Genomic DNA, 121,193 nt, shown 5'->3' on the forward strand with positions numbered 1-121,193 from the left:
CAGACCCGTTCCCCTGGAGAATGTGGAGAAGACCGAGGGCGACGGTTCGCGGACCCAAACGGGGCCTCCACCCTCGCTTCCCCTTCCGCCGGCCTCCAGGGCGTGCTCCGCTCCCAAGCCCGGATCTCGTTCGCCCGGGTCCAGGCGGGAGGACGCGGGAAGCCACAGCCACAGGTTCCAGACCCCGCGCGCCCAGAGCTGGGCCCGCAACGTAGCCCCGCGGCGCGCCCCGCCCCGCCGTGTCCGCGGCCGCGCGCACGCACGCAGGCGCGGGGGCGCACGGCGCGGGTACGCGCAGGGCCGGGCCGGCACGGTGGCGGGAGCGCGCGCGGCTCCGGGAGGCGGCGGCGGCGGCAGCGGCGGCGGAAGCAGCGAGGGCGGCGGGCGTCCGGCTCTGAGGAGGTGGTGGTGGTGGTAGTGGTGGTGGCGGCGGCGGCGGCGGCGGAGGCGGCGGCTCGGGACTGGGCTCGGCTGGGAGCGGGAGAGGGTCGGGGGCGCCGGGTCGAGGGCCGATCCCCCGGCTCGACCATCCTCCTGCCGCCCGGACGCCTGGGCCGCGGAGTTTGTGTCCCGGCTCGGACCCCGGCGCCCAGCCCGGAGCCGTAACCTTGAGGCGGCGGCGGCGGGGCCGGGCCGGGCCGGGCCGGGGGGCGGCGGCGCTGGATCCGCGGCTGCCCGATCGTTGGCGGGAGATGTCGAACCCCGGGACGCGCAGGAACGGCTCCAGCATCAAGATCCGTCTGACAGGTACGGCCGGCGGGAGGCCCACCCGCCTCCCCCCTAGCCCCCCGCACGGCTCGGCGCCCGCTGGCGCCCCGCACGGCCCCCCAGCAGTCCCGGAATTTCCCGCAGAGCGCCCCGGTATACTGGCCCTCCCCCACGCCGGCCGTTGTCCCAGGACCTCGTCACCCCCCTCGGCGAGTGCCCCTCGCTCCTTGCTCCCGGCCCCGCCCCCTCGCTGTTCCCGGCCCCGCCCCCTCGCTTCTCACCCCCCACCGCACCCCCCCCACGGCCCTGTGGCTTCCCTCCTTCTCCTCCCACCTGCCCCGTCGCGTTCCCCCTCCTAGCCCCCTTCCCGTTTCCCCCCGCCCCCCCCGTCCTGGTCGCTCCCCTTCCTCTCCCCGCCTGTCCCCTCGTTTCTCCCCTCGTGGCCCCGCCCCCCGCTGCTCAGCCCCCTTCCTCCCCCTCGCTTTCTTCCCTCTTCCCTCACCTGCCTCCTCGCTTTCCCTCCTGGCCCCGCCCCTTGCTCTCGGGCCCGCCCCTCGCTTCTCACCACCTTCCCATCCTCTCTCGCCTCCCGGTCTCTCCTCCGCCGTGCCCCCGCGCTTCTCCCTCCTGTCCCCCGCTTCTTACCCCCTCCCCCATACTCTCTCCCTTCCTCTCTCTACCGACTCCCCAACTTGCCCCCTGGCTTCTCCCCTCCCGGACCCGCCCCTTTATTCTCCCTTGGCCGGGCTCCCTCACTTTCCCCCTAGGCCCCGCCCCTCATTTTCCACTTAGTCCCGCCCTCGCTTATCTCGCGGCCCCGCCCCCCTGCTTCTGTCTCGCTGCCTCCACCCTTTCCTTCAGCCTCGAATTCCTCAGTCCTGTCGTGTCGCTGCTCCCGGTCCTGTTCTCCTCACTTCCCCCCTGGTCCAGACCTCTTCAGTCTAGTCCACTTCCTTTCTGCCTCAGGCCAGGCCACTATCTGCTCCCGATCGTGCTTCTTCAGTTCTTTTCTGCATTGCACTTTACCAGCCCCGCCCCTCTCCCCGCAACCTCCTTGAGCCCTGAGTAGGGCTGAGGGTCCCCCCGCCCCCCACTGGAGGCTTTGGCAGCAGCACTAACGCAGACTCCTTGATTCGCTCTCACCGAGTCTTCAGTGAAATGCCCGCGTCTGCTAGGAGGCTCGGTAGTGCCGCCTTCAAGGGGGGTGCGGAGCTCTGCTGAGGGCCGGCGGCGCGGGGGTTCGGGGAGTGTGGTCGCCAGCTGCCTGGTGGAGGCGCCCCTCGCTAGCCGCCCGGGAGATCTGCCCCTTCGCGGGCTGCTCGGGGCTGCGGTGCTGCGGCCTCCCTCCCAGGTTAAACCCTACCTGAGGCCCGGTCGTGCGCTCCTGCCCGGGGTCTTGCCGATCTCCAGTATTTCCAGCCTGGGAGAGGAAATGAAAAGTTGAGGCCGATTCCTGTCAGGAGGCTTTCCCTTGGATTTCTCTGTTCCGCGGCCAGTCTGGTCCGAGTCCGGTCAGATCCTTTCCAAGAGCGAATGAGCATTTTGGACACTTGATGGCAGATGCGTGGCCCTAATTCGTCGGTAAAAATCCAGTAAAACAGCAATGGGTGATTGGTTTCAAACTAAAGTTTCCTTTGAAAGTACGTAGTTGTTGCATGATTTATTTTTTCAAAGGGGTTTTATGTATATATGTAGATAGATAGATAGATATAGATAGATATAGATAGATATATGTATAGCTATATATATCGGGTTTTTTGGTTTTGTTTTGTTTTGTTTGGTATAAAGATGTCAGATTAGGTTACAGTAAGATAATGTGATCAGATAATGATTTGGACCCAAATCCAGAGCCTGGTTTTGTGAAGTAACCGCCATGTATCCCAGGGATCTTTGCTTCTGGAGGAACATAATCCTTCCAGGGCTAGTAGGAAACGCTTCTCACCATGTAGATACAGTATATAAATTGTTATTTTTATGGTTACATGAAAGCCGTGTTTTTGACTTTGTAATCCTTGTAAAACTTTAATTACTGGCAACTTTAATTTGATTTCCATTTACAGTGTAATCTGTAATTGACATCAGATTGGTTTCATTTTTCTTGTTAAAAGCAGGAGTAACTGATTTCATGAGTTCTGGTAGAAATGTGACTAATATTTCAGAAGTAATAGGTTCTAATTACAATGTTTGTGTCAGGTGTGTATATGTTCATCAAACCTTGTTGGCTTGTGTGGGCCTATCCCTGGTGAAAGGGAAGGCTTGGTTTGTCCTCCCAAATGATTTTTGGATTCAGAAATTTAGATGCTGAAGATACAGAAATGTTTTGAAGAGTTTGGCATGGCATTTGCTATTGAAGGATCAGGTGATGAGGGTTATTTCCAAAGCCCCCTTTCCCTTCACCCCTATTGGTCTTATTGAGGGTCTGGGACGATCTGTGAGTGTGGTCCTCCCTGCAACAGAATTGAGTTTAGCGGTGATTGCAGAACCATATGACCCATGTGTGTTGTCTGTTGAATGTTAATTGACACGCTGTTATGTTAATTAAGATGCTGGAATCCTATTTCGTTGTAGATAAAATAGGTTTTGGCCTCATTTTTAAGGTTGTCAGGAGTTTGAAATCTCTCCACTTCTGGCCTGTGGGGTAGCCATCTTTCAGAAGTTGAGTACTCTTGCTACAGGTTTCAGAGTTTATTAGTATGTGTCATATTTGAAAAGAAAAATTTGTTTTTAAACAGGGATATTCTAACCAGTCAGTAATATCACACAGGGCATGATTCAAGGCAACGTGTGAAGACATTGGAGTATAAAAGAGTCTTTAGAACTTTGGGGTCTACAGTTGTATTTGGTGATGAGTAGAGGATTGGATTTATAATGGAGGAACGTGATTTTGATCAGACCTACCATAAACTGCATGATATGGAACAAATTATGTAACCTCACTGGGTCTCTGTTTCCTCCTATAAAATGAGATTTCAACTTTATTGTAACATTCTTTGATTCTCTTTCTCATTTTGGCTACCTTCTTATTCCAAATTATGTTGGGTACTTACGCTTTCTGTTACAATCAACGCTGATTTTCAGAAATTTGTGTTAAAACACAGCACTTGGGCGCCTGGGTAGCTCAGTGGGTTAAGCCTCTGCCTTCGGCTCAGGTCATGGTCTCAGGGTCCTGGGATCTAGGCCCACATCGGGCTCTCTGCTGGGCGGGGAGCCTGCTTCCCTCTCTCTCTCTCTGCCTACTTGTGATTTCTCTGTCAAATAAATAAAAATAAAATAAAATAAAACACAGCACTTGTGTTTGATTTAGGTGAAGCATTCATTTTGTGTATTGATTAGGATATATTTTTTTCTTCCTGTGGAACCCTTTCTGTTTTTGCAAATTATTGGGTGGTATATGGAACTGCTTTGGAAGCCTGGCCTATGCAGTAAAATGAATATTTGACTCTTTATATTTAAAAGAACTTAACTGTAATGAATGTCTTTGTGGTATTTTAACAGGGAAATAGTTTTTAAATAGTTTCAGTAGGTTTGGGACATAATATGTGCAAAATCAAGTTATCTTAACATTATCTTGCAGACATTTTGAGTTCACTAGCAAATCAAACACTTTGGAAACATTATTATTTTAAATTCGAGCAGGATTTGCAAAATCTTTCTTCTTATGTGGTACGCAAATGAATCCCAGATATGTTATTTAGGCCACTTTGGGTAAAAGAGTGGAATTTTGAGCTTTAAGGGTTCCGCAGTGCTCTTCAGGCAAATTTCATTTTATTCTAATGTTAACCAGTTAGTTGAAATGGCAAATGCCTATAAACTTTTTTTTTGCGTTTTTATGCCTTGAGATACTCTCAAACCTCCTTGTGTTTTTATAGCTTTTGGAGCGTGACAGCATATTGTGAAAAGAAAAATTCTAATTCCAAGTAGAGGGGGGAGGAGACCTTCCTTGATAGCATGTGGAAACAGAGGCTATTTTTAAAGTTGTAGCACATGGAAAGTAAGGGAGACTTGGGTTCGGCCATCCAGATGAGGCTACTTGGAGAGAAAAAGTTGTGTTAATAGCTGTCAATAACTCTGATTTATCAGTAACAGGTGGCCTAATTGATTTAGACTAGTTTGGCTTCTCTGAAAGGTTAAGAAAGCTGTTAAGAGTGTTGCCTTTGTCAGGTTATGCCAGCAGGGAACCTGGCTTATGTAAGGCAGGAAGAACTTTGGGTTTTAACAACCATAACCAGGATAGGATGGGATAAGTCATTTGGTGTTTAGCCATGAGCTGCTCCTGAGTTTCTAGAACATTTTCCTCAGGGTCAGCCTCAAGTTTCTAAAGGTATAGTCAAGGCACTTCTCTGAGCTGAATTAGCCAAGGGTGTGGGATGGGCTAAATCAAGTAACTATGGCAAAACCTCAATTTACTCTAAAAGAAATCACGTTCTGCCAAATATAGGTTGTATTACTGATTTTATTTGTGATTTGATCACAGTAAGGTTGTTTTTTCCGCCTCAAATCCATTTCTTTTTAAAGCTTCTTGACCCACCTAACTGACCTGAGCAATGAAATAAATAACTTTATACACTTTATTTTTATCTGTATTTTCATAGCAGTTGTAGTGAAAGCCAACTAGAATTTTTGCCTACAAGTCTAACTATTTGAGGTCAAAACTCCAGGTTTTGCAACCTTGAAAGTGGTGTCTGAACTTTGAGTTATTCCTTCTCTTCTACAAATTTTCATTTTCTCTGTTTGGTCACATTGTCAGGTCCTAGTGTGGAACGCTGGGTGTCAAGAGGTTCTGGGACTGAGTCACTCGGGAAGAAATCTTTCCTCATGAATAAAAAAAGAAAGACTGACCCATAATATTTCAACATCAGCTCAATGATCCACTTAACTAGACTGGCTGTTTTGTAACATGTTTGTGGGCACTGGTTAAAAGTTAAAATAGCTGAATTGTGCATTTTTATTGAGTGCCAAGAGCAAAAGGGAAGTTCAGGAACCTTCCAAAATAGATGAAATAATTTAGTATCTTGGCAGGCTCTGATATTCTGGTTGAGAAACCCTAACTTTTAGAATTCTTATTTGGATCACATTTTTGTCATTTCAAAACCGTTTTAGAGGTGAAATATTTTTAAACAGAGTTAAAACTATGTGGCCATTTATTTATTTATTTTTGTGCCTGAACAACTTAAGTGACTGGTTCACTTGTTGTTCTGTAAGTGAATTTTAGTGAGAGCCAGCCTCTAATTTAAATTGGCTTGTTGTCCTCTGCACACTCCTTCTAGCTGACCACAGTCCCTAAGGCATGCTACTTAGAGATGAGCTGGAGAGCTCTGTTGAAAAACAAAACAAAAGCACCTAGCCATGTGGACCAGGCATATCTTTTTTTCAAAATGTTAGAATTACTGTTGTGTCTACAGATGTAATTTCATCCATTTGGATTTTTAAACTAAGTGGAATGTGGTTTCCATACTTCTGGATTAAAGGAAAAAAAAAAACCCTTTTATTGTTTTAAAACAAGGCATAAATAACATACAATCAATGCATCTGGCATTGCCCCCACCTGATTCCAGCTGTGTCTACCTCCCTCGCAGCTGAAAGGGATTCTAATTGGCTGAGGAATGTCGGCAACATTGTGTATCACTGAGCATGAACCTATTATGCTGGCTGCTGGGTGATGCCATTTCAGATGTTTTAAGCTCCTGAGTCCAACTTGGAGGTTGCTTTCAGGAGTCTGGAAGAGAACCTTGTGAAGCTGTGGGTTGTAGACGGTAGCCTGCTTTTTTCTTTGTATGTTGGGTAGTCGCTAAATTCTCTAAAGGCCATGGTGCTTTCTTGTGCCTTAAACCCTGGGTTGGGAGTCAGAAGGTCTGAATTTGATTTCTAGCTCACAAAAGTGCCACAGTGGGGAAAGGGGGTGGATGGAATTATGATCTTTTAGAGACTCGGTTTGCCCGGGATTCGAGATATCTGCCTTTTCGTGTCGCACAGGGACTAGATGTGCATTAAATATTTTAATGAATAGTTGTGAATTATTTGTAGAGTAGCCGAGTGTAAATACAGAGTCATAGGTTCCTGTTATTTCTAGTTCCTAAATAATTATGTAAATGCTAAAGCTAATGGTATATTTGACACTGAAGAAAATCTATAAAACCTATTGATGGACATGAAAAATGCACTCAAGAACAAACTGTTAAATTCTTTGTGCATTCAGAAAGTTCCTTAGAGAAATTGTGTGAGAAGCCAAAGCCAGCATCATCTTTAATTGTGAATCCTTGGAAGCATTCCCATTAAAGTCAGGAACCATACAGGGATGTACACTGTCAAAATTGTTATTAATTTGAAAAAGACATCAGAAAGCAAAATTGCTATTATTTGCAAGTGATACGGTTTTGTAGCTTTAGAAATCTGAAAGAATCAGCTGATACATAATTGTAAATAATTAAAAAAACTTTAGTGGGATAGGAAATTTCTCCACGGAAAAAGAAAATGGATAAAAACTAATACGCAAAGACAAACTAGGAAAAACAATTTGCAATCTGTGTGAAAATGAAAGTCTAGCTTCCTTACTTTATAAAGAGCTTTCAAAATCAACTAGGAGTAGGCCAATAACCTGTTTGCAAAGAATATAGACAATTCATAGGAAAGGAAAAAAAAATGAATTTCAAACATGCAAAAAGATACCCAGCCCTACATACCGAACAATATACCGGTTAAAACTAGGAGGGCAGCTGTTTTTCATTTAGCAGATTAGCAAAGACCAGAGAGTCTGGAAATACGTTAGGGATGACAAAGGTGTGGAAAAGGGGAAACTCTTTTACACTGTTGGCTGGGAAATGTAAACTGACATAATAGAGTAAGAATGGCAGTTTGGTGCTATCAGATAATAAGTGTATATGCCCTTGATCGAACAGTTCTGCCTCTAGGAATTTTTTTCCCAGATCCATTCACACATTTGTGTAAAGTCTTAATATGCAGCCAGGGCCTGGGTGGCTCAGTCGGGAGAGCATGAGATTTTTGATCTGGGGGTTGTGAGTTTGAGTCCCACCCACGTTGGGTGGAGAGATTACTTAAAAATGAATAAGTAAATAAACTTAAAAAAAAAAGTCTTAACATGCAAACTTGTTGCAGCATTGTTTGAGATTATGAAAGACTGGAAACAACCTAAGTGTGCATCAGTGGGGCACTAGTTAAAGAAATTACATTATATCCCTAGGGATGTGTAGCTGTTTAAGAGAATAAAACGGTGCTTTATTTATTTTTAAAATTTTTTAAAATTATTTGAGAGCTAGAGAGAGCATGAACAGGGCAGAGGGAGAAGCAGACTCTCCACTGAGCGGGGAGTCTGACGGAGGACTCCATCTGGGATCTTGGGATCATGACTTGAGCCAGAGGCAGACGCTCAACTGACTGAGCCACCCATGCACCCTGATAGTGCTTTATATTCTGATGTGGAACATTTTCTAAGATACATTGTTGAGAGTGGGGAAAAAGATTCAAAAGAGTGAATATTGTACATACTGTGTGAGTAATAAAAAATAAAAGGGGAAATTTATATAGATCTATTTGTATAGAACATTACAACAAGGATACCTCTGAGAATACTGATTGTGATTTTCTCTGGGAAGGAGAACCAGGGCATGAAGATCCAGGTGAGAGGGACATCTTTTCTCTGTTTTCCTCTTTGTATTGTTTAATCTCTTCCCCCTTCCTGCTTGAGAATAGATTGCTTTTCAACAATTACAGATGTTAAAATCAAAAAAGAATCTACAGCTCTTAAGAATTTCTTAGAGCAACAAGTACGTTAATTGCAGATAGTAATTGTTTTTGTATGTAGGTGTTCTGAAAATTCAAAATGATTTTTTTTTTTTTTTAAGATTTTATTTATTTGACAGAGAGAGACACAGCAAGAGAGGGAACACAAGCAGGGGGAGTGGGAGAGGGAGAAGCACGCTTCTCCCTGAGCAGGGAGCCAGATGCTGGGCTCAATCCCTGGACCCTGAGATCATGACCTGAGCCAAAGGCAGACGCTTAACAACTGAGCCACCCAGGCGCGCCCCCCCCCCAAATATATTTTAAAAGGCTTAAATGGCATCTAAAGGCATATATCCATGTTTATGTATATTTCTTCACAGGAAGATTCCTGGGTTCTGGAGAGTAAAAAATATTCTGCATACTTTGTAGATCTCAACAAACTTATTTTCCCAGAGGATACGTTTGTTCTGATAACACCTCCCACCCGAAATTTTTCCGGCATAATACTAAGTAAGCCCAAATGATTCTTTCCAGATTCAGAAATCGGGTCCTCCTGAAGCCCCTTTCTATAGTGAGTCCTTGAAAGACTGGAGTCGTGGTTCTGAATAATAGTGCTGGTTTATATCCTTTATTTGGAATGTCATTTGGGGTTATCTCTGACCTAATTTTAGAAAATAACCTAATGGGGTGCCTGGGTGGCTCAGTGGGTTAAAGCCTCTGCCTTCGGCTCAGGTCATGATCCCAGGGTCCTGGGATTGAGCCCCGCATTGGCTCTCTGCTTGGCAGGGAGCCTGCTTCCTCCTCTCTCTCTGCCTGCCTCTCTGCCTACTTGTGATCTCTATCAAATAAATGAATAAAATCTTTAAAAAAAAAAAAAACCCTCATCCCTAAAGTGGAGGTGAAAATGCTAATTTACATAAGTCAGGAACAATAACTTGGTATTTTCCCTAAGTATTCATAATCAGTATGTTTGCTTTCAACTTTTTAAAAGGGCTTCTTTACTAATTTTAGCTGTGCCTAAAGAAGGAATCTCTGACTCTATAAAAGTAGAAAAAGTTGTAACCACCTGTACTTCATGGCCTTTTTGTTCTCCTAGGTCTTTGGGATAAAAATTCTAAGTTTTACTGAATAGCATTTCTCCATATATTACCTACAAATGATGGATTTGAGGATTGTGCAATGTCTGCTCCTCTGAACAGGGCTAGTAATGCCTTCTCTCTGTGTGTCCTCATTCTCTTGTTTCCTCACGGTAGCCAAGCTATCAAACCAAACTCCAAGAGGGTTGGGTGTTTTGTTTTGTTTTGTATGTGTTTTATTTCTAGGTTAAAAAAAAAGCATGCAACTTGTTTTACTCTTTTTTTTTTTAACTTGTTTTACTCTTTAAAAACACATTTTACAGGACAGAAAAGGACAGTTTCTCTTGTCCTAAATAGATAATCGTCCCATGTGCTGTTATACTTGGAAGCACACTTAATCCAGCTATAATGAATTCATGCTTTACAATAATCAATAGTCATGTGTAGGAGAAGGCCTACATGTTCTTATGGGACATTGATTTAACTTTTCTTAGCCTTTTTTCCCTTCTTGATTGTGCAAGGTTGAAAAGGTGGCATGCCTCTTCCCAGACGTGCCTAAGAAACACCATAAGCTTAACATGTCCCAAACGATCTTCCCGGTTCCCTCCTCCCCAGAAGCCTTCCTCTCCCCAGTCGTCCTCGCTTCGTTAGATCTACTCAGTTGCTCAAACCAAAAACCAAGACCTGTTGTCGTTTTTCATACCTAACTTCTGACCCTCCAGCCCTCTTGACTCTGCCGCCACAGTTCATCTGGAGGCTGTCTTCTCTTTATGCCTGTTGTCTCCACCCTGGTTCAAACTGTGACCATCTCTTGCTTGGACAGCAGTTTCGTGCCCTTTTTGATTGAAATGTCATTGCAACCAAACCCTCCTGCTACAGGGTCAATTATTTCTCTCTTTCAAAGATGCTAGAAGATTAATTATGAAAGTTCTCATTCTGGATTATTTGAAAGCGGGAGCTGGAAAGAAGTTTGCCAGCATTGCCCTTTCTCCTGGCTAGTGCAGCTCCTTTACCCTCTGCTTCTGCGTTTGCTGCCTCTAGCTGCGGCTCCAAGAGCACTGGAGAGAATGACTAGTTGTCTTGGTCAGGGTATGTAGAGCTTCTCATGGTCTGATGATTCAGGGACAGCCGATGACAAGTTCAATTGTGCGAAACCATGGAGGGAAGTCAGGAAGCCAAACTGAAGATTTGAAAGAGTTTAGAATGGGAAATTCAGTCTTCGTGGTTCAGAACACGTTACATTCCCTTGTACAGGAATACAACAGTGGTTGCCTCTGGATAACTCCTGATTTTGTCCTCCTCACCACGCCCCCGCCCCCAGTCATTCCCCGAGATGCTCTGATCCTGGTCTTCCCTATCTTAGTAATTGATATCATCAACCAGGTAGGGTGTTCATTGAATTTGACCCTGCCTCCTTTCTTCAGCCAGTTTCACATTTTTGCTTCTGTCTTGTATTTATAATACCATACTTCATGATATTTTTATTTAAAAAAAAAAAAAACCAAAACAGGATGCTTTCATATGTAAGTAGCAGAAAACCTAGCTTAAATTGGTTCCGTAGGAAGCATTTTATTCAGTAAGTTAACTGAAAAGTCCAAAAGTAGTTAATAGCATGAGAAGAATCCAGTTTTGCTTTGGTTCTCAGTGCTGTGACCTCAGAACCATTCTTGGCTATCTCTTTTTTTCTTATGATCAAAAGATGGCTATTAGAAGCTCCCATGGCTATTTGCTTCTAGGTTTAACCAGCAGAAATGTTTAAAGTCCACTTTCCCAACAGCTCATTGCTAGAATAGAAGTCCTGGAGTTGATTCCCTTTGTTGGGTTGGCCTGATTTGGGTCATGTGTTCATTTCTGAACCAACCACTGTGGCAAGGATGATGGGATGTGCTGGTTGGACAAGAAGGATCCAACTTGGAATCTAGTAATGGTGTTAGTCCCACCCAACGTTTGGGACGTTTTGATGGAAGAGAAAAATGGATGCTAGGAGGGCAACCAACAAATAACTAGACAATACCATTAAAATAAATTTATAATGCTAGCTTTGTGTATGCTGAGTGTGAGGATGATAAAGCTGCCATTTAATGAGCTTAGGAAAAAGAAATATGCCTTCTTTGTAGTAGTGCGAAGCAAAAGATGCATTTTTGTAAAAATGACAGATATTTTTCCTGAGAGTTAGGAATGGTAGCTTTATATATAAACTTATCCCAACAAATATCATTGCTGATTTATATTATAGAATGTTTCTGAATTGTTGTGTCGTGTTTTTTTAATACTAAGATTTTAAACAAAATTCAGTGCAGATTCTAGAAATTTTTAAAAAATATTTTATTTATTTATTTGACTGAGAGAGATCACAAGTAGGCAGAGAGGCAGGCAGAGAGGGGGGTGGAAGTAGGCTTTGCTACTCTCTGAGCAGAGAGCCCAGGACCCTGAGGTCATGACCTGAGCCGGAGGCAGAAGCTTAACCCACTGAGCCACCCAGGTGCCCCAGATTCTAGAAATTCTTAACTCATTTCTCTGGAGATGATAGGGTATTTTTGAGAGGGGAAAGTGCACGTTAGTTGTTTGTAAGTTGAATTTAGGAGGAATAGAAAGAAAAAATTGGTTTTTATCCAACTGTATAATTTTTTTGGTAAGTGATTACCAACCCTTCTTTTATAATGAAAGCTTTGGATTAATACTCATTTTTGATATTTGGAGCTCTGTGTTTTCTTTGCTATTTTCCTAAAAAAACAGCAAAGGGGGCTTAAAGATGCTTGGCTGAGCTTTGAACCCATCTTCCGAGAAGAATGGTTGGCTCTCTCATACCTCTAAGGCCTTTCCTCTGGAGTCAGCCAGGTGGGGTGGTTTAGGAGCTGGGCTGGAGCCAGCCTGTGTGTAGATGAGTGACCTCATCTCTTAGTTCTCTCAGCTAAAAAAAAAAGGGGAGGTGGGCACCTGGGTGGCTCAGTGGGTTAAGCCTCTGCCTTCGGCTCGGGTCATGATCCCAGGGTCCTGGGATCAAGCCCCGCATCGGGCTCTCTGCTCAGCAGGGAGCCTGCTTCCCTCTCTCTCTCTCTGCCTGCCTCTCTGCATACTTGTGATCTCTCTCTCTGTCAAATAAATAAATAAAATTTAAAAAAAAAAAAAAAAAGGGGAGGGGTTGGGATATAGTTGGAGACACTTCAGTTTGTGCGTATTAAATGAAATAATCCACATGCAACGTCTGGTCCGTAGTAAGTGTTCAATGTGTGTTAGTTAATGTTAATGTCATATTTCAGTGACTCTAAGATGACTTTGAAAGTCACACCATTGTTTTATGTACCACTAAAAAAGAAACACCAGTAATTACACTACACTGTGATTCATTTGAAGATTTCAGAGATGTTAAAATCAGAAAAAATGTCTTAGAAACAATGATACATCGTATTATGGCTGCCTTTGGACTTGGAAGTCCTGGCAATTGTTTGCATACCCACAAATTAATGCCATCTGTCTTCAGTTTAAACATAATGCAGTGTGACCTGAAGTTTCTTTTCTTTTCTTTTCTTTTTTTTCTCCTAAACTTATGTTGGTGTTGGTCTCCTGTATTACAGTATTGGCAATTTAATAATTACTAATTCATTCTGTAGATTTAATAATGGATTATACAAGACCGATGGTGGGCTTGGGAACTTTGATAATTTGCTTTTCTTCAGTGACTTAGAAATAAAATTGAGTCATGTTTTTGGAGATCGTTAGTATCGGTTGGGTCAAGCTATTTGAGATGAAGGGTAGGTGAAATGATAGTACCCAGAACCTTTTAGAGCACCCAGGTTGTTGGCGGAAAGCCTGCTTAGGAAAATGCCTTTGATACACCCAAACACATACAGTGGGAAGACATAATATTGATACTTGAAAGCAATGCATGGTATTTGATTTTCTGCTAAAATTTATATGTGGAAGTATGCTGTAGAGCTTGAGCGATAGTCACAGGCTGTTTAAGAACCAATGTGCAGTAAAAAGTCACCGTGTAATCTGCTAAGCTGGAATTTAGAGTAAAATCCGTAAGGATAGCACATAGCCTCGATAGCATTCTGTTTCTCTTGGAGCCTGAAACTTCAGGTGTTGTGATGGGAGTGGTGTAAGCCTGTCTGGGCTCTTTTTTTAGACCTGTTTTTGATAATTAAGATTGAAATGAATTATGGAAGTCTTTTTGGAGACTTGACCTACGTGTTTACTTATTGCATTATTTATGGCTTGCTTCATCACCTGAATGTCAGCGGATTCCACTTTTGTTTAAGACAACTACAGGAGGCGAGCAGAAGTGCCGTTCTCCTTGTCATAAGTCCCAGAGGCTGTCCTCTGGCACATCTGGCACATGAAGCATTTAAATATTATTTGAGGGTGTTGATTATGATTTTGGAAAAGACTGGCTCTGTGCATTCCATATTTTCGTGCGTTCTGAGATAGCAGCGCTGTTTTCTTTTTGGAAACCTGGGTTTGGTTGCTGTATTTTGCTTAGGGTTCAGCCTAGCAGTAGGAAAAAAATACATTTTTATTTCAGAAAAGGAGTTTTACTTTGGGAAGTGGTACCTATGTTGAAGTAACAGAAATATGTTTTCCAGAAGGAAACTGTTTATTAACGTAAGCAATTATCACCTGCTCAGTAGCCTTGTTTATGTTTAGAATCGACAAAAGCCAGTCAAGATCTCTCACAAGGCTTTACGAAAGGATACGATGATGTCAGTGTTACTCCAGGTGTTTAATTTCAGGCAGTATGAGTCAAGGATTTGGGGTTTCTTATATTAGAACAGATGGAACTTTATTCAGAAAAAAACAACCCAGCTCATTAATTTGAAGTGTGTACATCACAGCCTAAAAATTTCAGTGAGAGTTTTTAAATAGATGATGTATGCATATGATATAAAAGGGTGTTCATCAAAAATAAGTCTCCTATCCTCCCTGTCCCTTGTCAACCAGCTTGCCTCTAGGGAAGTAACTATTATTATCATGGCATTACTAGTTTCTCTTGTATTCTTCCAAAGGGTCTCTGCTCCCTTCCTTTTCTCCCGCTCTTCGACGCAGGTGCTAGGCGAGGATGTGCACTGTTGTGTATCTCGCTTTTCCACATAACGTAGGAATTGCTCTATTTTCATACACCCACAGCTGCCTCTGTAGCAGAAACCTCTCTGCTCTTCAGAAGCCTTGTGGGTAGTGGGACCACAGGACTAGTTCTGCTGGTGAACTGTAAGATGTGATTTGTCCACGGTGAGGCTGAAGCAGTAGGAACCTCCGGCTCTTCTGTGGGGGCACTGGGAACTGTGTGGCATATGGTGGAGCCTCTATCAGCCTGGGTCCCTGAATGATGATGTGGAGCAGAGTCCCCCTTCTGCCCTGGCCCCTGCCCCACTCCCTTCCACTCCCCTGACAATGACCCAGCCTATGGTGGGTGTGTAAGGAGAGCAGGGAATAAACCTGTTATGTTAATTTGTTTGTGCATCATATCAACATTTCCGTTTTTTTTTTTTTTTTTTTTAAAGAGAGAGATCACAAGTAGGCAGAGAGGCAGGCAGAGAGAGAGGAGGAAGCAGGCTCTCCGCTGTGCAGAGAGCCCAATGCGGGGCTCGATCCCAGGACCCTGAGATCATGACCTGAGCCGAAGGCAGAGGCTTAACCCACTGAGCCACCCAGGCGCCCCTCATATCAACATTTCCTGATTGAGGTTGCCTTTTCTTTTTAACAGCTGTGAAATACTACTAAACGTAACGCCAAGTAAACCCAGTTCGGATTGTCTGATAGTTTAGGGACAGAAGGGCATCTCCTTAAAGAAGAAGCATTTTAAAGAAATGGCAGAGAAATACATTGTCCCCCAGTGTGTTACGTAGCATATCTATTTTTTTGAAGGAATATATAAATGTTGAAAAATATAAAGGAGAAATAAGCATTGTATTATTTTAATGACACTTCATTCTTTAACATTATAGTTCATCATTTTTGCATTTGAATTTGGTATTAATTTTCTAGGCAGATTATTTCTAAAGGAGCATAAGCACCAAAGCCAATTCACTGCCTTACTCAGGATTGAGCACAATACTTGAAGAGTGTTAAGGATGAGAGGAATGTCACAAAAATAGTCTCTACCGGGAACTTAACAGTACAGTAGGGAGTGAGACAGTCACTAGAAACAGTTGAGCATTTAAAAAAAAACTTTTTTTTCCTTAAAGGTGCCAGGTTGAAAAGAGAGCTCCTTGTGGGCTACAGAGGTCTAGCCGCTGGGAAGGCCGAATTTGAAGTAGCTCTGGAAAGATCTGCATGGGGAGAGGGGCCATGGGGGCTAGCACATGCAAAGACGGAATGGGGCAAAAGTGTGGCCAGACAGAGGACCCAGGCTTCAGTGACAGACTGAGGAGTCTGGGTAGCAGTAGAGAGATTCGATCAGAGAATTCTGGTTTTAGAGGCTTGCTGTGTAGGAAGGGGCCCTTTCGTGTCCAGAGGACAGCACAGGGTCCAGTAAATGGAGTAGTGTAGTGGCTAAGAGCCCGCTGGAGGCCCGTGTTCCAGTTCTAGTTTTGCCACTTTCTAGCTGTGGAAAGTGCTAGAAAAAGGGTATGCAGGGTAAGTGCTTAGAGGAGGTCGGTTGTGATGCCTCCGGTGGGTGTGTGGCTACTGTGGGAGGGGAACTTGGTAACAGTGACTCGAGGGGCTAAATTCGGCTCCTTCACAAAGTCGTTAGTGTTGTGTGTGACTGTGTTTATGCAAATGATCGGCTTTCTAGGGGCTTTATAAGGAATCCTTTGTTGGGACCAAGTGTAGACTAAATGGTCTACAAAGTTTCTTTTAACAAACATTTATTGAAACACTACTAAGTGCTAGGTTGCCTGGCAAGCACCATACTGGACATCAGGAAGGGGATGGAGACCAGATGAAGGAAACGACTTGTTATTTACCGAGTCTGTGCATTGTTACAAAGTTAACATCAGATAGATTCCCAATTTGGCCCTAGAAAAACCCTTCCAATCAGAAGGGATAAGAAATGTCTGTAAAGTAAAGGGAGTGACGTTGGACACCTGAGAAAATGCCGCGGGAAGTCTGCCTTAGCCCTTCCCCTGATGTACTCACTTTAATATCTTGCTGGTTTATTGCAACATGCTTTCTTAAGACCTTCTTAGAAGTTCTAATAGGAGCCCAGCTCTGGCTCCTCCAGTATGAATGACAAGTTGGTGTTTGTGTAGTGATTTCACACCCTCCCCCCCCCCCCTTTTCAGGACTCCGGGACTACTTCCGTTTACAGTCAGGTACTGTTTAGAATCTTTTTGTGGGCAAAGTAGGTCAGACATAAAGTGCACTCAGACGTAAAGGCAATCACTCGAGTTGGGGAGGCAGATCCCGTGAAAGGTCCAGTCTCTTTCCCCCTCCCTTAGCTCTGCCCTGGATCACAGATGCTGGGGTTGTACAACCTTCACAGCCAGTCTGGAGTCTTTCCAAAGAGTTTCTAGAATGAGAGTCTGCCAAATGCTAAGCTTTAATGTTGGGACGTTACTCTTTGGGGTGCCCCTTTTGCCCTTCGGCTCTTGATGGGAAACTAGGTCAGCTATCCAGACTACATACTATGCGATCCTAAGGTGAACACTATGGTTGATTGTGAGTTTTAAGATACACCTGACCTGGGTTTCCTGTCCAGCTTTGCTGCTCAGGATTGCGGTCACTATAGACAATCATAGTGAAGATATTTGTCAGTTCTCGAGGCTTTTATTATCCCCAGGGAGGCACTATGCTAGGCACATTTCCTGAGTTATCCTCTCAATAAACTTACAAAGTAGGTACTATTCCTGTCTCCAGTTGGGAGACTGTGGAGTTGGTCCACCCAGTTCCACCAGGTACCAGTGTCTTTGGACAAATCACGCATTTTGGCTTTAAGCCTCAGACAGTACCTACCTCATAAGGTTGTTGCAAGGAATGAATGAAGTAATTCAGCACCCAGCTGTTTCCCCACATTTGGTCAAGGTCAACTCCCCGGAGGGTTCCCTGAGTATCTTGTAAGTGGATTAAAGTTAACGGCTTAGGAAGTTACTTTGCTTCTTACTTTATAAGTTAGTGTAAACATTGTTTCTGAATCTAGTTCTTTTCTTTTTTTGTCTCCAAATTAAAATCATCATTAAACATTTCAGTTAGGAGCTCTCTTTTTCAATCGACCTTTCCACATCAAAGGTTGTTTATGGAGGGGGGAAATGGTGCTAGCATTATTGTGACAAAGATAAGTAACAATATAAAAAGAAAAGTGAATATTCTCAAATTTCCACCTCCTCTTACCAATTTAATATTTATTTTTTATTGCTATTTCTGACTTGGCCTACATTCCTATTGATTATTTACTAAAAATCAGAGTAAACTGTGTCTTATTATTATGTATCACCTATATATCACTGAAACATTACTCTAATTACAGTTCCACTAAAAAATAAATACAGTTGACCCTTGAACAACATGGATTTAAACTGCATGGGTCCACTTACAGATTTTTTTAAAAATAATTACAGTGTAGTACTGTAAATGTATTTTCTTTTATGATTTTCTTAAATTTTCTCTAGCTTTATTGCAAGAATACAGTACACAATACATAGAACATTATAAAATATGTGTTAGTTGACTGTTTATGTTATCAGTAAGCCTTTCAGTCAATAGTAGGCTGTTAGTAGTCATGTTTTGGGCAAGTCAGAAGTTATATATGGGTTTTCTGGGCTCTCTATTCTGTTCCATTGATCTGTGTGTCTGTTTTTGATGCCAGTACCATACTGTCTTGATGATGACAGCTTTGTAATAGAACTTGAAGTCTGGAATTGTGATGCCACCAACTTTGGCTTTCTTTTTCAACGTTCCTCTGGCTAGTCGAGGTCTTTTCTGGTTCCATATAAATTTTAGGATTATTTGTTCCATTTCTTTGAAAAAAAAAAAAAAAAAACGGATGGTATCTTGATAGGGATTGCATTAAATGTGTAGATTGCTTTAGATAGCATAGACATTTTCACAATATTTGTTCTTCCAGTCCATGAACATGGAACATTTTCCCATTTCTTTGTGTCTTCCTCATTTCTTTCATGAGTACTTTATAGTTTTCTGAGTATAGATTCTTTGCCTCTTTGGTTAGGTTTATTCCTAGGGATCTTAGGTTTTGGGTGCATATACGCGGGCTTTCAACCGCACAGGGATAAGGGGTTAGTTCCCCTACCCCCTAAGCTCCCTGTTGTTCAAGGTCAACTGTAAAATTTTGGTGACTTCTAAAATTTTAAACTTTCTTTTTTTTCCTTTTTTTTAATGAAGTATAATTGACACACAGTATTACCTAAGTTTCAGGTGTACAACGCAGTGATTCGACAACTGTCTCCATCTTGCTCTGCTCCCCATGAGTCCCATCGACTATATTCCCTAGGCTGTATTTTTATCCTCCTGACTCACTCATGCGTGTACCTCCCGCTCCCTCTTACCCATGTTCCCCTACCCTCACCCCCTTCCCTTTGACAATCTTCAGTTTGTAAAAGTTTGAACATTCTTCAGGCTCTCCCTGTGATATTTTTCTCTTTGGTTTGGTCCCCAGGCCTCCTCACCACCCACTCTCTGTGAAGGAATTTTATATTCTCTTTGATAGTGTCATGAGGCTGGTTGTCACTTTCGGATAGAGCAATCTGTGGTTCCACGTCATCCAGCGTGTGAACCCATAAACCAAGTGAGGAGAGAATTTGCTAGTATAGACAATTGTTGGGTCCTGGAGACGTTTTGAACAGTACCCACATATAACACCAGTGGCTGTCATTAAGACTCAAGAGAAATGATGTGAAATTATGATTATGTAAAAAGAAATATAGCTGGTGTCTGTGTGACTGAGTCTGTCTTTATGATAGTCAATGGCTAAGGACATTAACGTTTCACCAAAAATACTGAAAAACGAGTCAATGTAGCTCTTTGTGTCTTGACAGTGTCCAGGCGGCTACTAAGATGGCCCCTTGTCAGAAACATGCTCAGTTAGCAGACGCTGTTCCCCCCCGGCTCTCTGATTTCCACAGGGAGTAAGTGCTCTGGGAGCCCATTGGAACAATAGTTTCCCCTGAAGTCTGAGGAGCTTGTTCTTGGGTGTGGTGCTTCCCTCCACAACTGTAGAGTTGCCAGACTGCAATGATTTTATCTCTCAGCAATGTTCCAGAAGGTTTTAGTGAAAATATAAAACTGCCTGCCCGCCTCTCAAACGGACTTTGAGAAGAGGTCTCTTGGGCGAGGACAGACCGAGTCTTCTAAGTGGTCTGTGATCCAAAGTATTTCCTGGGCTTCGTGTTTATCAAGGCTGAGCTTTACTTCCAAACTAAGCTTGAGAAGAATCTGGGAATGTTTCCCAGCTGATTGGGGGTGGGGAGAAGAGGATGATGCAAGCCTGAAAGAACAGAGAAATTTCACTCTCGTTTTTATCTTTTACAGTTATCTGCTGAAATCTGGCTATAGATATGGCTTGCAAAATAGAACCTTTCTGGAGTACAAAGTAGGATGGGCTGTTAAATGTTAATTTCTATTTCACTTTATTTTTGAGAGAGAGACAGAGAGAGAGAGAAAGGGGCAGAGGGAGAAGGAGAGAGAGAATCCTCAAGCAGACGCCCAGCTAGGTGTGGAGCCTGATGAAGGTCTCAATCCCAGGACCCGGAGATCATGACCTGAGTGGAGAACAAGAGTCGGGCGCTTAACGTCCTGAGCTACCCAGGCGCCCTGTTGAATGTTAATTTGAAAATCATATATAATATTTTAATTTTATTTGCAGAGTGGAACATTGGGAAGATTAGCTTTTATTTATTTATTTAAAAAATATTTTATTTTTATTTGACAGAGAGAGAGATCACAAGTAGGCAGAGGTGCAGGCAGAGAGGGGGCGGGGAAGCAGTCTCCCTGCTGAGCAGAGAGCCCAGTGTGGGTCTCGATCCCAGGACCCTGGGATCATGCCCTGAGCCGAAGGCAGACGCTTAACCGACTCAGCCACCCAGGCGTCCCAGAAGATCAGCTTTTATTTATTTATTTATTTAAAAAAGTGTTTGTTTGTTTTTGAAAGATTTTATTAATTTATTTGACACAGAGAGACAGATCACAAGTAGGCAGAGAAGCAGGCAGAGAGAGAGAGAGAGAGAGAGAGAGAGGAGGAAGCAGGCTCCCCGCTGAGCAGAGAGCCCGACGTGGGGCTCCATCCCAGGACCCTGGGATCATGACCTAAGCCGAAGGCAGAGGCTTTAACCCACTGAGCCACCCAGGCGCCCTGAAGATCAGCTTTTAAATGGATCAGACTTAGTCTTCAAGGTGAAAAAAAAAATGCGGACAAAAGCACTATCTGCCTTTTAATTGCCATTAATCTCAAGTCACCCCAGTGTTTTTGCTGTGACTCTTACCTCAGTTCAAGGTCTCAACTGACACATTTGGGAAGAATGAGGTGTTGGGGAAATAGTAGTGCTAAGTAGATGGTTTTTCCTTCCTGTCTGACTCAGTGTTAGAGAACTCTTCTCAGACAATATGTTGATTTTAATACTTCGATGCTGGGTTTATGTCATTATAGACCTTCTGGTATATCGAGTAGTTCCTTGCTCTCTTAGTAGAAATCTTCTCAAGAAAACCTCTCTCCCTTATGTCACTGTTTCTTTCCCTAAAAGTTTTTGTAGTCACTACTCTTTTTTGGAGAATTCAGATGTTGGTGGTACCAGAGGAAAATTTCTTTGGCCTGAATAATGCCAGCTTCACTTCCCTCAATGATGACACATTCACATGTATTTTAAATTTGTTGTTTTTCCCCCTCATTGTGCTGCTGTGCATATGGGTTCCCTAGCTGGAGAGGCTGGTATTGGTGGTGAAAGACTTCGATCTAAATTTAGATTCTTCTCAGAGGTTTCATAGAATACTTCCTTAAATTAAGTCCCAGACCGCAAAAGCAGCTGCTATGTGGGGCTTCCAGGTTTGGTGGCGTTTTTTTTTTTTCTTCCCCCTGCTCTCTAAATAAAGAAGATGGGGCAGGAAGGGACTGGCTGTCACTCCCAGCTGCTTGGTGTGGGTGGGGATGTAGGGGGGGGAGTGTGTAGGTGGGGAGGTGGTTCTGCCTTTGTCGCCAGAGTCACTGGCAGCTTCTGTAAGGAACTGAATGGAGGAGGAGGGGACAAGGCTTGATGGTAGCCTGACAAAAACGGAAAACAGTCCCCAGTCCACAGAACTCTGGCTAAAACAAGCACTTTGTTTTGGATTGTGTTGTAGGCTGTAGGTAGTAGTGGATAATGATAGGACTTTCTTTTGTCTGACACCTGTAAATTTGCCTGGAAACTTAGAAGCCACGCGTCAAACCAGTACAGCCAATTTTCACGGAGAGTGATACGGTTGGAAGTTCTTCAGAGGCCGGAGAAAGAGTGGAAAGTGGGATGTTGAGGGCGGTCATGGGTGTGTTCCACAGTCTCCCTCTCTTTTCGGAACACGTGTTTTCACATCCTTTCCACATGATCTCCCTTACCTGTCCGTGCCCACAGGCCCCAGACTAGAGAGCTAGATCTTAGGTGGGCAGAGGAGGAGCCGGGGAGCCTGGGCACTGCCCGCCGGGGGCAGCGTACTCAGATGGCTTCCAGCTTCTGTTGTGGAAACATCACACTGTTTATATGCTCTTATGTTGGCGAATGGTATGATTATATTCTAAATCAGTATTCTAGTACCTTCCATTGTTAGCCAAACACACGTAGACTCTCATTCCCACCCAGGGCTTCTCCCCCAGCATGCATCAACAATCTTCCCATGAGTGTATTTTCATTATATAACCACCCCTTTATCTCAGTATTTCCTCTTTTAGAAAGGTCAGTTTGGGGTTTTTTTTTTTTTCGCGTGGGAGGGGTGGCAGGGTCGGGGGAAGTATCTGTATATGGCATGGCAAAGCAGGTAGACTGTGTGAGATGGCTTATTTTTTATATATATATATATATTTTAAAGATTTTTTATTTATTCATTTGACAGAGATCACAAGTAGGCAGAGAAGCAGGCAGAGAGAGGAGGAAGCAGGCTTCCTGCTGAGCAGAGAGCCCGATGTGGGGCTCGATCCCGGGACCCTGGGATCATGACCTGAGCCGAAGGCAGAGGCTTTAACCCACTGAGCCACCCAGGCGCCCCGAGATGGCTTATTTTAAAAAGGAAGTCTTTTCACACCTGCCCCTAGCCTTGAAATTCTCTTCCCCAGAGACAGTCCAGTGGTACCGCTTTCTTGTTTATTTTTGTGAAGATGTGTTAGATAAAAAATGCTTATACTTCCTTTCCCTATCCTCCTTTCTGAAGGGGAGCATAGACTCAGTTCTGTACCTTGCTTTTTTCACCCATTAATATATCTTGGAAAGCTTCCATATATATATGGAAGCTTATATATATGTGTGTATGTGTGTGTGTGTATATATATGAATATATATGTATATATATATATTCCTTTTTTCCTAAGATTTTATTTACTTATTTAGAGAGAGTGAGCATGTGTACATGAGCAGGGGTGGGGCTGGGGGGGGGAGGAGGGGCAGAGGACAAGGAAGAGAGAAAATCCCAAGCAGACTCTGCACTGAGCAAGGAGCCAGACGTGGGGCTCAGTCTTAGGACCCTGAGATCATGACCTGAGCTGAAATCGAGTTGGGTGCTTAACCGACTGAGTCATCCAGGTGCCCTCCCCCCTCCTTTTTTTTTAAATCGAGGTAAAAGTTGGAGCACGGGGTGGCTCAGTTGGTTAAGTGTCTGCCTTCAGCTCAGGTCATGATCCCTGGGTCATGGGATCGAGCCCCACATGGGGCTCCCTGCTCAGTAGGGAGCCTGTTCTCTCTCTCCCTCTGCTGCTCCCCCTGCTTGTGCTTTCTCTCTGGCTCTCTCTCTCTTAAAGAAATAAATACAATCTTAAAAAAAATAGATCGAGGTAAAAGTTAAGTGGCTTTAGTATATTCCCAATGTTGTGTAACCATTGTCACTATCAAATTCTAGAAGTTTTCATCATCCCAAAAAGAAATCCAATACCCACTCGGCCATCACTCTCCATCTCCCCAACCTTAGCCCTGACAACCGTTGATTTGCTTTCCAGTTCAATGAATTTTCCTCTTCTGGGCATTTTATAAGAATGCAGTCCTACAACATATGGCCCTTTTTGTCTGGCTTCTTTGACTTGGCACAACGTTTTCAAGGTTCATTCATGTTGTGCGTGTATCATGACGTCACTCCTTTTTATGGCTGAATAATATTCCATTGTATGGATGGGCCACATTTATCCATCAGTTGATGGGACAGTTGGGTTTTTCCTACTTTTCGGCTATTATGAATAACACTGCTATGTGCAAATTTTTGTGTGAACGTGTTTTCAGTGCTCTTGGATATATACCTGAGAGTAGAAATGCTAGGTCATATGTTTAAATATTAAGGAACTACTAAACTGTTTTCCACAGTGGCTGCACCATTTTACCATTCTACCGGCAGTGTATGAGGGTTCCAGTTTTTCTACATCCTAGCCAATGCTTATTTTTTTTCTTTCCTTTCCTTTTCCTTTCTTTTTTTTTTTTTTTTTTTTTTTTTTTAGGGTTACTATTATAGCCATCCTAGAGGACATGAGGTGTTATCCTATTGTGGTTTTGATTTGTATTTCCCTAATGGCTAAACATGTTGAGGATCTTTTCATGTGCTTATTGGCCATTTTTATATCTTCTTTAGAGAAACATCTACCAGTTGGGTTGTTTGTCTTTTTGAATTTTAAGAGTTTTTAAAATATATTCTGGGTACTAGACCCTTATTAGGTATATGATTTCCAAATATCTTCTTCCAATCTATCGGTTGTCTTTTCACTCTCCTAGTGTCCTTTGATGCACAATTTTTTAAAAATTTGATAAAGTCATTGGGGCGCCTGGGTGGCTCAGTGGGTTAAAGCCTCTGCCTTCGGCTCAGGTCATGATCTCAGGGTCCTGGGATCAAGCCCCGCATTGGGCTCTCTGCCCAGCAAGGAGCCTGCTTCCTCCTCTCTCTCTGCCTGCCTCTCTGCTTGCTTGTGATCTCTGTCTGTCAAATAAATAAATAAAATATAAAAACAAACAAACAAAATTTTGATAAAGTCATTTATGTATTTTTGTTGTTGTTGTTAGTGCTTTTGGTGTCATTTAAGAAACTACTGGCTAATCCAAAGTAATGAAAAATTTACCCCTATGTTTCCTCAGGAGTTACAGTTTTTGCTCTTACATATAGGTCCTTCATTCATTTTGAATTAATCTTTATGTACATTGAGAGATAGGGATCCAAATGTATCCTTTTGCAAGTGGGTATCTAGTTGTTCCAGCACCATTTGTTGAAAGGACTATTTGTTGAGAACCCCTATTGTTTGAACTTGGCCCCATGTTAAAATCATTTGACCATGAATATTTTGCTTTATTTCTGGATTTGTATTCCGTTGATCTAGAATGTCTCTCTTAATGCCAATTCCACACTGTATTATTGGTAACTATTGCTTCATAGTAAGTTGAAATAGGAAGTAAGTTTTCCAACTTTGTTCTTTTTCTAGATTGCTTTGACTTTTTAGTGTTTCTTAAAATTCCATATGAATTTTAGGATGAGCTTGTCCATTTCTGTAAAAGGCACTTAGGGGTTTAATAGAAATTGCTTTGGGTCCACAGATCAATTTGGGGATTGTTGCCATCTTGGTGTTATTGAATATTACAATCCATGAACAGGGATAGCTACTTACTTAGGTCTTTTATAATTTCTTGTAACAATGTATTATAGTTCTTAGTGTATAAATCTTGTACTTCTTTGGTTAAATTTATTTGTAAGCATTTTGTTTTTTTTGATAAGGTAAAGTGGAATTAGCTCCTTACTTTATTTTTGGATTGTTCATTGCTGGTGTATGAACATACAGCTGATTTTAGTATGCTGATCTTATATTCTGTAGTTTGGCAAAGCTCATGTATTAACTTCCATAGTTTTTGTGTGGATTCTTTAGGGTTTTCTGTAGCTAGGATTATGTCATTTATGTGTGTGTGTGTGTGTGTGTGTGTGTGTGTTTTCATTTCCAGTGTGGTCGTTTTTTGTCTGGCAAGAGCAGACATTCCAATCTTAGTCCTGTTATTAGGGGGAAACTATTCGGTCTTTTATCAATATGATGTTAGCTGTGGGTTTTTCATAGATGCCCTTTATCTAGTTGAGGGAGTTTCCTTCTGTTCCTGGTTTATTGAGTGGTTTTTGTTTTTTGTTTATCATGAACCAATATTGGAATTTGTCAGATGCTTTTTCTGCATTAATTCAAATAATATTGCAGTTTTAAGAATTCTATTACTATATTACATTAAATTAATTAATATTAATTAATACATTAATTTTTTTAATTGTTGAGCTACCCTTGCATTTCTGGGATATAAAACCCACTTGGTCCTGGTATGGAATCCTTTTAATACCCTATTGTATTCAATTTGCTAGTATTTCATTGAGGATTATTTGCATTTATATTCACAAGAGATATTGGTCTGTGATGTCTTTGTCTGACCTTGGTATAAGGGTGATACAGTCCTCACAGAATGAATTAGGAAGTAGTTTGTCCTCTTCTGTTTTTGAAAGAATTTATGAAGACTTGGGTTAATTTTTATTTAAATGTTTAGTGGAACTCACTGCTGAAGCCATCTGCTCCTGGGACTTTTTTTTTGGGAGATGTGTTTTGATTATGGAATCTTTACATGTTCTAGGTTTATTCAGGTTTGCTGTTTCTTTTCTAGCCCTTTTTGGTGGTTTCTGTGTTTTTAAGAATTTCTGCATTTCATCTAGGTTACCTGATTTGCTGGTGTACAACGGTTCATAGTGTTTTCTTATCCTTTTAATTTCTGGAGATCAGTAGGAATGACCTCGCTTTAATTTCTTTCTTTCTTTCTTTTTTTTTCCCCTAAAGATTTATTTATTTATTTATTTATTTGACAGACAGAGATCACAAGTAGGCAGAGAGGCAGACAGAGAGAGAGGGCGAGAAGCAGGCTCTTCGCCCAGCAGAGAGTCCGATGCGGGGCTGGATCCTAGGACCCTGAGATCATGACCTGAGCGGAAGGCAGAGGCTTTAACCCACTGAGCCACCCAGGCGCCCTGGAGGGTTTTTTTTGGTTGTTGTTTTGTTTTGTTTTCTACTTCACTTATCTCTGCTCTGATCTTTATTGTTTCATTCTGCCTGCTTTGGGTTTAGTTTGCTCTTTTTCTAGTTCCTTTAGTTGGACAGTTAGGTTATTAATTTGAGATCCTCCTCTTTCAATGTAGGTGTTTACAGCTATCAGTTTCCCTCTTTGCACTGCTTTTGTTGCATCTCATACATTTTGATATATAATATTTTTATTTTTACTTATCTCAAAGTATTTTCTATTTGTAATTTGTTATTTTTTCTTGACCCACTAAGTTGTTTTTGTTGTTGTTGTTTGTTTGTTTGTTAGTTTTAGCACATGTGTGAGTGGGGGGTGGCAGAAGGAGCAAGAGAATCTCAAGCAGGCTCCATGCCCTGCACAGAGCCCCATCTGGGGCTTGATCTCATGATCCCGAGATGCTGACCTGAGCCAAAATCGGATGTTTAACCAAATGAACCACCCAGGCACCCTATCGACCCACTAGTTTTTAAAGGTATCTTGTTTAACTTCAACATATTTGTGAATTCTGGATTCTCTTCTGTTACTGATTTCCAATTTCATTTCACTGTGGTTGGAGGAGATACTTTGAATTATTGCAGTCTCTTGAAAATTTTTAAAAAGATTTTATTTATTTATTTGACAGGGAGAGAGATCACAAGTAGGCAGAGAGGCAGGCGGTGGTGGGTGGGGGGGAAGCAGGCTCCCTACTGAGCAGAGAGCCCGATGCAGGGCTCCATCCCAGGACCCTGAGATCCTGACCTGAGCTGAAGGCAGGAGCTTCACCCACTGAGCCACCTAGGCGCCCCAGTCTCTTAAAATTTATTAAGACTTTTTTATGGCCTAATGTATGGTTAATACTGGAGAACGTTTCATATGCACTTGGGAAGAATATGTTTTCTGTTGCTGTGATTGTTTTGTGTGTCTGTTAGGTCTAGTTGGTTTATAGTGTTAAGTCATCTGTTTCCTTGTTAATCTTCTGGTTAATTGTTCTATCCATTATTGAAAGTGGGGTGTTGATGCCTCCAAACATTATTGTGGAACTTTCTCCCTTCAATTCTCAGTTTTTCCTTTATATAGTTGGGGTTTCATTGTTAGGTGCCTATATATTTATAATTGTTATATCTTCCTTGTGAATTGATTCTTTTATCATTATATAAGGTCTGACTTTGTCCCTTGTAACAAGTTTTGTCTTAAAGTCTGTTTCGTCTGCTGTTAATATGGCCACTCCAGCTGTTGTCTCTGGTTACTGTTAGTGTGGACTATCTTTTTCTATCTGTTTGTTTTCAACCTATTTGTGTATTTAAATCTAAAATGAGTCTTTTGTAGACAGCATATAGTTAGATCATGTTTTGTTATCCATTTTGTTCATCTCTACCTTTTATTTTTATTTTTTTATTTTATTTTTTAAAAATATTTTATTTATTTGTCAGAGAGAGAGAGAGAGAGAGCGAGCGAGCACTGGCAGACGGAGGCAGAGGGAGAAGCAGCCTCCCTGCCGAGCAAGGAGCCCGATGTGGGACTCGATCCTAGGATGCTGGGGTCATGACCTGAGCTGAAGGCAGCTGCTTAACCAACTGAGCCACCCAGGCGTCCCTCATCTCTACCTTTTATTTTTTATTTATTTATTTATTATTATGATTTAAAGATTTTATTTATTCATTTTACAGACAGAGATCACAGGTAGGCAGAGAGAGAGGGGGAAGCAGACTCCCCACCGAGCAGAGAGCCTGATGCGGGGCTCGATCCCAGGATGCTGGGATCATGACCTGAGCCGAAGACAGCGGCTTTAACCCACTGAGCCACCCAGGTGCCCCTCATCTCTACCTTTTAATTGAAGAGTTTGACTTTTAAATTTATGTATTTGTTGATAAAGGCTTCTACCAATATCCCTGGAGCTTTTACATTTGTGTTACATAAGCATTTATATTAAGAAGTCTGTAACCAGATTCAGCTTCAGTGCCGTTGTTGGGTCCATAGTGAAGAAAATAAAATGCTAATTATTATCACTAGCAGGAGAAAAAAGGACTTCTACCATTTTGCTGTTTGTTTTCTGTATGTCTTCTGTCCCTTTTTTGGTTACTGTGTTCCTCCATCATTGTCTTATTTATGCTAAATCACCAGGCCCTCTTTGATGGACACATAAGGTGTCTATAGTCTTGCACTTTTATGCATGATGCTGCAGTGAATATCCTTGAATGTGTGTCATTTTACACATCTGTCCGCACATCTGTGGATAAATTTCTACATGGAAATTCAGCTGCTGCTGGAGTGATGGTGACAGAAATAGGGAAACAGGCAAGAAGTCCCCTTTTCTTCCCCGTCTCTCACCCTCTCTCAAGGACTTCCCATTGGCAGATGTGAACAGGGAGCCAGCCCTCTTGGGGTCTGGGAGCACCAGCCCCAGTATCCCAGGATATGGTATAGCAGAGTGGGGAAGAGGAGAGAAGATGAGTAAATAATTGCATATAAGAAATCGTCATAGTCTCTTAATATCTTATTTCCAAAAGTGCAGCCTGATTTTCAACTTCTTAAAATTAAGTGAAATTAACTTCTTAATATCAGTTAGCAGAAATTAATCTCTTCACGTCACCAATTTGTTAATCTTGTAGATTCTGAATTCCATCCGTGGTCCTTTTTTTAAAATTCAAAAAATTAAAAAAAAAAAGACTATTCATTTGAGACAGAGATCAAGAGCAGGGGGAGAGATGGAGAGGGAGAAGCAGACTCTCTCCCCACACCCCCCTCCCACAAAAGGCAGGAGCCTGACTTGGGACTTGATCCCAGGACCCTGAGACCATGACCCGAGCTGAAGGCAGATGCTCAACCATCTGAGCTACCTAGGCGCCCTCCATTCATGGTCCTTACTAACCCTCTCTCTTGACAAGCTGTGCGTATTACTTTAGGCTTAGAGTTGTATCTTTAGTGACAGAATTGAAAAATGGCCCTGCAAAGTGATGCACGTCTAATGGACGATACTACTGGGTCCTTTTCAAATATTGGTTGAGCGGGAATGTTGTCTGTTTCTGCATATGTTTATTGGACAGTGTATTTCAAGTCTTAGCCGTATCTTACCTTCCTTTTCCACACGGTTTCTGTTGTTCTGCCATTATCAAATAACATGCCTGAAAGGAAGTGACTTACTGCATGTTTTGGCATCGCTAGAACAGTAGAAATATCTCTTGGAAGTGGAAAGAGTTTCACCTGGTGGGCATAGTCTAGAGTGACCGTATTTCTTGTTTCTGCTTGGAATAGTTCTGTTTTAAATCTGCTGTCCTGGCACCATCAATAATAGTATCCTTTCTGGGGCACCTGGGTGGCTCAGTGGGCTAAGCCTCTGGGTTCGGCTCAGGTCATGATCTCAGGGTCCTGGGATCCAGCCTCCCTGCTGAGCAGGGAGCCTGCTTCCCCCTCTCTCTCTTTGCCTGCCTCTCTACCTACTTGTGATCGCTGTCAAATAAATAGATAAAATCTTAAAAAAAAAAAAAAAAGAAAGTTAAATGGTACCTTCTTTGGGTTTAAAAAAAAATAATAGTATCCTTTCTTTTTCTAAAATGTGCCTTGGTATAGATATGAAGCTTACCCATCTGACTGATGTTTAAGCCATCTTCTCTGGTCTAGTTCTATTCTTAGAAATTCTAAAACTTAACCTCTGCGATGTTAGCTGTATCACCATGTGGGCAAGTCATACAGAGAGAGGCTAAAGTCTGGGGTTGAGGATAAAAGAAGGGCCCGTGACTGAAGGCATATGTAGCTATGTAGTCCTAACACATAAGGATCTTCATTCAACATGTGTGCTGTCACGTGATGTGCATGCATTCTTCCAGACATGTGCACATCTCTAGAAAGATGTTTTTCTGTTTTAGGTGTTGTTATACTTTATTAAAGGCATGATTCTTGGGGTGCCTGAGTGGCTTAGTGGGTTGGAGCCTGTGCCTTCGACTCAGGTCATGATCTCAGGGTCCTGGGATTGAGCCCCGCATCAGGCTCTTTGCTTAGCAGGGAGCCTTCTTCCCCCCCACATCTCTCTGACTGCCTCTCTGCCTACTTGTGATCTCTGTCTGTCAAATAAATAAATAAATAAAACCTTAAAAAAAAAAAGCGTGATTCTTTCCAAGATGACAGATCCTATTAATCTTTTAAAAATGGAAAGCCTTGAGTGCAAGGGCGTAACAGGGAATGCCTGGTATGGACCAGTTGTTGAGACTTCACACAGCAACAATGGCCAAGTGTTTTTTAGGTTGCGACTGGGGTGTGAGTCTCGCTGTAGTTTGATTAGCTCTGTTCTGTTAGTGCCTTTCACATACTTTAAAGGGATGGTACTAAAACTCTTGAATTTGGAGATGTCTGTTATAAATGATTTTTTTTTTTTTTTTAAGAATGACTTTTGAAAGTGTTCTCTGAAAGGCAAATTAGGTTAACAACCTTACTTTTCCTCCCCATCACACTTTTGGTATATTTGTCATGTATTTTCTGGGGCGGGGTAGATAAGTGCAGTTAACTTTGCTTTTGAGGTGAACAATCAAATGTCGCACTACCCTGGTGGTATTCCTAATACTCAAAAGAACAAGTGACATTTCGTTAAGAGGAACCCCTTTTCTCTATCACTACCATTTGGTGCCACTTTGGAATTGGCTTTGGGAAGGCTGGAACCAGCTTAATATTGCTTGCTTCCTATAACTGTATGCTACTTGGCACAGGCAGCCCCGCAAATGGAACAAGATCATTTCCAGCAGGGACTGTTGGAGGTCGTGTGTACCCAGGTTTCTCTGTATCTGAGAATAGTTGTCTTCCTGTTATTGTGTTAGGTGCAAGGGATTTCCCGGAACTTTTAATGAGTGTGGATTATAAGGAATCAGCCAAGCCCCATTGGAAAGATCACAGTGTAGGTTTTATATTTTTAAAAGCGAGGGGTGCCTGGCTGGCTCAGTCAGTAGAGCACGTGACTCTAGATCTCGGATTGTCAGTTTGAGCCCCATGTTGGGTGGAGAGATTACTTAAAAATAAAATCTTAAAAAAAAACAAACCAAACACAGCAGAGGTGAGGCTTTAGTTTTCTGAAAAGAATGCGTTCTTTGGGAACCTGGGTGGCTCAGTGGGTTAAAGCCTCTGCTTTCGGCTCAGGTCATGATCCTAGGGTCCTGGGATCGAGTCCCGCATCGGGCTCTCTGCTCAGCGGGGAGCCTGCTTCTCCCTCTCTCTCTGACTGTCTCTCTGCCTACTTGTGATCTCTGTCTGTCAAATAAATAAATAAATAAATAAATATATAAATAAATAAATCTTTAAAAAAAAAAAAAAAGAATGCGTTCTTTGAGGTGTTCCTGCTGGTGAGGGTGCCTCATGGTGGCGAGGTTGTCCCTGTGTCAGGTGGTAAGGGTGGCTGTCCTCTCTCTCTCTACAGATGTCATGGGAGAGTTCCTTGTGTGTTTGATCTGCAGGTGGTGTGGACACTGAATTGCCTTTTTTGAGTCTTATTTCTTTTGGTGACGCAGGAATGTACCTTTCCCCAAAACTTATCATAGAATCTCCAGTTTCTTAGTTCCATTTGGTTAATAATTATAAGTATGTGGATTTCTTCCTACCGTTTTCCACATTTACTTATATCCAATATAGGAAAAACACAAGGGGAATATTTCATCTTCACTGTAGTGATGAGCAGGCAACTCAGAAAATGCAAAGAGCTTCTTAGCGTTTAGTCCATAAATCACTTGAGGAAAACCAATAGAAGGAAGACGAGAGCTGGAGAAGGCCATGGGTTTCTTCAAGTGAGAGCTGGCCACCTGTCCGATTTGCCTGCCGTTAGTCCCCTCACTGCTTGCTATAGTGGCGACCAGAGTTTGGGCTTTTTCTTCGTGATTCATGTGACCTTGTGTCCCCAGTATTTACCAAATACTTTAAATAGTTTTCAAAAAAATTTCCTTGTTCATTTCCACAGTGTGCACATTCAGACCATAAAAGGACCTACTGAGATACATGTTAAAATTCCACAAGTGATAGTGTCTGTTAATGATAGATTTTTAGATTTCGATTTAGAGTAGTTTAATGATAGGATAAATTTTCCTAGATCTTTGATATTATCCAGGTTGCTTCCTCAGGATGGTCTATCATAATAGACTTCACCTTAGTAGTCATAATGGAGCAACTACTTCTTGAGATAGCTTTTTTTCTGTACAGTGGAGGATACCAAGTAAAAGAAGGGAGTTTTTCAGATGTAGTCTCTGCTTTCTAGAATCTTACATTGGGAGGAGAAAAATTGGGAGGAAAACCAGCAGGCTCCACTGGAGGCAAACAGAACTGCAGGCATATGGGGGCGGGCAGAGTCCGTCATGCCATCTAGATGGGCTTGAGGAAGGTCTGTGGGGGATGTGGTATTTGAGCTCTGCCATTCGTGTTACTCGATGGAAATAGGCAGATGGGTGATGGGTTCGGAGGACATTTAAAATAATGGAAAAGGCTTGAGTGAAGGGTTAGGAGGGGAACAGCACTCGGCATTTATTGGAGGAGGAAGGGGGATGATATGGGGTTCTGGGTACTGGGATCACAGTCTTAGTGGGAGAAGCTATAGTAGAAGATGAAGTATTTATTGGAGCCCATCTGTTTGGTAAATATCCTCTTGCCGTCTACATATCAATTTTGATATCAATATAATATTACCATTTACATATCAATTTTGATACCACTGTCACAATATTGGAAATGTAATTAATATATGATCATAATTTAAAACTCTGCCATGAGACAAAAATCAAGAAGCAGTATATATGGTGGTTGAGAACATAGATTTTGACAGTGGATGGCCTGGGTTCAAATTCTGAATAGCTAGCTGTGTGACCTCGGGCAAGTTACTTGTCTCTCTGATGCCTCACTTTCTTTGCATATCACGTGGGGTTAATAATAGTACTTACACGTTTATTGCAGTGATGAAATGGCTAATAAGGTGAAGTAGTTACGACAGTGCCTGGCATATAGTAGCATGGTATATGAGCATTAGTAATTATTATTAGTTGTAATAATAGTATTAGTATTTACAATTTGATTTTTTTTTCCTCTGAGAAAAATTGGATTGGTGTTTCTGTAGATTATATATACTCGGTGTAAATTTGCCCGAGTGAAAGTGTAGCATCCCAGGCCCACGAATAGATGCAGAGTCTCGCAGAATTTTCAGTGGAATAAAAAATTTCATAAAGAACTTTTGTGCTTTGCATTATAGCTGTCCGGTTTTACTGACTGCTTCGTGGGCCATAGCTGACCCTGGAAGGTTGGGTGGTTGTGTACGTGTGTGTGTGTGTATGTGTGTGTCTATGTGTCTGTGTGATGGGATATTATGGGTGAGAATGAGTTCTTTCATAGCAGTTCAGTGTTTTAGTTACAAGTAACAGAAACGGACTTCGGGGAACAAAAAAAAAAAATGGTCTTCGGCTAACATGAGCCATAAGAGCATTTATGGAAGGTTGTTGGGAACGCGTAGAATGGCTAGAAGGCTGGGTACCAAACTTGAGAAAAGATGAAAACTAAGGTAGCTCGGGTGGCCGGGAGGCACAACAGCCGTGTCCGAGGCTAGTGGCCTGGTCTAGGTGAACGTGGTGTCGCCATCGCTGACATTTGGGACACCTGCTTTCCAACTGTTCCTGGTCTGCGTGCGTAAATGCCTTGTTGGGATAGCAAAAAGATTGGAGATGGTTAAAGTGGTTGGCTGTGGGGATCAGGATACCTTGTGGAGCAGCCGTGCCAGGGAATGCCTTGTGGCCCTTTAAACATTTTGTGGAAGGATATTTAATGACCTGGAAATGGTTCACACGTTTTATTAGGCGGAAAAGGCAGGTAGCGAAACTGTATGGGTTGAATCATTATATTTAAAAATTGGATGAAGGAGCTACTATTATTATTCCTACTGGACAGATAGGCATAGAACTGTTGCCTAGTTTGCCCACGGTCACTCGGCCAGTAAGTAGAAGAGGCAGGGCTCGAAGTTGTGGCTCTAGAACTGGGCCCTTAGCCACTTTGTGGCTCACTCTCTGACACACACAGAAAGGCTCCCTATGAAAACAGGAGAAGAGATTATAACTAGGAGGTGAGATTATGGGCGCTTCTATTATCCGATTTCTCCGACAAGCATATGTTACTTCTATAGTGACCCAGCTGATGAAGTTACTGTAAAAATGGAAAGGCTTGGAATACTTTCCTTCCAGTCGAAAAGTTGTGTCCAGAGGTATCCACTGCGAATTTCTTTTTTTTTTTTTCCAATGTAACAAGAAATCCCAATAATCACCTCCATTTATAGATGAATTTCCTCTGAACTTGTACATGCCATGGCAGTGTTATATTTACCATTAACTGGACAAGTGTTTACCAGCATCAAAACCAGAAAATGTTGCTGGGATTTGAAACTCTTTGGTTGCTGCATTTTCAGGATTACATCAAAGCATTGATGAAATAGTTTGTGTTTTAAATGGAAGATTTAAATCTGTGAAGCTTTTTAAGATTTGTGTTTGTCACGTCTTGGCATGAGTTTCTCGTTTGTAGTCTAGTTATGAAAAGATTCTGGTTTCCATATGTATATTTAAAATACTCTGAGTCATGGATCCAAATGAGTAATAGACATTATATCCGTATCAGATTTCTGCTTTGTCATACCTCCACATGAAGCCAGTGCATTTCTTTCAGTACTTCCAGTGGTAAACACATTGAATTGGCAAAATGGCATTCAATTTAAATATTCTTCCTGGTGTTTTAGAATTAATTTTCAGAAATGACTGCATTGGAATGAAAATGTGTGTTTGATTTTACAGGACGCTTAGGAAAAGGGTCCACGTGTGACTGCACACGGGTGGGTTTGTATCTGGTGCTATGAGGGGCGTTTGCACATTGAATGTGGGATATACCATCGTGGGCACCCTTAGAAGAGGTGAAACGCTGTAAATTAAACAATGACAGAGCTTTCCTTTTTTTTTTTTTGTTTCTTAAGTAGGCTGCATGTGCCTAGCGTGAAGCCCAACGCAGGGCTTGAACTCACAACCCTGAGATCAAGACCTGAATGCAAATCAGGAGTTGGATGCTTACCTCGCTGAGCCACCCAGGTGCCCTGACAAGAGCTTTCTTATCATCTGTCATTTTAATTTATGCTCTTGCAAGGGTTACTTATTTAAGTAGAGATTTTTGGCTTGTATTATTCTTGTGCATTATAATGAAAAAGTAAAAGCAAAATAGATGAAGGAATTCCTAAAATATCCTCATATTCAGTGTCCGTCTCTCATGAATCAGCTGTTTGACTAGAATAAAAAATATTTGTGTATTTCCACATACTGTGTCATAAATAACGTTGACAGTGCACCTTGTTTTAGAAGAGTGGGCCATTCTTAGCTCTGTAGGTTTTTAAAAACCACTGTATTGAGGGGTGCCTGGGTAGCTCAGTGGGTTAAGCCACTGCCTTCGGCTCAGGTCATGATCTCAGGGTCCTGGGATCGAGCCCTGCATCAGGCTTTCTGCTCAGCAGGGAGCCTGCTTCCCCCCCCCCCCCGCCTGCTTCTCGGCCTACTTGTGATCTCTCTTTCTGTCAAATAAATAAATAAAATCTTAAAAAAAACAAACCACTGTATTGAGATACAATTTACACACCATGCAATTCCCCCATTTAAGTGTAAAATTCAGTGGTTTTTGGTATATTACGTTATGAATTTTTATTGTAAAATGCATATATAACAATTTACCATTTGAACCATTTTTAAGTATACAGTTCAGTGGCATTAATTCCATTCATAATGCTGTTGTAACAGTCACCACTGGGTATCTCCAACATTTTTTTTTTTTTAAATCACCCCAAACAGAAGTTCTGTAACCATTAAGTAACAACTGTTCATTTCCCCCTTCCCCAACCTCCTGGTAGCCTCTCATCTACTTTTTTAATGAATTTGCCTGGTTTCGATGTTTCGTAAAGGTGGAATCATACAGTATCTGTCTTTTCGTGTCTGGTTCCTTTCAACTAAGCGTAATGTTTTCAAGGTTCGTTCATGTTGTGGCGTGTGTCAGTTTCTTTCTGTGTTATGACTGAATACTGCTTTATTGCACGGATACACTATAATCTGTTTATGGTTAATCAGTTGATGGGCACCTGGGCTCTTTCCACCTTCTGGCTGTTGTGAATAATGCTGTGATGAACATGGATACACAAGCATGTATTTGAGCCCCACTTTCAGTTCCTTCAGTGTATACCTAGGAGTGAAATTGCTGGCTCATGTGGTCATTTTTTGATTACCTTTTTGTTGTCTTTCTAAGTTTTAACGCTGGTACTTTTGATCTCCACACACGTATAGGCAATGATTACTAAATCCCGACCTGTCACTGGCTGATTTTAAGATGCGTCTCGTTTGCAGAGAGGTTAAGACGCAGGCCTTAGAGTTGATGAAATATTGTATTTTGATATTTCATAAAGCTGGATACCCTTAAGAAGTGGTGGGCCAGCGTGCCTCTGTTAGAAGATTTTCATCTGAATATATTCTTAAAAATCATTTGTAAAAAAAATACAAGTTCTCTTTTATAAAGGACTACATCTTGTTTGTACAATATTTGGGGCAAAACCCAGGAAAATATGAAGGAAAAAAATAAACTGCCTAGTCTCTCTTTCAGAAATATTGCTATTAATCTTTCACTCTGATTTTCTCAATTACTTTTCCAGGCACACATGTTTTAGCTTAATTCTTCATCTTTAGGATCCCTGACAAGAAGTTATGTATATTCAATTTTGAGGCTACGGTAATACTTGCTAGAGAAAGTGAAAACTGTCTGCTTGTTGCTCCCCTCCCCCCTGCTCTTGCCCCATTAACCCGTAAGATAACTTGGTATATGAGTTAGAAATAGGAACCTACAGATTTTGTTCTATGCCTGTATCAACATTTATTACCATCATTTTATTGTCCTTGTATTCCATTGTCATGGGGTCATACTAACATTATTTTCTAATTTGCTTTTCAAATTAGATACAGATCTACTCTATGCATAAGGAGAGCTAACGATGTCATTTTATTTCATCCTTAATTAAAATTTTTGTTCTTAAAAATTGAATACCTGCATATGGTAATAAATAAAATAGCCAAGTAATATGGAAGAGATTAGGTTGAAAAACTGACCATACCTCTTCCTGCTTCTCTTTGCGCCCGTGAGTTTCTATCTTTAGTTCCTTTAGTAACTCCAGATAATACAAATATGCTTCTCTGTGTTTACTTAATTTTGCAGAACAGTGTGACTCTGGTGTGAGAACTTCCAGGTTTGCCTAGATTCTGTTAGGAGGTAGCTGGCATCTGAGTTCTGATTTTCCATCACTATCCCCTACCTGCTTTTGTTTATATGTATCACGTCTGCTTGTCAGACCAGCACATAGTCCCCGCTCCATTACTGAATTTCTGCCTGACCCGTTTTTCCCTATTCCTTGTTTTTTTCCACCAACAAATCCAGGAATGTACTCACTCCACCCCCTGCCACCATATCACGTGCCTTTGTTATAATATTGCTATGGCCGTAGTAGGTAAATTCTCTTTCAAAACTCCTAAGAGACAGATGTATGGATGTCAGTGCTATGTACAAAGAACAGAAAAATATTGAGAAGATCCCATTAAAATGTTAGTGCGATTTTAGAATAAGAGCTAAAAATGTCAAGTTCCTGTTTATAGAAAATCATATTTTGCCTATATTTTGTGCAGAATATAGATTTAAATGGGATCAAAATTCATAATCCTAATATGCTCCTATAAAAGGAGCTAGCTTATGATTCCCTGTCTTTTTTATTTCAAATACACACTATAAGATACGTATTTTTATTCCCCTCCACCCTCCCCAGTATCATATTAAAATCGTCCTTAAGCTTGTCTACACATGGGAAGGCGAACTAAGAAAAATGAAATTACTGTATATTTTTGTATATATTATTTTCCCTCTTGTAAGATTAAAATGCTTGGATCTTTAGATGTGGAATTCCCACTCGTATTACAAAAATTGATTGCACATCAGACAATAAATACATCTATTGTGTTTCAGGTTGAGATTTAATTGTGCATGTCTCCTGTAGTGTATTAATTTGTATGTTTAAACCTCCACTCATATATGAGCCAGGAACACAGTATCTCAGCTTTTAAATTAGTGGAAATGGCATCTTAGCATTGCTGGAACATTCTTACCACTACTTCCTCTCCGCCCCCAACCCTTCTTCCTCACCAGTTTCTTTAAGACATAATAGTAGCATTGCTCCTTATCAAGAATCAGGTTCATAGGGAGGCCTGGGTGACCCAGTCAGTTAGGCAGCCAACTCTGGATTTTGGCTCAGGTCATGATCTCAGGGTCCTAGGATCAAACCCCATGTTGGGCTTCATGCTTAGTGGGGAGTCTGCTTGAGGATTCTCTCTCTCTTCCTCTGCCCCTCCCCTGCTCATGCTCTCTCTCTCTCTCTCTCTCTCTCTAATAAATCTTAAAGAATCATGTTCATAGGTAACTTCAGAAGATTGATTGAACTGAGCTCTAAAATGAAAATAAATGGCAGGAAAATTTGAGTGTGGTTAAAAATTGGATACCTCTTCTTCTAATTATTTTTAAAAAATCACTTTACTAAGTCAAGGGTTCTTTGCCTGCCAGATTTATGTGTGGCCTTTAATTTTTTGGATTTGAGTTTAAGATTTGATGAGTATCATCTTGGATCTCTCTCTGACTCTGAACATTCTTGTTGCTTTATAAGTCTGTCTACATTTCTTCTCCAGTCCAAATCCTGTGATATTCCTTGTCTATGAGTTCAGTCTCAGTTTGATCACTGATAGAATGTGTCTAGTAGTAACTTATCAGCTGTTACCAAGAGCTAATGATTGTCATTCTAACAAAGATACAAACCTCATTCAAATAAATATGACTCTTTTCATGCATCACCTGGGAAGACTGGATATGTATTTCTGTAATGTTTGGCTCAGAACTTACAGCTGCATTTTTATTTTTATTTATTTATTTTATTTTTTAAAGATTTTATTTATTTATTTGACAGAGATCACAAGTAGGCAGAGAGGCAGGCAGAGAGAGAGGGGGAAGCAGGCTCCCTGCTGAGCAGAGAGCCTGATTCGGGGCTCGATCCCAGGACCCCGGGATCATGACCTGAGCCGAAGGCAGAGGCTTTAAGCCCACTGAGCCACCCAGGCGCCCCGCAAATGCATTTTTAAATTGAGGTGCTGGTTGCGCTCTTCCTTTCTTACTAGACACCGTACAACATCTTTCCAGCACTAAATTCATAGATATCCTGGCATCTGGCCTGTTGTTAACCTCAGCGTTTTTAAGTGAACAGTTGAGTACGTTAACCTTAAAAATAAATCCGTCATTTGTTTTACCAGCAAAAATAGTTTTATTTGATAATAACAGAACTGCAGTTCAGGACAAGCAAGTGATGATAAAACCATAGGCAAGTCCTGCAAAAGGACAAGAATGTTACTTTATGGAGAAGAATGAGGAAGTTGAGAGGGGTTGTTTTGGACCAAAGTCCAGTGGAGAAAAGCAAGAGTTCAGAGTGATGAAGGTTTCTCATTGGCTGAGTTGCCGGGATGGTCCATTTCTTGTAGGGGATGCGATGTCTATTTCAGTATCGGGGTCTGTAATTGAGGATTCTTTCCTGTTGAGGATTCTTCTGGTAGAGGTCCGTAATTGACCTTGAGTTGTATGTCTCTACCTTCCAACCTCCCCTCCTGGTAACCTGAGTCCACTTTAGCTGGGTTTCCCTTTATTAATTTTCACAAGTATTTATAAGCTTCAGTTATTAATCATAATTCTAGACCAGTTTAAAATACAAGGCAGAGACTCTTGGTTTCAAGCATTGTTCGTCTCAGTCCCTCAGAAACCATTCTGGTTCAGTCGTTACAGCTCACGTTTTCACCGTGTACCTTTTCCACTTTGGTGTTAGTTAGCCCACATGCCGGAAGAGCTCTAAACTTCATAAAAACGGAGTCTGTTGATCACACTGAAGAGATTACCCTGACGATTTTAAGAGCAAATCAATCTTATTGTATACGTTTAGAAAGAGTATAACATGTTGGCATTGTTTAAGGGTAGAAATCTTCATAGAGTGGTATTTCTATGCTCTTCATCCCACCCCTGTGACAATGTTTTGGCTCAGTATTTTTCTAAATGATTTTTAAAAAAGATTTTATTTACTTATTTGACAGAGATCACAAGCAGGCAGAGAGGGAGGCAGAGAGAGGGTGGGGGCAGGAAGCAGGCTCCCTGCGGAGCAGAGAGCCTGATGCGGGGCTCGATCCCAGGACCCTGGGATCATGACCCGAGCCGAAGGCAGAGGCCCGACCCACTGAGCCACCCAGGTGCCCTTTTCTAAATAATTTTTAAGCTGATGGTTAATAGAAGGAAAAATAACCTATGGATGCAGATACCAATTAAGTTGGTAAACAGCGGGTAGGTACAGTCTCAAAAACCTGTACATGTTTATTAGCTTTATTAAGATCTAATTTGTATACCATAAAATTTACCCTTTTAAAAGTATACAATTCAGTGGCTTTTAGTGTATTCACACACCAGTCTTATATTAGAGAAAGTTTTTCTTAAGTTTTTATTTTAATCAACCTGTGCTCCTCATGACAAGTGCGCTTCTGAATCCCCATCCCTGATTTAACCCATCTACCCACCCCCCCGTAACCATCAGCTCTTTATAGTATAGAGTCTGTTTCTTGGTTTGTCTCTTTTTCCCCCCTTTGCTCGTTTGTTTCTTAAATTTCACATATGAGTGAAATCATATGGTATTCGTCTTTCTCTAACTTATTTCTCATGGTGTTATACTTTCTAGGTCCATCCACGTTGTTGCAAATGGCAAGAAAAAATACAGAATGTTTCACAAATGTGTGTGTCATCCTTGTGCAGGGCCCATGCTAATCTTGTCTGTACTCTTCCAATTTTATTTATTTATTTACTTATTTACTTTATTTATTTACTTATTTGGAGTGCAGATGTGTGATGGGGGAGAGGGAGAGAGAGAATCTTAAGCGGGCTCCACACCCAGCGTGAACCCCACTTTGGGCTTGATCTCATGAGCCTGAGATCATGAGCTGGAATTGAGAGTTGGAGGCTTAACTGATGGAGCCACCCAGGTGCCCCAGTATCGTTCTGCCTGTAGTATATGTGCTGCCAAAGTGATAAGGAACATTTTCATTACTCTAAAAAGAAACCCTGTACCCATTAACAGTCATTCCCCATACCCCTATCTCGAGCCCCTGTCTATATGGACATCATCTATTCTGGACATTTCATAGCAATGGAATCATACAATATGTGGGTTTTTCTTTCACTTAGTTTAATGTTTTCAGGGTTCGTCCATGTTGTCATATGTATTAGTACCCCATTCCCTTTTCTTGCTGAATAATATTCCATCGTATGGGGATACTATATTTTGTTCATTTTTCAGTTGATGGACATTTGAATTGTTCCACTTGGGGGCTATTGTAAATAATGCCGCTGGTGAAAATTCATGTATATGTTTTGGGAATATACCTAAGTGGAGAATTTCTGGGTCATGCAGTACTCTGTGTTCAACATTTTGATGAACCGCCAAACTATTTTCCAAGGGGGCTGAACTATTTTTCAGTCCTACAAGTAAAGCCTAAGTGTTCTGATTTCTCCACATCCTCACCGGCACTTGATATTGTCATATTTATTTCAATCATCCTAACGGGTGAGAAGTAGTATCTAACTGGTTTTGATCTGCATTTCTCTAATGACTAATGATGTTGAGAATCTTTTCATGTACTTCCCATTTATATATTTTCTTTTGAGAAAAATCTCTTCAAATCCTTGGCCCATTTTTAAATTGATTGCCTTTTTATTACTGGTTTTCAGGAGTTTTAAACACATTTTTATTGAAATATACAATGTTATATTAGTTTTCAGTATACAATAATTCAGTAATTCTGTACATTACTCCTTGCTCACTACAATATTATTGACTATATTGTGTACTTTTCATCTCGGTGACTTTCTTTGTTATTACTAGAAGTTCACATGTCTTAATCCCCTTTATCTTTTTTAAAAAATTCTCTTTATTTATACATAGATATAAAGATATCTATATCTTGTATCCCTGTAGATAAAAGGGACTGTAGGACTTTTTTATATATTTTGGATACAAGTCCCCTATCAGATATTTTCCAATAGTTTTGGAGTATTTTGTAGACTCTTTTTACGTCATAGTGGCCTCTGAAACACAAAACTTTTAAATTTTGATCAAGTACAATTTCCGTATTCTTCTTTGTCACTTATGCTTTTGGCATCATATCTAAGTAATCATTACCAAACCCAAGACCAGAGAGACTCCACCTCTATATTCTTTCTGTAAGAGTTCTATAGTTTTAACTCTTGCATTAACTTTGCATGACCTGTTTTGCATTAATTATTATGTACAGTGTGAGGTCAGGCTCCAAGTTTGTTCTTTTGCATGTAGATATTCAATTGTCCTGGCACCACTTGTTGAAATGACTGTTCTCTCATTATTGAGAGACCTCCATTATTGTGGACCTCCAGTTCTATTTCATTGACCTATGTATGTCCAGCCTTATGCCAGTCCCACACCATCTTGATTACCATAGCTTGGTTGTAAGTTTTGAAATTGGTTTAAGCGTGAATCTCCATCTTTGTTCTTTTTCTCTCAAGATTGTTTGGGCTTCTGGGTCCATTGAATTTCCATACAAATTTTAGGACCAGGTTGTCCATTTAGGCCCCCCCCCCACCAACAACAACAAAAACAACCCCCCCAAAACCCCAAACCTCAAAAAACCAAAACCCAGCTGGAATTTGGAAAGGGATGGCATTGGGTAGATGCCATCTTATTTTAAGTAGTCTACCAAGTCTTTACTATTGATCGCATCCAACTTCTGGAACAGGTCTCAGTTCTTGGGAGTATGCGTTGAAGATTTGTATCTTGGTGGATGAATCAATGCACATCTGAAACTAGATTATTTGGAGAAACACAGAACTGGCACGATCTATATACTGAAGTCCTTCCTTGGCTTTGTTATTGAAAATGTATGTGTGGCATCGTCTGGTCAGCGTTTTGGCTTTGCAGATTTTTTTTTTTCAGAACTCTTTCAACCCGTGTTTTGAGATCAGTGAAAATGTGATCACCTGAAGACAAGGAGAATCTGTGAGAACTCGGGTTCTTCAAGATGTTAGCTATAGATTAGGATGGTGTGAAAGGCATTGGTAGTTTTAGCAGGGGGTAAATGATGTTGTGGCTGCTTCTCCCCACTCCCCACCCCACCACTGCCCCCATCTTGAGGACGAAATTGTCTTAGAAAACAGGAAAGCCCTTTCTAAGACATTGAGGGTTTTTCCTGTCAGGTCAGTCCAACAGTGTTCTCTTGTTGTGCAGAAGGTGCAGAGCGAGCTGCCACAGGGGTCGGAAATGAGAGGAAGACCTCCTTGGACTCTTTCATAAGCCTCCAGATAGATAGATCAGTCTTCCTGCCTCCTTCCTGCCTCTTCCCATTCCTTCTCATTTCAACTCCAGTGCCAGAGTTTATAGGTTCCTAAAAAAAAGCCCATCTGATCGTGTTTGGCTGTTGTCCACAGGGTAAAGTCTGAATTCCTGAGCAGTTGCAGGTGAGACTTTCTAGTCTGGCCCTCCCTCTTTCTCCTCCTAAACCAAACATCCCTTAGAAGCACACCCTTGGCCCTGAATGCATCGTGCCTCTCCATCACGTCCACATTCCTTGTCTATGGAGAGTGATCTCCCCCATCTTCCTACAGCAGAGTCTGCACAACCTCATTTGTATTCTTTGTGTCCTTGTCTTTGCTGCTGCCAGAAGTGAGAGGCAGAAACTCAGGTCACCTCTCTTCAGTGGCACAGGGCCCGGCCAAAACAGTTCTTAAATGCTATTGTAAATGAATGAGGTAGAGTACCTGCTCAAAGGACCTGATCATCTCATGAGCTGGGAAGATGTTCAAAGGGCTGAAAATCCCCAAGACATGGCTGGATGGAGAACCAACCGTGTATTGTGTGGCTCAACTCTGCAGTTGCTCTGGACCAGGCACGGTGCAAATACAAATCTGTCCAGGTTTACTCCGCCACAGAGCTTAGTGTTTTCGTGCACTTTCTAGGTGTTTTCTGGGGCTATCCCTCATTCGGTTAAGCTCCTGGCAGAGTATCTGTATGATTAGGGGGCTGATGTGTGGTGACACAGGACAGAAATATGCGTCAATTAGCGGTGAAAACAAGAAAGTGGACTGTTCTCTGTTGTAGGCCCGGTCATGTCCTAACAGATTTTTAAAATGATTCCCTCTATGTCTTGAGACCACCTGGCACTCTGTGTTTGCTTATTATCTAGCTTTGGTGCACATGTTCATAGACGGGGTCCTTCTAGTGCAACTGCCCTTTGTAATGACCGTAAGATGTTCATCTGGGACTAAATAGTATAGTTTCCCTGTCCCCACCTCAGTTTCTTTACTTTACCAAAAATAGGGTAATTATCTGTTACAGTTCAGACTTGAGGATCAGCTTTAACTCCCAAGGGGAAGAGGGTAGATTATTTTATTTATTCTTATAGTAAATTTAGCTTTTATTGTATGATGACTTTATAAAATTTCACTGGTAAACTTTTTTGTGTTTTGGTCTATGTGCATTTTACATAGAGGCGTCTTAGGACGGTAACAGTGAAAATTGTACCAGTGGCTAACTCACTCAGGTTTTGTCCAAAGAGACCTTTACTTCATCTTGGTTCTTAAAAGGTACTTTTTTGCCAGGTAGAGAGTTCTGGGTTAGCAGTTATTTTCTTGAAGATGTTCTGTGGTCTTCTAACTTCCCCCGTCGCTTTTGAGAAGTCCATTGTCAGTACTCGGAAATGAGCAATCGTTCCTTTTTTGTGGCCACGTCTAAGATTTTTCTTTTTGTCTTTCGCTTCCTGCAGTGTCACCGTGATATACCCCGAAGTGTGTTCCTTTTATTTATTCTGCTTGGGCTTTCTGATTTTATGGGTTGATGTTTCTCATCATTTCTTGAAAATTTCCCAGCCAGGATATCTCTCATTGTTTCCCCCTCCTCTCTTAACTTTCCTGTCTCTGAGAGTCAGACTCCTGATAGACTTAATGTTGAGTTTCTCACTGTAACTGTTTATCGTGCCCTTTTACTAATTTCTTAAGGTATAAAGTTGGATTTTTCATGTGACTCTTTTCTAACAAAAATGTGTGTATGTAACATTTTATGGATAACTGTCATGACCTCTGGTTATTTTAAAAGGTATAAATTCGGTTTTTGTGTATTTAGTCACAAGAAGCTAGCTAATGGAGATTTGTTTTTTTCAGAATTCCTATTTTATTCTGTTTTATTCAGTCTGATTGGAAACATAGCCTATTAAATAGCTTGAGTTGAAAATTTCAAGCCAGATTGGTTAGGACACTCTTTGGACGTTGAGACACACAACAGAAGATACTTTAAACATTGTTATAGTTTTTCTTAGTGACTTAGGTTAATGGTGTTTGAGAAATTGTAGAAGTGCAGCTAAAATTAGAGTTAGTGGGTACTGATTTCTTCATCTTAATGTGTTTACCTAGTGGTGGGTCCTCTGCCCACTTTTACAGTATGGGTCTCAAGTCCCAGAAAGTGACTAAATTTCAGTTTTCAGATAGGACCCCACTGCCCTTTACGTTAGAAAAATAGAGAAACGGTTTCTAACTTTCCTTCTAAGTACTGCTTTAGCTGAATTCCACAGATTTTTGATATGTTAATTTAAGATTTTTCTTTCAATTCTGAATGTTCTTTAATCTCTGTTAAGATGTTCCCTTTCACCCATGAATTAACTGACAAGTGTGGTGTTTGCTCTCCACGTGTTTGGTGAGTTTCCTGTTATCTTTTTGTATTGCTTTGTAGCTGAATTCTGTTATGATCAGAGAACATAATTATACAAGTTCAATTCTTTTCCATTTGTAATAATTTTTTGATGAAGTTTCCATGTGTGATGAGAAGGATGTGTCTACTGCTGTGCTTGTGTGGCGTGTTGGCGAAGCGTCAGTTTGATACAGTTGGCTGATGGCCCTCGGTCCTTTCTGTCTACCAGTTCTGCCGATTACTGGGGAAAGTGCTGAAGTCTCCAGATGTAATTTTGGATTTTTTCTGTTTTTCTTATCAATTCTCTCAGTTTTTGCTGCCATGTGTTTTTGAAGCTCTGTTGTGAGATGCATACACATTGAGGATTGTTATGTCTTCTTGGCAAATTAACCCTTTTCTCATTATGGAATGGCCCTCTTTATCCCCTTTGGTTTTCTTTGTTCTGAAGTTCACTTTGTTGAATATTAATGGAGCCATGCCAGCTTTTTTACCATCAGTGTTTGCATGGCATATCTGTGTTTTCCCCCAGGTGAGTGGCAGTTTTCCCCGTCTTTTGTATGCTGTGTAGTTTTGGATTATATCCTGAACATTTTGAATGTTCTGTTATGAGGCTCTGCATCTTGTTCAAACCCTGTGGTGAACGTGGATGTGTTTGTTTTAGCAGACATTGACCTAGCTGGGTTCAGGGTGTGTGTTCCAAATGGCCTTCTGCGGGTCTTGGTTTTGGTGTCAGTTCTGTGTTCATAACTTTTGCAATGTTATTTGTCTCTGACTTTGCCACTGGTGGCCGCCTGGAGCTTGGCCAGTGGTGTGCCCTGTAGTTCAGGTGGACTGGACGTGTGTTTTTGAAAGTTATCACTAGTAGTCCAGAATCAAGGCTTGAGATTTTCTTGGTCACCCAGCTCATACAAAGCTGGTCTCAGTCTCAGTTCCTACCCCCAACCTGCTGCCTTTCGAGGGCTAGCCCTCTCTGAGATACCCTTTGCCAGGACTTGGCAGTTAACATTTCCTAGCCGTCATCCCCCAGAGTTTTCGCAGATGACTGCAGGGCAAAAAGCAGCCGGACTGCTTCGTTCTCTCCGGGGCAAGTACCGACTTGAATCTTCGTTCTGTCCATCCTCACTACCGTATTAGCTACTTGAGGCTTTTAGGAAGATGCTTTTTGTATTTCCCTCAGCTTTTATGGTTTCCAGCAGACCAGCTGACCTCATCTGCCATTACCAGAGGCTGGAAATACTGACGGTTTTTAGTATTTTCCGCTTTGTGAATTAGAGGTGGTTATGGATTGCGTTTTGACCCTCCCGTATTCATACGTGAAAGTCTCCACCCCCCCGGTACCTCCGAACGTGGTCTCCCATTTAGAAATAGGGTCACTGCAGATGCACTTAGTTGAGATGAAGTCCTACAGGAGTAGGGTGGGCCTCTAATCCAGTTAGGGCTGGTGTCCTTATGGAATGGGGAAATTTGGATGCAGACAAGCAGAAGGGGAGGGCACCTGATGAGATGCCTCGTCAGTCCTCCAAGAACAGTGGAGAGTGGTAGCAAACCACGAGAAGCTAGAGGAAGGGCACGCAGCAGATTCACAGCCCTCGAAGGAACCATCCCTGCTGGCACCTTGATCTCAGATTTCTAGTCTCCAGAAAGGTGAGACAAATTTTCTGTGGTTTAAGGGCACCCAGCACCTAGTACTTTGTGATGGCAGCTCTAGCAGACTGATGAAGAGATGTTCGTTTCTCTTAAGTTGAGATCTTTTAGGTCCTGAAGTTTAACTTGAAGTACCTGGCCCATTGCCTGTACATGGTAGGTAGGCACTTGAGAAGTATTTATCGTTCTTTCTACTATAATGGAATGTTTATGTTCCTGAAAACCCTTGCGTTCTGCAAATCATGCACTAAAAATAGTGTCTTGTAAGAGAAAAATAAGCTTGTGGCAGAGCTCTCAAAATCTACGCGGCTTGGTAGCTACTAGCAAAAGCGGTAATCGGTACCCCAGGCGACTGGTTACCTGAACCACTTCGGCGAACATCTCGGTGTGGCTGGACGTTGCTAAAATGGATACTAAAAGTGGACAAGAACAGCAAAGTGGAAATTCTAGCCATGCTTGCATTGGTGCATGGATAGTGGGTGTTGCATGGGGGCTCAACCCCCAGTGGGGCTACCATTGCAGAGGGTGCTGACGGGAGCCAGTGCCACAGCCCAGCTGAGAGAGACCCTGGCCTGGCCATGACTGCATCTGTCCGGGCAGTGAGGTCCGGGTGCGGGCTTCCTTTTGCTGCTTGCTTCAAATACAGCTTCTTGCTAAGGCCAAGTTAGGTGAGGTCTTGTTTTTATCTTGCCTGAGATCTCACGTAATTCCATTCCCTCCACTTCTTTGCTTTGGAAACTCAACAGATGAATCAGCAAGACTTCCATGCTGTGATGATGTCATTCCCGCTTACCAATCAAACATGAGCTCATGGGGGTTACAGGAACTCCCAGCAGAAGAGATGGTATTTGAATTGAATTGAATTCCCCTTTGTAGTCTTCAAATTCACCTGTTAGTCTCCTGTGCATCTGCTTCTGTTCACATGACTTAAAAGACACAGATTTAGTCAGAGCTGTAAGTATTTTAAAAATTAGAGAGAGAGAGAGAGGGAGAACTCATGGGGGTGGGAGGGGCAGGGGGAGAGGGAGAGGAAGAGAAAGTCCTAAGTAGACTCCTCGCTGAACGTGGAGCCCAGCTCGGGACTCGATCTCAGGGTCCTGAAATCAACAGCTGAGCCGGATCCAAGAGTCAGACACTTAACTGTGGCACCCAGGCGCCCCTGCTAACTGTTACTTCTGAAAATTCAGATTAATGTATTGCAATGTAGAAAGACTATCAAAGCTTTAATATTTAGACTGCAAAGCTTTTTAAGCACATTATCTATAATCCATTCATAATTCAAAAAATTGGTTCATATCAATTTAACTTGGGGTTATATACTTGGCTTTTTTTTTTAATTAAAAAATACAGAAGAATGTACAGCATACTTTGGAGTAGATTGTTTTAAATGAAGAAAATGTCTTCAACATGGGGAGAAAAGAAATTAAACTCTTGAGCTTGGCATGAAATGATTTTTGCATAAGAATTTCAAGAATGAGATTGCAAAAAGCCTCAAAATTTGGGTGCCTTTTCTGTAGGGCTCTGGCAATTTGGTAATAATTTAATGTCATTATAGGGTGTTTGCTTTGTTGTATTTTATTGAATTTGGGGGGGAGTAAATTCCAGGGCAGTCTTTGTTTTTGAAACACAATACATCTTTGTGGTGGTAGTACTGTCCGTATTCTCTCCTAATTGCTGTAGTCAGAGCTGAAAACAGAGAGGAGATTGGCTTTGAAAGGAGAGGAAAGGAAATTTGACAGTTGCTGAGAATGCCAAGACTGAAGGCAGCTTTAAATTTGATTAATTCATAATTCACTTTTGGAAATGTTTTCTGAGTAAAGGGATTTCCCAGATTGCCAAATCTTATAACTCTGGAAGTAGGAAGGAGCAGAGAGTAACAAGCTCGTGTTTTTAGTGTATAGCTTACATTTCCTACTCACCTTTTTTGAGCAGCAGATAATTGGAACGCCGTGTTTGGTTGCCCTTTTCTTCGTTCTCCTCTTGTTCTTTCTATACCGGTGCCCACCCCGGCCTCCCACCAGTGTGTCCCATGGGTGGTGCACAAGTGGCCCTGGGAGTGAAACCATCTGGGGAGGCTCTGTGGATAGTATCTGAAGTGTGGGTAATACCAGCCCTCACAGCAGAATGAGGCCTGGACCGTTGAGTCCCATTATTCCTGGTTAACTGCGTTCTGGGGAGTCCCCAGGAGCACTGAGTTAGTGACCCCATAACCCTTTGCTCCCAAGGAAGACAGAATTTGGTTCCTGTGAACCTCCGGTCACATTTTCGTTAAACCTGAGCAGTAGTGTGTTTCATGTGTGCTCCTGTGTAAAGACACTGTATCTAGTATATTTAATAATTAATAATAAGGGACAGTAATGCTGATTCATTAGCATGTGACTTGTGGCTAACAGTGTTCTGAGTCAGGCCTGAATGAAGCTGATCTAATTACATGTATTTTTTTCCATGAGGCCCATCATCGCCTTCTTGAGCTCAGGAACACTAGGTAGCACTTCAACACTAGGGGCTATTTTAAATAGCACAATCACCAACAAAAAGCACAAAAATATGGAAAAGCCGTCACTAAACAGACTGCAACAAGGATACTCGTTTGTAGCATGACAGTTGGAACAAGAAGGCAAAATGTCACCTCATTCAGCCACAGCTAGGAGTGTGTGCGCTGAGATACTCAAATTTTTTTTGCTTTGCACATGTCTGTGAATGACCAGGAAGTGCCGGTGTATTGATGTTAAGGTTACAAGTAAAGTTTTTTCAAAGATTTTACTTAATTTATTTATTTGAGCACAAGAGAGGGAGTGAGCACGGCGGGGTGTGGCGGGGAGGGGAGGAGCAGAGGGAGGAGGAGAGGGAGACTCTCAAGCAGACGCCATGCTTAGCGTGGAGCCTGACTCGGAGCTCGATCTCACGACCCTGAGATCATGCCCTGAGCCAAAAATCAAGAGTCGGATGCCCAACCAACTAAGCCACCCAGGTGCCCTGCAAGTGAATTTTTTTTTTTTAAAGCCAGTGCACCTCCCAGCATGGGGCTCAGACTCACCATCTTGAATTGGAGAGTCACCTGCTTTACTCCCTGACCCGGCCAGGCGCCCCAGTAAACTTTACCAAGTTCCACAAATTCACCAATAAAGAATTCATGGCTAACGAGGACCAACTGTACTTGCACGGCTAGGTTTGGGTCGTGACCCCACCATGCAATACATGTGTTGGTATCTTAAGAAAGTTAACCTGTCTGTGTCTGTTTTTGTATTTGTAAATTGGGGATAAATATTATCTGCATCAGAAGTTAGTGAATTTAAATGAGTAAAGTTGCTGTCATATCGCCACGTATACAGTCAGTCCTTGATAATTCGTGGTGTGTAATAATTAGTAAGACAAGTTAATACTGATAGCAACTCTCTTTATCGAGTACCTATTCTGATGCTCACGATAACCCTGAAAAATAGAAACTCTTACCGCTGTGGTACCGAAGAGAAAAATGGGGGCCCGGAGAGGTTAAGTAGTTTGCTCCATGTTATTCATCTGTTAAATAGCTGAGCTGCAGTTGGAGCCCAGGACATGATCTTTTTAAGTGAAGAGATTATATATGGCATCAGGTAACTGGTGATCCAGCTGGGATCTGTACACCCGGGTGAAGGGCGGAGGTGGTCAGGCAAAGAGGACTGTGTTGGAAGGGCCAGAGCTTATGCCTCCTGCCCAGAGAGGGAGAAATCAGGGCGAGACAGAGCCCAGAGCGATCCACATAGCAAGTCTTGGGCTGCAGAGGCATAGAATTATGACAGATTGGGGCAGAGGCCAAAGGATGCTCTAAAGAAGAGGCCTTAGCCTAGGGGTCAGTTGGCATGAGGACCTGGGCAGGGAACACTTACATCTGAGGGAGGTGACGAATTGGAGACTCTTGGGTCGCCATTGTAGCTGCTGGAACTGGACTTGTAAAGAATAGCACGTACAATTGCTTTCCTATACGTGTTTCTGATGTTCCTAGGTACTTACGTCTGTAGGAAAGTGAGCACTTGGGGAAAGCTCTTTGTTTCTCAAGGGCTCCAAATGACTGGCTTAAGAGGTATTTTCCTCAGTCTTCTCCCAGAGATGGGTCCTTTTTGGGGATGGTTTTGGAGAAAGGCTTTCCCATAGTCACACAGTTTGTGTTTGTAGGGGGAGTGAATTGGGAACTATCCCAGTTCTCAGAGCCCTAAATGGTCTGTCTGGTGCTTTGGCAAGTAAAGGCCTCCCAATGGTGGTTTCCACCCTCCCCTCCGACAGTGACATAGAGATTTTTCTGAGCCAAGGCTGAGCAGAGTGTTGTGAATGCCCAGACTCTAAGAGACACGTGGAAGTTTTCTATCATTTTCTACTTGTCGTCTGCAAATGTGTTTTCAGTAGACATCAACAAGGCGATTGAGCGGAATGCTTTGTGGTGTTCTTGGGGAATGCTTGTTTCTTACATCTGGTTCAAGTTTGGTGGATATGCATTGTATCGATTTCGAATTGCATTTGTATTTAGCGTCCGTATAAATAAATGAATAAGCAGTCAAAAGCCAGGGTGGTATTTTGGGGATATGTTTCTCTTCACGGATCCCCAAGAAGCTTGTCCACCGAGGTTATGATGTGTATACAGTCAGTACTGTTGTATATTTGGAACAGGGGCCTGCACCCTTCTTCCGAAAGGCCCAGAGAGTAAATATTTTCTGCTTTGTGAGCCATATGGTCTTTGTCACAAGTCTTCAGCTCTGCCATTGTAGCTGCAGACACTGAGTGAACAGATGAGTGTGGCCGTGTTCCATGTAAACTTTATTCACAAAAACAGGCAGAGGCCCATTTACAGGCTTTGGCCCATGGGCCATCATTAGCCAATCCCTGGTTCATAGCAAAGCTCTTACTTTAAGACCTTCATAATTCCTTTATAGGGTTAAACCCTAGCAGAATTTTGTGTGTGCAGCATTTTATTTATTTTGATTTTGATTTTGTATGTGTGTGCGCGCAACATTTTAAAATTTGCGTTGTCACCTTGGGCAGTGAAAGTAACATTATATAGAAAACCTGTCAAAAAAAAAAAGAAAACCTGTCATCTCTTAATGAATTTTGCTCTAAGAAAAAGATTCTGATACCAAGATACTCAGTTGTCAGGTTTTTTTCTTAAGTAGGCGACACGCTAGTGTAGAGCCCAGTGCAGGGCTGGAACTCAAAACTGTGAGATCAAGACCTGAGGTGGGATCAAGAGTCCGACAGTTAACCGACTCAGCCACCCAAATGCCCCACCAAGATGTTAGGTTTATTTTTTAATTTTTTAATTTTATTTTATTTTTAAAGATTTTATTTATTTATTTGACAGAGAGAGAGAGAGAGATCACAAGTAGGCAGAGAGGCAGGCAGAGAGAGAGAGGGGGAAGCAAGCTCCCTGCCGAGCAAAGAGCCCGATGCGGGGCTCAATCCCAGGACCCCGAGACCACGACCTGAGCCGAAGGCAGAGGTCCAACCCACCGAGCCACCCAGGCGCCCCAGATATTAAGTTTATTGAGCATTTTTTATTGGTGATAGGAAAAGGAAAATTGAAATTAAATACCAGGAACTGTAACAGCTTACTCACAGTTCACTAGTTTTTCTTCTGTTGCAAATTGTGCATTTAATGATAAACTCGGAGGGTATTTAATATCTCAGGACAGAAGGCAGAGGTTGCTAATTAATTTTCCCCCTAAAATGCAGTGTATTGTCTCTCCCCTTTTCTGTCTTTCCCTTTCCTACCTGTCCCACGTGTTGGGTTAGAGAAGCCTTAGATTTATGTGGGAAGAGGAGACCGGGGTGGGGAGTGGTGTGTTAGTCCTGACAGCAAGCGGGGGTAGCTAGCTGTAAGCTTCGGCCAAGGGGGGACACGCTGAGCGCTCTCCAGCCCTGAGCAGGTGTTTGACCGCAGTGGTTGGTTCATCATGACCGGGGAGTAGAAGATCCATTTTGTAAGAGCTTTGTTTTAATGCCCACTCCTCAAAAAACACCTGAGGTAACACCCAGAATCCCACGCCACCTGCTCTTGGCCACAGAGGGGTCACGTGTTCGTGTGCAGATTTTTCTGCTGGGAAAAATCCTACATGGTCAAGAAGCATCAACTGTTGGCACCTGGTTTCCACACACCTTTCTAAACTGACTGTAATTTATGTTCACGAAAATCTTTTTTTTTTTTTTTTGTAGTTACCAGTCTTCGTAAATCCATGTTTGTTTTTCTTCTCAGGAAATAAGCTCTTTTCTTTTAAATCACATCCTAGGGGGTGCCTGGGTGGCTCAGTGGGTTAAGGCCTCTGCCTTCGGCTCGGGTCGTGATCCCGGGGTCCTGGGATTGAGCCCTGCATTGGGCTCTCTGCTCGGTGGGGAGCCTGCCTCCTCCCCACCCCCATCTCTGCCTGCCTCTCTGCCTACTTGTGATCTCTGTCTGTCAAATAGAGAAATAAAATCTTTAAAAAAGAAAATAAATCACATCCTAGAACAGCCAGTGTCCTTTAAGCATTTGTGATCATAGAATACGAAGAATGAGCCCCATCTGACTGCATGCACACAGTCTATTTGGAGATTTAAATTGGGCAGAAAACAGTAGTGTGATAAAAAGATCCGTGTAGGTGGGTTTACAAAAAATTAACCCAAAATCTCATTACAGGTGAGTAACAGGCTGAAGCCGTAGACTTCTGTTGTCAGTGTTAAGTGTCATATTGTTCAGGGGATCTGTGCCACTTCACTTTCCAATGTAACTTTCGCAAATAGTGTAGAATTTTGGAAGGTTTTGAAGACAAAAAACCCCAACTAATTGTATTTTAAAGATTCACTGTGTTATCAGTGTCTGGACCCTCCCTGCGAAATGCAAGCATTTGGCACGTGGATCCTGGGATATGCCTCCCTCCCTCTGCCTGCCCCACCTGATTTCTGGCACGACTTCCTCTTCATAAAGCCAACCCCCGCTTTGAGAATTCAGCTTGTCTCACCCCCACAAAAATAAGCAAACACAACCTGAGTCTTCCTACAATAACATTGTTTCTCTGAATTCCGGTAGTCTGTCTGTAGAGCTCATTTGGAAGTTTGAGTCCATATGGCAGTGTTTGTGGAGCAAGATGTTAGTCTTGGATTTACTTCTGCCATGGGTCTACTTTTCATGAGTTTAAAATCTGTTTGGAGACTTAAATAAGTAATGGGAATTTAAAAATGGGACTTCAGGGGCACCTGGGTGGCTCAGTCGGTTAAGCGTTTGCCTTTGGCTCAGGTCAAGGTCGTGATTTCTTGAGTCCTGGGATTGACCCCTGCTCAGTGGGGAGTCTGCTTCTCCCTTCTCCGCACTGTCTTTTCCCCAAACCGTGCCCCCCCACCCCCGCTGGGTCTGTCTTTCTCTCTGTCTCAAAAAAATACATTAAATATATTTAAAAAACCCAAACCTGTGACTTGACAGGGCAGTACAGGATAGGGGATGGCCAGTGGAGGGAGACTTGAACTCGGCTGAGAAGCACAGATCTGGATGATGAAGAGGAGGAAGAGGCGCTGGTAGGGGGGACCCCAGCAAGTGAGTTCGGGGGTGGGGTGGGAATGCATGAGCCAAGTGACCAGAGAGGAAGGGTTGGTGAGTGATAAGACCAGAAAGTGACTGGGACAGGATTCTGGAAAGTTCGAAGTGCTAGCTGCTAGCAGTTTGTACTTTTTCTCCTTCTCTCTTTGTTTTTGGGCAGAGGGGTGTGGAGCAGGGAGAAATTTATATTTCACTTTGGAAGTGGGATTAAGCTCTGAGGTTTATGTGTAGGGCGGTTTACATAGTGAAGAGTGTTCTATTCACTTATCCAACAAATAATTATTTCATGATTAAAATGAATTAGAGAAAAGAGATGCCAGAGCCTATTGTAATAATCCAGACACGAGACAAGAGTGGCCTGCGATTGAGCAGTGGGCTGGGACTGCAAAGAATGCATTTAAGATACTACAAAAGACGAATTGATACGACTTGTTGAGTAATTGAATGTGAGTTGGCAGAAATGAGCGTCTCTGCGCTGTTGTTTGGTTTTCCGGTTGATGCGTTTTGTTTCTTGAGTTAAACGGTAAACTCTTTTGGGAGCAGACTCTACATCTCTACTCCTTTTGTCGTAGGTGGCCATTATCTTTTTATTCCCGTTAAAGAATTTATGTAACACCTGTTACTCTCCACAGCGTGCATGACATTTTAAACAGTGGCCTGTAACTCACTAACAAGATAAAGCTAAGGCTGAAGGGTTTGTCTTATGAAAAATCAGTATTGCTTCACACTGCTATTAATATTTTATATTTTAGTTGGGATGTAATGATCATACCATAAATTTTACCCTTTCAAGTGTACATACAATTCAGTGTTTTTAGGATGCTCGCAGAGTTGCACAATCATAACCAACTAATTTCAGGGTATTTTCATCACCCCCAAAGCAAACCCCACCTACGTTGACAATCAGGCCCCATTTACTTTACCCTCAGCCCCCAGAGCCACTAAACATTTATTTATCCATTTCTAAAGGCTGGAAAGTCCAAGATTAAGGTGTTGGCAGGCTCATGGCTTGGTGAGAACAGCTTCCTGGTTCATAGATGGCATCTTCTCACTATTTCCTCACGTGGCTGAGGAGTATGGGATCTCTCTGGGATTTCTGCCCCCCTCCTTTTTTGAAGATTTTATTTGATTAAGAGAGAGAGTGGGAGGAGGACCAGAGGGAGAGGGACCGGACGTGGGTCTTGATCCCACGACGCTGAGATCATGACCTGAGCTGAAATCAGGAGTTGGCAAGTGTGTGGAGCAGTAGGAACTTTCATTCGTTGCTGGTGGGAGTGTAACATAGTACATCCACTTTGGAAGATCGTCTAGCAGTTTCTTCTAACACCAAACACACTCACCATAGGATCCAGTCATTCCACTCCTTGCTATCGAACCAAAGAGGATGAGAACTTTCGTCCACACAGAAACTTGGCTCACATGTTTCTAGCAGCTCTGTTCCTAGTGGCTAAAACTTGGAAGTGACTGTGATACATCCAGGCAATGGAATACTATTCACTACTAAAAAGAAAGGAACTATCAAATCGTGAAAAGGCACGGAGGGACCGTGTATGCTCGTTACTCAGTGAAAGAAGTCGATCTGAAAAAGCTGTATACTGTATGATCCCAGCTATATGACATTCTGAAAAAGACAAAACTGTGGGAAAAAAGATCAGTGGTGGCCAGGAGTTAGCAGGGAGGGAGAGATGAATAGGAAACACACAGGAATTTTAGGACAGTGGAACTATTCTGTACACCATGACAATGGTGGATACATGTCATTATACATTTGTCAAAACCCACAGAGTGTACACTAAGAATGAACCCTGATGTAAAATGGGGACTTTGGGTGACAGTGATGTGTCAGCATTGGTTCATCAGTTGAAACCAATACAGCAGTCTGGTGGGGGATGTGGATAGTGGGAGGAGTGTGTGTGTGTGTGTGTGTGTGTGTGTGTGTGTGGTGTGGGGGCAGGGAGGATATGGGAAATCTCTGTACTTTCCACTCAGTTTTGCTGTGAACCTAAAACTGCTCTAAAAATAAAGTCTCCTTCCAAAATACAATTCAAGGTAGTGTAGTTTTATGTATCAAAGGCAGGAAGTACTTCAGAAATTCAGAGAAAGGAGAAATCACTGTCAGTTTCAGGGAAAGGGATAGGTTTCAGGGAAAGGTAACAGGGATAAGGGATAAGATTTCAGCTATAACCCAAGAATGAACAGAATTTCAGTCATCGGATAGTGGTTCAGTGTGTGTACCCTTGGGCAAGTAGTCCCTCAGACTTCGTTTCTTCAGAGGGTTTGCGGAAGGATTATAGGAGATAACACAGGTGAAGTGTTTGGGACAGAGGCTAGCATAAAATAGGAAGTAGGATTCTTCAACAAGTACTGTATTTTTTAAAATATATTTTATTTATTTATTTGACACAGAGAGAGAGAGAGAAAAAGCACAAGCAGGAGGATCAGGACAGAGAGAAGCAGGTTCCCCACTGAGCAGGGAGCCTGACGCAGGACTTGATCCCAGGACCCTGGGATCATGACCTGAGCCAAAGGCAGGCGCTTAACCAGCTGAGCCCCCCAGGTGCCCCAGTGAGTACTGACTAAGCCCCAACTGTGTGTGAACTACAGTTGAGCCCACCTTCTGGCTCAAGAAACATTGGTTAGATATCATAGAGGACAGCATGTAGAATGAAGAAAGACCTACAGGTTAAAAAAAAAAATTGCTATGTTATCTCGAAGCAGTTAAATGAACCACAGCTGGGTGAGAAAGTTGGCAAAGTTATCAAGAGAAACTGTATTTTGTGTTTTGAACTCCAAAGACAGCAATTTGTAGGCAGTAGAGACCCTTCAGGCATTATGAAAAAGGATTCTGATAATGCTTTAAGAATAATTGGGTTTGAATCAACAGAGGAAGCAGGGATTTAATTGGGAGGCTATTCCAACAATTTTGAAATCAGCATAGCAGTTTAGGTGGTTTGCTTAATGGGCAGGTTACTTACTTGTCACTCTGAAATGTACCTGATCAACATTAGAAAAGCAAACAGCGGAAGTTTTCTTTCCCCCTTTCCCGAGTTTAAAATAATGGCAGTCTTGCCAAGCTTTGTTTGAGACCAATTTAATGTTTCCAGGCAAACCACCACTGTGTTAACAATGTCTTTGACATTGGCCTGGGGAAGTGAAATGTCTTTCCTTTTGATACAAATGGAAAAGTACAAGATGCTAGGAGTTTGTTCACCTACCTGATAGGGTTTGTTCCCTCTCTCTCTCTCTTTCTCTCTCATCTCTATTGAGATATAATTCACATAAAGTTCACCTATTTAAGTGTTTCGTTCAGTGGTTTTTAGCATATTCACAGAGTTGTGCAGTCGTCACAACGGCCCATTGTAGAACATTCTCACCAAAAAGAAACCCTATTACCCCTTAGCTGTCATCCCCACCTTCCCTATGCAACCACTCATCTACGGAAAAAGAAACTTAAAAACTATTCCCTTTAAAGTAGCATAAAGAAATTAGCAAGAAATTCAACAATGGAAGCGCAGGACTTGTATGCTGAAAACTACAAGACGTTGTTGAAAGGAACTGAAGAAGACCTAAGTAAACGGAAAGATGTCCTGTGTTTATAAACCGGAAGACTTAGGATGACAGTGCTCCCCAGATTCTTCGACAGATGCCGCACAGGACCCGGCTCGCCAAATCCCAAGGGCTTTATTTGCAGAACTTGACAAGCTGATTATAAAATTCATATGGAAATGCAAGGGATCTAGGATAACCAAAACAGTCTTGAAAAACCAGGACAGAACTAGAAACACTTCCCAACTTCAAAACATTTTCTCCTGAGCGATGGTAATCAAGATGGAATGTTACCCACGATAAGGACAGACAGACACACGTAGGTCAGTGGAACGGGACTGAGTCTGGAAATCCGTACATTTACAGTGGACTGATTCTTGACGGTGATGTCAAGACCATTAAATGGGACGAAAGAAGGGTCTTTTCAGCGAACGGTGCTGGGATGCTGGGACAGATAATAGAGGTGGTAAGGAGGCGGAGGAATTGGGACCTTTATACGCAGCTGGCAGGCACGAAAAGTTGTGCGACCACTTTGGAAAACCATTTGGCTTTTCTGCAGAACGTTGAACATAGAGTTACTCTGTGACCCCACAGTGCTCCCCCTACGTATAGACCCAAGAAAATCGAACATGTAGGTCTGCATAAAACCTTGTTAGACGAATGTGCCTTAGCAGTATCATTCACGGCAACCCAGACAACTCCTGAAATGTGGTAATAACTGAAATGTTCGTTATCTGATGACCAGATAAGCAGAAGACGCTATGTCCATATAGCTGAATATTATCTGATCCTCAAAATGAGTGAAAGCACTGATAACGTGCTGCAGAGTGATGAAATGTTGAGCATTGTGCCGAGTGAAAGCAACCAGTCAGAAAACATCACATATGAGGTGCCTGGGGGACTCGGTGCTTGGAGCTTGCCACTCTTGATCTCAGGGTTGTGAGTTCAAGCCCCACGTTGGGTGTGGAGCCTACATTAAAAAATAAAATGTTACGTATGGCTGATTCCATTTATACAACATGTCTGGCATAGGCAAATCCATAGAGACAGCAGATCAGTGGTTGCTGGGGGCTGGGAAAAGGGGGGTCAGGAGTGGCTACTCACAGGTACAGGACTTCTTTGGCGGATGATTAAAATGTGGTGAAGTTAAATGGTCGTGGTTGTACAACTGAGTATACTAAAACCCAATGAATTGTATTCACACTTTACCAGTTTCATGGTTTGCGAATTCTCTCTTAAGTGGGTGGTGTATTTTATTTTATTTTTTTTTAAGATTTTATTTATTTATTTGACAGACAGAGATCACAAGTAGGCAGAGAGGCAGGAAGAGAGAGAGGGAGGAGGAGAGAGAGGGAGGAGGAAGCAGGCTCCCCGCTGAGCAGAGAGCCCATGCGGGGCTCGATCCCAGGACCCTGGGATCATGACCTGAGCCGAAGGCAGAGGCTTTAACCCACTGAGCCACCCAGGCGCCCCTGGGTGGTGTATTTTAAAATGAGCACTCATTGAGATATGACTACTTTGCAATTTTTTCCCCCATTTTCTAGTTAGAAGCAAGAGTTCCCTTTTTAAGTCATGTTTGTTTGCCTTTTTTTTTTTTTTTTTTAAATACAGGTTTCTCTAGAGTGTTCTGGCTTCCTTGTGTTGTATGTCAATTTGTCACCATAATTATACCTTTTTAGAACACGCTGCATCAGAGTCTAGTGCCGTGGAGAGCTGGGCCGTCAGGGTCAGACAGACTCCAGATTTTCCTCCTACAGGCTCTGTGGTCTTGGGCAAATAACTAAAGCTCACCTAACCTTGGCTTCCTTATCTGCTGTGAATACTAGGTAGAGAATAATCTGTAAAGCACTATTAATAATGTTTGGCACAGAGTAAGCTCACTAAATATCAGAAATTGTTGTTGTTAGTTTTATAGTTAATAATTATTAAATCTACCCCTAGATGGGTGTCCACACCAGGGAAATTGCTTCCTACAAAACCAAACTTAGAAACTTTTTAATTTTTTTTAAACCTGGAAACTTCTTTAAAAAATTAATGTCATCCTATTTATTTCCCCTCTGTTTTAAAAAGATAAACGATAGGAAAGCACCAATAATAGTTTTGATGGTCCCCTGTCTGGTAAAAGGGTAGTCTCAAAAGTTCTTCTAATCCAATATTCTCCATATACTATGAGATTATTCTCCAGATTTTTTTTTTTTAAGATTTTATTTATTTGACAGAGATCCTAAGTAGGCAGAGAGGCAGGCAGAGAGAGAGGAGGAAGCAGGCTCCATGCCGAGCAGAGAGCCCGATGTGGGGCTCGATTCCAGGACCCTGGGATCATGACCTGAGCCTAAGGCAGAGGCTTTAACCCACTGAGCCACCCAGGTGCCCCTATTCTGCAGATGTTAAATGAATTTCTGGTTTCTTTCACATTTTCCTTCTTTCCTCTCCTGTGTTTATTGTCTTTTCCTTTTTTTTTCTGGGACCTATGAGATGTATTTCTTTAAAAGCAATCTTTAAATGAAGACATCCTTCTGGAAGAACGCACATGTCAGGCTAAGGCCCCCTAGTCTGCCTGTTCCCAGCCTGGGGGTCTCCCTGTACCACCCTCAGGTTACCATGATTTACTTTTGGTTCATGTTCATTGTGAGTTGGGGGGGAGGGCTGTTGGTCCACATGGTCAGCGATCCACGCAATAGGGTTCTGCTGGTCCACCGTCTTACAGAGGCACGGAGATCTCTTAGCAGCTCTTCTGTACTTTGGCTCCAAAGTGACACACACCACAGTCACATGGTCCCGGCCAACTCCAGAGAGCGGAGAAGTGTAGCCTTCCCTCCGTCATGAGGGAGAGGAGGACTGGATGTGGAGAGCGTTAGGGATGTCTACCACAGTCTGTCATTTTCTTTGCTTGTAATTTCTGGTTTTGATATCAGTTGTAAGGAATTATAAGGTGGGAATTATCTGTACCTTGAAATCTTGATAGAATCCTCCCATAAAACCATCTGGGCTTGATGCCTTGTTTTTGTGGGTAGATTTTCAATGACCGTTTCAACTAACTATGGTTAATGGTCAGGGTTTTACTGCTTTGGGGCCCAGTTTGGGCAACTTCCATGTTCCTAGAAAAGTTTTCATTTTAGCCATTGGTTTGAAGTCACTCCTGTGGTGGGTGTACTGTTGTGATTTGTAAGATTTATTCTTCTAGTTTTATCTCTTTCTTTTGTCTTTGTGGGGGTTATGTATGCTGTCTTTCTTTTTTCTTAAGCTTACTTTAAAAAGATGTTATTTTTATTTTTATTTTTTTTAAAGATTTGTTCATTTAAATTAAAAAACTAATGATTTAGAAGAACTGGCTTCTGGTTTTTTGGCAACTCTCCTGTTTTTTGTTTTTTGTTTTTTAAATTAATGTGCGCTATTACCTTTATTAATCCTTCTTTTTGCTGCCTTTGGATTATTTACCTTTTTTGACTTGGATGCTTAGTTCATATATTTTCTGTCTTTCTGGGTTTTTAATGAATGAAGTTAAGCCTATGTATTTTAATATATAGTACTTTTTGTTTTCATTTGATTGTAAATAGGTTCTCATTTCCATTTTGACCACAATGACTATTTAAACGTAGGTTTTAAGTTTTCCAGATGTGCAGGGGCACCTGGGTAGCTCGGTCACTTAAGCAGCTGCCTTCAACTCAGGTCATGATCCTGGAGTCCAAGGCTTGAGTCCCGCATCAGGCTCCCTGCTCAGTGGGGAGTCTGCTTCTCCCTCTGACCCTCCCCCCCTGCCATGTTCTCTCTCTCAAATAAATAAATAAAATCTTTATTAAAATTTTTTTTCCAGATGTGCAGATTTGTTTAGGCTGTGTATTTGGTATGGATGTTTTATTACATGGACTGTTTATCAACTTGGGAAATTTCAGTTTCCTTTGTAACTTAGAAGACAGTCTGCTTTTCTAAATTCCATGTGTGTTTGAAAAGAATGTGTGTTCTCTGCTTTAGGAGGAAAACAATTTTATCAAGTTTATTTTCTCTTTCCTGATGTGACTTTCTGCAAACGTTTAGTGATTCTTAGTATCTTTGCAGCTGGGGTTTTCTGCTTCTCAGTCAAGGCGCAAGAGGGATGGAGGGGTGAGGGAGCGGTGTGCTGCAGAAGAGGCTGCTCCTCTGGCTGAGCTCGGAACCTGAGTCCCCCGTCCCCTGCCGGCACACTGTCCTGTGTCCCAGAGCCACATGTTGCACTCCTGTAGCTGGAGGTGGAGCCTGGCTCTGGGCCTCTGGCTCCCATGGGACGGTGTGCACACCTGATGAGGAGCCTGATGGTGTGCACCCCCATCCCCCCATGGCTCGTCGTACACCAGCTCCCACCCTTGTGGCCTCGCCTGAGATGCTACGGTGTTGGGGCCACCTTCTGTGGTCACAGTTGCCCGCATGTGGCTGTGTCCTCTGTTTACAGTTCAGGGTTCCCTCCTTTTCTTGTTTGTTCTCCATCTTCTAGAGGCTCCTTTAATTTGTGAGCAGAGCTATGTGTCTGTGTGTCTGAACTATTCTATTTCATCTTTCCTGTTGGTTTTGGAGGAAGGGGCAGACAGCGTGTCTTCTGTCTTGTCAGTCTGGAAACCTGATAACACATCAGTTTTATTCAAGTTGGAAGTGTGGAGGTGGGATTCTTTCACTTTCCTTTTTTTTTTTTGAGCATTTTCTTACGTCTGTCACTACAAGGTACTCACCTTGTATATTACGTATCCTAGTCCTAGAGGCATATATTTCTCCATGGAGTAGTTTATTCTTTTAATAGACAATGATATTAGAAATGTGACTTTTTTCCAATTAAATATACTGATTATCTTCTCATGTCATTGTGTATTCTTGTACAACATTAAGACTTTTTTCTTTTAAAATAGCCTTTATTGAAATATAGTATCAATATAATAACATGCTCTCTAATTTTAAGTGTATAGTTCAGTGAGTTGTAACAATTGTATGGCACTCACATAACCACCATGCAAGTGAAGATCTATAACCTTTCCATCATTCCAGAAAGTTCCTGATGATCTTTTGTAGCTAGTTTCCCTACCTAGCTCCTGGGCCCACTCATCCAGTGATTGGCTTTTTATATTGATTAATTTTGCCTATTCTAAAGTTTCATATACATGCAGTCATATAGCATGTACTCTTAAGTTTTGTTTGTTTGTTTGTTTTAAGATTTTATTTATTTATCTGAGAGGGAGCACGAACAGGGGCAGAGGGAGAGGGATTCAAGTGGGGCTCGATCCCAGGACATGACCTGAGCCAACGGCAGATGCTTAACGGACTGAGCCAGGCAGGCTCCCTACTCTTAGGTATTTCTTAATGCTTCTAAAATTTATCCATATTTTGTTTGTATCAGTAATTCATGCTTTTTTATGACTATACCACCATTTGTCCACTCACTTGTTGATGGATATTGGGTTATCATTTTTAGCTATTATGAATAAAGCTGTTATCAACTTTCATGCACACATATTTTTGTGGCTATCATGTTTTCATTTGGATAAGAATCTAGGAGTGGGAGCACCTGGGTGGCTCAGCGGGTTAAAGCCTCTGCCTTCGGCTCAGGTCATGATCTCAGGGTCCTGGGATCGAGCCCCCCATTGGACTCTATGCTCTGTGGGGAGCCTGCTTTCTCCTCTCTCTCTCTCTGCCTGCCTCTCTGCCTACTTGTGATCTCTGTCTGTCAAATAAATAAATAAAATCTTTAAAAAAAAAAAAAGAATCTAGGAATGGAGTTGCTAAGTCATGGGGTACGTGTCTACTAAACATTTCTCTAAAGTGGCTGTTCTGATTTCTGCTTCCACCAGCGACATGTGAGAGTTGTCCCTCCACGTCCTCATCGGCACATAGTCTTGTCCGTCGTTTTAGTTTTAGCTGTTCTAGTGGGTGTGTAGTGACACCTGACTGTAGTTTCCCTGTGTGTGTCGCTGATCATTAGTGATGCTGACCGTGTTTCATTGTGTTTCTTCAGTGCAGTGTCCCAGTTTTCTTTGTCCGGTTTTAAGTTGGGGTGTTTTTCTATTAATGCATTGTAAGAGTTCTTTAGATATATTCTGCATACAAATCTTTTGTCAGATATATATGTTATGAAGATTTTTCCCCGACTGGGGGAAAGTGCCTTTTATTTTCTTAGTGGTACCTAATGTTTAAGTCTGTGCTCCATTTCAAGTCAGTTTGGGTGTATGATGTGAGACAAGAGTTAAAGCTAGTTTATTTTTACCCTAAGGATATCCCATTTATTCTGACTAGATATCCCATTTTCTAGATGGGAAAAGGCTATCCTCTCCCCCCCCCCCAATGAATTATCTTGGCACCTTTGATGCAGATCAATTGATCTCAGACCTTATGGGTCTATATTTGGATTTTCTATTCTGTTCCATTGATTTTTATGATTGATTTATAAATATTTAAGTGTGTGGCTCAGTGAATTCTCACAAACCAAACACAGGTGTCATCAGCACCCAGATCAGGAGATAGTTTGGCCAGTTCCCCAGATGCCTTCCTCGTGATCCCTTCAGTCCCTGTCTTACCCCCGTTAAAGTTTAATCAGCAGTATATATTAGTTCTGTCTGGTTTTGTGCTTTGTATAAATGGCGTTGTATAATGTAGATTGTATCTTTCATTCAATATCATCTCAATTTATGAGATTCCTTCCTAATTTTGTGTGTAGTTGTAGGTTGGTTTGCTCACTGCTATATCATATTCCATTTTGTGAATATTGCAACTTCTTTATTCATTGTACTATTGATGGGTGTCTCATTGGTTTTTGGCCTTTGACTTTCGCCAACTGCTGTTATAACCATTCTATGTGGTGAACATATGTATATGTGTGCATTTCTGTTGATTATGTGCCTAAGGTTGGACTTACTGGGTTATTATTATTATTATTATTATTACTATTTTGAGAAAGAGAGAGTGGGGTGGGGACAAGGACAGAGGGAGAGAGAGAATCATAAGCAGGTTCCACATTCAGTGTGGAGCCCGATGTGGGGCTCAGTCTCACGACCCTAAGATCATGACCTGAGTGAGCCAAAAACAAGAGTCGGACACGTAACTGACTGAGCCTCCCAGCTGCCCCTGATTTTTTAAAAATTAATTTAATTTAAATTTAAAAATTAAATTAATTTAATTAATTAAATGATCTTTTGAATCCAGTGTTGGCCACATTGATTTGAAATTTTTAATGTTGTAACAGATTGTTTTCTTCTTCACACTCAGTTGTCTTTTTTTTTTTTAAAGATTTTTAAGATTTTAAGATTTTTTTTTTAAGATTTTATTTATTTATTTGACAGAGATCACAAGTAGGCAGAAAGGCAGGCAGAGAGAGAGAGGAGGAAGCAGGCAGAGGCTTTAACCCACTGAGCCACCCAGGTGTCCCCACACTCAGTCGTCTTAACGAAGGAGCATAATTCTGTGAACTCAGTGGTTTTCATTCATGACTGGCTTAAGTTGTTGTCTCCATCACTGACTTCGCTGGGTCACTTGGAGCAAGTTGCTCAATCTCCTGAGCGTCTATTTTTCTCAACTAAATTGAGCATAATGATTTTGCCCTGACTTATACTGTGATGCAAATAATGATGAGCTAAGTAATTATTAAAGATTTTATGATAAAATCGTGCAAAATAATACCCTTAAATACTTCAGAGCTTTAGGACTTGGTGCTATAAAATGATAAATAGAAAAGAAATGATAAGGGGCTTTGTTCTAGAAGATTATGGGCTTTTTTATAACCTTGCAGGGGGACACTGGCAACGTGTTCCCCTGCTTGCTTTTTGGTTTTCTGTTGACCTTTCTATGCATCAAATTAATAAAGCCTCATTTGTCAGCTTAGTAACTGAAGGAGAAAAAATGCTCAGAGAACTTTCTCCTGCTATTATTTGTTAATTATTACTTTTTTCCTCCTTGCCTATTTGTTTTATGTCTGTTCCAATGGCCAGGTTATAGACTAATTTGCTTACTTCTAGCTTTCTTTCCTCTAAATCCCTCAATTTCCCTCGCTCTCAATGGTTATCACCTTGTTTAAAATGACTTCGTCAGCAGGACACAGCCCAGGTAGGTGAGGATGTTTGGAAGCCTGCAGGTTTCTCCTCCCCATTAACCCTGGATTATCGCCTATTAACCGGGTTCATTCCTTTCCTTCTAGGGTGATGATCAGATATCATTTACTCAATGACAAGCTTCTTGGGGTTAAAATTCATTTCCTTCCTGACAAAGTTGACTTTTATTTTATACTGTACAACCTTAGGAAGAACGCCTGAGAAGTTAGTTTTAAGCAGTTGCTATTAAACAACAAAAAAAGTATCTTAATTTACTTTTCTTTAATGTCAAACCCTGAGGAAACAAACTGATAGCAAGCCCCAGATTTTTAAATTTTGTTTTGTTTTGTTTTGTGCTTCATGGAACCTTCAGCGATAGAACAGGGCTCCACCTGGCGTGGGGTGATCACCAAACATCTGTTAAGAGGTTAAATGGATTCACCTCTCAGAAGTAGCAGCTTTTATGTACTAGCCTGACTTGGGGGGTGATGGTGAAGTCATATGATCTTTTAAAGCCTTAGCTTTCTCATCAGGAAAATGAATATAATGAAAATAACTACTCCATGGAATTGTGGTATTGAGTAAATGCAGTCGTGCATGTCAGATACTTAATATAGTTGCACATTACCTGGTGAGCATTCAGTACATTTTAGCTGCTGTCTTTACACTAAAGGGACTTAGGTTGTATTTTTTAAAGTTTTGCAAAGCAGTGACAAAGTTTCCACATCTCCCAAACTGTCCCCCTGGATCCCATGGATAGGTTTCATCGGATGTTTTTGGTCACATGGTTGCCTGGGATATAGTCCGCTTGCCAGAGTGGTCTTGGAAGGTCACGTTGCAAAGTGCTCCTTGATTGCCAGTAGTTAAGTCACCACGAGCTTTGCAGGGGCTGAGACGGTACACAAAGTAACCTCTGTGTGCTCAAGTGTTGGAGTTCATCAGTGTCATTGCGCATGGTGTTTGACATGAGGACATTTGAAAGGAAAAACAAACTTGTGTGGAGAGACATCATTGATAATTACCTGAACTGATTACTTTTGGAGTAGAACCTTAAATATTGAGATAAAACGGTCTCTAATAACAACCTGGGTTTTCCTGTGTTCTAAGGCACCTGTGTAGTGCCCTGACCATTGATGCCTTGGGTCCACTCTCTGGTTGAAAAATGTTCCATTTGGCTGATTAAGACAGAAACATGGTCTGGAGGTAGAAAAGGCTTTAGATGAGATGCAGTTGTTGTCTAGCCTGTGATGCTTGGGAAAAACTCAAACAGAAGCGAGCAGTGACTTTGGAAATTGCTGCCCGTGAGGCTGGCTTGGGTCATTCTTCCCACAGGAAGGAGTCTTCGTCCAGTCCATCCCGCTGGGGCAAATCCAGGGTGTCACGAAAAGCAACACTTTACAATTAAAATTTAAAAATTAAATATGTTATGTATCTTCTTGGAATGCAGTGGCCTAACCAGTCCCCGAAGACCATCCCTTAAGATGTAAAAATGACTTTGTTCGTTAATGAGGGCTTTTGTTCAAATGAAAATTTCCAAACGCCGTCTCCGTTTTTATTACTGGTTTTTTGACATATACTTAATTTCTCCCTTGTTGAAATATTACATCTGGCTTGAAATTTCAGGGGAATATTTTTTCCCTTGGTGTCAGTCAGATGTCCCTAATGATACTTCAAGAAATAGCATGAACTTGTTCCAAAGAGCCCCAGGGCACTGGACCCCCCCACCCACCCGTGACAGAGGCAGCCACGCAGCAGCAGGGTTGGGGTGGGGGGGCGCTGGCCAAGGGGTCTCCTTCGTTTAGCCGTTACTTCAAGCATTACCAACATTTCCTGAGCGTTTCACTTATGCCAGGCCCTGTGCTCCATGGCAGGGATGTCATGGTTCAGGAAGACCGTCTCTGCCTTCTTGGTGTTCATGTTCTAGTGATGAGTTCGGGGGAAAATCAAAAGGTTATTACAAGGGGCGCCTGGGTGGCACAGTCGGTTAAGTGTCTGACTCTTGATTTTGGCTCGGGTCGTGACCTCAGGCTGGTGAGATCGAGTCCCATGTTGGGCTCTGTGTGGAGCCCGCTTAAGATTTTTTCTGTCCCTCCCCGCTTACATTCTCTCTGTGTCTCTCAAAAAAAAAAAAAAAAAAAAGGGAAGGAGGAGAAGAAAAGGTTATTACCCAATTCATTTATTCAGCAAGCATTTTACAAGTAACCTCTGTGTGCCAGGCACCACACCAAGTTCCCGAGACAGTGGTGAATATAAAAGACATAGTTCCTTGTTCCAGTGGACCCTCTTGTAAGGGAGGAACAGAGTGGAGGCAGCATACAAGGAGAGGATTTAATTTTTTTTAAAAGATGTTATTTATTTATTTGACAGACAGAGATCACAAGTAGGGAGAGAGGCTGGCAGAGAGGGAGAGAGGAGGAAGCAGGCTCCCCGCTGAGCGGAGATCCTGATGCGGGGCTCGATCCCAGGACCCTGGGATCATGACCCAAGCCGAAGGCAGAGGCTTAACCCACTGAACCACCCAGGTGCCCCGTGGGAGAGGATTTAATCTTAACGTGGTAACGGCCCTGCCGTTGCTGTGATAGCATCGCGCGGGATGGGCTGGAACAGGGAGGGGCGGCTGCTGCATCTTTCTGAATCTTCATAATTTCACCAAGAAAGTAGGGGGAAAAAATGACACCTGCCTTGTCTGTCCGCTTGCCAAATCCTGTGAGGAAGGGGTAGAGAATACCGTACATAAAAGGGCTTCTGAGCCTCGAAAGTCACAAGAGTGGTGTTGCTGTTGGTGGGGACCCAGGGTGGCAGGCAGAGGAGCAGGCCAGTCCCCTAGGTGATTCGCTGTCACTTCTCCCCAACATAGGACATTCTGGCATGTGATTAGGAAATCATGGGATGTAAGAGACATGATGTGTCCAAAGTAGAGAGGGACCCGAGAGTTGGAGTCAAAGCAACCACGCAGTGGTCTGCGCTGAGAGAAAGAGACTTCGTTTTCTGCTCATTGTCGTGTCCTCAGAAGCTCATTCAGAAGTGGCGTCTCTGGATGGCGTGGGATTTTAGGCTGCGCTAAATTACATTTTATCATTTTACCTCCCAGAGTGTACAAGATCACACTATTATTCTAGTGGGAGAAATCGTAATTCCTTTAACCGAACCAGATTCAGTATGGCCCTAAATGATTTTAACACAAAAGGGAGGCAAGGTTGTCTCTGCTGATGCCATTGAGACTTTCTCCACTTTATGAGGTAATCAGATTCCACTGGAATGAGCCTTACATTAAACCATCGCTAGTTTTGTAAATATGAACAAAGATCCGTCTTTTTTGAGACGTGAGCAGAATTCTTCCAGCCAAACGCAGTCCAGCACCAGCACCTTAGAAGAACGAGGCCCGGGAGCTGGTGGATAATGTTTGAGGCCGAAGAGGTGAGGTAGATCGTCGGGGTTAGAGCAGGACAGGACTGGAGTTTTGCAATGGGAAGCCAGTGTGGAAAGTCGCAGGAGATTTAAATTTTGGAAAGGGTTACTAGGTGATGGCTGATGCTGGGGACTTGAACAAGGGTGGAGATGGTGAGAAGTCAAGACACTCGAGAGAGATGGAGAAGTAAAAGCATGACACATAGATTTCTGGCTTGTGCAACTGATGGGTGTAGCTGCTGATGTCTGAAGTAATGGATCCCGGGAGAGGACCAGCTTTTTAGGCAGAGTGGGAAGATTTCAGCTTTAGTTTTGGACATCTGAGCTCGAGGGGAGAGCCTTTGAGACACTGAAACTGTGGGAGAGAAAAAAAGAAGTTGAAGGAGACAACATCCGCAGATCCATTGGAAGGGAGTTGGAAAAGGTGGCTGATTTTAAATTAATGCAAGAAAATCAATAGCTTTCCTATATCCAAATAACAGAAAATGCAGTGACAGGAACACTGCCATTCACAATATTACCAAAAATCACTGAAGCATAAACCCAATTAAAAATGTGGGAAACTGGGACGCCTGGGTGGCTCAGTTGGTTAAGCAGCTGCCTTCGGCTCAGGTCATGATCCCAGCGTCCTGGGATCGAGTCCCGCATCGGGCTCCTTGCTCAGCAGGAAGCCTGCTTCTCCCTCTGCCTCTGCCTGCCACTCTGCCTGCCTGTGCTCGTCGTTCGCTCTCTCTCCCTCTCTCTCTCTCTGACAAATAAATAAATAAAATCTTTAAAAAAAAAAAATAAAAAAAAAATAAAAAAAAAATGTGGGAAACTTTTATGAAATACTTTAAAACCTCACTTAAGAGCATTAAAGAATTTAATAAATGGATCAATGTACTACATTCAAGAATGTGAGTACTCAGTATTGTAAAGAGATAAGTCCCCTCAAATTTATTTATTAAGGAATTTTTTTTTTTAACTTGCTCAAAATGATTCGAAAGTTCAATGGGAATAATAAGCATGTGAAAGTAGTCAGGAGAATCTTAAGGAGAGTTAATGATGAGATTTCAGGGTCATGAATTTTCTACTTACACGTTTCCAAGTTTTCATTTTTTGTAAGTGTTACTTTTGTAATTACAGAAACAAAACAGCGGGAGTTGTAATAAATTATGATCTAGCCACGAAGGAGACCAAAGAGAGACAAAGTGTGTGTGTGTGTGTGTGTGTGTGTGTGTGTGTGTGTCCATCCCTTGGGAAGAAAGGGCATAAAGATTATAATGAAGAGAAAATATTACTATTGACTATATAGAAATAAAAAGGATTACAGGGGATACTGTAAACACCTCTATGCCAACAAATTGATAACCAAAGTGAAATTGACAGAATTCTAGAAAGACACAAACTACCAAAGCTGATTGGAGAAGAAATGAAAAATCTGAGTAGACATGTAAAACGTAAAAAGATTGGATTAGTAATTGAAAACGCTTTCCACAAGGTAAAGCTCAGGCCTATATGGCTTCCTGGCAAATTCTACTAAATGTTATAGAAAAATGAATACCATTTCTTCACTTAAAAAAAGAACTAAGAGGGGCACCTGGGTGGCTCAGTGGGTTAAGCCTCTGCCTTCGGCTCAGGTCATGATCTCAGGGTCCTGGGATCGAGCCCCGCATCAGGCTCTCTGCTCAGCAGGGCGCCTGCTTCCATTCTCTCTCTCTGCCTGCCTCTCTGACTACTGTGATCTCTGTCTGTCAAATAAATAAATAAAATCTTTAAAAAAAAAAAAAAAAGAACTAAGAGTGAACACTTCTCAACCTATTTTATGAAGTCAGTATTACCCTGGTTAAAAAAACCTATAGACCAATATCCATTATGAATATAGACCAAAAAATTTTGATAAATTACTAACAAACTGAGTGCAGCACATAAAAGGATTATGTGCCGTAACCAAGTAGAATTTATCTCCGAATGCAGGGTTGGTTTACCATGTGAGAATCAATGTACTGTATCATACCAGTGGATACAAGACAAACACTAAATGATCATATTAGTGATGCAGAAAAAGTATTTGACAAAAGCTAATGGCACTTCATGATAAAAACACTCAACAAACTAGGAACAGAAGGAAACTTCCCAAGCCAAACATAGGGCATCTACGAAAACCCCCCAGCTAACATCATGCTCAGTGGTTGAAAGTCTGAGTGCTTTCCCCCTAAGATCAGGACCAAGATAAATGCCCGCCCTGCTCTCCAGTCTCGTATTGGAGGTAGTGGGCAGTTAGGCATGAGAAATTTTTAAAAAGCATCCAGATTGGAAAGGAAGAAATAAAACTGTATCTGCAGATGGTATGATCTTTATACAGAAAATTCAAAATAATCGAGTATTAGAGCTAATAAATGAGTTCAGCAAAGTTATAAGATACAAGTTGAATGTACGAATATCAGTTGTATTTCTGTACACTAGAATCATCTGAAAATGTAATTAAGGAGACAGTTCCATTTGCAATAGTCCCCAAAAGATTAAAATACTTAGGGAGGGTACCTGGGTGGCTCAGTTGGTTAAGCCTCTGCCTTCGGCTCAGGTCATGATCTCAGGGTCCTGGGATCCAGCCCCATGTCAGGCTCCCTGCTCCATGGGGAGCCTGCTTCTCCCTCTCCCTCTGCCTCTTGCTCTGCCTACTTGTGGTCTCTCTGTCAAATAAATAAACAGAATCTTTAAAAAACACCACCAAGAAGGTGAAAACCCCCAGAATGGGAGAATATTTGCAAATCCTATATCTGATAAGGTTAGCTTCTCTGTAGAAATCTATATATTTAGAATAAAGAATTCTGACAGAAAAAGGCAAATCACCCCATTAAAAAATGGGCAAAAAAGTTCAAATAGAAATTTCTCCAAAGAAGATGTACCAATAGCTAATAAGCACAAGAAAAGATGCTCCAAGTCATGAGTCATCAGAGAGGTGCAAATTAAAACCACAGAGATGAAGAACCACAGAGACAGACAATAACAAGTATTAGGGTGTGAAGAAATCAGAGCCCTCAGATGCTGCTGGTGGGACGATGAACTAGTGCCAGTGCCATGGGGAACAGCCGGGCACTTGCTCAAAATGTTAGACGTAATGCCTCAGAGATTCCCGACAAGAAAAATAAAATCTAGGTCCGCACCACAGCTTGTATGGGATCACTCCCAATAGCCAGAAATTGGAAACAACCCAGATGTCTCGGAGCTGATGAATGGATCAAGAAAATGCAGTTTGTCCGTACAATAGGGTATCACTCAGTTACGGAGGGGAACGAAGTACTGATTCACGCTACAACATGGGTGAACTTTAAAAAGACGCGCAGTGGAAGAAGCCGGTCACAAAATGCCACATGCGGTGTGATTGTTTCTGGGAACTGTCCAGAAGGCAACTCCACGGAAACGTACGGTAGATTCGAGGTCGGCTAGGAGGAGGGTGAGGAGTCATAGCTAATGGGTATGCAGTCTCTTCCGGGGGATGAGGAAAATGTTCTAAAATCGATTGTGGGGCTTGTGCCACCTGTGAGTATACAAAAACCCATTGGATTATATGCTTTAGATGAATTGTATAGTATATGAATTCTCTCTCATAAGGCTGTGATGTAGAAGTATGCCAAGTGAAAAGTTGACGGAACAATATATATGAATATACACAAAAATGATATGTTCATAGAAAAGCACTGTATTCTTAAAAACTGGCAAGATTTGTGGAGCGCTGGGAAAGTGACATTGGTGTGTTTTCCCTTACGGTGGTAGCTTTAATCATGGAACAACTGGCAACAAAAATTTTTCACGGTAATTGATGCTGCCTTGTCATTTAAAATAATGATAACAGCATTTATTGTATTCTCTCTTAGCACAATGTTGGCACATAATTTTTTTAGGATTTATTTATTTATTTGAGAGAGAGAGAGAGTAGAAGGGGCAGAGGGAGAAGAGAGAGAGAATCTCTACCCTCAGCCTGGAGCCCCTCGCCAGGCTCGAGCTCAGGACCCTGAGATGATGACCTGAGCTGAAACCAAGAGTCAGACGCTTAACTGACTGAGCCACCCATGCGCCCCTGTGCTAAATTCTTTTTCTTTTTTTTTTTTTTTTAAAGATTTTATTTATTCATTTGACAGACAGGAGCACAAGTAGGCAGAGAGGCAGGCAGAGAGAGAGAGAGAGGTGGACGCAGGCTCCCCGCTGAGCAGAGAGCCCGACGCGGGGCTCGATCCCAGGACCCTGGGATCATGACCTGAGCCAAAGGCAGAGGCTTTAACCCACTGAGCCACCCAGGCGCCCCATTGTGCTAAATTCTTAATACGCATTTTTTTCATTTATGTTTCACAACACTTGATGGTGGTCTCATATTTTCCATCAGTCTCCCTTGCTTTCTATTATCTAGCATTTGTGAAATTGTGTTATTTCTCCGGATGTCCAAAATGCAGTTCCTTTTGTTGCTGTCAGCAGGAGCTGTAAAGTCAATATTGTAGGTCTTAATTTGAATTGGCGTTCATGTGATTCTGTGCAGTTCTAAGAGCATATTGATAAATTTATCTCTGTATGTTTAACATTTAAAGTTTAAATTAAAATATCTTATATTTGTTACAGTTGATTTCCAATTGGAGGAGAAAATATTTTCTAGTTACTTGTCAGGTTTTTTGTTTAGCATAGTACTAAACTTGAAAGATAATCATTGGCAAAGATTAAGTTCTAGATTTTTTTTCCCCACTGCAAATGTAGACTTATGCCTCAGTCATTTGTGCAGCTCTAACAAAATACCATAGACGACATGGCTTAAACGACGTGTATTTCTGGTTCTAGAGGATGGAAAAGCCTAAAATCAAGGCGCTGGCGGATGTGGGTCTTGGTGAGGGCCCTCTTGTGCCATTGAGACAGCCACCATCTTGCTGCGTCTCTCATGGAGAGGAGAGCGAGAGCAAGCTCTGGGGTCTCTTCTTGTTGGGGCACTAATCCCACCATGAGGGCCCCACCCTGATGACCTCATCTAAACCTGAGCACCTCCTAAAGGTCCCACTTCCAGACGCCGTCACATTGGGCTTAGGGCTTTGACATGAATTGGGGGCCATTTCGGGGTTGGGGCAACACAACCCAGTCCATAGCAACTGATGGTGGTGAACATCTTCTCCATAAATGCTAACCCTAGATTTCTGTTTGTTTTCAGTATTATGTGCCAAGAACCTTGCAAAGAAAGACTTCTTCAGTAAGTACACACCTGCTTTTGCTCTCTTAACAATATTAATATTCCTCACACGTTTTTGCAATGTCAACTTTTAAAAAACTCCTGGGTTTATTCCCCGGAAGAGTTCTGCCCTTTGCCGAATAGATCCGTCATTTGACCAACTTCATTTCCAAGTTGACTACAATGCAGAGACTCCTTAGCTGCGAGGCACGGAGTTAATAACTCATACCAGAAAAACGGTCTCTCTCATTCCCTGTTCCGGCCGCACCCTGTTTTCTGTCTTTCCACCCATCAGTACATTGCTTTCTGCTGGATGAAGTGTTCTCAGCTCAAATACACACGAGACATTTGTTCTATAAAATAGCTGGGTTTGAGTCAAATTGTTAGTCAAATTTTAGAAATTAAATCACATTTTGAAAGCCTCATGATGAAAGGAAGTATTTTTAAAAAAAAGTAAAAGTGCAAAAGATAGAATGGTGATCCTTTTCTGCAGGAAGAAATTACCCCTTAACTTAAAAAAATTCAATAGAGTAGGTGCCTGTAAGCATGAAATTTTTCACTCTGATTCTCACAAGAGTGCTGCTCAACTCTTAAATGGTATTATTCACACTTTAAACTTAGGCTTACAGGTTTTATTTAAGTAGCTGGGAAGCCCGGGAGTAGTGGCCCCCATCCAGGTGTATCTTTTTTTTTTTTTTTTAAGGATTTTATTTATTTGGCAGAGAGAGGTCACAAGTAGGCGGAGAGGCAGGCAGAGAGAGAGGGGGAAGCAGGCTCCCTGCCAAGCAGAGAGCCCGATGCGGGGCTCGATCCCAGGACCCTGGGATCATGACCTGAGCTGAAGGCAGAGGCTTAACCCACTGAGCCACCCAGGCGCCCCCCAGGTGTATCTTTAAAGCCCCAGCCTGTGCCACCTCTCAGATCGTGTAAATCCGTGTGATTGACACGCCAGCCTTTAGGAACCTTCCTGATTAAGACTTGGTGAACACTTGTATCCATAGATAAACTAGACAAAGATCAGTAAACAAGATTTCTAGGTTATTTTTTAGAGAGTTTAAATATAATTAATTACAGACCCCTTTTCTTCCAGCTAATTAGCCCGCTTAGTGATCATCAGAAATGAAATTTTGAATTTAAACCTTTTTTTTTTTTTTTTAATCGTTTTCTAGCCTCTAAAAATCTGAGAGTGCTGTCATACTGAGTTGCCTTTCTTAGGACGCCAACTAGCAAGAACTTATTTTGTTCATCAAACTAACCCTAAATTAGAGAGTAAAATGCAGCAGGGTAATCTTCATCAAATTAGATGATCTTGAAGCTCTCTGTAGCCTGTCAGACCGTGTTCTGTGTCCCGTGGATGGATCTGTAGTCTCATCTAGGTGTGGCTGTCCCCTCTCCTCTAGGACTCCCCGACCCCTTTGCAAAGATTGTGGTGGACGGATCTGGGCAGTGCCACTCAACGGACACTGTGAAAAACACGTTGGACCCCAAATGGAACCAGCACTACGATCTGTGAGTCAAATATTGTATAAGCCGTTTGGGGAGCCCCAGGAAAGTAGGTATCTAGCTTTTAAGAGAAGCATTTAATAATAAAGATAAAAATGATTTACGAATTTCTTACTGATAACGAAAGTGGATGGCCAAGTGGATACATACTGCCTAATTTTAGAATCCATATACCTGGAAGTTCTTGTGTTTGACATGTTCATGGATTTTTATGGTTTGCTTCCATAACTGTGGTTTTCAAACTTTTCTGTCTCCTGGCCATGCTAACAGGAAAAATGGGGCCATAGTTCAGGTCCTCTGTATGCTGTTCTTTTTTGTTTTTTATCTTTTCCAGTGAAACTCTAAACCTGGGTGTAGAGCTTTACTTTATTTTTTTTTCCCTTAAGATTTTATTTATTTATTTGAAAGAGAATGAGAGAGATCATGAGCAGGGGAGAGGGGTAGAGGGAGATGCAGTCTCCCTCTGAGCAGGGAGCCTGGTGCGAGACTTGATTCCTGGACCCTGGGATCATGACCTGAGCTGAAGGCAGACATTATTAATTAATTAATGCATTACTTTGGGGGCATCTGACTGGCTCAGTCGGTAGAGCATGGAACTCGGGATTGTGAGTTCGAGCCCCACGCTGGGTGTAGAGATTATTTACAAATAAAGTCTTTTAAAAAATGCATTATTACACATATTTATTATGCAAACATGTTATGTATATTTCCATCTTTTAAAATCCCACTTCTTAGTACAAGTAGATTTTCTACAAGAGAAAATATCGTTTGGTATGGTTGAATGTCTCTCAGCCTATGCAACCATCAGAGAATTTCTTACCTTCGTTCCTAAGATGGACTGCACTTTGAAAACCACTGTTTTATATCCACCTCTGTTGTCATGTCCCTGCTGAGAATATTTCATCAAAGGAATGTGGAGTGATTCTTAGTTTTGTATGATACGGGTTGCACGGAGTTTGGGTGGGATGTTTAGTAACTGGATTCCAAGACTCATTGCACTTACACTCAAGAATCCCAAGTGACTTGGAGAGTGGTGGTCACTCCTTGTCCTGAAAGCTGCCCTCTGTGGTTGATTTGCACAGGCAGTAGCTGGGGTGTAATATCTGCGTTAGGGCTCTGTAGTGTGCCTCGGGTGGATCTTTGGGTCTCTAAGGCCCCTTGGTGCAAACTGGTATTCTGCAGTGAAGCCTTATTGGTGGGAATTTATGAATCCTGCGGTTGTCCTTCGGAGCTGTGCAAATATAGCGATCTCAGTCCTCAGATTATCGTCACGATGTAGTTATGTCCATTTGCTTCTTCTGTAACTGGCTGGAGGCCTCTTCCCAGACCATTGAAGTGAGTCGATACATATTTATTGAGTGCCCGTTAGATGTGGACCAGAGGGCCCTCATCGTGTTAAAGGGACTCTTGTATGAACAAGTCAATCAGATGAGATCTCAGTGGGCTATCCTAACTCAGAAAGACAATTAAACAGGAGTTTGCACGTTTTCAGGTATGTCGGGAAAACGGATTCTATAACCATCAGCGTGTGGAACCACAAGAAAATCCACAAGAAGCAGGGGGCTGGCTTTCTGGGCTGCGTGCGGCTGCTCTCCAACGCCATCAGCCGATTAAAAGATACCGGATGTAAGAACCAAATGCTTTTCTGCCTCTCCATACAACCGAAGAAGGCTTATGAGGCATCTTTTTTTTTTTTTTCTTTTGAATACTGAAATACACAATTCCTGCCTTCCTCCCTAGTTAACATTTCCCTGGGTTAAGTTTTGAATTGTTTGTTTGCAGACCAGCGTTTGGATCTATGCAAACTAAATCCCTCAGATACTGATGCAGTTCGTGGCCAAATAGTGGGTAAGAACTTTCTCATCTGTATAAAGAGATGCTTTTACAGACTTTCACATTCGGCGCTTCCTCACCGAGAAAGCACACGCAGGCACTGACAGTGGTGACAGATGTCAAAGGACAGGCCACATCCGGGGCCATCTTTTCAGCACGAGAAACGTTCATCTTGTGTGGTTTTCTTATTTTATCTAATTCCCTTCATCCCGTCATCCCAAGTTGAGTACCATGACTAGGCTCCAAAAAGATATCAGGTTAGAATTTCAAATATCATTTGAAGCACCTCATTCATGGACGATTAATTTGTCAATGTCTCTTCCAAGGGCACATGATAAGAAAGGTGGCCACACATGCGAGGGCCGAGAACTGGTTAATTCAGGAAGACCTACTGTGTGTGTGTACAAAGCAAGGATGACTTCGGAAGACGTCCACGTAATAGGGATTTTATAGAGTTAGGACTGAAGTATGGAGGAGGGAGAAAAATGAGATATGCTAAAGTTACAAGTGTTGACGAGAGGTGTCCCGTTGGAAGCGCTTTCCCTGTCACGTGGCTTGTTCTGTTATCTACCTCATTTTATTAGCGTTTTAGGGTAATTCCCACGTGGACTGTATGCATTGCAAGGAGTTGGAGAACCAGCAGTTCAGCAGCATAGCCGAGTGAGTTAGGACCCCAAATCTTTCGGGCGCTGTCTTTGAAGAGACTTGACTCAAAATAAATGAACAGTGGGTTACGCATCCTGAAAACTGTCATAATGAGAAAGTTCTCACTTAATGCTTTTCCGTTTGTGATTTCTTTTTCTCCGTGGAGTGGTGTGCCAGGGGGAAAAACGAATACCTAGAAGCAACGTTATACGTGTCTTTGTTGTTCACAGTAGGGATAGAGGATAAATAATTTAAATTCACCTAGACTTCGCAGATACTGGAAGCGCTCTCTGTCCTCATTAAAGATCTTCCTTAAAAATGAGGTAACTTAGAGGAAGCGACTATTGTGAATCTGTTATCTTTTATGGGGCGGGTGAAAACGCAGCACCCCCTTCTCCGCATTTCCCAGGACTGTTCCAAGCAGCTCGCGGAGTCAGTGCTTCATACTGGAGAGCCTGGCAGTAGATACGTTTCTGTGTGTACACGTGCCTCGCTTTGTTTAGTAATAGCGTACGGAAGTTACACATTCGCAGTGGCTCACTGTGTGACAGTTGTATGAAATGCCGCTGGTTTCTAACGCAACACGTTCTTTTCTGTTTTAGTCAGTTTACAGACACGAGACAGGATAGGCACCGGAGGCTCTGTGGTGGACTGCAGGGGACTGTTAGAGAACGAAGGGTACGTATCCCCGTGGCCGTGCCCGCTCACATCTCTGCTGCCCTGGGCTCTCTCGGTCCCTGAAAGTAGCCTTCACACCTGGGTGCTGAATGCATGGCACGCAGGAAAGGACTTTGGGTTACAGACCGGGTCTGGTTTCCCTGTTTATAAAGGAAGCCGTACAGATGAGTGGGGCCGTGCCCGCATGATTCCTCGGGACCCAATTCAAAGAGGTTTTCACTGGTCGAAGATGGGAGTTTGAGCATCAGTAAGAAATATAACTACAACAGATGGGAACACATCAAATATATTAAAAATTCTCAACATGACACTGAGCAAAAAAAAGCTGTGAAACACTTGAAAAAAAAACAACAACAGAACTTTAAAAACTCTTTGGTCACTGTCACAATTTTGTGATGCCCAGTGCCTTCACGGAGCTGGGCAGCAATCATTAATAGTTGCTAAAATACCACGAAAAGAGAGGTAATCTGACATTAACGCAGCTCTTGGAAATCCAGTCAGAGGAATGAGCCGCCCCGCCCTGCGGGAAGACACTGAGCAGCGTCCAGAGGGGGCGCTCTGTAGAGTGTGGGGGACCACTCCGTCTTGGACAGCTGTATCACAAGAGGAAGAGAATCTACAAATTAATAACAAAAGAGATTTAAGAGCCCTAACTACTAAATGCAGTGGCGGGACCTCTGTTAGATCCTGATTAATGAGCCCACTGACTGGAGAAATTTGGACACTGGTGTTTGATGATATTAAAAAAAATCAATGCCCTTTTATTCATTTGTGATCTTGGAAGAAGTCCTTATCTTCTCGAGATTATATGCTGAAATATTTAAGGATGAAACGGAAACACGCTGGGATTAGTTTCAGGATATCTAGCGGACAGGAGAGAGTAGAGGAGTAGCTGGGAGCTGGCCGTTGTCGCAGCTGGATGATGAGTTCGGGGGGCTGGCGGGGGTGGGCTGTGGAGGCAGTCTCTCAATTTGTGCATGTTTGAAAGTTTTCAGTGTAAGATGCTTCTAAAAACTACTTGTGAGGGGAATAGCCTATTAAGGTGAATTGTCTTCAGAGTTGTTTAGGAGGTAGAGACGTATGCTCGAGAGTACTTTAAGTCAGTGCAGTGCTTTACATAACCGCGAGTTCTATTATACAGTAAAGTCACGAGGGAAATGGGGTATTTGGATTTGATTTTAAAGCCAGAAAAATGAAATCTCATTCCACGAGCTCCTTAGAGCGCAAAGTTGGGTTTCTCAGTCCTTCAGCTCTCCCGGCGCCCACATCCTGCACGTGGCCTCGGTCGTGCTTCCCACGGGGCTCCCTTGGCTGCTTATGGCTCACGAAGAAGTCTGTCTGTCTATTTATTTATTTAAAAGATTTTATTTATTTATTTGACAGAGACCACAAGTAGGCAGAGAGGCAGGCACGGTGTTGGGGGGAAGGAGGCTCCCCGCTGAGCAGAGAGCCCGATGCGGGGCTCGATCCCAGGACCCTGGGACCATGACCTGAGCCAAAGGCAGAGGCTCCAACCCACAGAGCCACCCAGGCGCCCGAAGTCTGTCTGTTTCAACAGGACAGAACGAATTCCCTACAGCTGGGTGCTGGGGGGTCTCTCTGTGGAGGGAAAGCCCAGTAACAGGTGTGGGGGCTCCACGGTCAGTTTTTAGGCGCTTGTCTCGGGCCGGGGGCCCCATGCGCGCTGTGCCGCTCTCCTTTCCAGAACCGTGTATGAAGACTCGGGGCCCGGGAGGCCACTCAGCTGCTTCATGGAGGAGCCGGCCCCTTACACAGACAGCACCGCTGCTGCTGCGGGGGGAGGGGACTGCAGGTTCGTGGAGTCCCCGAGTCAAGATCAGAGACTCCAGGCGCAGCGACTCCGAAATCCCGAGGTCCGGGGGTCTCTCCAGACGCCTCAGAACCGACCCCACGGCCACCAGTCACCAGAACTGCCCGAAGGCTATGGTGAGAGAATCCGCCCCGCCATCCCCCTTAGTAGCTGCCGTGGCTCCTTTTGTTGTGACTCTAGTCCGTGCCCTCACTGCCCATGCTGGCAGAGCCGGGCCATACGACGGCTGTGTCAGAATAAAGACAAGTAAAAAAGGTGGTGATAAATCGTGAATGTGTCAGCAACTGCTCTACTCTCCCAGTTTAGCAATCGTGTGAACATTTTAGGCAAATGAAGACCAAAAAAAACCCCACAAAAAACGCAAGATGATGCGTGGGCTGGATGGGTACGTGTAGCACACAGTGGCGTGAGTGTGGGAAGGCCTGCGCTGGGTATGAGGGAAAGGGCGCATCTGACCGCCCCAGAGCGGAGAACCCAGGGAAGGAGGAATGTAATGGAGACGTGCAGATAGTAGCAGACGTGAGAGTGGCCGGAGGTGACTGGGCTCAGGCGGAGGGCAATGCCAAGGTGGCTATGTGTCCTGTGCTTCGTGGGCTGCGGCCGGGGAAGGGGAGCACCGCTTCGGCAGGTGGGAGTGGGGTGAGCCGCCCAGACAGTACACGCAGGGCTTGTGACACGAGCAGGGCTGGCGGAAGCTCACCGCTGCCCTGTGTCTCTGTGATTCAGAAGAAAACCAAGAGGAGGCTTAGGCTCTGTGCCATGAAGATGCTTTGACTACTGTCCTTGGAATTGACCCTAACTGCCTCCTCTGGTTTCTCGTGCAGAACAAAGAACAACGGTGCAGGGCCAAGTTTACTTTTTGCACACACAGACTGGAGTCAGCACGTGGCACGACCCCAGGATACCAAGGTGGGTTTTCTAGAATGGGCACGGTCAGAGCCCTTTCTCCAGTAGTTTCGGGGGGACTCCCCCCGTCTCCCCACCGGCCCTCTGCTGGATGATAGCACCCCTTGGGCTGGAAGAAGTGTGGCAGCGCTGAGAGGAGGACTCACAGGGTTTGGACGCAGGTGCTCTGGGGTGGAGTCCCAGCTCTGTTGCCCCCTTCAGACTCCTCTGGGTAACCGGGTCGCTGCTCTTGTCACACAAGTGGGTCCCTGAGAGAGCAAGATCTTGAAATCAGATCACGTAACTGGAAAGACCCTCGCCCCTAGATGAGATCAAATGTGCTCTTGCTTGAAAATCCAATGAGCCCTTCAAGGCGTGTTGCTGTCATTTTCAACGAAGAATAAGCAACGGATGAAAGATAGGATGTCCGGGGTTTGCTTCAAATAATTGGGGCTGGGGCGGGGTGGGGGTTAGCGAGTAGCGGCGTGTTTGAAACAGGTGGATGATGAGTTGGTAATGGTCGGAGTGGGTTATTCGTTAATGGTCTCTCTCTACTGTTGTATGGGGTGAAAATTTTCCATAAGAAAACGTTACAGAGGAAATACAAAGACTCTATTACCCTTTCTCTCTTCTACTTTACTGTCCCTATTGCCTCAGTCCCTTGGGGACCATTCCTGGGGGAGATGAAGCTTTTCTATACGAATTCCTTCTACAAGGCCATACATCCGAGCCCAGGTCAGAGAGACCCCCACCCTTCCCCCATCCCATAATGGAGTTAAGTTTCTTTTTTTTTTTTTCCTTTGTTTTGCTTTCCTTTTCGAAATTTGTTTTGTTTTGTTTGAGAATAGCATTACTACCTAATAACATTTTTAGTAATGCTCGTTTCCTTTTGATTCATCATTCGTTTCTTCTGAGAACAAGTTTCCTGTTGCTGACTTTCTGAGTCTCTGTTGAATTTAAGATTCAGGATCTATAATTAGAATGGATATATTACCTGCAAATGAATGCGGTGTCCCTTTAGGAGCCACTGTACTAATTAGACAAGCGACCTGGTCAGTGATGTTGTGCCCCACCGTGGCTGGACTGTATTGCAGTCACTCACCACGGGGCTAGGATCAGAAAGTCTTGCAGAACAGAGCCCACTTTAAAGCCTGAGAATGCCGCTTCCGGGCACACCTGCTTAGAACTGAGAGATTTCGAAGGCATGTTAATATGTCCCCTTGAGCTTTAAACTTGGGCTTCTGGGAGCTCTTCAGTGGAGACACCTCTGTGACCTTGGAGCGTTTAATTTAGCTTGTAAATTCAGAGAGTTTTCTGCCAGCAGTCAGCTACTTCCTGCTACTTGGCCCTCTTAAGTGTAAGAAATGCTGTTCCCCGGGTGGACCAGGTTCCCCATCACGGCTACAGGCTCTGAGGGCTCCGTTTTTGTGTCTCGGGTGTCGCTGCCACTGGCAGCACACAGGCCTGGACTCGGTGGGAGTTTGGCGTAAGTAGCAACATGACTGCCCCTTTTAGTGGGACGGAGCCACGGCCGTGTCGATCGGGGTCTCCTGTGGCACCTCTCGCTCAAGTTTCGGTCTTCCGCCTCCACACACAGATGGACAAACCTCTCTGTTATCTTCCATTTTGGTAGAGACCTTAACAGTGTGAATTGTGATGAACTTGGACCACTGCCACCAGGTTGGGAAGTCCGAAGTACGGTTTCGGGGAGAATATATTTTGTAGATCATAATAACCGAACAACCCAGTTTACAGACCCAAGATTACATCACATCATGAAGTAAGACTTTTCATAAAATCTTTGTTGACTTCTTACATTTATAATTTAATGTTTTCTACTACCAATTCTCTTACCTACTGCGATGTTAGTGGAGAGTAAGCGTAAGTAAAATACAATAAATGGTTGTAGACAAGCGCATGATTCAGACTCTCAGGTGAGCTGCGAGCTGTATTGTGGCCACCTTTCCTTGCCGGCAGCCTCAATAAAACTCACCGAGAGGGCAGTCTGTACTCAGTACAGCTCCGTTCTCGAAGCTTCCACTCGCGGCTCTCCGAGGGTGTGCGTGGCCCTTCGAACGAGGGACAGCGAAAGGAAGCTTCTCCTTAGTGCTCACTCGTCACCACCTGGAAGGGCTGCTGCAGCCTGAAATGCTCCTCGTCGGAGCCTCTTCCCGTGCCCGTCCTTCCCGGACAGCTTGGAACTGGGAGTTACCTTGGATCCCATGTTCAGGGTCCCGGGTTTGTCGTGTCCTCCGGAACGTTTACGAGCCCGTGTAGCTCTTCTCGTTGACAGCCGCCCTTGGGGGCAAAACCTGGACAAGACAAATGCCACCCCATCCCTCTCCTAGTCCTAGTCCTTGATTTTACTGGAATTTTACGAGTGGGCTTAGAAATCACATGGTTATGTTAGCAGAGAGAACATTTTTTCTCGAAGTTCTGTGTAATGACTCCCGGTTGCTCGGTGCGGGGGGCATTGCTTACGGCTCCCTTGGCCTCCACTTGTGGAGTGACATTGATGCTTTGTTCTTCTCAAGTCACCAGTGCCAGCTAAAGGAGCCCAGCCAGCCGCTGCCATTGCCTAGCGAGGGCTCCGTGGAAGACGAGGAGCTTCCCGCCCAGAGATACGAAAGAGATTTAGTCCAGAAGCTGAAGGTCCTCAGACACGAGCTTTCACTGCAGCAACCCCAGGCGGGTCACTGCCGCATCGAAGTATCCAGAGAAGAAATATTTGAGGTATGGGATTCAGTGCGGCCGGCAGTGAGGCATAGACTGTTCGACCCTGTAAACAGACAGTGAGTTCTTCTTTCTCTTTGGTGTTTCAGGTCTTGATTTTTTTTTTTTAAGATTTTATTTATTTGAGAGAGAGAGAGACAGAGATAGAGCAGAAGTAGGGAAGAGAGAGGGAAGCGGGCTCTCCGCTGAGCAGGGAGCCCCACGTGGGGCTCGATCCCAGGACCCTGGGATCATGACCCGAGCTGAAGGCAGACGCTTCCCCCGCTGAGCCCCCCACAGGCACCCCTTCAGGTCCCGATTTTGTTACTCAGCGAATTGCAGGGCTTTTTCAGGGCCAGTGGCCACAGAGACACAGACTGTTTTCTCCTTTGGTAAGAGTTAAATAGCTCAAGAGCTTCTGAAGTGAAAATAAAGAGGTTTATGTGGAAACCAGTGCTAAGTATTACAGTCAGTGCTCTCACGTGCTCTGCGCTGGTGACATATTCCCGCAGTCGGCACGGTTTCTTCAGAACCAGTCATCCCTTCTGCTGCCTTGCGCGGAGTTTCACCCAATGGCTTCGCCTCCCCAGAGAAGCTTAGTGGCCAGGTGGCCACCATATTTTTAACATGTTTTCTGGAAACGGGACGATGAGGTGGTTCCTGAAAAGGGTTCTGTCCTTCATGCAGCTCTCTGGGGGGGAGGTCAAGGCCACTGAACAGGCGGGACCCTCTTGCAGACGGGACCCTTTTCTCAAGGAAGGTGATCGGAAGGTCAACTCTCAGCGATGTGCGGGCCCTAGCCTGCCAGCCAGGGGAATCACAGGCAGAAGCGATCAGAGGAAAGTGGATAAGAGCTGAACTCCGATCCGCCCTCCGGGCTGCAGCGGCTGGGCGGGGGGGGGGGGGGGGGGGGGGGCACAGAGGGCGAGGTCCGGGGCCGTAGGGAGCCCAGTGGCGTCTTCGGGGTGATGGGCACTGAGGAAGTGCCCGGGGCCAGGCTCGACGCCCATCACAGCCAGTGGTGGGCGAATGGACGGATCGGCCAGAATGGCCATTGAGCCGTCGTAAATGGTTGCCGGGGAGAGAAAAGCGCCGAGTTACTGACATGTTGCTGCCAGCGCACGTCCACTCAGCATCCTCTTTCCCTCTTGGGATGTTGAAGCTTGAATTACATTAAATTTAAAGCATGAAAAGATTCTCAAGTGCCTTATCATTGAAAATATCTACATTTAGCTAGTTCCACCCAAAATACTGAATCTGGGGGAAGGCTGGCCTGGCCACCTGTTCTCTGTGTTTTGGGTAAGCTACTGTGCATGTCTTACTTAAACCTTTTTTTTTTTTTTTTTGACTCTGGAAATCCTGTGATTCTTCACCTCACATATAAAAACAGGCTCAGAATTCATTTACTGTTCAGATTTTCTAGGGACGTCTTCATTTTGGTTAAAATACATAAGTTGGGGCACCTGGGTGGCTCAGTTGGTTAAGTGTCTGCCTTCGGCTCAGGTCATGATGCCAGGGTCCTGGGATTGAGTCCTGCGTTGGGCTCCCTGCTCTGCGGGGAGTCAGCTTCTCCCTCTGCTGCTCTCCCTACTTGTGCTCTCTCTCTCTCTCTCTCTGTGTCAAATGAATAAATCAAATCTTTCTCAAAAATATGTAAGTTGTTCTTAGTAGGGCCACGTTAAAATTAATTTGGAGAACGTGGGCTCTAGTGAGGATGTATGTTTGCTCTTAAGCCTTCAGTAGTTGTGCTGAAAATGGGGGTGTGTGTGTCCTTCTGGTGTGGTGTCACCAGGCGCAGGCTGGCTTGTTCCTGAGGGAGACTCAGGGAGATCAGGCGACAGGAGCCACTGCACATGGGACACCAGAGACACCAAATCAACACTCTGAATGGAAACCAGCTCAGACTTGGATTTAAATGCATGTGCACCCTGACTGGGGCTCTGTCACCGACAACCTGTCACCTTCTGTAACTGTAAATACCACCTGTTCTTCTCTCTGACACTGTCATTTTGCCTAGCAGGAGTCTTACCGCCAGATCATGAAGATGCGGCCAAAGGATCTGAAGAAGCGGCTGATGGTGAAGTTCCGGGGAGAGGAAGGACTGGATTATGGCGGAGTGGCGAGGTGAGGAGCTGGGGCGGCCCCGCTTGCCCCTGCGCGGGGCTCAGCGCCCCCGGGACGGGAGGTTTTTCAGGGGCACTTGTCCTAGGGCAGTCAGGACCCCTGCGTGGCCTTCAGCGCTCCTGGGATCGAGGCTGTGTCACAGCCACCAGAACGCACATCTCCTTTGCCCTGAATTTACTTCTTGGAAAGAGAGATTTCAGCTTTTCAGCCCCCCCTCCCCACCCCTACGTCATCCGGGAGCTTCCAAACCTGAAACACGAGGGACATGCTTTTGAAACCAGTCCGGGAGCGAGGCAGTTAGGCTTGCTTTTCCCAGGAGAGGGCTGTGGGGCACTGGTGTCAGAGGAACTCTGCAGGGTGATGCGATGGTCAGAACCATTCGTGCCAGTGATCTTAAAAATAGAAGAATGAAAAGCTGCTATTTCCCATCCTACGTCTTTACACCTTTGAGACAACTGCCTTTTTTGCGCTTTTAACTCTCTCTCCTGCTGGGTAATTTTATGTCACTAAACTGGCCGAGTTCAGACATTCGCGACGTGTGGTCCCAGATGCAGACGGGCTGGGTAATGCCGGTGCTGAAGGCCCAGTTTAACACTCACTTCCTGGTTTGTGCTGTCGTCATTTGGAGATCTTCTCATTGTCTTTGTAACTCAAAATAATGTGTTTTCTTCCTTTTTTAAAAAAAAAAGATTTTATTTGACACAGAGCACAAGTTGTGGGAGCAGCAGGTGGGGATAGAGGGAAAAAGCAGGCTCCCCACTGAGCAGGGAGCCCGATGCGGGACTCGATCCCAGGACCCTGGGATCATAACCTGAGCCAAAGGCAGAGGCTTAACTGACTGAGCCTCCAGGCTTCCCCAAGAAAATAATTTTCATTCAGAGCTTTGAAGGCATCGCTGTCCTATCTTTCAGCACCCATTGTCACTGATGACAATCTGATTTTAGTCCCTCCTTCACCAGAAGTAATTTAGGCCCATCCAGGACCGCCCATCATCCAGAGTGTACTGCTTTTTTCTGTTTTTCTCCCCCCTTCCCGTCCTTACCTCCTGCTGCCACGTCATCCACCGTCATCACTCCCTTCTCCTCTTCCGTTTGTTGCACTCGTCCGGCAAAACCTTGACTCTGAACAATCCCGTCCTGGGGCTGCCGAGCCTCTGCTGAGCCGGGGGGTGGGTGGCCGGAGGACGATGCCATCCACACCGCTGGCCTCTCCCCACCTTGGGGACACCAGACCTTTGCCGGACACTGTATCCCCTTCCTGTCCGTGCTTTAAGGAGGCACTAAAGGCCAACAGAGCAAAGAAGAAAGAAAAACAAGGACTTCCAGGAGCAACTGCTCCTCCGTCGGTCACTGACCCCTTCTCTATTCTTGGAGCAGAGCCCCTCGCAAGGGTGGTGCCCGTTCCCGGCGCCGCCTCCACATCTCTCGCTTCCTCTCCACACCCCCACCCTCCCTCCCCGGCACACCCTTCTGCCCTCTGAAGCCCCTTGTGTCAGGGTCTCCCCTGGCCTGCATCTCCGCAAGACCCCGCGATGCCTCCACGGCCTTCACCTCCCCTGGTCTGTCAGCAGCACCTGGTGGTGTCGGTCACTCCCTGTCCTCAAAGCTCTTTTTCCACTGGGTTCTGGGACACCTCTCTCTCTCTCTCTCTCTCCGTCTCTCCCTCTCTCTCCATTTGCCTCCTGGCAGTCCCCTGTCGGTCCTCACCCTGGAGCATGGGCAGCCCCCGGCTTGGTCCTGGGGTCGCCCGAGTGTGCCCCGGGTTCTGTCTCTGCGCCCGTACCCCACTGCTCAGTCCCCTCAGCACCGCACCTGTTTGCCTTGGGCTCTTCTTAGGGATTTGTAAAGGCTCCTGAGCCTAGTGGTCCCCGATCTCTGATGGCCCCTCATACTAGCTTCTTGTTTCTCCTTCCTTGGTGCCCAGCCTGCCCCCAGCCACTCCCTGGTCACCTCCCAGAGCCCACCCACCTATAGTCAGTCCTCGGCAAAGAACCCAGCCCAGACCACCCGTGGCCCCTCTGGCTCCCCGGCTCCCCGCTCGGGCTCCTGTCCTCACTCCTGAACGCGTGGTGGCTGCTCCCCTTGCGCCCTGCGTCTCACCCTCCTGCACAGGCCACGCCAGCCTTCTGGAGGCTCTGCCAGTCCTCCCCTGGCCCCAGGCTCCCAGCCAACCCCCCCAGGTGCCCCCAGGCCTGCCCCACGGCCTCCCCCCTCCGGCCGCTGTGCTCTCTCCATGGCCTGCCTCAGGCCTTTGCCTAGAGTGTCCTGAGGTGTCACATAGCTTGTTCCCTCCGTTCTCTGGGGTCTGCTCACAGGGTAACACCCCCCCCCCATCAGAGTCCTTCCCCAGCCCCGAGATCCCCGTGTCCCCCGGCCTGTGCGGCCTGTGTGCTCGGGGGCTGTTCAGTTCTCGACGGGTCCGCCGGAGCCGCGGCTTTTTCCTGCTCGCGGTTTCCTCTCCTCCCTTTCCTTGCTCCGCTCTTGCTGACGGGCCCCTCACTCCGCGCTGGACTCTCCTCACGCGGGCAGAAGTGGTGGCTCGGAATGGTCTAGTTATTTTTACCTGCTCATCTCTGAGTCGAACATTCTATTGCCGTAAACTTGACACACAACGTGACCTTCGTTTCCGGCGTGCGGCTCGGTGTTCCGTGAACACTTGGGCTCTGCTCACAAGTGTGGCCGCCACCTGTCACTGTACGGCGAGCGCTCCCCACGCTCCTGACTGTGACCCGAGGCTGCGCCTCTCCTCCCCGTGATGGCCTCATTCCCTCGCCTCCCACCCCTTTCACCCATTTTGTGCCCCACCCCTGGCCCCTCATCTCCGGTAACCATGCATCCGTTCCCCGTCTTTACGGGTCTGATTCTGCTTTGTTCCTTTGCTGTATTTTTTGGATTCCACATGTAAGTGAAATCACAAGGTATTTGTGTCTGTCTGACTGAGTTCACTCAGCATCAGACCCTCTGGGTCCGTCCGTGTGGTCGCGAGATCCCATCCTTTTTTCGGATTCACATCCCCTCGTGTACGTACATCACAGCGTTCCCCGTTCGTCTGCCCGCGGGCACTGAGGTTGCTCCTATATCTTGGCTATTGTAAATAAGCAGAGGAGCGCGTAAGACTTTGAATTAGTGTCTTCATTTTCTTTGGGTAAATACCCAGTGGTGGAATTACTAGATCACACGGTGTTCCTATCTTTAATTTTTGGAGGAACCTCTGTACTGTTGTCCCCAGCGGCACTGTCTGGCACGTTTTTATTTTTTTATGGTATCGTAACATACTCATTTATGGATTCCAGGGTAACAAAATATAAAATGAGAAAATTCACTTCTAATCTGCCATCTGTGACGGAGTCCTCACAGGACTGACTCTTCAAGAACACCCCTATAATGCGTGCTCTTGTGAGGACTGTGTTTACCCGTTACCCATTAATGTCGAGACTCTACCCCGTACTAGGCGCTAGGGCTACACCCCTCCCAAGTCCCCATCTAAAGGCGTTCTCAATCTCATGAGGTACAGACATTAATGAAAGAATTACACAAGTAATTCGAAAACCCCAGCTCTGGTAGAGGCTACCAAAGAGGTCATGCTCCTGTGAAGATGTGTCTTGGGAAGTCGGGACAGGACGTCACGTGCTCCCCGCTTAGGGCAGATTCTCAGCCCTACAGCAGCTACCCCAAGAGAAATTATGTTCTGATCCGCATTATAAGTGGCTTCATTTGGTTTCTGGGTAGAGCTGGGATTTTTTTTTTCAGGAGCCAAAAGAAAAGACATTGAAAAGCAAGGAGTCAACGATCTGCCCTTTGGCCCTGGATGGAATCAGCCCTCCACCTTCTTCCCCACTGCCTGTCTCTCCCTCCTCCCATCCTCTTGCCAAGTCCGACTGGGAGAAAGGCCGCAGAAAGGCATGCATTCGCCTGGCATGAGCTCACATTGGCACCAGCTCTCCAGGGGAAACATTTTTCCTTTCAAGACCATCCCAAGGTTCTTCTTGAACTTGATCTTGATTCTAGAAACCATCTTTCTTTTGGCAGTGTAACTTCTGTTTGCCCTTGATAACACAAATTCTGTCTCCAGCTAAGAGGATTAGGCTTTCTGTCCTCCTCCATAGCGGAGAATCTTCCTAGTGACACGTTCATATCTGCCCCAACAATTTAAATCAGACTACTTGCATTTTCTCTTATTTCCTTTATAGTCTCAGAAATTCAGGGTCCTGAACTGTTCCAACCTACCGTCGTCGTTCCTTTGCGTGGCTGGTACTACATATTCCCAGGCACACATGTGAATAGCTTGGTTTTGTGTGCTAGGAGTCCTCTTCCTTCCGCGTATCCAGTTTTTATCAAGTCTCCCACACGGAGAGCCCCCCTTGGTTGACACGGTGCTCCAGTGGGAAGAGCTGTGAGCCCTGGCTTTCCTGCCTCTAGTTGGGTCTTGCATTATTTCACCCCTCAGATCCTTCCTCATGTCTGTAGGGGATCAGATCTATCTCAGAGAGCTTTAGAGAGATTTAAATCCCACATTTGTGTGCCTGCATTCATTATCTGGTTGATGAGAATCAGTCTACACTTAACTTCCCCAGTGTGTGGTTCTGAACCATTTCCTGTACTGTTAAGAAACCATTTTGCCTGTATAGTTCGTTAGCTCTCTGCTTACCACTTCCTTAACATACCTAATACGCCTCCCTACCTCCGTGCGTGACTCGGTCAGAATGTTTGCTTGTATTTTAATCACTTCCTGTCTAGACAGTTGCGGGTCCTTGGCTTTGGAAAATGACTCTTCTCAAACCCAAACTCTGAAACTTGGGGATGAATCCAGGTCTTGTAGTTGGAGAATTCTGCCTTTCTAGTAAAGAATTTTGTAACATTTGGAGTCTCACTGCTTCTAGCACTTCCTTTCTGTTCTTTTGAGTTTGATACGTAATTTTGTTGGGGTCTGATTCTTTTTTGTGTACTCTCCCAGTTTTCTTGAAGAATTTGCACGTGTGCTTATCCTTTCATAATCTTTCTCAATTCTCTGCCTTTTCTATTTGACAGAGTAAGAAATTCCAGAATAAAACTTGGGTCTGTTTATCTTAATGAAATTTATTCATTTGAGAGGAGTTTTGAATAAAGAAGAAAAGGGTCTTTGTAAGAAGTGGCACAGGTGCTTGGGTACGGTTTTCCCCGTATTTTCCCCAGATTCCTCCGGATTCTACTGAGAGTGCTTGTTTTGTTTGTTTCTGATTTGGGGCTTTTTTCTAATGAAATGATTGGAATATATAGGAATTCTGCAAGTAATTTATTCTTAAATATCCCAGATTTTAGAACTCGTAGAATTAATCTCATTGAGTATTAAGCTTATTTTTTAAATTATAAAAGCAGTAAATGTTGGGGTGCCTGGGTGGCTCAGTCGGCTAAACGTCTGACTCTTGATCTTGGCTCAGGTCATGATCTCAGGGTCTGGAGATCAAGCCCTGTGTCAGGCTCCATGCTGGGCGTGGAGCCTGCTTAGGATTCTCTCTCTCCCTCTGTCCCTTCCCCGCTCATGAGTGCACATGCTCTCTCAAAAAAGTAAAATAAATGTTTATAGCAAAAGATAAGAATTCAGCAAGACAGAAGATTACGAAGGGCAAAAGTCCTTCTTAATCCATCTCCCCAGACTGTGAAATATCTTCTCCTCGCTTAAGTGTTGATAACATGTTAAAGTTGGAAATTGAAGAACTTTGTAGAAAGAAGCAAAAGAAGACTGCAAATGCCCCAGAATGTTACTTCTCAAGTTAACTACGGCCAGCCTGTCAGTGTAAATCGTACTCCTCTTTCTCCTCGCTCTGTGTAGACAGCTTTCCTGTTTTGTGTGTATGTGCGCGCGTGCGCACTCTTTTTTAACTAAAACTAGGAACCCGGTCCTTCTTACGGTACTTTTGTCTGTTACTACCACAGCATGAGCACCATCACCCGAGATGTGTGTCTCTGCACAGTAGCAGAGAGAATCTTAGCTGAGGTGCAGGAAAGCTGACCAGGTAGGTGTTGAGAGGACTGCCCTGGGGAGGCGGTCCTGACTCGGATCCAACGCGGGTCATCCTCAGCTTCCGACCTGTGCGGGGTCAGGGCCAGAAAAGCCATCATCTCTCATTCGGCCAGAAGCAAGTTGTTCCTTCCCAGTCTGTGCTGGGTCCCTTCTCTCAGAGTAGGGTATCCCCCACCAGTGGGGCCTTCCAGGGCATAGGGAACCCGTCCTTCTGGTAAGACCGAAGACTGGACGTTCTCGCACCTATAAAATGCCTTTCCCTGTTCTTGTTCCTAGGGAGTGGCTTTACTTACTGTGCCATGAAATGTTGAATCCGTATTACGGACTCTTCCAATATTCTACGGACAACATTTACATGTTGCAAATCAACCCAGATTCCTCAATCAACCCCGTAAGTATTCATGAACAAAGAAGGGGCAAATTGGAACATTTTTTAAAATGGATTTCCAGGTTTGGTCTCTATCCTTGGTCTGTTCTGGACTTGCTTAGAGTCTGTGGTAAATAGACAGCGAAAGGCCGAGTGGGAACCGGATTAAGGAGAATGATTTCTCTCCTGTGTGTTTCGTGCCTGGGATCACGGGGTATGTTAATTTCAAAGACAGCAAGAGTGAAACTGAACTGCTCGGACTACTCAAAGCCCCTTATGGCCAGTTGAGGGAACTGAGGTAGGAGGATTTGCTGATCGTGTCATTCTGAGGCCTGGGCTATGAAGTCTATCTTCTCCCAGTCAAAATTAGAATTTTCCATAATTGGCCTTTTTGGCCACAAGTTGCGGACACTCTCAGCGGCTTGTTTGAGAGGAAGACGTGAGCGCGGAGTGAGTGACCGGCCTGAGGTGGGGCGGCCGGCGTGTGGAGGCCTCTCCCCGTGGGGCTGTGTCCCGTGGCCACTGCTGCCGAACCCACAGCCCCGAGGCAGTCTGGGACCAGCTCTACTCTACAAACATTCAGATATGACAGAGCCTAAATGGAAATGAGGTTTTGATGAATTCTGATTATAATTCCAACTGAAAGCAGAGATGTGTGCTTCCCCGTAAAAACCAGAAGAGCTCCAGTTCTAGAATGCTTCACGTGCAGAGAATTTTCCCTTATGTTCTTTTTCATTTTGTCTTCCTTCTTCGGATTTTTTTCTCTTCTGCTTTCTCCAGGGACTCGGGAGGGCTCGCCCTCTGCTCTCTTTCCAGTAGCACAGTGGGAAGGAGGAGGGGGGCCCGGCTTCCCCAGGCGCCCTGCACTTAGGAGGGCCTGTGCGTGGTTTGATTCTGCCGTTGTCGTGTTGAAATTCTTAATTTTTGAGTAAGGGGTTCTGCATTTTCCTTCTACACCGAGTGCCACAAATGATGTCGCAATCCTGAGGAGGTGTTTGAACTAAGGGCCTTTCAAATGCTCAGATGATCTCTACAAAAGACGTGCTCTGGGTTTTGACTATCTAACCAGCCTTCTTTTCTCTGTCGGTGAGCACAGCCCGTGAGTAACCGAGTCCGTGTTCGGTCGTGATGGGACGGTTCGTTCTCCGGAGAAGCTTGGAGAAAGCCCAAAGCTCGAGGTTCCCACTTTGGCCGGGCCTTTTTCTGATGACTTCGTGTTCTCTGGTGCCTCCTACAGGACCATCTATCTTATTTCCATTTTGTGGGCCGGATCATGGGTCTCGCTGTGTTCCACGGTCACTACATCAACGGGGGCTTCACGGTTCCCTTCTATAAGCAGCTCCTGGGGAAGCCCATCCAGCTCTCGGATTTGGAGTCGGTGGATCCAGAATTACATAAGAGCTTAGTGTGGATTCTGTAAGTACAGCCTTGCCGTTCGGACAGTGGCGAATTCGTGCACAGCCACCGTCTCGTACGCCAGATACATTCGTTCTGTGTGTGTGTGTGTGTGTGTGTGTGTGTGTGTGTGTGTGTATGTGTGCGTGCGTGTGATTGTTTTTGAGGGGTGGGTGTGAAGTTAGAGAAAGAAAATGCTGTTTCACAACCAGATGCATAAAATAGATTGAATAAGAAATACTCAGTTGATTTAACATTCTTCATGATGTTTGGCCAGTTTCACTTCATAGACTAATTTCTTTTGTTGTCTTGTCAAATTCTTTTTTTTTTTTTTAAAGATTTTATTTATTTGACAGAGAGAGAGAGATCACAAGTAGGCAGAGAGGCAGGCAGAGAGAGAGGGGAGTAAGCAGGCTCCCCGCTGAGCAGGGAGCCCGATGCGGGACTCGATCCCAGGACCCTGAGATCATGACCTGAGCCAAAGGCAGAGGCTTAACCCACTGAGCCACCCAGACACCCCTGTCTCCTCAAATTCTTGAGGATCACACATATTAGTCCCCGGGCCTGACAGATGGGCAGGTGGTTTGCTTTTGACTCTTTTAAGGGGGATGGAAAGTCAAAAACAAAATTAGTTTCGAAGTACCTTATGTCAAAGTATTTGATACAAGAAAAAGATCAAGAAAAATTCCATTTAGTCACCTTTGTTCTAGAAGTCTCCTAAAACGCTCTTGAAAGCAGTTGACCCCGATCCATGGGGACACGGTCCTTGGGAGGGAGCCGAGTCCACAGGAGCAAGAGGTCCAGCCTCTGGCAGGGGGAGGACGCGCCGAGGAGCTGAACTCAGTTGTGTCCTGCGCTCTGTGGGCCCCACTTTGTGCGTCCCCACTGGGAACGGGCAGTCTGCGAGGAGCAGGGCCTCCAGCCCACGGGAGAGCTTTCACTCTGTGTTGCCAGAAGTGTGGCAGGGGCAGGAGTCCGTTTGAACTCTCTCAAGTGCTACTCTGTGTGAGTGGCTGCTTTAAAGGGGGGGACGGTCTCGTGTAGGTGCGTGTCCCTGCAGGTGGCTTTTCCTTGGACTCCGCTCTTTGTGAATCCCTCCTTTCTGTTCGGAGACTCAGGTGACAAAGCAATCAGGTCACCATGTCTTGTAAAATCACAGAATGGTAGAGCTGCCGTCACCTTCCTGCGAAGGGGGAAGCCGAGAGTCAGGGGCACACGGACGTGGAGCTGGGGTCCCCCAGCTCGTCCCAGTACCCGCACCCCTGCGCTGGCACAGGCTCTGTGTCTGCCCGCGGCTCCCGTCTTCTCCCTGCTACAGCTCTGGGGTGGCAGGCGGTCGGTTCTGTCTGTCTGTCCCCTGGGTCGTCCCCACTCGTGTTCTGTTCTCTGCTGTGCTGTGGCAAAGGTCTGACCTCTGTCTTCTGTCCTAACTCCGACAGAGAGAACGATATCACCCCGGTGCTGGACCACACCTTCTGCGTGGAACACAATGCCTTCGGGAGGATTCTCCAGCATGAACTGAAACCCAACGGCCGAAACGTTCCTGTCACAGAGGAGAACAAGAAAGAATATGTCCGGTAATGTTCCAGGGCATGGTGGCCACCGGTGGGGCATCCGGGTGCCCAGGACCGTCCCGGGCACAGCTAGGAGGTCACAGCTCCTTCACTGTTAGAGGCTTCCCTGTCCCCATCAGCACATGTGGCCAGAATCACAGTAGTTGAACCCTCGGCTTCTGCAGTGCGGGCTCTTCATTGGAGGAGCCCCAATGCCACCAGGCCTGACCTGTTGAAGGGGCAGTAATGAACCCCCCAAATCCCAAGTGGCAGAAGGGATTGCAAATGGCCTCCCGATTCTGGGTGTGAAGGTGGTGAGCGTAGGAGAGAAGTGGAGCCTGGAAGTTTCCTTGAGTTCAGTCTCGAGGAAGTCTGCTCTATCGTGGCCCCACCTCTGATGGCAAAGAAATGACGAGTTGCTGACACTAGAAATCTGGAAGCCTGTGGGCACGTCAGAGTGCTTGGGGGGCCTGACTGGTGCGTGGCTCTCATGGCGTCCCCGAATCTTACTTTCAAATCTACTTTTAAACGATGGCACTTGCTGTAACAAGTCAGGTCAATTCCGACTGCTATTTTTAGTAAAGCATCGGAATGTGTCCAGGCCTGGGCTGACTTATTTTTAACCCGGTCCTACCAGCTGCTGGGGGGTTCATGCCCCCTTCCCCAAACACCACCACCCAGGGGAGGCCTGGCGGCGGGGTGTGAGGTTCAGCAGATGATGGCCGGACCTGCTACGGAGGGAAGAGTGTTCTCGTGCACCGTCTGGTGTCGCCGCCAACTTCCGGGAATTTGTCTTTCAGGTTGTACGTAAATTGGAGGTTCATGAGGGGGATCGAAGCCCAGTTCTTAGCTCTCCAGAAGGGATTTAATGAACTCATTCCTCAACACTTACTAAAGCCTTTTGACCAGAAGGAACTGGAGGTGGGTGCTTACTGGGCTGAGCCAAGTCCACAGTCAAGGTCGTGAGCGTGATCTGTATTTTCTTGTTTCACATGTGGCAACGGAGTGAGGCTCACCTGTTCCCCAGCAGGGCCGGGGTTCTCGGGGCCCCAGAATAACAGGGCTAGAGTGAGTGTCTGTCTGCTTGGCAGCAGCCAGTCCAGATCCTTCTCTGGACGTCGTGCCGGGTGTTGTGCGGCTTATCTTATTTTTCAGAATCTCTGTCAGTGGAGGTTCCTAACCCCCTCCTGTGTAGTTGCCTCGCATCGAGGAAGTTACCTCGCATATAACCAGGTTCCCCCAGCACATCAGCTTTCTGCTTTTGTTCTGACTATTATTAGACTCGGAACAAAGTGTTACTGTCTCCCCTAATCACGCTTCACGTGTGCGCGAACAACAGCGGTTCCGCCTCTGATGCCAAATGGCTCAGGACTACGGAATCCTTCTGTCTTTCTGTCCCCCGGTGAGGCACCTCCCACCCCGGGCGGACACACGTCCGCGTGGTCCTTCCGCTCCAGCCGTCGACCTCTGCTGGTCCCAGGCCCCGGGCTCCCTGGGGTTACAGCTGGTTCTTCCGTACTGACTCCTCGCCGCCGTGGTGCAGCACGGAGCTGCGGTTGTGAGAAAGCCCGACGGGGGGGGGGGGGGGGTCTGAAAGCGGCCCACCGTGGCAGCATCGGGCGCGCCGCCGCTCTCCCTGCCTGTCCAAGTCCGGGGCTCGTGTACTCAGACGCGGTGCGTTTCCTCCTCGCACGTCCTGGGAGCTGGAGCGGGGGCGTGGGTCATGACCCCGGTTTGCGCGTTCGAGGACTAACCTGCTGCCGACCGCCCTCCCAGCTGATCATCGGCGGCCTGGATAAAATCGACGTGAGCGACTGGAAGTCCAACACGCGGCTGAAGCACTGCGGGGCCGACAGCAACATCGTCCGGTGGTTCTGGCAGGCCGTGGAGACCTTCGACGAGGAGAGGAGGGCCAGGCTCCTGCAGTTTGTGACGGGGTCCACCCGGGTCCCTCTCCAAGGCTTCAAGGCTTTGCAAGGTGACTGACGTGGAGGCGGGGCTCCTGGCCCCAAGCATCTCCCCCAGGCGCGCCCCCTGCCAGGCCATGCCAGGATTCTAGAAACGTCTGCTAGGGATGGGTGTGGCCGGTGTTCCCTCAGAACAACTGCCTAGCATTGTGGAGGGGCTGCCCTACCCCCCCAGGGGCCGTAGAGACCCTCTTTCCTGCATAAAAGGTGGCGGGCTCTGGTGGCTCTTCTATCCGCTGGCTTTCGGGGCTCCAGGCTGTGTGATCCTCTGCCCAAGAAAATACCTGTAACATGTAGGAGAGAATGTCAGCAAAGCCCAGTGTCCTGCCAAACCCGCCTTTCCCAGCATCCCTGCGGGCCACGGGCTCGGGGAGGAGGGGGGTGTGGGGGGCAGTCTGCAGCCGGGGGCCGGCCAGCCGGGTGCTTGCTTGAAGCGGGGTCGGGCGAGACCTGAGCGAGGAAGGGCCCAGTGGAACCGGTGCCTCGCCTTCCCCTACAGAACTGGTTGAGAGGGAGGGTAGGAAGAGCAGCGAGCCTTTGAGGAAAGAGACCAGAGTTTGAAACGTGCACCGTGGATTCATTTCTGAGTCTCTGATAGTGGTTCTCTCAATGCAGGCCTGAGCGTGGGGGAGAGAGGCCTGGCCTGAGTAGCAGGAGGTGGGCGTCTCTGGCTCCTGTGTGGGTCATTAACGCCAGGGGTCCTCCCTGGGACTCGGTTTTGTTCTCTGTGCAAAGGCACTGCCCGATAGGCTCCACTGTTCAGTTTGGGTATCCGTCCTGCCTCTCATCCCTTCCGACGGTGATTAAAAAAAAAAAAAATTGACATCTAGATTTTTGATAACCCTGAGAGCCAGAAAGAAAAAGTTACGGCATAATTGTATATTTAGACTTAGTACATAGAATTTTGCATATTAACAGTGACAGCAGATACAGTTCACGTATAGAATATTCCGGGTAGAGACGTCTCCGTATTTCAGGGACTTCTCTGAGTGACAGAAGTTCCTTCCATCCCCTTGGGCTTTCGGCCCAGGTGTCTGTGTCCTTTTCTCTTCCCGTCGAACCTCTACCTGGGGAGATTTTGTGACCCTGTGTCTTGCTTTTATTATAACTCTGCTCCCTCTGCCAGTAGTGGACCTGCTGGCTAAAAATTTCTCTTCAAAAAAAAGAAAAAAGTATCACTGGTAGTTTAAGGACTTTACCTTCAGATACCCCCACTTGAGTGGGTTTGTGGCCGGGGCACAGGAGAGTTCTCACCAGTCTTTGCTCTTGCCCTGTGATTTTTCTAGAATTCTGGTATAGGCCCCTGGATAGCCACTGTCAGCAGATGCTAAGCCACAGAGAGGCTCATGTGAAGCCCATGACCCTGGGCAGCACAGCCCGCCCCGGCACTGGGCTGAGGGTGTGGTGGGCAGCGGGGCCGGGGCCGGGCCCTGCCTCTGACGTGCATTAACTAGAATGTTTTCTCGTAAGGCTCTACAGGCGCGGCAGGGCCCCGGCTCTTCACCATCCACCTCATCGACGCCAACACAGACAACCTCCCGAAGGCCCATACCTGGTAAGGCCTGTTCCCCGGGAGACTGTCTCCACGGGTCGCTGCCCCTCGCGTGACTTGTCGCAGCTCTATTCTGGGATGGAGCGCTCCGCTTCCTTTATCAGCATCCCGGGACCCCTGGCGATGGCCCCAGTGTCAGCCGGAAGGAGCACTCGGCAGCGGGTCGCAGGAGGGTTCTCAGAAGTCTGTCGTGAAACCATTTGTGTTGTGAGATGGGTTTCGTGCCGGCTTGCGCTCCGGCAGGTCTATGTCTCCGTGTGCGTGAGCACACACGTCCCTTTCCGCAGGAAAACTAGTTTCTCTTTTTAATTTTTTTTTAATTTTAGTCTTTAGAGAGAGTGAGCGAGTACACGCGAGTGGTGGGGAGGGGCAGAGGACGAGGAAGAATCTTAAACAGGCTCCATGTCCGTGTGACACGGGGCTGGGTCTCATGACCCTGAGATCGGGATCCGAGCTGAGATCAAGACTCAGGATGCTCAACCGACTGAGCCACCCAGGTGCCCCGAAAACTCTTATAGTTTCTATTTTTAAGACTTAATTAGAAATCGAGAGAGAGCAGGGGCAGGAGGAGGGAAAGAGAAACCCGAACAGACTCTGCGGTGAGCTCAGAGTCGGATGCGGGGCTTGATCCCATGACCCTGAGATCAGGACCTGAGCCGAAACCGAGAGGCAGACGCTTAACCGACTGCGCCGTCCACGTGCCCCCAAACTGTAGGTTTTCATGTGGAGTTACCCGTCTTCACTTCCTGGGACCCCATTTTCCTTCTGGGAACTTAGTCTGTGATGATGCATCTTGTGTACCGAACAGTGTTTCTTCCCCAGACTTTGAACTTAGATACGATCCGTAGCAGATTACTTCCTTTGTGGTTTAAAAATCAAGTTACTTACATACGCTTTGTCTCAGAAGCCGCGCACCAGAAGGCCAGCGTGTCTAGTTCAGGAGAGCCGGGTCCCGCTCCTCGGGAGGCACGGGCTGCAACAGAAGGGTCCTGGGTGGGAGCCCGGGGCTGGGGCTTCCCGTTTCCCGGGTCGCCCGCGCAGCGCGGCCGGCACAGCAGCACCGTATCCGTGCCCGGCAGCTGCTCGCCTCCCCGTGAGGCTGAGTCCTGGCCCGGTTCCGTGCTGGAGCACGACAGCCAGGAGCCGCGTCCTCTGATGCTGAAGCCCCCCGCCCAGACTGTCACACCATTCAGCCCGATTGTTTTCTCAAAAAACCATCCTTACCTGTTTAACCCCTTGTAATTTAGTAAGTCACTCTATGGCCTCTCAGTCAGAATTCTGTATTTCTTTTGTTAGGAGAGAATATCCCTCTTAAAGGGTATCTTTTTTTTTTTTTTTTTTTAATACAATAGTAGAAATGAATTTCCTTAGGGAGATGTTGATTCATCTCCTCACTCATTTCTCTTCATTTCATTTCAGTGTCCGGGATTTGCCATTTTATTAGTTTTGAGCTATAGCTTGTTTTTGCAAGAAATACTCCAGACTGCCCCCTTGGGTCTCATACCAAGTCACGGGGGATTGGCTGGACGTGCGGTAAATGGTCAGGGGTGACCTGTCAGCCGGTCTGGATTGCGGGGCTCTCTGCAAAGGTGGTATTTTGTACCAAGAAATAATTTTCCTCAAAGACAACAAACAAAACGAGCTGAGAACTTTGTCCTCATATAAGCAGGAAACAGTAATTGGTTTAATTTTGGTTTTCCAGATCTTAGGGTCTGTGATGCTGTGTGTGCGATGAAAAATCTTTGCTTTCAGAGCAGAAGAGGACGGGGGGTGGGGGGGAGCAGAAAGCCTGCCTCTGCCTCCTCACTCAGCGAGGCAAGGAGATGCTTCCCCCCTTTTTTTTGGCTCTGTCCATGCATACACACACACACACACACACACACACACACTCACACACTCACCACTCTCTGCTAGCTCGGGGACACGAATGCTCTGCTCCGGCCTGTCCTTGAAGCAGGTCCTAGGTCCGGATCCCCCCAGCAGTGACTCTCCCGCTCTTCTATCCTGTTCCAGCTTTAATCGGATTGACATCCCACCGTATGAATCCTATGAGAAGCTCTATGAGAAGCTGCTGACGGCCGTGGAGGAGACGTGTGGCTTTGCTGTGGAGTGAAGACCAACCAAAGGCAACAGATTCTAGCTCATGACCACCAGACCCAAAGCAAGCTTTCTGTGTGCCTCCCGCAGGGCTGGCTGAGGCCCGGGAACCCTAGATCACCGGAGGCAAAGAGTTGTCTCCCCTCCTTTTCGTTGGGGGAGCGAGGGGGGTGGGGGGACTTTGGCCGGAGGCTCCCACCCATACTTTCCTCCTTTCTGACAGTACTCCCACCCCCCTCCATCACCCATCCAATAAATGCAGCCAGGTTTAGCGCTGGGCTTCAGTCACACAGGCTATTCCGCTATGACTGGAACCCATACGGTGATGGGCTCGCTGCCCTGTGGTCCCTAGAGGAAGACCGACCCACACGTTCTGGAACCGAGCTAGCTTCCTGAGGGTTCGTACCTGGTGGCTCTACCAGCTATTCTGTGTCAAAACGGTCCCGAGGCCCCTTTGCAAGTCCAGCAGCTCAAACTCCAGTCCTATCCTCGCAGCTTGCTCCGGGTGGCAGACGAATTTCTAACTGAAAGAGAACTGTGTGGTCGACGGGCAGTGCACCGCGGCGGGCAGCCCGCCGCCGAAGCGTGCCTCCCTTTTGGAAAGGTAAAGCGGCTGCGGCAGCCTCGGCTGCAGGCCCGGGGCAGGTTTCAGGGGATCCTGGCTGAAAAATTTGTTTTGCATAGAGAAAAATGATCTTTCTTTTTAAGAGTCCCTTTTGCCACATTATCTAATTGGGGATATTTTTCCAGTGATAATACCACATAACAGAGCTTATTCGAGAACAGACCAAACCAGCCTCCACGCCACGCGGCCAGTCCCAGGCTGGGGTTCCCGCACCCCCCGGTGTCGGCTGGGTCACTGAATACTAACAAAGTCTCGCGCGAAAGTTGCTAAGAGCTGAACTAACACAAGAGAAGCCTGTTGTTCTAGCTGCTGGCTGGGTGCAGACGCACCTCCAGGGGAGAGGGGGACCGGATAACCTCACTGACTTAACCCCAGCCCCCCGCCCCCGAGTCACTGTTTAAAGGCAAACCTGACAGTAGAAGGGGGAACACGGTTCCGCTCTGGCTCATTCCGGCCATCTTCCGAGCGTCAGAGGCAACACAGCAGTCGCTGCTCAGTCCCCTTGCCCAGACATCTTCACGGGCCGCGTGAGGCCAGCACAAGCCTGAGCCCGAGTTTCTCGCACCACTTTCCAGTTTGCACAGGAAGTCGCAGCGGTATTTTGACAAGGTGGTTTGAGTGGAGACTGACTTCTGCGAAGGGCAGCGGCAGCCAGCTGTCCTGTTTGGTTTTTGTCACTGTTTTCGTTTTGGGGGCAAGCGTGCGGGAATTCACGAGCGAGACACTTCACTGTTGAAATTCTGCTGTTGGTTTGGGAGTTAGGCGTTGGCATCCGGCCGTGGGTCCGAGAGGGGTTTGGAAGGAGCTTTTCGGATGAGACTCTGTTACTGACACCTTCGGACTGTGGCGGGTTCGGAGACGCGCTTCCCCTTCTCTTCTCGCTGTGGCTCACGAGGGCAGCTCTGGGCCCTCTTTGGATCACAGGGTCTGCCTGGCGTGGGGGGGGGGGGCGGGGGTTGTCGGCCGGGGGTTCCCGGAGCTGCGGGAGCGTGTACTCCGGGCTCCTTAGGAGAGATGTCCGTGTGTCTGTCAAACCCATTCAGGAAGTCCAGGCCGGGCGGTGGGCTTGGTCTTTCAGAAGTTCTGCCTTGCCCCGGCTGGGCTCATCTCGTGTCTCGTTTACCATGATCCTTGTGAGGGTGTCCCCGAAGCTGGCTCCCCCCGATGCCCTTGTCCTCCCTCGGAATCTTCCTCTGGAAGAGTGAGGAAATGTCAACTCCAGACCTGCGCCCGGAGAGGCTTCGTCTGGAAGGTGAACCCCAGCCGCGCGAGGAGGAGAGCTCCCCGAGCGAGCGGAGAGCACCTCCAGACGGAGCGGGGAGGAAGCCCGGCTGCTGCTTTTGGTGTTGGTCAGACTCTGCAGGAATTAGTGAGGAGACGAGGGTCTAGTGGGAGTGCTGGGTTTGGCTCCTTCTGGACGATCTTCCTGCTGTTGGGGGGAACAGGGGAACCATCCTTAGTGCACCTGCCGGCCCCGGGCTGCTCACCTGTGTCCGGGCTCAGCTCCGCAGGCGTAGGCCCGAGTCTCTGCTTTTCTCCTTGCACGTGGGTCCCCTCCTCAGCTGTGTGTTACCGCGAAGCCTGAAAGAGCAGAATGTTCCAGAGCCCTGGCTCTCACCAAACGGGCCTGTATCAGGCCTTCTAGATAGAACCTTCTAGAAGGTTGCCCTTCTAAAACCTTCACGATCAACAGTGGATTGGGCCACCCAAAGAGTAGTGTGGCAGACAGTTGGTAAAAGCTCCCCGTCACTCCACTTTGGGTCCACGTGGACCCCGTTTCCCACAAGCTCTCATTCGCCGCCCTCCACGGTAGTCCCTGCCCGCCCATCCCCCCCTCACCTCTTTGCCCAGATGCTTCAGGGGCCCAGCTTCCAGGCTTGTCCTCACCAGCGGTCATCAGCCGACCCTCAGGGATGTAGCCAACCACCGCTCTGCCAGTGCCGGAGGTAGGAAAAGCAAAGGGGCTGCTTGGGGGACAGGAAGGACCGCTCTCTCCTGTGGGGGGACCTGCCCACCAGGTGGATTGTGTTCCCTAAGCTTGCTCGGCCGCGTGGTCCCAGTGCGGGTGAGGTGGTCCTCAGAGCTGATGTGGCAGGAAGGGCCTTGCGCGGAGGAGACGCCCCGCCCCCCAGCCCCGTCTGCAGCCAGGTGTGGGCCACACGGCAGCCTTCCCGAAACATAGTATGAATTTTAAAAATTTGTTTATTTTTGTTTCTCAACCACTTTATAATGTATTTTTTAATTTATTTTGTAACGTCTTGTTTTTAAGTATTGCTGCTATCCTTGTTATTCTTCCCACTGTTTTTATTGCGGATTTATTTTGTGAAAATTGTACACTAATGTTCTGTTTTATGTCAAAATCAAAAGTATTTAAAGAAATACTAGTTCTATTTAATGTGGTTATGGAACCAGCTGGAAACACACAACCCACAAGTGATTGTACAGCAGGCTGGACCCGGGAGGTCAGGTTCATTTTGTTACATATGCAATAAACTCACGACTTTACATTTTTTTGGCCTTGGATATTTTGGTGTGGAAATGAGATTTTAAAAAAAGATTTTTTTTTAATCCCACAAAAAAGAAAGCCCTCGTCCTCTTTCCCCTGCCGTAGGCATTTAGCTGAACGTTTGCCACTATGTTGAGTATTTTTTTTGGAAGAACCGACTCTTGACTTCATTGGCTTTCTCTGTTGTTTTCTGTTCTCGGTCTCTGCTGTGATACTGTTTCCTTCCTAGTGCCAGCTTTCAGCTTAGTTTTTTCTTTTCCTCGTTCCTTAAGGTATAAGGTAGGTTTTTGATTTCAGACCTTTCTTCTTTTTCAACATAAGCATCGGTTGGCTGCAAGTTTCCTTCTCAGCGCGGCTTTTAGTTTTGATACGTCTCGAGACGGGTTCTACTTTCCCTTGTGATGACGTATTGCTCAGCTTTTCACATACTCAGGAGTTCTCCCTTCTGGCCCTGATTTCTAGCTTCAGTCCACTGTGGGAAGAACAAACATTTTATGTGCTTTCAGTCTTTTTAAATTTTTTGAGACTTGATTCATGGCCTTACAGAATGTGGTCTGTTGGTGGAGAATGTTCCCCGTGCACTTGAGGAAAACGTGTATTTTGCTGCTGTTGGCAGGATGTTGTCTGTTTTAGGCCCCAGTGGTCTGTGATGTCGTGCACGTCCTCAGTTTCCCTACTGATCGTCCACCTGGTTGTGCTGGCTTCCGGAGAGTGAGGGACTGCGGAGTCCTGTACTGTAGGGCCGTCCGCTTTGCCCTTCAGTTTTCCGGTGTTTGCTGTGGGTGTCTCTGGATTTACCTATGTTGTTGAATGTGTTAAGTTTCTTAAAATTGTAGGTGCATTTCTTTAATCACATTTGAGAAATTTTTGTCCATCACTTCAAGGAAGTTCTGCCCTCCCCCTGCGGCTCTTCTGCACTGTGTCGCGTGTGGCTGCCCTCCTGGGCTCTGGGCTGCCTGCGGGCTCACCTGTGCCGTCTTCCCCCGCCTGAGCTCCGGGGCAGGCGAGACGGACACCAGTCCCTCGGGAGCCCAGACAGCTCTGAGCACTGCAGATGAGTTCTGCTCTCTTCCTTCCAGCACGAGGTAGGGAACCAGGAACTGGGCTGCTTCTCCCAACCGTGCACCGTTGTGCTAGGAAGGGTCGAGGCAAAGGCAAGCAAAACTGCCACAAAACTACCTACCGTTGTGCCTGTGGCTTTTTCTTGATTGGGCATTCATCCGCGTGCTGTACATTTTTGTCTGATTTCCAGAGGTCCTGTGAAGTTCTTTTAGTCAAGTCAGTAGTTGTTTTTATGTACGTATTTTCCACGTTTCCATGGGGGGGAGCGCAGGCCTGGAGCTTCCTAGTTGGACATCTTCAACTTCTGCTTTTTGATTAGAGAGTTTAATGCATTTACATTTAGTAACTTATAAGAAAGGACTTATTTCTTCCGTTTTATTATTAACTCTGTGCCCCCACTTCCTTATTGCCTTTTGTAGTTGATTTTTTTTATAGTGACACGTTTTGAATATTTTCTCGTGTCCTTTTGTATACGTTCTATAGATGCTCTTTTTGTGGTTGCCACAGGGATTACGCTTAACTTCCTGCTGCTACCGTAACCGAAGTTAGGCCAGTCTGAATAGCATAGAAACCCCTGCCCTTGTACAGCCCCTCTGTTGGTGCGGTCCCAGATCACATCTTTATATGCTGTGTGCCCGATAAGATAGAGCAGTTTGTTATGCATTTGCCTACTCTATCCTGTAGAAAATAAGAAGTAGACTTCCAAGCCAAAATTATAGTAATACGAGCTTTTATAACAGGCCATGCGTTTACGTTTACTGGAGATTTTGATCTCCAGTACTCACAGCTTTGAGTGACTAGACATCTAGCAAGCATCATTTCATTTCAAAGGTAAGGAATTCCTTTAGCGATCTTCGTAAAGCGGTTCTGGTGGTAGCAAACGGCCTCACTTTCGAAGAGGAATTTTGCTAGATATGGACTTCTGACCCTCTCTTTCGTCTTTGGTCTAGGAAGTTTGCTGCCTGCTTCCTCAGTGATGATTTCTGTTCATTTGTTTTTTGCAATGGGCCATACCTTTGTATGCCTTGTGACTTTTTGTTGAAAACTGGACATTTGAATTTTATAAGGTAAATCTGGAAATCTGATGATCCTCTTTTCCCAGGGTGTTTTTTTCTTTTCAATTGTTGACAGTATCTGTGATCAGCCTGAGGTAAAAGCTTTGAGGTCTTTCTTGAACTCACTTCTTTCCGTGAACATGAGGGTAGCTTTCTAAATTCCCCTGTTTACATGGTGGTTTTTTCCTTCCTTTCTTTCTTTTTTAAACGCACACTTGTCATGGACCAAGTCTCCTCCCACAGCTTCAGCTGGTCCTCTGCTCGGAGTCGCACAGTGTGTCAGTCAGACTGCCTTCTCCTCTCGAGGCCCAAGCAGGGACAAATCCTCAACCAAGCTCCCTTGGGTTGCTGGCAAAATCCACATCTTAAACGCCTTTGTGACTAAAAGTCCCAGCTTCTTACTAGTTCTTGGGACAAGCCATCTTGAGACCATCGTGACTTGTCCACACAGTTGCTTCTGAATGTCCTTTTCCTTAAACATTTGGTTCCCAAAACAGGAAATGGGGGGAAGAAATAAAACAACAGGGGCTACTCCCTTAAATCCCCTGAAAGCCACATCAGCCAGTGGGGGGGTGTGACAACGGCTGCTCACCTCTGTGTCTGCGTGTCCTTGATCAAAAGCAGCAATCAGTGACCAGAACACAGAACCTCACAGTTGGAGGACGAGGTCCTTATTGCTGACCCTGACCTTGGCAAGCTGCACCAAGAACCCAGGCTTCCGTGTGCTCAGAGTGAGGGGCTGGGCAGCCATTATCACACTAAATGCTGAAATAGACTGCAACTCACAATTTACCAGAATATACCAGCCAGGCTCTCCCTTGGGAGTTGCAAGCATTTGGATGGATGCTAGAGTTCCAGAATTGTTGAATTTTCGTCTGAGTAGAGATGGATTCCTAGTGCTTCCGACTCTGCCAGCTTCCTTGACGTCACTGGTCATATTTGCCTTTAACTCCCACCCGTCAGTCCTTGGAACACGGCGTGTCCGTGGGCTCAGCACAGACACAGGCCGCCCTGCACTCTGCTGCGAGGGGACCATGCTCTGGTTAGGAATGTCTGGCTTATCAGGGCTTTTTCTCTGTTCAGAGTTATTGCTAAGTAATTGGGGCTTTAAACAATCAGTGTGCCGGTGTCCCCACTCCAGCCCTGCCTTCTAGCTCAACAACTTCCTAAGTCTGCTCTTTCGAAACTTTCTAGTTTGTTCCTTCATTCTCCCCTCAACCAACAAACACTGGCCTTCCCCCGGCGCAGGCGCTCGACAGCTCACTTGTCTAACCTGGTAGTCAAAGAGACGGACTGATACGACACAAAAGGCCCTCATGGGGCAAGACGGCATCCTTGAGAGCCACGACCTGGAGTGGAATCCTGGCTTTGTAACTTGACCTTGAACCTGTTACCTACCCTGTGCCTCAGTTTACTGTTTTGTAAAGTGGGGAAAACAGCATCTTCTTCCCCGGGGCCTTGGACCGTTTACACGTGTTCCACACAGACAAGCGGGTGCTCCTTCCTAACGGATCCCGCTGTTCGAAGTTCACGGACACTGCGCTTCCCCCACGAGGGTCTTACCTTTCTGCGTCCTTGGCCCCAGGGTGTCGGGCTGCTGCTTCTCTCCCCATCCGGCCAGCAGGTGTCCTGAGAAGCTGGGGCAGCCGCGGCCAGAGAACAGACGTCCGCTCCCCGGGGAGCACAGGGCCGTCGGGCGAAGGCGTGGACGGGCCGAACCAGAGAACCATCTCTTGGGACCCTGGGCGAAGACAGGGCGCTGGGTGGGACCCTCCCACCCTCCCCCCTCCCCCCTCCCCCCACCGGGAGGCGGCAGGATGAGGAGGGCTTGGGAGGGTCTCGAGTCTGACTGCGGCTCCGGTTTGTGACTGTGTGATTCAGACGCAGCAACACATGTTGACCGAAGACTTGGACAGAGTGACCCCGTGATGGAACAGCTTCCACCTGAGGCCGCGGAGGGCCAGGAGGGCCCCCGGACGTGTGGTCCCTTGGTCAGGGCGGCGGTGAGTGAGTGAACACAGACAGAAAAATCAGCCCGTTGTTCACTTCGTGAAGTAGAGGGGCAGCCCAGCCTGACGGAAAAGACCCCGGGGGACGTCTGCCCGGTGCCTCCCTGGCTCCGCACCAGGCCCGGGAACCCGGACCTCCACGGCCTCCTGCCCCCGACAGACGGGCAGTGCCGGGTGACCTGGGGAAGCCGCTGTGCCCGCAGATTACCCAGGAGTCTCTCCCCGCCGCCTCCCATTCTTGATAGGAAGACTCTGGATTTCTGTCCAGAGTATGCAAGCGCCTCGTCGCTCACCTGTCAGCGGCCACCCTGCAGCCCTTCTCCGCTCCCGGCACGGCCCGCACGCCCGCGGCTCTCCGGGCCCAGGTGGCCTCTGAGTGGGGGGAGGGGGCGATGCCTGCACGGAGGAGGGGGCCACGCACAGGCCTGTCCGAGCACCCGCCCAAGACCGCCCCGTGCCCCTCTAGCTGGGCTCCGCCCTCCTTTTGTCCCCTTCTTTCCACTCACCACCCACAGAGGAGCTGGTGCAAATGCCACCGCAGGGCCCCCGCTCCGTCCCCCCCAGGTGGCGGAGGGCTGTGAGGCCGACTCCATCCCCTGGGGAGGCTCCGGGGACCTGCAGAGTCCCGTGGGCTGCGTGGAGCTGCTCTGGGAGCCGCCAGGGGCCAGGGATCCGCCTCCTGAGGGCCGAGTTGCCCCCGCCCTCCTGTCCCCCAACCCCCCGGAAGTGCGCTTAGCTCCCCCCCCCCCCGGGATCCCTGTCGTGACAAGCAGCGTCCTCGGGGGGCTTCCAGCTCAAGCACTTCACTGCTTGCGGGATGGGTTCGAGATCAGGTTTCCCTGCTCACGGCCCCTGAACATTGCCCAGGCTTTTAGTGAGGGAATTCGGGTACCTTGTGTGGGACCCTCCGGAACCCCTCCCCCAACCCTCCCAGTTGTTCAAAGCAGCCGGACCCAAACCAGGAGGGGCCTGCGGGGAGGGAGTTTTCCGAGGCGAGCAGGGCAGATGAGGCCTCGGCCCGCTGTAGCCGGAGGCCGGGAAGAAGAGTGCTGGGCGCGGTCGGCCGGGTACTGGCCCCCACGGCTCATGGGCCATCAGGCAGGGCCGGGGTGGCCCAAGCTCCAGAAACTACCTCTGGCCTCAAGGGCCCTGCTGCTCCTGGGACGGGGACCGTCCTTGTGCCTGGGGAGTGCCCGCCAGAGGCTCTCCTGCTTCACCTCTGGCCATGGGGCCCAGGGGTGGCGCTGCGGCAGGGGACCTCAGCCGGGACCAGCCACACAGATGGCTGTGGGAGGTGGTGACAGGCTTAGAACTAATGTTTCATCACGAAGGGGCTGCTTTGAGCAGACAAGACAAGGAGGCCTCCTGGAGGAAAGGCGGCACCTTGGAGCAGCTTAGCTTCCCCAGAGTTTGGAGGCCTTGAAGTGACATGAAAGGAAGCCAGACTAGGGGGGACAAAACCAAGAAAAATAAATAAAATCTGGAGACCATTAATAATGATCTGGAAAAGGGCGCCTGGGTGGCTCAGTGGGTTAAGCCTCTGCCTTCAGCTCAGGTCATGATCTCAGGGTCCTGGGATCGAGTCCCGCATCGGGCTCTGGGTTCGGCGGGAAGCCTGCTTCCTCCTCTCTCTCTGCCTGCCCCTCTGCCTACTTGTGATCTCTGTCAAATAAATATTAAAAAAAAAAAAAAAAAAGACCCGGAAAGCTCCCATTCTTCGCTTGGGGTTCAAGGCAAGAGTTTCATGAGTGAACAAGCAAAGAGAAATCCCAACGTGGGGCACAAGCGAGCCGACGCTGCCGTATGAAAACTCAGTCTCGGGGGGGCCTCAGAACACACGCGGCGCCGAGGACCTGCCATCACGTCTGTCTCCTCCCTCGGGAGCCAACAGAGGACTGAAGGGAGGCTGCCCACAGCCCCGGGAGACGCCCTGCGTCAGGATTCTCCTCTCCAGGGAAGCACGGAGCTGCTTCCAGAAGCAGGAGAAGGCTGGGGGAGAAGACGAGGTCCGTGCGTGGAACAGAGAGCCAAGCAACAGACCAGCCCGGAGGGCACATGGGGCGGGGAGTCGGGGTCAGTCCTGCCGCAGGGGAGACGGGCTGCTGTCACGGGGGGCATGGAGGGGGCGGGGGACTGGGGTGGGAAGGCTCCGTCAGGAAGCAGAAAGCCCACAGAAGGCATGTTGCAAAGATTCTGAAGACTGACTGATGCGGCTCACTTAGACACTTTTAAAAAAGTCTTGAGAAAAGACAAAACCAAATGTGTGCTAGAACAGCAGGGAAAGAAATCAGCAGAGCTCTTCTAAGTCCCATTTAAAATCCCCAGAGAATGATTCCCTGCAGTCAAACAGCCACAGATACACGTATGAAATCATTATGTTGTACACCTTGAACTAATGCAATGTCCTAGGTCAACTGCATCTCAATAAAACTGGGAAAAAATAAAATTCTTATGCTTCCATAAAAAATTTAAAGTTTGGGGCGCCTGGGTGGTCAGGTGGTTAGGCATCTGACTCTTGATTTTGGCTCAGGTCATGATCTCAGGGTCGTGAGATCGAGCCCCGTGTCGGGCTCCACGCAGAGCACGGAGCCTCCTTAAGGTTCTCCTCTCTCCCTCGCCCTCTGCCCGTCCCCCCCTTGCTTGTCATGCTCTAAAAAACTAAATAAAAGTTCGATTTCCTTTAAAAATCTATCAATAATAATTCACATCGGAAATTTATAGGATCTCCCTGGTCTGAAAAATTGTTTTTTTGTTGAAGTGTAGTTGACACAAAATGTTACGCTAGTTTCCGGCGTACAACACAGGGACTCGACAGCTCCACACGTTATGCTCTGCTCCCCGCAAGCGCAGTGGCCATCGGTCACCACCCGGCACTATCACAATACCAGTGACCATACTCCCTGGGCTGTCCCTTGATCGCCACGACTTACTGCTTCCATAACTAGAAGCCTATACCTCCCTCTCCCCTTCACCCATTTTGCCCAAAACGCCGCACCCCCAGCATTTGAAAAAAATATTTAAAATAGGCTTGGTGTTTACCTGATGGGGTTGGTGTAGTCTGACTCATTCTTGCAGCTCTATAGGAATCGGGTTCTGATCCCTGAGTCCAAGAACCCCTTTACTCTGAGGAAAAAAAATTAACTTATATTAACTCATGATCACATGAAGAAAGCTTGTGCTGGGCACAGAACCTGGAGGTTAAAATTTCCCATTTTTTTTATGATTCTCTTAAAAAAAAAAAAAGTTGCAGAAAAATGGAAGATAAGAGTTGAGCAGAAACTGCATAGATGAAGAAATGAATCTCTACTGACATTTTGATCGAGAATTAATTCCCTGTGTAAATAGAAAGGAGAATCTTTCTGAAGCATTTTAAAAGGTCAGACACGTATGTGAACAGCTGTAGCCTGGTCAAGAGACCAAAATTCTTCTGGAAACATCAGGAATCCTCAGTGGCTTTTTCAAGGCCATATCATTGCCCATGACAGAAACACAGTAATTTAGGGAAAGAAAGTGCAGACTTTAGACAAAAGTTACTCAGAAGGAATTAAAAGCTTAACATATGTCCCCAATATTTTCGGGTGAAGCATCTGGCAGAGGCCCAAGAAGCCCAGGAGGGAATCCTCTGGAACCAGACTCCTGAGGAAGGTGGAGCTCGGAGCTGTGATCATACAGGGACCCAGGGTGTGACTGACCCACAGGCTCAGGCCCTCTGGAGAAGGGACCCTCCACTGAATGTGTCCATCCTCCTGATGGCTGGGCAGACCCGGACGCTCACCTGCCTAGAACCAAAGGCCAAGATGCCGGTCTTCCCCTCGGAATCCGTTACCCAGGACCAAGGGGTCCCAGGGACCGAGCCTGAGAGCACCTGTCCTTTCAAACATTCACGAAAACAAGGATGCTGCCCTCCAGGAGTTCTCTCCTCCAGTGATCCTTGTTGGCCCAACACACACTCCACTGACAACAGAAATGTCTACACCAGATGCTGGATCCCACCCCCGTCCACGCAGTCTGAGGCGGTGCTCTGCCTTCTACTGTGACAGCAGGACAATCCTGAACCTGACCTCGACAGCTTTGCCTCTACAGTAAAGTAACTGGGAATTTTCTCTCGTTCAGCTTTACTGCTCTTAATTCAGAGATTATACAGTGGGGTTCAAATGAGTATCCTGAAGGAATTATTCGTAATGATTAATAACTGAAGAATATTTGAATTTGAATCTTATAACTTAAATGATTCTACTTCATTCTGTTTGTGGGTAGTGTTAATACAGAATTTTCATTGTTACTAAGGTCTGTTAAAATAATCCATAAATCAGTCATTTCTAAGATAATCTTGACATCTTTTCTCTCAGTTTTATTGCCATTATTTACAATCCTCTGGGACTTACTTTACAGTTGTATTTGACATAAGAGCGAATCTGGGTGGCTCAGTCGGTTAAGCGTCTGCCTTCAGCCCAGGTCATGATCCAAGGGTCCTAGGATCGATTCCTGCATCAGGCACCCTCCTCAGTGGGGAGTCTGCTTCTCCCTCTCCCTCGGCCCCTTCCCCTGCTCGTCTCTCTTGCTCAACTCTCAAATAAATAAATAAAATCTTTAAAAAAAAAAAAAAAAAAGAGTGACTCTCCAGAGTAACTGTTTCCTTTTTTTCTGGGTCTAAAGAGCGTGCGGATAGAGGACAGATTTTGGTTGGTGTCAGGTCACTCACTATGGGACCTGTGCTCTGAGTACTGGAGGATTTCAAAGTTCATTTCTGTGAATCGAGGGCTGGATTTCGTCTAGTTTTTAAGACTGAAGTATTTGTATAAATGCGTTTTCATTTAAAATTCTTTTAATTTACGTTTTGTAAATTATAACTCAATAAATCATAACATTTAAAGGAAAGGCCTAGACAGTGACGTCAGCCAAGAGGGCGGATGAGGACACTCCGGGCCTCACCCCCACCCCCCTCCCAGTGGATGACTCCAGACTGGCTGAGTTAACCTTACGGGCGGGCGGGCGCTCTGGGAGTCCAACATCCACAGCCAGCAAGCAAATGCCCATCAGGAAAAAGCTACATTCACAATGACAGGACATTTCCAGGTGTTTGCCCTGCCCCGCTCCCTCCCTGGTGTGGCACTGCATGGTTGGGGGCGGGGAGCAGCCAGGTCCCCTGTTCCCTTTTTTACAAATGGGAGGGCAAAGCAGCCTGTCAGAGGCTGGGGGACTGGTCTTGGTGTCATCTGACTTGGAGCTCAGTCAAGAGCAGCAGAGCCCGAATCTCAGAGTAGAGGGAGCTCAAGCAGCAGGAGGCGTGGCCTGTGAAAACCGCAGGCCACGTGGGGACACCGTGGGCACCAGATGAATGACTAAGGAACAACAGGACATCTGCAGCTCCGGAAGACGGGGGTGACGCTCTCAGGAAAATGAAGACATTTAAAAGCAGCTACGTGGGCACTTAGGTGGCTCAGTTGGTTAAGTGACTGCCTTTGGCTCAGGTCATGATCCTGGAGTGCCAGGATTGAGTCCAGCATCGGGCTCCCAGCTCCACTGGGAGTCTGCTTCTCCCTCTGACCTTCTCCCCTCTCATGCTCTCTCTCTCTCAAATAAAGAAAGAAAATCTTAAAAAAAAATAAAATAAAATAAAAGCAGCTACGTATCTGGGATGGGGGCGGGGGGAGGGATACGAAAAGCCTACGCAGGGAAAAGCCTGAGAAGACATTAAGCCTCCGTGTCGGGCCAACCAGCAAGTCTTCCTCTGCACAGAAAGGGTCGACAAAAACTGGGACATCTCTCAAATGCCCAATTTTCAAAAAAAGATCACAAGGCAGAAACAAGAAAACATGGTAAGCGTACAGAAAATACTATAGGATATACACCAAAGCACACGACAAAGGAACCAAAATGTCCCTACAGAAAAAACCAACTGAAATCAACGGACTCCAAAGGCAGGCAGTCATGGGAGGAAATGAGACGGGAGAAGAGCTGAAAGATAGAAAATAAAGTGGCAAAATCAAGTCCTCTCCGATCAGTAATTGGTTCCGAGGTAAACGATTCACACCTGACAGACACATATAGACACTACCCAACATCATCTTACCTACAGAAGAACCTAAGAAAATACCAAAAAACTGTTAGGACTAAAAAACAAATACCTACCGCCTTCCTAAGGAGACTTGTGACATTTTTATCAAATCAGTCCCCCAAACAAGGGAACAATACTACTTAGGTTAAGAACGTGTGGTCCAGGAGGAGGAGTCAAGACGGCGGAGAAGTAGCAGGCTGAGACGACATCGGGGTAGCAGGAGATCAGCTAGATCGCTTATCTAACCATTGCGAACACCTACGAATCCAACGGGAAATCGAAGAGAAGAAGAGCAACAATTCTAGAAACAGAAAATTGATCACTTTCTGAAAGGTAGGACCTGCGGAGAAGTGAATCCAAAGCGACGGGAAGATAGACCCCGGGGGGAGGGGCCGGCTCCCGGCAAGCGGCGGAGCAACGGAGCACAAAATCGGGACTTTTAAAAGTCTGCTCCACGGAGGGACATTGCTCCAGAGGCTAAACCGGGGGAAGCCCACGCGAGGTCAGCGTTGCCCCAGGTCCCGTGGGGTCACAGAAGGACCGGGGGTGTCTGAGTGCCGCAGAGCTCGCAGGTATTAGAGCGGGGAAGCCGGCTACAGCGACAAAGCCGAGGACTGAGCTCTCAACCCGGGGTTACCTTGTGCCAGTTGCAGGCTGGGTGGGCTCAGAGCGCGGCCGGAGGCCACGGAGACGGAAGCGACCGGGCGCTTTTCTCCAGGTTCCAGCAATTGACTGCTTTCCTACCCGCATGACCGCAGGCCAGGGAGGCGGGGTGGTTGGGCGCTGTGCTCTGAGGGCGCACTGAAGAGCGGAACCCCAAGCTCTCGGCTCCTCCGGGCCGGAGACTGGGAGGCCGCCATCTTCATTCCCGTCCTCCGGACTCTACAGAAAGCGCTCAGGGAACAAAAGCTCCCGAAAGCGAACCCGAGCAGATTACTTAGCCCGGCCCCTGGCAAGGGCGGTGCAAGTCTGCCTGCGGCAAAGACACTTGAGAATCACTACAACAGGCCCCTCCCCCAGAAGATCAACAAGAAACCCAGCCAAGACCAACTTCGCTCACCAAGAACAGCGGAATTCCACAGCAGGAGAAAGCAAATCTTATCTGGACAAAATGACAAGGCGGAAAAACTCCCCACAGAAAAAAGAACAAGAGGCAGTACCGATGGCTGGGGACCTAATCAATACGGACACTGGTAACATGACAGATCTAGAGTTCAGAATGACAATTCTCAAGGTTCTAGCCAGGCTCGAAAAAGGCATAGAAGATATTAGAGAAACCCTCTCTGGAGAGATAAAAGCCCTTTCTGGAGAAGTTAAAGAACTAAAATCTAACCAAGTTGAAATAAAAAAAGCTATTAATGAGGTGCAATCAAAAATGGAAGCTCATACTGCTAGGATAAATGAGGCAGAAGAAAGAATTAGTGACACAGAAGACCAAATGACAGAGAATAAAGAAGCTGAGCAAAAGAGAGACAAACAAATACTGGACCACGAGGAGAGAATTCGAGAGATAAGCGACACCATAAGACAACACAACATTAGAATAATTGGGATTCCAGAAAAAGAAGAAAGAGAGAGGGGAGCAGAAGTTATATTGGAGACAATTATTGGAGAGAATTTCCCGAATATGGCAAAGGGAACAAACATCAAAATCCAGGAGATGCTAAGAACGCCCCTCAAAATCAATAAAAATAGGTCCACACCTCGTCACCTGATAGTAAAATTTACAAGTCTTAGCGACAAAGAGAAAATCCTGAAAGCAGCCCGGGACAAGAAGTCTGTAACATACAAGAGTAAAAACATTAGATTGGCAGCAGACCTATCCACAGAGACCTGGCAGGCCAGAAAGAACTGGCATGATATATTCAGAGCATTAAACGAGAAAAACATGCAGCCAAGAATACTATATCCGGCTAGGCTATCATTGAAAATAGAAGGAGAGATAAAGAGCTTCCAGGACAAACAAAAGCTGAAAGAATTTGCAAACACCAAACCAGCTCTACAGGAAACATTGAAAGGGGTCCTCTAAGCAAAGAGAGACCCTAAAAGTAGTAGATCAGAAAGAAACAGAGACAATATACAGTAACAGTCACCTTACAGGCAATACAATGGCACTAAATTCATATCTCTCAATAGTTACCCTGAATGTTAATGGGCTAAATGCCCCAATCAAAAGACACAGGGTATCAGAATGGATAAAAAAACAAAACCCATCAATATGCTGCCTACAAGAAACTCATTTTAGACCGGAAGACACCTCCAGATTTAAAGTGAGGGGGTGGAAAACAATGTACCATGCTAATGGACATCAGAAGAAAGCTGGGGTGGCAATCCTTATATCAGATCAATTAGATTTTAAGCCAAAGACTATAATAAGAGATGAGGAAGGACACTATATCATACTCAAAGGGTCTTTCCAACAAGAAGACCTAACAATTTTAAATATCTATGCCCCTAACATGGGAGCAGCCAACTATATAAACCAATTAATAACAAAATCAAAGAAATACATCAACAGTAACACAACAATAGTAGGGGACTTTAACACTCCCCTCACTGAAATGGACAGATCATCTAAGCAAAAGATCAACAAGGAAACAAAGGCCTTAAATGACACACTGGACCAGATGGACATCACAGATATATTCAGAACATTCCATCCCAAAGTAACAGAATATACATTCTTCTCTAGTGCACATGGAACATTCTCCAGAATAGACCACATCCTGGGTCATAAATCAGGTCTCAGCCGGTATCAAAAGATTGGGATCATTCCCTGCATATTTTCAGACCACAATGCTCTGAAGCTAGAACTCAATCATAAGAGGAAATTTGGAAAGAACCCAAATACATGGAGACTAAATAGCATCCTTCTAAAAAGTGAATGGGTCAACCAGGAAATTAAAGAAGAATTAAAAAAATTCATGGAAACAAATGATAATGAAAACACAATGGTTCAAAATCTGTGGGACACAACAAAGGCAGTCCTGAGAGGAAAAAAATAGTGGTACAATCTTTCTCAAAAAACAAGAAAGATCTCAAATACACAACCTAACCCTACACCTAAAGGAGTTGGAAAAAGAACAACAAAGAAAGCCTAAACCCAGCAGGAGAAGAGAAATCATAAAGATCAGAGCAGAAATCAATGAAATAGAAACTAAAAAAGCAATAGAACAAATCAATGAAACCAGGAGCTGGTTCTTTGAAAGAATTAATAAGATTGACAAACCCCTGGCAAGACTTATCAAAAAGAAAAGAGAAAGGACGCAAATAAATAAAATCATGAATGAAAGAGGAGCGATCACAACCAACACCAAAGAAATACAAACAATTATAAGAACATACTATGAGCAACTCTACGCCAACAAATTCGACAATCTGGAAGAAATGGTTACACTTCTAGAGACATATAAACCACAACTGAACCAGGAAGAAATAGAAAACCTGAATAGACCCATAACCAGTAAGGAGATTGAAACAGTCATCAAAAAATCTCCAAACAAACAAAAGTCCAAGGCCAGACGGCTTCCCAGGGGAATTCTACCAAACATTTAAAGAAGAATTAATTCCTATTCTCCTGAAACTGTTCCAAAAAGTAGAAATGGAAGGAAAACTTCCAAACTCATTCTATGAGGCCAGCATCACCTTGATCCCAAAACCAGACAAGGATCCCACCAAAAAAGAGAATTACAGACCCATATCCTTGATGAACACAGATGCGAAAATTCTCACCAAAATACTGGCCAATAGGATCCAACAGTACATTAAAAGGATTATTTACCACGACCAAGTGGGATTTATTCCAGGACTGCAAGGTTGGTTCAACATCCGCAAATCAATGTGATACATTAACAAAAGAAAGAATAAGAACCATATGATACTCTCAATAGATGCTGAAAAAGCATTTGACAAAGTGCAGCATCCCTTCCTGATTAAAACTCTTCAAAGTGTAGGGATAGAGGGCACATACCTCAATATTATCAAAGCCATCTATGAAAAACCCACCGCAAATATCATTCTCAATGGAGAAAAACTGAAAGCTTTTCTGCTAAGGTCAGGAACACGGCAAGGATGTCCGTTATCACCACTGCTGTTCAACATAGTACTAGAAGTCCTAGCCTCAGGAATCAGACAACAAAAAGAAATTAAAGGCATACAAATTGGCAAAGAAGAAGTCAAACTATCACTCTTTGCAGATGATATGATACTATATGTGGAAAACCCAAAAGGCTCCACTCCAAAACTGCTAGAACTTGTACAGGAATTCAGCAAAGTGTCAGGATATAAAATCAATGCACAGAAATCAGTTGCATTTCTTTACACTAACAAGACAGAAGAAAGAGAAATTGAGGAGTCAGTCCCATTTACAATTGCACCCCAAACCATAAGATACCTAGGAATAAACCTAACCAAAGAGGCAAAGAATCTATACTCAGAAAACTATAAAGTACTCATGAAAGAAATTGAGGAAGACACAAAGAAATGGAGAAATGTTCCATGTTCATGGATTGGAAGAACAAATATTGTGAAAATGTCTATTCTACCTAAAGCAATCTACACATTTAATGCAATCTCTATCAAAATCCCATCCATTTTTTTTCAAAGAAATAGAACAAATAATCCTAAAATTTATATGGAACCAGAAAAGACCTCGAATAGCAAATATTGAAAAAGAATTAAAAAATATTGAAAAATATTGAAAAAGAAAGCCAAAGTTGGTGGCATCACAATTCCGGACTTCAAGCTCTATTACAAAGCTGTCATCATAAAGACAGTATGGTACTGGCACAAAACCAGACACATAGATCAACAGAACAGAATAGAGAGCCCAGAAATAGACCCTCAACTCTATGGTCAACTCCTCTTCGACAAAGCAGGAAGGAATGTCCAATGGAAAAAAGACAGCCTCTTCAACAA

At 45.2% G+C, this 121,193-nt stretch overlaps 1 protein-coding gene across 2 annotated transcripts; it reads left to right on the plus strand.

Moving 5' to 3' along the window:
• Positions 1-502: 502 nt before the first annotated feature.
• On the plus strand, positions 503-106,109 carry SMURF1 (SMAD specific E3 ubiquitin protein ligase 1). 2 transcript variants are annotated; one of them, XM_080829708.1, is made up of 18 exons: positions 503-747; positions 75,802-75,840; positions 77,220-77,328; positions 78,815-78,948; positions 79,105-79,170; positions 80,403-80,478; positions 82,184-82,425; positions 83,134-83,218; positions 84,828-84,974; positions 85,729-85,927; positions 87,927-88,030; positions 94,307-94,421; positions 95,635-95,813; positions 97,232-97,369; positions 98,146-98,266; positions 99,122-99,323; positions 100,783-100,867; positions 102,878-106,109. In XM_080829708.1, exons 1-18 carry the CDS (start codon positions 693-695, stop codon positions 102,975-102,977), a joined length of 2,196 nt encoding a protein of 731 aa, XP_080685834.1. In that variant the 5' UTR covers positions 503-692; the 3' UTR covers positions 102,978-106,109. The 2 variants fall into 2 exon arrangements, with proteins under 2 accessions (XP_080685834.1, XP_080685835.1); XM_080829709.1 differs by having other exon boundaries at positions 100,792-100,867.
• The last annotated feature ends 15,084 nt before the right edge of the window (positions 106,110-121,193 follow it).

This window comes from Martes martes (assembly GCF_963455335.1).
Source record: "Martes martes genome assembly, chromosome: 18".
Taxonomy (NCBI): domain Eukaryota; kingdom Metazoa; phylum Chordata; class Mammalia; order Carnivora; family Mustelidae; genus Martes; species Martes martes.

What these genes read in the sequence shown, in the direction of transcription:
- SMURF1 (XM_080829708.1), top strand. Translation starts at nt 693, where the DNA reads ATGTCGAACCCCGGGACGCGCAGGAACGGCTCCAGCATCAAGATCCGT. An exon ending in CAGATTCCTCAATCAACCCC is followed by an intron (nt 94,422 to 95,634) that starts GTAAGTATTCAT and finishes TGCCTCCTACAG; the next exon opens with GACCATCTATCTTATTTCCA. An exon ending in TTGACCAGAAGGAACTGGAG is followed by an intron (nt 98,267 to 99,121) that starts GTGGGTGCTTAC and finishes CCGCCCTCCCAG; the next exon opens with CTGATCATCGGCGGCCTGGA.